Here is a 109,438-nt window from a genome sequence, read left to right on the forward strand (position 1 = left end):
GTCACATCTTTCAAGAATAGAGATTGTTTCTTTTCTTTTTTTTTTTGTAGATAGGCTGGAGAAAGCAGCTCTGCTTGTCACCAAGGAATAACGGACTGCTACCAGGAGTTCTGAGGGACTACCGGTGTGTGGCACCACAGCTGCGCCCCCCTCCAGCTACAAAGACAATAGGGATATCACAATGTCTTTATCCTCACAGATTTGTGCTGTTTTTAATGTTTCCAATGAAGTCCTGTAAATGGAAAGGATTATTAACCTTGTATAATACATTTTAAATAGTATTGAACGATTTGATTAATTTGCTGCTATAATGCAGATATTGAAAGCATGTAACGAGGCACAAAATTGTGATTACATTTGTTGTTAATATGTGTTTAAATTTAATACAACCCATGTTTTAATGTAACTGTGTGCAGGTGACACCACAATCTTAATAAATGCCACACAATGAACAATTATAAAAATGGACTTAATGAAATATACAATACAACTAGGTTGACGTTTTTATTGTTTTATTTTTTGAAGAAGGAGGCAGGACTATGCTGTATTATTTGTTTTATTTATTTAAGCACAAGTAAGGATGGAAAATCAGAGTTCCATTGGGATCTATGCCGTGTTTGTTATGATGCTTGTTTTCTCATCGTTTGCACCTGAAGTACAGCAGTTACTAAAAGGGTTTTAGTGAGTTCTTCAGAGCTTCAGACCTGCTTACAACCACTGTATTTCTGATAGCAAAGAAACTACCAGAAAATACCAATAACCTTTACAATTAAAATGTCTAAATGATTATAATAAGTAAAAGTGAATAATGTATCTATGCTAATAGTATAACATATACATTTATTTATTGTTATCATTTTTGTCTCATAAGGTGTTTCTTAGTATTCTTTTCTGGTTTAAGCAAAATAATGTAACACTTAGGGGCAAATATGCACCAAAGGAGACCAAAGCTTGAAGACAAAATTGCAAATATTTCAACTGCTGCTGTGTATTTGCTTGGAGAGCTAATATAAGCTGGGATGAATGCGATCCACACGGCACAGAATATGAGCATGCTAAATGTTATGTATTTTGCTTCATTAAAATTGTCTGGCAGGTTCCGAGCTAAGAATGCAAGCATAAAACAGGTGCACGCCAACAAACATATGTACCCCAAAACACAACTAAACGCAGTTACAGACCCCACAACACATTCCAGGATGATCTTTGAACTTTGGTGGCTGGTGTTCCTGTATGGCAATGGTGGGCTGGTACAAAGCCAGATGATGCATATGATAATCTGTATAAATGTATTGGCAAAGACACTGCTTCTCTGCTGAGCAGGGCCAAACCACTTCATAACATCTTTACCTGGGAGCATAGCTCTAAAAGCCATCATCACGACAATGGTTTTGACAAGAATACAAGAGATGCAAAGAACAAAACTAATTGCAAAAGCAGTGTACCGGACCATGCAAGACCAGTCTGAGGGCTGCCCAATGAAGCAAAGTGAACACAGGAAGCACAGTGTTATTGAGAACAGCAATATGAAACTCAACTCCGAGTTGTTCGCCCTGACAATGGGAGTGTTTTTATAATACAGAAAGACAGCTGCCACAGCCACAGTCACACACGTTCCAGATAAAGAGACTGTTGTGAGAGTAATCCCTATCGTGTCTTCAAAAGAAAGGAACTGAATTTCTCCAGGAATGCACTCGTTCCTGTATCCATTGGGCCAGTATTCCAAAGGACACTTCATACACTGCAGGGAATCTAGAAGATAATTACACAAATATTATACAGTATATTAGGCTGCACAGAGCAAGTATCAATTTGCACACACTTCAATACAAAGTCTTAAGATGTTTTAGATTTTTATTTCCTCCACATTTTTTTTTTGCATCTGGTTCCTGAAACCATTTTGCACAGCAGCAATGACTAGCTCATGTACAGCACAACATTTCAGATCACTCTGTTCCCTTGCCATTATAAACCCATGTACAGCACAACATTTCAGATCATTCCAACATGCAAAGCTTTGCAGTTGCCCTTACCTGTTGTGTTACTGACTGATCCCTCTGAACAGAGGATACAGTCATAGCAGCAGATTGGTTCCCATTTCCTGGCAGCTTTTCTGGTGCCTGGGGGGCAGTTTTCAGCACATATCGACACAGGTACCTGGACATGGAAAGAATTAGCAAACGCTGATGCCAAACACAATACAGCAGTCAAATGTAGGTAAATAGGTACATTTGCCTCACCACATCATATCAAGTAGCTGTATTTTTGCATTATTTTATTATTATTATTTTCAAAACATAAATGACAGAGCCTTCCATTTTTTATGAGCTGTATTTTGTAAGTAGCATTTTGTCCACCTCAACTTCAAATTGGAGTTTTTATTTTGTTAACATGTAACATGAAAAGCTTATTCATAGCTACATTTAAGCAAGTAACATTTTTTATTATTATTATGATTATATTTATTGAGAGTCACAGTGCATACTTTTAAACTACACTAGGAATGCAGTAGACTGGTTAATCCAAACCCTGGCAGTCTTAATTGACATATAATCCAAGCTTCTGTAAACTATAATAATAATAAAATGCAACCAGATACAGGTGTAGAACAAAACTTCATTATAATATTTCTACAATGGTGTGTAAAATATTTATTTTTATTACAATGGTTCTTACTGATTTTTGATAAAATATAAAAATAAATAAATAAATAAAAGACTAAAACAAGGCACTTTTAGTTTGGTTTAGATCACAATCAATGTTCCTAACGATTCTTAATTTTGAAACATCAATGTTCTGCAACCAATAGGGCCACAGAATGTAAAACATTGTGTAATTAACAAAAACACAACTACATGCATTTTCCAGAACTGGTATACAATTCTTTCTCTGATGTATGAGTAGACAAGACTTTTCAAAATGCTTAAGAAGGGTACCTTGTTCATCCCTCCAGCCCAAACAATGGCTTTATCATCAATGTCAATTTTAGATCCATCAATCTGCCCAACGGTTACAATCTCCAAAGCACCTGTTTTGCTAGTCTGCCAATTTACTATATCATAGGTTGCTGGAGTACCTCCATTTTCATCAAAGTAAACTTCCACGCCCAATTTTGTTGTGAATCGAACTGTTTTCAAGTAATGCAGGAGCTGTGATAAAAAGTTAATATTAAAATGGTCATTATTTTATTGTAAACCACTGATTTATTTTAACCAGAAACAAAATATTTGACAAATACCAATAAGTATCTGCATTTTGTTGTAAGTCTAAATGAATGGGTGCATAATATGAGCAGGTTCTCTGTTCGTCCGGTACTGTGGTGTTATTCACTTGAAGCCACCACAAAGAAACTATGGTGTGGACTATACATTTTGTTGCAGCCAAAAGAAACAAATATTATTTTATCACTACCAAATCTTGACTCCAAAGTATGCATTTTAGGAAATATAATTTATTTTACCTGTCCCGGTTGCAAATTACTAATATTGCCACACGAAGTGTTCTGAAATGGCCCACTTCCATTTTGACACAATTGTAAATTATGCAGTGCATGGGCAGTGGCATACACTGCTTTGTACACATTATGAGCAATTCCTAGATGAGACATGTCAGTGTAGCCATTCTTTACTTCACCTAGATTCTCTGATCCATTGCACAAAGGAGCCTTGCTGGAAGCCTGCTCTGTGAGATTTGATGTAGGTAATTTGCAGTTAAAGGAATTTTCCCACAGTTCACGAACAAACACATTACCAGGGAACTTGGAGGGATGGACATCGACAAGGAACTGCGCTAGTCCAGGTATTTCTGCATATTTCTGCCAGATGGCTATCCCAAGCACCCCGTTGGTAATTGACAAGAAATCTGACAAAAGTTGTGTGGTGCTCCAGGCTTCACTTGCAATGAACTGCCTATTGGTAATATTGTGAAGCAGGAGCTCCTTAAACAAATGGAACACAGTGTTATCCCCTGCAATTACAACTATTACTTGTGCAGACGACCTTTTGATAACATCAGCAATGTGAACAGAATCCTCTTTGGGGTAGACTGTGGAGATCTTTTCTGAAAACGCAATACAGGCCCCTGCAGCTTTAACCTCTTCAATAAATCTCTGAGTTGCTAATCGTCCATAATCATTGTCGGAGGCAACGGTGCCAATCCAAGTCCAGCCAAAACGTTTTGCAATTTGAGCCATGCCTCTGGCCTGATAGAAATCGCTGGGTATTGTCCTAAAGAAGTTAGGAAACTCTTTTTTGTTGCTAAGACAATCACATGTAGCATAATAGCTGACCTGCACAAAACAAAAAAGCAAGCAGAGGTAATAGGAAAATTCACACACGCACATTTGAAACCTAATATTAGTAGCCAGGCAAAAGCGATTTCACTGAAGGTAATCACTTTACAACTCTACACAGTTTTGCTGCTACTTTCATATTTCCACTTAAATAACTTACAGTTCAGCAGTTGCTCCAATGCCCTTCTTATGTTTATACTTGAAGCATTACAATGTTCTAACCTTTTACAATGTACAAAGCAGATCTTACCAAGGGAACTCCAAACGGCCCAAGTATTCTAGATATTATAATGGATTGTGTTGAAGACGGACCCCCAATTATCACAGGCACTCCCCCCAATCCATTGCACTGAGTACTAGCAGCATCTTCATCCCGTGGACTGATGAGTGAAATGGCTCCTTTTAGAGCTACAGGATCTCTGACACAACAGTCGTGAATCTTATAGCCAAGTTTGACATTCGGAAGAAGAGTAGAATCTCGGTTTATTTCTTCTATTGCAAATATCATCGTCTGGGCCCAGAGGAAAGATCTGAAATTAAAACTTTGAAGTACAAGCTAACAATCAATCAGAGTTCATCTGACGGTAGCTCATTTTAAAAAACATAAAAGCAGTCTCCTACAATGTCCACTTTTTGTATACAGTATGTAGACATAGATCTGCTATGGAAATAGCAGTTAGGAGGCATTTTGTTATGCAGATATGGGAAAAAAAAACTCCCTCTGCAGTTTCCTGGAGTAAACCAATGAGAATATACATTTAACCATAAAACAACTTCATCCCAATTAGGTATGCAGCTGTAAAACCTATGTAAGACCTAAAATGTCAGCTGTGAACAAAGTTACTATGCTTGTCAACTTTAATAGAATGGAACCAGCTTCAGTTCCTAGCATAGGTATTACTAAACTTTTTAAAAGAGAGATGAAATAAACACGTACCTCTCACACACTGGCAATTCCGGTTTTGTTCTAAAGGACTCTTTCTTTACAATTATATTAAAATACAAGCCAAAGAGTCCTCCGAGAACAACATCCCCGTCCTGGAAGACGTTTGGTAAATTCAAAGTTTTCCACTTTATACAAGTGGGCTCCACAGCTTGAGCAACTGCAAACTCCTTCAACATAAGGATCAGCACAGTAGCAGCCAATGCCATTGCCTTGTACTTTTCTTCGGCTTAGACCTGCAATGTTAGGTCTTGCTGGTTATTCATCTTATATACGTGAACTGATTTCTGCAATCAAAAGGCAGAACATTCTTAATGATCCATCTAATCCCCTCTGACGTTATCAAATTATGAACGTTAGAAAGTTTTAAACTGTTTCTACGACTGGCAGAAGAACCCAACTGGTTCAGGCTTGTGCTCATTCCCCCCCAAGGATCCATTTCCAATGCCAATCTGGCCAGTACTGAACAGTGGGAGTAATAAATGCATCTAGGTTCAAAAACAGCACTATTACATCCAGGCTTTTTCCTTTAAAAAATAAATCATAGAAAATGTTAACAATTCCCAAGATGGAATTGTTTTCCTGTAACTCACTGAAGAGGCCCATCTATTATTTTTTATAATAGATGGATACCCTTGTGATGCTAACATTAAAGAAGACGAGGTTCAGCAGTAGTTGGGTTTTTTTTTTAAACGTAGCGTTTCAGTGCTGTACAGACATTCTATGTCGTTATCTGTTAGTGCTTCAGCTTTATTTGGATGATTGCCTTTACCTTGTTTTAATTTCCCGTTCCTCTGAGATATGAATGTACCAGCTTTACAGCATTTTTTTTAATGTATTCTCATTTTGTTGATCATTAACAAACATTTCTGTACTGTGGGTGTTGTCGAGTGATTGAAAACGAGACATTTTGTGTTTGAATTTAAAGTGATGGTCTCGAGGAGTCGAATGGGTCAACGTTCAAGTAAATTTTCCTCTAGAGGAATTATCACTTTTTGATGTTACTACTGTGGTATTATGCCTTTTTTTTGAATGACTCAGGATGCAAATATAGCCTTCATCCATATATATATATATATATAATTTTTTTATATATTTATTTTTTGCCTATTATGAATGCTATATTTCAATTCAACATTTACGGGGATCTACTCAGGTTTAGGAGTTAATTTTGGGCTAGTTAAAAAAACACTATTCCTGTGTGATTTTTAGGCGCTGGGTTAAGTTAAAGTCACTAACCACCAGCTGCCCTATTGTAAAGTCATTATTCCTGCTCTGTGTAAACAAGTGCTCAGGTGTGTAATCTTTGAGACATTACCTCGAATTTCACGAACAATTAACTTTTGTTTTCTGATGAATCCCAGTGTAAATGCACAATAAGGCATGAATGATTTGTGGGGGTGAGTAAGCCCTATTAATGTTAAGTTAAGCTGAACTAACTGCTGTTGGGACATACTGTATTGCAGGAAGATGAAGTAATAAATAATAAAAAGTGGCACTGACCCCTTTCAGTTTATGAGCCTGTTCAGCTTTCTTAAATATGGCAATGCCTATTGAAAACTGTTTTTCTTTTCTAGGTGTTATTTTAACATGAACTGTCCACCCCCACCACCCCAGCATTCACCCCCCTGCATCCAGCTCCCTACATCATCCGTGTTTTTTAATTTTTAAATTAGGAAAAAAAAGCTTTTCCTGGTGTTAGCTAAAGCATCTTGAAACGAGGCAAATTTGTCTGGTTATGCGTTCAAATATTGGCCACAAATTCATATCTCAATGGGCCACTCCCCCCCACAACCCCAAAATATTGCATTTTATATACTTCACTCTTTATATCTTTGTGTGTATACATCTAAATATCACATTTGGGGGATTAAGAGTCAGAAGTGTTCATATTTTAATAAAACAGTGACACAAGAAAAGAGACAGGTAATATGTTTGTTTGTTTGTACTGTACTCCTAATGTTTTAGGACTTTATTGCATTGGTTGAAAAATATGTCTGTACTAAGCTTTTTTTGTGTGACCGCTTTAAATTCTGTTCAGTCTTATGGGGGGTAGAAAACAACAGAACAAAACTGCAGTGTTTATCATTTCTGTTGTACCCTTTAAAATAAAATAAAACAGACATCTGTCGCTCCAAACATTATGGCCTTGATTGTTGATTTGACAGCTACCCTCACAAGGAAGAATAATGCGTTATTCCACAACAGTCCACTAGGTGCTCCCCCCTCTCTATATCAACACAAACACACAGACAAAATAAAAATATAAAACAAAAGATACTGTTTCTTTAAAGACAGTCATATTGAATTGGTTTTCAGTTAATTGCTTCAAGCAGTGCTGTGCTGATCTGTGCACATGTACAGAAGGGAAATGTATTTTTAATTTAAAATGTGCATAGGTCATGCATTACACATACAAGCTTTGCAGTAATTAGATCAGTCGCATGCAGCAGTTTCTTAAGTTTGTTGTCACAGTATTTTTTTTTTGTATACATTAAAGGCTTAAGAGAATCCACTTTTGTACAGTACAGCCTACCACTCAACATCCTAATCAAAAGGAAGACTAAGATTTTGATTACAATATAACACATCTTAAAAAGAGTGGACTGACATAATACAAAAAAAAAAATGTTCAGGTAAAAGCAATTTTTTTTTTTTTTTTTTGGTTTGGTTGGTTGTTTTCCCAAATACATTTACAGTCGCAGTAAGAAGTATATCTCTGGCTCAGAGGTGGGGCCAGGATCTGAGTCTTCAGCATAAAAACGGTCATGATAGCTGTAACGTAATGATGTGCAGGCTCCTTCAGGCAAGCCCCGGTCTGCCAGCTCCGCACCATTAATATGGTTTAGGTATCCAGCAATGTAGGAACCTGTGGAATGTCTGTTAACAGAAGGGTGCTGAGCCGGGGGCTTGTTTCGCAGAACTATGCCGGCTGTGCTGCAGCTGTTGGGAAGTTTTTGCTTGCTGGCTTCCAGCCTTTCCCTGGCTCGGCTGGCGATGTGACGGACTCTGCTCTGGCTACGGGACGACAGCTTTCTAGACAGCATCTTTGGAGAGTCGTCTTCATCATCCTTCACCTGAGTGATGGGCGCGGGTGGGCTCCTCTCCTCCTGTTCGAAGGATACGAGTTTACGCAGCTGTTCTGTTAAAGGATCGGCAGACTGCGGCCTGTTGGTAAGAGAAGCCATCCTCGCTCTTTCCTTCATGGCAGGGGTCACAAAACTTCTGCTGATGTACTTGTACTTGCTCTCGAAGTTACACGATATGTCCTCCGACGTCAGATCCCCGAGGCTCTTGGATTTGCAGGGGCTTGGATGCCTAGCTATGTGCAGGCCTTCTGATGATTGCTCCATGGGGGTGTGCAGTCGGTCAACAGGCCTCTTGGAAACAGGAAACCCTTCATGATATGCCTTTGGAGTAACAGGGTCATGAAAAACGTTACTTAACTCTTCACCGTTATGGTTAAATGTACAGTAGCCATTCTCATGAGGAGGGGTCATTTTTCTGGAAGTTTGGATAGCTTCCGACAACTGGTCGGTATCATAGCACCTATTATTGTTTTGAGTGCTGATATCTTCTGACAACGGATAACCACCAGAACATCTATCACTGTTTTGAGTTCTCATATTTTCAGTAAAATGACAGCCGCTGTGATAAGTATTATTCTTTTGGGTTCTGATATCGTCTGAAATTCGATAGCTACAGTGATACGTGTTACTGTTTCGAGTCCTGATGTCTTCTGACAGCTGGTAGCTATCATGATATGAACCATTGCTTTTAGGCCTGCCATGAGGTGATCCTTCATATTGAGATGTTGTTTGTCTAGGCCATTGGTCATTTAATTTACTAGATGATGTTAAGGTAAAGTCCTGTAATGCATCATCAACATCAGTCTCTACCTCCATTAGGCTGCTTCCAGCAGAGTCTGCAGATACCTGGAGATGGACAGAAGCAGCACAATCATATGACCTGCGAGTCTCCAAGGGAACCCAGCTTGCTTCAATATTTTCTTGTTTGGGGTGTAATGTTTTCACAGGGGAAGAGCAAGAAGTGCCAGCAGGTGTACTTTCTTCAGAATCCAGGTTTGCTCTTCGTATTGTCCTCTCTGTGAGGTTATACACAGAGGAAGGAGACAGGACCTCTTCATTGAGTATTGTGTACATGGAGTGTTCTGTTGTCTCAGGGCTAGAAAACACTGCAGTGCCTGTTGTTGAGTTCAACAAAGAATCCTTAGGTTTTTTATTTGGTAAAATTGGTTTCTGTGGAGAGTTAGGCTCCAAGGTGAACGTATTTGAAAAGCCTGATATTAAGCTAAAAGTGTGGTTATTGGTTCCGTGAATGTTTGAAATGGTAGTAAGGCTGGTCCTGGTGTCTGTAGTGTCAAACTGACTGATTAATGCAGAGATAGAACCCATCCCACTTTCATTACCCAAAGAAACAGCATCGATAAGTCTGGAAATTGTACTGTCCTGCATTGTCCCATTAGAAGACAAGCTTCCAGTCTTATCAAGGCAGATTGTTGAAGACACATCAACAGTCGAAATGGAAGTGACAATGTTGTTACATGCATTAGGCAGGACGGCGTCAGGTTTAGATGAATGTTTGGGGCTGCAAGTTTCTTGTATGTCTTTGTTGGTCCCTGGGTGTTTTTGTTTTGAAGCACTGATGTCAGATTTGTGCCATACCGTGTCATCTGTGACACTTTCTTCAGCAGATGTGTTTGTGATCTCATTTTGAAGTGGGGCTCCTAAACATTCCTCTGCGTCGTTTCCTCCAATTTCAAGGTAAGAGGTTTTATCAGTTTCAAGGGCTTTGCTTGTGGGTAATTTTTTGGGAGAGTATTTGTAAACTGTATTTGTGGGCGTCTCATCATCAGATTGTATTGAAGGTTGGGTTTCAATCAAAACATCAATGGATGCAGACCTGATCCTTTCTACATGGCCTGGTGTGTCAGTAGATCTTCCTATGAAAATAAATAAAAAACACAGGGTCAATCACCTTGAACCGACACATCAAAACCAACAAGCAGTCCCACCAGCAAGCCATCCAAACACAAAGACAAATGCAATGCGGCCACCCATTACAACTGAGACAGGGTTCAACTATGGAGGTTGTGCAGGTACAAGTACTTAAGAACAGCAATTCTGTGGGATATGATGCAATGTGAAGAAACTGCTGGTAATTCATTAAAAAAAAATATTGTTACATTTTATTACATCAGGTGGTATGATGTAATATTGGCAGAGGATGTTTGGAATGAGACAGCCTTAGTAAGCTTTAGATTACCTGCCGGAGTTTCCTAGTCAGTTTTCTACTATGAAGAAGCACAACAATAAAAGACAGAACAAAAACGTTGTGTTAAAATAATCAGAAGGGTAAAACTGAATGTGAATTTTTACACTGTTGGTCACTGTCATCTTATACACTTAAATTTTTTTTTTTCAGTTCCATTCTATTAAAAAGCATAAGCTATTCTCTTTTGCTGTGCAACAGACAACAGGCATATAATGTTTAACGACAATCTTTGTTTGGAAGATATAACTGAAAGCTAAAGTAAATCATTTGACTATACCAGTCAAAAAACTAATTTGGACAAAACATGGACTACAGATTGGGAAAAAGCATACACATTTTTTCACCAAAAAAACAAACAAAAAAAAAACATAATATTTGGGTAGACCTACTCAGTTCAGTGCCTGTCTCCTCAGGATCGTTCACAGGTTTACAAGATGGCAACTCAAGTCCTCCATTGAGAAGTTTATCGACTGGCATGGATACAGGGCGTGTCTGCACGTTGTTGGTTTTGCGTTTCCCTGGCAGCTCCAGGTTCAGAGTGTCAGGTTCATTCTCCTTCATTTCGTTGCTGACTTCAGTGAAACCCATTTTGTTCTTTTTGCGGCCCTTTGCAGGAGCGCTGGCTGTGCGGCGCAGTGTATGATCACTGACCGAGCGCTTGCGAATGTAAAAACCAGAATTGGTGTCAACAGAACAGTTCTTGGGGTTCTTGGTAAAGAAACTCTTAAATCCCCTAAGCTGCCGGCCCTGCAAAACAGGAAACAGGAGATGGTGAATGTTAAAATGATCCCGAGCGGTCATCGATGTTAAAATGTTTACTGCATTTACTTCAATACACTTTCACAAAGTATATGCTGCTTAAAAAGAAAACAGATGCACAAATGACAGGAAAAATATATCATGCATAAAAGTCTTGCACAATGAAAATATTTGTTTAGTGCCAAGAGTGGCGTACCATATGTCAAACGAGTCATTTTAATGTTGATTTGTCCCAGGGGGCGATGCACAATTGGCCGAGGGGTGTCTGGGGCGGGGGGCTTAGGTCGGCCAGGGTGTCCTCGGCTCACCGCGCACCAGCAACCCCTGTGGTCTGGCCGGGCGCCTGTGGGCTTGCCGGTAAGCTGCCCAGAGCTGCGTTGTCTTCCGACACTGTAGCTCTGAGGTTGCTGCATGGTGAGCTAAGCCTAAAAATAATTGGGCATTCTAAATTGGGAGAAAATAATAAAATAATTGGCGACTACTAAATTAAAAAAAAAAAAGAAATGTTGCATACCTCCTGGTAATACTATAATGTATCAAAGTTGACAGCTGCAGCAAACCTTTCTTTCTTCTTGATTGGCTGCTATTGAGAAGCATTATCCTTCAGATCCAAATCAACCACCTCCTCGTCACCACCTACGCCCTCATATTCACAAGGGGTCACCCGTTTCTATTCTCGCTAATGTATGAACAAGTTTTTTTTTGTTATATCTTTTTAACAAGATCAGCTAGCATATGCTAGAACCCAACCTGATCTAGAACCCAAAAAAAACATGGCAGTGATTCATGCAAGAAAAAACTAAAGTTGAATACACAACGTCCACCCAGTGTATGCATGCCGTACACAGAATACCTTTGAAGCTCCAAGAAAGTGCAATATAGTATAACTTGGATTGAGGACTAGTGGGCTCCACTGTAAAGCAAAATGTTAAACGTTTATTTGTCATATGCTAAACAACATAAACATTAAAGTGACAAAATACATATAAATACATAATTCAGTTATTGATATAGGTCATGTTGATCTGTGATTTGAAAAAAGGTGGTGCCGACAGACTTAAATGTAGTTGTACTTTGAATTAATATAGGCACTGCTGAATGTATGCAAGTTCAAACAGCTTGCTGTTCTGCCTGCTGAATTTTGTTGCCCATAACAATTCATTGATCCATTCTTAATGAATCACATCAAAGTAATGTTTCAATCCACTGTAGCAGAGGGTTCAGTTAACAGTACTTTTTTAACAAGAGGGAATATATTCACTATATTTTGATTAAATAACTCGTTCACAGCCAGTTGAATTGGGGCATTTACCTACCTTTCCATAAATGTCATTGATTAAAACGTGAACGAAGATGGATGCTTCTGTCATCCCCTCTAAATAGACATGCCGATAACCTGCAGTATGGAAAGTAAAAGGTTATCGGCATCAGGAAGGAATAGCTATGTAAAACACTAAAGGTGGAGACTTCTTTAGTTCATCTGACTGGTGTTTTTTGCTAGCCTATCACTACTTCAATTCACCTCGGACAGTGGCATCCTCATGACAAAATGAACCACTTATTCATGTTGTATCTACGGAATCTATCATTCATGTGGTATCTATGGAATGTATTTTTATAAGCCTTTGTGCAGTGTCTTGATTTACAAGGTGGTTCTAAAATGATTGAACTGGATCATGGGTATGTGGGAGAAAGTATGCGCTGTAATACAAGAATGAATTCTACCAATCAATCTCTTTCGTATCTAGTCCTCTTACTAGTAATGGACAGAATTAGAGGTCAGGACAGGAACCTTTCTATGTTTTAAAAATCATTTCCCACAGATTACACTGCCCGTGCCAATTTACAAACCACATCACGCCAAATGCAAAACAACTTTTTTTTTTTTTTTTTTTTTGTGAAAACAAAAGACCATATTCACTGACCAGGCATGAGGCTATTGAAGGCTACAGTTCTTTGCCCAACAAAATCTCGCCCAATTGGATCGTGGTCCCAGACCAGAAAACGAACTAAAGCCAGCTCAGGCATGTGAAGGGTGAAAGTTATTGTCTCCTCCCAAACAGGGTTGAATCCTGAAAGAAAAGAAATGAGATTTCTGTACTGGTATTATTACATTAAGGATTTGCCATCTGGTCTACGCAGCTGCACTTCAAATTAAACAGAATTTCATCTGAATTAAAGGGCTCCTTTTCCTAGTATACAAGACTGGCATATAAAAAGAAGTGAAGTGGTGCTCCAACATATTTTTATTTGTACTTATTTTTATTTTTACATGTTTGTCAGGTGCGTTACCATTATCATCAACAACTCTGGTCTGGTCTTTGCAACAGTCCACTGGCAAACCAATGATCTCTATTTCAACAAAGGGATCAATTATCTGCAGAGACACAAAACAAAACAAAACAAAAAGAGATTTCAAATGGTGAAATACACAAATAATGTCTAACTGGGGTACTGAAATTAATTTCAATAAAATGAATACCCAAAGTTTACGAAAATGTTCCATAGTCTAAAATATGTGTGTGATTGTTCTGTGTGCAGACAGACACTGTGCATGCTTGTCAATGCACCTCAGTCTGAACTCTATAGCTGTCATTCAGTTTTGAGCTAATTGTTTGAAACTTGATTGCTTGATGTGGACTAACCAAATATGAAAGGCTAGCGCACTAAACCACTACACCACCTAGTCCTCCTGAAGCCTGTTTTCTTAATATTTACCATCTGCTTTGAGAACCATTATTGCAGAACGCTATAGAGACAATGCCTGGGAGTATAAAGCCAGCTGTTGTCTTATCGCAAATCTGACACCAGCTTTAGAATGACAGCAGCAGAGATATCTTATGCTGGAAGAGGAAATGTGCTGATCCTTCAGTCACATACACATGGCTTGCAAATAGTACGCTTACCTCTCCTCTATCCCCTAGCATGGAGTCGGGGGGTTTAGGTAACTGCTGTCCACTGATGATTTTTAGAACAAGTTGTTTCTTGGGATAAGCAGGGAGAGGATCTTCAGAGAATGGATTGAATGCACCTGGAAAAAAAACAGCAAGCACAGAAGTTAAGAAAAAGTCTGGACAATGTGAAATGGTTCCAGTGTCACACTTTACAAGTTGCTACAGTTAATGCAAGTTTTCTTGTCATCGTTATGTCTTTATATGGATTGCATCATACACTGACGTGCAAGTCTGTGTCATTGCAACTCTTATAAGTGGCTTAAACAGGACAAGATTCATACATAAATGAAGTCCCACCAAGCAGTGTTTTGGTACCTTGTCAGTACAACAAACTGTGAATCCAGAAACTTCATACAGGACTTATAATGTAGTGTTGTAGGCTTTGGTATTCAGTGGTTGTTTCTGAAACATTCCTTTGCATGGGACAGATGCGCCATTAGTTACAGTGACATCAATATGAAACTGGGTTTTATTACGAAATAACTTTTAATCTGATTTATAGATCACTATCCAGCTATTGTAGTTTGGTTTGCATCTGTCCAGGCAATCAACAGCCTGCCCATGCACAAAGCATACCATCATCCTAATCGCAGCTAAAAAAAAAAATCCACATTGGAATAAAAGCTTGTGCCCTGTGCTACAGAAGGTTAATACAAGATACCCACTATACTGCATTCACTGAAATGATCTACGGCAGTACATACCTTTGCACATTGGCTGAGGTTTGAGGACATAGCCAGTGCTCCCGTTCACCAGGAATTTGGCCCGGTTAAGCTGCATCATACGCCCTTCAGTCTGGTAATTTAAAGCCACTGGGAATTAAAATAAATACACAGACTCATTATGCTGTTGTTGGTTTTACAGTTAATTGAATACAACAAGCAGACCATGTCATTTACTTGGCCTCACTTGCACACAGGGGACATGCAGAATAAATGTATTTTGCAGGGGCTACAATAAACCATCAAAGCATTTGAAGAATGGGCTTTTAAAACAGTTTGAATGTTTCTCACTGAGGCAAGCCAAACGAAGAAATCTGAGAGCAATAAGTAGTTTATAAAGAACTGAGAATTTGTATTGATTTTTTTGTTCTCGTCTGAATGACTTGAAATTGTAGACAAAAGCACCCATAAATGAAATCGGTTCCCAACTTTTAGTCAACCACAAAGTGCAGCTCATGCTTTAAAATGCCCTTTTCAGATACAAAGACATAAATAACTATTGTTAAGTGCTGGAAAGAACCAGTTGATACAGCACCCCATTGGCGTCTCCAGCTCTGCACGTAACCCTGAAATATCTTTTTCAACATAAAATTATGATTGATTGGGTAGATTTTTTCCCCCCCACAATGGATCATTAAATCACTGGGAATGCAGCCAAACAACATTCCAAACACAGCGTTTGCAGGAGGGCACTGTATAACCAGGAGTGCCTTTCAGCTATCGTATCCAAGAGCTACCATTGCTGCAGATTGTCCGATTACCATCAAGACAACATGCTCAGAATGTGTGTGGGCAGAACCTGATGTTCTGATAAAGATGTCTGCTAAACAGCCTTTTCCTAGGCTTACCTAGCTGGCATCCAATGTTCCAGTAAGCCTGTGGGTTGAAATTGCTGGAGTCTACCCTGTATGCAGATGGATAGATTCTGGACAGCTGTTTCTGGTTGAACAAGATAAACTGTTCAGGCTTTTGATTCACCAGCTGGTGGGCTCTTGTCTCGCTAAATGACAGCACATTCCCAGCACTGCCTGCATGAAGGAAGAAGAGATTTGTACATAAAAATGTCAAATTTATATACATTTACATTCCGACAGCCCGGGTGTCTCACACAAAGCTTGGCTGGTAAACAGCAGTACATAATTTAAAGTGATAAAAAAAATCTGTAAAAGCTGATTCCCTGCAACTTGTTAATATGACTTGACCCCCGTGGTGTAGCTGATAACCATCTTCTGAAGAACTGTGAAGTCTTCCAGCGGCCACTGTTTTGGTCAAAATTGACATTAATGTCTTACCATCATATTCTCATTCTTTTATAATCCCATCATGCTAAATGTCAAGATATATTTGTATATGTTGTATTATTGTATGTTTTATTTAGCAGACACCTTTATCCAAGGCGACTTACAGAGACTAGGATGTGTGAACTATGCATTTTTTTTTTATTATTATTTTTAGCAGGGTGACTTACAATTGTTACAAGATATCACATTATTTTTTTACATATTATTTTTTTATTATTTTTTTTAGCAGGGTTACTTACAATTGTTACAAGATATCACATTATTTTTTTACATATTATTTTTTTTTTTTTTTACATACAATTACCCATTTATACAGTTGGGTTTTTACTGGAGCAATTTTAGGTAAAGTACCTTGCTCAAGGGTACAACAGCAGTGTCCCCCACTGGGGATTGAACCCATGACCCTCTGGGTCTGGAGTCCAGAGCCCTAACCACTACTCCACACTGCTGCCCCGATGTGCTAGCTACAACGTGCTAGCTTAAGTATGCATCAGCTGCAGAGTCACTTATAACTACGTCTCACCCAAAAGACGGAGCACAAGGAGGTTAAGTGACTTGCTCATGGTCACACAATGAGTCAGTGGCTGAGGTGGGATTTGAACCGGGGACCTCCTGGTTACAAGCCCTTTTCTTTAACCACTGGACCACACAGCCTCCTACGTTGGAAGCTTTATCTATTTTAAACTTTGTACTTACATGGCACATACTCAGCAAAAAGAACTGCTTGAAAACTACAGTGTAATTATTGGAAACTTCAATTGAATTACTGGAATTCATGTTTTATTAATTATATAATGATTGTATCGTGCACACATAACTATCTCCTTAAAATTATTATATAAGTCTCACTGTGGTATGATGTAATAGTAATGTAACTTATCTGTCTTACCCCTTAATGACATGGGAACGTCAACTGATGCTAAATAACATACTAAATAATTCCTTGGTAATTACTATGTAATAATAACCCTATAGCTTATCACAAACTTGATAAACCCATGGAAATAAATGCATGCGTCAGATCGGGTTAGTAAGCACCGCAGAAAAATTGTATCCATTGCCCAAACCCAGGCACTGAAAGATATGCACACAGTTTGTAGTGTAGCAGTCAAATGGATTATTCAGGGAGTAATTCAATCCTGTGATTTGGTTTCAATTGCATTAGCTCTGTAGATCTTGAAGCAGATTAAAACATGATCAGTCATTTTAAAAGCATGTACTGTATCTGTTCTCTGCCCTACCAGAATTGATTGCACAAATTGTAGCTGATTATCATTGCAGACTCAACAAAGTCACACCCTTTTACCAGAAAATCTGTCCTGTCTTTTCAAACCTTTGGAACTGACCCCCTTTCCACCTCCACCCCTCCCCCACTTTTCACACCTAAACCGTCATAATCATCCACAATCAACAGGCTTACCATAATGATAATGACAGGAAAGGGACAGTCCTTCCTAACTGATATATCACTACCACCACATACAGTTCTAATTAGTACACTGATAAAGACACTAGCTAAACTTTCTTGTTAAAAGGTATGAATATATTGTATACATTACTCTATTTACCTGGTCACGTGCCGCATGGTACAAAACATTAATGGAGGTTTAATATGACAGGATATTTTTCTTACCTTCCTCGAGAACGTCCTGGGAGGCCACAGAGTTTGTAAAAACCACCAACTCAGAGAGCTCCCGGCTCAGCTTGATTGTTTTCCTGCGCCGACCAGACCTTTACAGAGAATCATATTATTGAAATACAAAGGAACAGTAATGGATGCAGAGAAGAACCGCAGTCCCAAACATACACATACAGTATTACTGAACAACAGAGAGAATGCCCTCAGTGTAATTAAACTGAATCTATTTGATGTGTTTTTGGACTTTGCCTCAGCTTTGCCATCAATGTCCAGTCTCCATTCTCTTTCTGCTATATTGCTGATCTCTAACACTGAAGTCAATGCTTCAGGTTGTCTGCACGTGCCTCAGATTAAAAACGTTACAAGTCTGTGCGCCTGACCTTATTTGCGTCTATCGGTTTTAAACATACCCTTTGATTCCTGTCTCTCTCAGGTGAATCACACAGTTCAGAAGCAGCGTCTAACCCCCTGGGCTGTGCTCTTGGAAGCAGATCTGTCGCTATCATTTCCCAAACTGGAAACCAAAGCTCTAATCAGCCACAGCTAAATATCTTTGGGTACGGACAGTGATGTGCATCATCATGACTCTCGATTGCGTTCCAGACTGCCTCTGCACAGTCAAAGAGCTCCTGTTTAACAGCTGCACAGACCATGCTATGGATATTAAGATGGGAATGCAGGAATCTGCAGTGGCAGGAACGAGTGACAAGCTGCCTAACCTGGGAAGCAGCCCCCTGTCTTTCCCCGATGTGTCATGCTGTCCTTCTTCATCTCCCTCCGTGCTCTGAGACTTGGATCTCGATTTTCTGTTTTTCTGTTAAAGAGAATAAAAACATAGCAGCAGGAACGCCCGATACTCCAGGAACAGCAGGAACTCCCGACACATCAGGAACAGACTCGTTAGAGTACATGCTAAGACTCTCCAGATACAGTTCTGTTTATATAGCGGAGGAAGATCTCACCTTATGTTTTGAAAAATTGCTGATAAAGGAGCGGCTTTGGGATTTCTTTCCACCTTCTTTGATGTTTGAATTCTGGCAACAAGCAAGATAAAAAAAAAAAAACAGAATCAGCGAGCAAAGAGCGGTTTTATCACACAAGCTCTGTCATTTTAGCTTTTCCATTTTAGCCTCAGATTATCTTTTAAATACATTCTCCAACCACCCAGTTCAGAGCCTCTTTTAAACTAGTAAGACAACACGGGGGGGGGGGGGGGGGGGTGCATATGCTTTCCAAGGCTTTCTTTCATATCTAGCGAAGCAAGGGAGTATGTTTATGAGATGGAGAAGAACAGCAGCTATCTTTACCTGGACAAGGGAGCTCCCTCAAGTGAACACAATGGCATCCCACTTGACAAGTTGACCAGATATGAATCTTTAAGAGGCTTCAAGGGAAGATGAGTATTCACAAGAGGGGAATACTTATTTTTTATGACTATTTTTTAGTACAGAGAATCCGCAATGTGGATGATATAAAATTGCAATTGAACAGACGAATTAATGATGAAATTAATTTGGCCGGAGACCTTGTCCGTGGGTGCGGACAGCTATCCACAGTGTTGGTCGGCTAGCGACAACACAATGACATCATGTAGTCTAGTACCGCGGATAGGAAGTGGCTCACAGGGCCACCTCCCCCCAAAAGACAAGGCCGCCAAACCATGATTGGAAAAAATTAAATGATGAATGGTTAACGCAACAACTGAAGTGGCGCAATGCCACCTACCCCCAAAAATAGGAAAAGGATGAATGAAAAGTAAGCAGCTGAAACACAGGCCTGCTCCCCGTGCATCAAAATGCACTGGGGGAGAACCCGGCCTCTCCAGCCTGCCACGCGCCGTGTAGAAACACGAATCACTTGGCACTCAGGTAAGAAACCCACCCCCTCCCCCCCACACGCGGGTAGGAGGAAACCTTAGGGAATCCATGGCTGAGGGTAGCCCTTCCTCCAGGCTCTAATGACGGCCTTCTCCCTGTTTGGCCTTGCCGCGCGTGACTGAGAGGCCAAACAAAAAGAAGCGACATTAATGCAAGTCACACAGTTATGGCAGTTTCTCCTTCCAGAAATATAACCAGGTTTTCCAAATATCGCCACCGTGTGTGCTATAAAAGGATACATCTTTTTTATTTAGCCCATTTTTTTGGTTACTGATAATGCTTCATAATACTGTGCAATGCGTTAAGTTATTCATTGGACTATTTCTTTAATGTACACGTATACTGCACTCACAGATACACAGGTCTTGATAATGACAAACATCTGATTATCTATCAATTGTTTCAATCAAAAAGAACATGGATTCCAAAGTGATGTAACATTCATGAAAGCGATTAACTAATAGGTGCACCTCCATTACCCTTGAGAGTCATCTCTGCAGGCACATTTTCAAAAGGTTGTTAAAATGCCATTTTAAAATTAAAAACCAATTCAAATTCCACCCTGGGGATAATAGCATTGATGAAGCTGTTGATACAATCCATCACTCAAACGCTTTACACTAAACTCTGTTCAGTTTAAAAGTCAAAACCCTGTTCTATATATTGCTTCTGTCAAACAATCGAAATCCATATTAAACTAGGGGAAGCAATTATAGCAGACAGACTGTGAAAAGAACTTCAGCCTTTACCAAATACAGTGACAATTTGCAAGCGTGTTCTAAGAGAAACACCAAAGTACAGTGTGACAGAGTTCACAACTTTCATAGCAAAAACTAAAAAAAAACTAAATTTTCTGCTAGGACGATCACTGTACTACAGCATGAGCACCAATTGGCAACAGGCTTTCATCAATTAAAAAAAAAATAAAAATGTTATGCTGCCTTGCAAATCAGAAAGACAGCATGTAATCTTTATCTTAAAAAATGCAGCAATTTGAATAACAATGCAGTTTCTGGCACTGCACCCTTCCTTTAATTCAATATAATCCATTGTCTCTTAAGCGAATTAGTGTGATGTCAGCGAGCAGGAAGATGTATTTTTGACAGCATTATAATTCTACAATTAAGCCTATTACACTGCTGCATGCCTGCAAAGGCTCCTCTGAAATCATTGCTGGGGGAAGAAATACATGTGTGCCTTCTCGTCCAACCCCCACCAGTCCTCTCCCCCCCCCCCCCTCGCAGCAACCACTATAAATGAGCACACACACACACACACACACACACACACACAGTTAAATACCTGTTTGAGATTCATGTGCAAGCCTCCGTGTGTGGCTTTTAAAAGAGCCCTAATGGTAAAGCTCTCTGAATCCTCCTTATCCCCAATTTTTGATTCTTTCAGCAAGGAGTCTAGCTTCTTCCTGATGGAGGATTCCACCTGGTGTTTGGCTGCTTCGTTGCTCTGGTGAAAGAGAAGTGTCTTGCATCACTTGGATATGTATTGTGCAGTTTCAGCCCTGTGTTACACAGCGATCCACTGGTTTTCATTAAATAACTTGTCAAATAAAATTGAAAACAGGGTGCTTCCATAGTAAAGTATTATACTGCTATCAACATGGCTTAACCTTCAATTCATAGAATTCCTCAATTATTGAATTGGGAAAGAATATGGGACCACTGACACACTAAAGATGGGATTTTATTACAAAAGGGATTTGAAGTTAATTTACTAGCATCAATAATAACTTAAAAATAATTGATAGGGAGTTTAAAACAGTATCTTTTACATTTTTTTTGTCATTGTTTTCTGTAAGGCCTGAACAAACTAGGCTTCTGTTTTATCAGATTTGGTTAGGAAATTATTTTGAGGCATTTTGACAGACAGATCAGTACAAGGATAAACTGGTTGATCTATTTTTCAAGCCTCTCACCAATTCCATACCAGCCCTAAATCTAATACGAATTCCAGGTATCCAATGGACTAGAATAAATAATGTAGAATAGTATCTGTCAAACCAATTCCAAAGTGGATAAGCAGGTCAGTTCCCAGTTGTGAGTTTTCATCTTAATATTACCAACTGAATCTCTCCAACTGGGCAAAAGGAATTGCCTTGCATAATTATTTAATTTTTGTTTTTGATAAATAAGGTTTCAAATCCACATTTCTGTTAGAAGTTTTACTTTTGGCATTTAAAAAAATGTAAGCATTTGCAATTCTTTGTATCTTACACTTTTTGTATTTCTATTTAATTATTTGTTTCTCTAGCACAAGGAGGTTAAGTGAGTTGCTCAAGGTCACACTGTGAATCAGTGAGTGAGCCGGGATCTGAACCGGGTACCTCCTGGTTACAAGCCCTTTTCTTTAACCACCGGACCACACAGCCTCCTTAAGTACTTGTTTGTATCATTTTGTCTGTCACAAATATTGCTTTTATGTGAATTTGCATGCTGCCAAAATCTCTAACAAAATGAATTTGTTACCCAGCCGCCTTTGTGATGTAAAAATCTAGGAAAGTTATTCTAATGGAAAATTTTGAACCCAGTGATCATAGTGATTATTTGACCCTGTGACACATTTCATCCATAGGGAGCACCTCTGTTTTTTCATTGGCTGCTCCATAAGAGATGACAATGATGCAAGTATGGTGTCATCAATCAGAGTATTTCATGATAAAATGTAACCTTTCAATTTTATGTAAGAATAATTCTGTAAGCGGTGTTTGCAAGTGTCTGGATAGAGTGTATGGACACAAACTGCACAATCCAAGCACCTAAAGATTTCAGTGAATTCTGTACCTTTTTTAAAAACGCTGTTGGGAACTTACACTGCTGTGCTTTAATTTGAAGTCATCTTCTATTTCATCTGCGCTGTCGTCATCTGAAACGTCTCCTTCCTCTGCACCAGCAGCGAGGTATAGGGGCAGCCTTTTCCCCTGAATTAAAAATAAGTAGATGTGTCAATTACAGTGAAGATTAAAAATTGATCAATTTTGATAGAAAAGCTATTGTTTTGGTCATCCCTGTATATACAGATACAGTTCCTTTTCAATGCCTCTTTTGATCATGAGATACTGCTTTATGAGAATTAATCAGATGCATATTAATATAATACATAGTTAGTGTAAAGAATGCATTTAAAAATTTGTAAGATAAAAAAATAATCCACATTAGGCTTTTAAAATAGCAGCAACACATTTATTTTTTCTGATTTCTTCTTTTTTGGTGGGGAATTGTTTATGGGAATATGTTTTTCTGTATTAAGATTCATGGCAGTGCACTTTGACAGCATACTGAAAAAAAAGGATCCAAAATTTGATGTTTTAGCTGAAAGGCCTCCCACAGGAGATATTAGTGAATTGAGCTGAAACTCTTTCTGCTGGCTTCACAGATGCCTCCTGAGGAATGCCTATGAGCTTGCATGTCAACTTTAGCCAGTTTTCCTTTTCACTTGCTATTTTTTTATTCTTCTACCAATATTTGAAATTCCAAAGCATTACAAAAGAGACATTCAGTTGCTAAATACCTGCATCAGGCAATATAAGTCTTAATGAGGTTCTAATATTACTGTATTACACACATTAAGTGCCTGGGAAGAAATTGTTCTCCACGCTGAATATCTTAAGCAGTGTTTATAGAAGCATATGGAATTTATTTAAAGCAGATGTGTCCCTCAACCATGTTCAGTTCTATTCTAAAATATTAATTTAGCCTGCCATGGTCTCTTCTTTACTAGAACGCATTCCCAAGAGGTACTAAACGTGTAATAAATGCTCATAACATTTATAGAGAAGAAATTTTTAACATGGGCTTATAATCTCCTTAATTCTCCAAGCGGATGGGTCAGTACAACATTAAATGTTCACAAAAACAAAATGCTGGTAACAGCCTCGACACACACAAACACACACACACAGTCTGTGCCAGTTCCAACAGATGCCCATGAACATCACCAACATTAGACTAAATTAACACCTTTAATCATTCAGACATTAATGGGTTTTAATGCAGCCTGCAGCCACCTTTGTAAAGACCCTGAAGCCCACATGAACCGAAGTGTATTAAAGTATGCAGATAGCAATGCTGAGCAAAAGCATTTCCTCTTGATAAAATAATAAAGGGTTGGGGGGGGGGGCATTACCTTAATGAGAATCTTGCCTTTCAAACTGATTGGGCTGGGGAGTTGTTTCGAATCCCTAGTTAGAACTCCACCAAGATCCAGCTTCTCTCCAAATATTTCCTTCAGGTACTGGGCAATCTTTTTCTGTTGCAGGATACTGCAATGGTTTTCTATTGAAAGGATCACCGGGAATCTTCAAAACAATGAACAAGCGACAGTACTGTTACTAAGACGGCGTGTGCAAAACATCTCATTAATCGATTAGGACTCGACTCTCATGAAGTGCTCTATTTAAAGAAAAAAAAAAAAGATTACGATCCTGTTAGAGGCTACTAAACCAAATAACCGGTTTCACTGTCTTTGCCCTCTGGGAAGGCAAAACAATAAAAAAAAGATTTAAGTTTTAAAATCTTTTTCCCTTAACACAAAGTATTCCATATGAGGCATGAGGCAGCACACCATCACCCATGGCAGTGGTTTTACTGTGAAAAAATCTTGACAAGGTGTGCAGCTTTTTTTGTTTGGTTTAAAAAACAGTTCTAATAAAGCAAAATTAAATGAGATATCAATAAAGGGGTAACACTAAGAACATGACTGCAAATTCATAAGAAATACCACAGGAATAACAGCTGCATATTTTATGCATTTCCTTCATTTTGAATTCAACCTTGTTAATCCATGTGGATTTAACTGTCCGTATTTATTCCACGTTTCCATGTAACAAATGACATTGATCAAAAGTATAAGGCACACATTCATGCATTAATGAACACTTCTCCAAAAAAGGAAATGACCATTACAGCTATGAATGCCTATGCATCTACTGACAAACGTGGTTTGTTTTCACCTGTGTATTAAGAAACATTAGAAAAACTAGATTATTACAATCATGAAATGACCCATAAGAAACATGAAAACGGACATCACTGATATGGCCCAATTGCTGTCATGAACATAATCAAGAGCACTTCCTGCCAAGCTTTTGATCCATCATTATTAACTTGAAACAACTGAACCTCTAACACCTGGACTTCATAGTGCACTTTCCCCAAACCTTTACCAATTACAATAAAGAATAAGCTTGCTAGTTTTTAGCACATTATATTATATATATATATATATATATATATATATATATATATATATATATATATATATATATATATATATATATAGACACACAACCACACATATACACAGAATTCACTTTGTAAGACTATGTTGTAGAATACAAATATAATCAAATATAATCTAACTTTTTATTGAACATAAATAATTTGCAAATTAGCTCAATCCCATCACAGTAGACTACAGTACCTTAAAAGACTTTTTGATTCGCAAATGACTTTGAACAATATGTAACATTTCAGCTCTTAATATTATCCGAGAGACGATTTCCTGAAGGTTCAGAAAATGTTGTCATCAAAACACATCAAGACACCTGCACACCTGTTCTCAAAATGTCATACCCAAATCAGTGGCTGCGTGTCTCTATAGTTACAATCTAAAATAGTCACAAATGATGTGCAACTATCATCCCAACAGCGGACAATTTACTTTAAAAATATGAAGTGAAAGGTAAAAGTACTAGAACAAAATAAACTTGGGGGAGGGCGACTATAAAAAACAAAAAGAAAAATACAAATGTTTACAGTCACACAATCTCGTCATGTGTTCCCCAGATCAGCAGTCTTGTGAAATAGATTAGTTTTTGATGAGAAATGTGCTGCTGTAACAGATAACACTTAAATGTGGGGACATCTCCTTCAAAAGCTGTTGATTCTGAAAAGGCTGTGACAACAGTACAGCTAATAAACTGGCATGTTTACAAGTACAGCACTATTCAAGATTTTTGGATGCTTTACGATTTTTGGATCTAGCCAACCGGGCGTGCTGCTTTGTCCCAGTTAACTTCCGAAATGCTTGCAAAACCTTGGGAAAAAGAAAAGACATACTCATTTTTCACGAAGGCGTATTTGTTGATTGTTTCAATGACATCTTTGAAAGAGATTTTGGACGTCAGTGTGTATCCGTGATGTACCACTGGCTCACCATCTGGGCCATCCCAACAGTCGACTGAAAAACAGTGAGCAGTAACTCATTTCAGAAAGAAGCACCACAGTGTTTAGAATTATGTATGACAGCATTGTGAAATCTCTGAATTTACTGGCACGTTTAAATAAATCTGACAGTTAGAAAAGCTACAATGAAATAAACCTGCAGTATGTGAAACCTACTAAACGTGTCCCACTAGGAATGAAATTTAAAAGTGTTGTTTGCATTAGCACAAACAGCCACAATTATATATACACTTTCTTCTCTACAGTATCTGTTGCTGAACAACAGGCTCAATATCTTAAAGGAGGAAGTGCATGGCAACACACCAGGAGTGTCCAATCATGGACCTGGAGGGCCATTCCACTCCAGGTTTAACAGGTACAATTACATAATGAGCTACTTCAGGGTCTGGATAGAGGTTTAATTCGTTCCATTAAACAATTTAAAAACAGGGTTGGAACAAAGACCATGAGTGGAATGCCCAACTTTGGACACCCCTGATCTACACAAAGCTCAGAGTGTAGTAGGGTTGCCAAGTCTGTTTTGATGAATTACCTGCATGTTTTTTTTAGGCTGTTTCATTAAAACCAACAAGAGTTTAGAACCGTTTCAAGAAAGCTTTGAGAAGCGGGCAAATTATCACAAGTGTAATTTTTCTTTGCTAATAAGAGGGGATAGAATCGAATGAAACGTCGTGGTTGCCACTCTTTTAAACATTAAGAAAGGAAAGGTGCCATAAACAACGTTCAATGTAGTCCATTATAATCGGTTACCCTCAACGCATCGACAGCCAGACTGAAGGACCCAGGCATACATATCTGTCTTGGAATGAGACAGCAGCTGGTCGCCAGTCAGGTAGGTGTTGTGGGATGAAGCGATGAAGTAGTTACACAGTGGCTGGTCCATGTCTTGGTTGACCTCGTGGTGCAGTGGGTTGAATATATCACAGGCAGGGCTACGCATGAAGAGGGTAAACCCTGCAGCAGGAAACAAAGTTATTCTGCACCATGACATTATTTTGTTTCTGTCCTGTTTCAAAAGCCATTTAGTCATAAACAGCAGGTTATTCAGATTCAAAGGTGTGAATCTCTGCAAATAAAATTCATCCCATTTTTCAAAAACATTCAAGTACACCCTGCCTTACACCCTAGGAGAGTATACTATGTGCTCAAAGTCGATCCCCAACCACAATTGCATTGTTTCATTATATTTTTGAAAGAGGAATCAGGAAATATAAACCTGCTGCCCAAAAAACTCATAATCACACTCGGGTTAGACAACCAATTTCCTTTTCGTGTGTTGGGAGCACTAGCACTAAATCTTTAGGTTATTCCATCTCCCTTTGCACCGACAACTTTTTGATTTACACATCTGCTTTAATTATGTTCTGCAGCCAGCAGTATTTCTCCATTTAGCCTTGCTGAAACGCCTGCTGTATTCCAATATATTTTAGAAATGATTCACCAAACTCAGACACAAAATGATGGCGCAACATTTTGTTTCTAGTGTGGGTCACAGTCTAACCAATCTTACAGCTTGTAAAGCGAAGTAAGAGGGAGGTCAGTCCACTTGCTCAATGTCACAGAGTAAGTGAGTGAGTGGAAAGGAACTGGTCCTTACCAGTGGTTACAGCTAACTCTATTGTTATAGAACATTGTGTGGCTGTCACATTTTACCAAAGGACTCCTGTGAAGTGCATGCCACCAATAAAGGTCATGCTACCCAAATTGTTACTACTGCACAGGTCAGTAGGCCCCTAAACAGGCTTGCCTGGCACTAGCTTCATTGTTGAATGAAAGTAACAAATATGAATACAAAAACTGAATCGTGTGATGAATTACTTGCATTTACAACCTAGTAGTATATCAATAAAACCTAGGTGGACAAATATAATTTGTTGTTCACTTCCCAAAGCAAGAATGACTTCTGATGAACACTCCACTAATGCACAGTGGCAACTTCCACCTACGGGGGAAAAATGTCCAAAAGCTTGAACACTGAAGAAATCAGGCATCTGATTTATCTGGGTGGATTTGAGCATTACTGTAAACAAGCTTAACCCTTCGTCCTTTACCAATGGCTTGTTGAATCGCTGTATACAGCATGCACAGCACTGCATTATGTATGTTTATTTCAATATGTTGCACATATGCAATGTAATTGACTGTATATTGAAAAACAGCATTTTTATTAATGAACACTACTGTAATCCATGTAATAGCTAGTATTATATTGAGTTCCACAGCAAAACAGATATATCTGTTGTATCAACACCCCTGTGTTTTATGCTTATTTTGCAAGGTTATTGATAGACTCATGAGAAAGTAAACTTATTTATGCATTATCTTTAAAATTATATTAAAAGGGTTTGACTGTACGTTGTTAAATAGCAGGTTACTGCATCTATTTTCTATTGTAGCGGAATCTGAAAAATGTTAATGTTATAGATGAGTAGGGATGTCATTTTGAGAAAAGAATGTTCTAGACAGGGCGCATGCGCATATATATATATATATATATATATATATATATATATATATATATATATATATATATATATATATATCAGATAGATAGATAGATATAGGTTTGGTGATTTGCAATCATTTTAATCACAATTAAATGAAATGTGGATATAAATCTGAGGTATCCTTTCTGCTTACCTTCTATCCCCAACACATCTTTCTCTTTGTTTTCTTCGGAGACTTCAAACTTATCAATAACGTTCAAACAATATTCTGTCGTCACATTGGTCATCTGGAGAACACACAAGTATATGTTTACTGATTTGTTCATGTATTTATAAAAAGTAAAAGGTAAGGGAAAGAAGACCTACAAATAAAATATATTAAACTGTATAGTTTGAAAATGTGTCTCAGTCTTTCTGCTTTCTCCATGGAGATTGTCGCTCAATGAAAGGGTTATGAAAGGCTTTTGGACTCCTGCATCAAAGCCAGCAAGGCTTTCCTGATGCCTTTCCCCCCTCAATGTTCCTTGCTCTCACTATCCTGTTAGGATAGTGACCGCAGGTCAGGCAGCTTTGTTACTGAAGTCTCACACAAGCAATATCCCGCCTCACTCACACTGTCTCTTAAAACTCACACCCTGAATTGGGCAAGTCTTTAACCACTGGTCATCGCTCAATAGGAATACAAAATAATTACGTGATCAGAAACCTGTACTGGATTAAGATGGAAAACCTATGTGTGTGATATTCTGGTTATTTGCAATGGTAGAACACCTTAAACACACTTTTGCACACAAACAATGCAGAATACAATTAGGACAAATAGGAGCAACATATTATATTAGCATATCCAGTCTTACAATTGACATAATGAATATTTATAACAAATAACTAGAAGCATATTTTCCTTTCCTGAGTTTGCCAGCTCAGATCATTTGCATGGAGTGATTGGCATACCTTCTGTTCTGTCTTGAGGAAGTGAGCGAGTTCCTCAATAGTGAGATGATCCTTTTTGCCGCTATAACACATGAGCAACAAGAAGATATCCCTTCGGAGTGACATCATCTTGTAAAAAACGCAGAACTCCTCAAAGGTCAAAGTTCCTTGGTCCTCATCAGTGTCAGCCTCCTTCAAAACAAGCAATAACAGCTGTATTAAGTGTGGCAGCAGTGTGGAGTAGTGGGGGCAGCAGTGTGGAGTAGTGGTTAGGGCTCTGGACTCTTGATTGGAGGGTCATGGGTTCAATCCCCAGTGGGGGACACTGCTGTTGTACCCTTGAGCAAGGTACTTTACCTAGATTGCTTCAGTAAAAACCCAACTGTATAAATGGGTAATTGTATGTAAAAATAATGTGATATCTGTATAATGTGAAATAATGTATAATGTGATATCTTGTAACAATTGTAAGTCGCCCTGGATAAGGGCGTCTGCTAATAAATAAATAATAATAATAATTAAGGGATAATTCTAGGTTATAAGCACATTGCAAAAATCACCAATCACCAACAACGCCCTTAAGATACCACAGTGTTATTAATTAAAGGCTGGATGTTTCTCTGACAGCAATAATAACACAGTGATAAATATCTGAGATCACACAGCTGCTTTCTGATCAAAATGTAAGCAATCTGTGCACACAATTCAGTCAGGTTATATTTGATGGAGTGGCCATTAGCCAAGTACAATTGTGACAGATATGGAAGGATTCCCTTGAAGTTCATGCAAGCACTGCTTACATTATTTAACTACTGGGCTCATTCATTCAATTCAAAAGAGTTGCTTGTACTCAGCAAGACGTCTAGATCAAGTTATTTAGGTAGAATCGAATAAAAAATAAATGTAAATACACTGAAAATATTTCTTCCAAAAAAAAGCCCTATTATTTATTATGATTACTTTTCTAATAATGAACAACTAAAGCAGCAAGCACCATATTTTAATGACTGACAAAACAGAGGTAACAGGGTTTTAGAAGCGGTGGTTAATAACTTGGAGGCAAAAATGATTCAGCAACCATAAAGTCCTTTTGTGATGCCTGACTTTTTAACAAGGTTGACCTGGAAATGTCAGATCTAGTTTTCTTCAATGGAATCTGGTCTAGTCTCTGTAGCAACACTAGAGAATTAGTGAGGGGAAACTGTTCAGATACTTTTCTTCTTCTTTTTGAAGAACAGCCCAAGAATTTGGACAAGGACTAATAACTGTTTAATATTTCATATATTCTTTACAACAGAGGTTCAGAGCCCCAGTAAACCTATGATCAATATCAAAGGTGCAATGGAGGAGTTCATGCAAGCACTGCTTACATTATTTAACTACTGGGCTCATTCATTCAATTCAAAAGAGTTGCTTGTACTCAGCAAGACGTCTAGATCAAGTTATTTAGGTAGAATCGAATAAAAAATAAATGTAAATACACTGAAAATATTTCTTCCAAAAAAAAGCCCTATTATTTATTATGATTACTTTTCTAATAATGAACAACTAAAGCAGCAAGCACCATATTTTAATGACTGACAAAACAGAGGTAACAGGGTTTTAGAAGCGGTGGTTAATAACTTGGAGGCAAAAATGATTCAGCAACCATAAAGTCCTTTTGTGATGCCTGACTTTTTAACAAGGTTGACCTGGAAATGTCAGATCTAGTTTTCTTCAATGGAATCTAAACTCAAGCACCGATGATATCAACACAAAATAGTGTTTCCTTGTATATGCAGAAAACAAAACAAAGCCAAAAAAAATGGATTTACATAGACTTGGTTTGATTTTACAGCACATAACATTTTAATACTGAAGTTAGGATTTTTTGTTTAATTGGACTGTGAGGGTGTGCCAAGTGGCTGGTGTTAATTAAACAGGGAGGACTCACAAGCAGAAGGTCAGTTGGCCAGAAAACACACTAATCATATAGCTAGGCTACCACAGAAGTCAGGTACTAACCTCCAGCCAACCAGAGCTCCTCATACTAACCTCCTTTATACCTTCTCAGGTAGGTCCCACCCCCAGCAAAACCATTACTGGGCAAATACCCATAATAATGAAATACATTAGTAGTAGTAGTAGTAGTAGTCGTAGTAGTAGTAGTAGTAGTAGTATTAAAGCAATAATAATGTTTCACTTCACATTCATATTAATTTAAACTCAATCTTAGCCTTATTAAATTGACCAATATTAAAATAATAGGGTTAGACAAGTTTAAATGTCCCCTCTATGTAAAAGATGTCCCTGTGAGAACTGGGCATTTCAAGCACGAACCTCAGGCGCGCGCTCCCCTTCCTACACAGACAGCGGCCTGCCACAGAGAACAAGCAGACATGCATTACCTGTGCTCCTTGAAGCCAATGGTAAGCACCATGTCTAGAATTGATTTCTAACAATCTTAAAATTCACAACCCATTTATGTATAAGCACAAGTAAAAGACACAAGTTCACTTTACTAGCAGTGTGCACTCTGCTTCCCAAAATGATACATCACACTTGAAAAAACAACAACAAATGCATCAGCTGCAGAGTCACTTACAACAACGTCTCACCCCAAAGACGGAGCACAAGGAGGTTAAGTGACTTATACCATTCCCAGGCTCTTGACAAGCAGATACACACAGCTTGAATACACATTAAACTTATGTGGTAGTTTTATCTGTACATTTATAAAAAGAAAGTTAATCATTTTTAGTTTGCAGTTTCTTTTTTAAAACTACTGTGGGTGGAGAACCGCAGTCTGGCTGAGAGTCTGAGAGAGAATTACGTTTCTCCATCACATGGACGCTGCCTTATATTTCCATCTATAGTGTTAACTTGGAACTAACTTGAAACATCTGCCTGACTTTCCTTCGTGGCAGATTGACATTCATTTTATGTAACAACTGATAGATCTCTTCAATATTCAGCAGCCCATCTCCATTCTTGTCAGCTTCCTCAAAGGTTTGTTTCATCCATGTAAAAGAGTGCTAAGGAAAACTTAGGTATTGTAAATTCATCCGATCAACAATAATGCAAAAACAAAGCTTGGTTTGAATTTAGTCCTATAATTCACTTCATCTGCAATACTGTATAAAAGGTGCATTATTTTACATTATTTCAAACAGTCTCTTCCAATACAATATACAGAATGCAAGTTGTCGTTTAAGGACATTATACATTGAAATGCATAGAACTTTAATGAGCAGGTTAAAGCAATGAGGTGAACGAAGGAATCAATGGTGAATTGTGTCATAAGGCTGATATAATACATTTTGTCAGGATACATCTAAACTGTAAGTATGATATAAGCATGTATGAACTCTATCATTAAATCACCAAAGCCAGGAATCTGTATCCCCAGCAAAGAATAAGTTATACATTCATATGTTCATTATTAGTTAAAAAAAACAAGGATATTGGTTGTGGGTTCGCTGTCTCTTGACAAGTGAATCCTCATCACTTATTCCAGCCATCAAGTACTTGAGGCCAGTAATCCATGTGCGAGCCTCCTCTTGGTTGGAGGTTACTACATCCAGGGACTCCATATGGTTACCATGGTAGATGGTAAAGCAGCAACTCGGGTCAAAGTTCCCTTCGCCATGGCGATGTAAAATCCCAGAATGCCTCCCTTCTGTGACCTTGTACAAAGAATCAATGGTGACTGGAGAAGAAAAGAAACTAGTTCAATCCAATGGAAATTCAAAATAGAACGTTTAAAAAAAAAAAAAGACACAATGACTTTTGGGATTGATAAAATATAACTTTTGCCATTAAAAAATAAAGCCCATTTTTGTTTCGTGAAATGGGTTTATCAGCAGCCAACAGAATCCTGCATTTCAGAATCCTGTTTTTTTTCCTTCCTTCACGTACTCTATGAAGAACTCAAAAAAGCCACAGACCTTTACAGTTCCCCCTAGGAGCCAAATAACAGCAGCCAGGAAAGCTAACATTTTAATTCAATCTATTCTTTTTTGAGATTCAAACCAGGGGTAGTTCAGAAATGTTTATATTAAATTTTCCAAGCGTAGACCCTAATCTTCACAGCACCTGGAGGCTCATGAAGATGTGTCTCACGCTAAATAAATGACCCTTCATGGGCAGAGCATTGTCATTACAACAAGAGTTCTTCAATTGCACTCCCCAGCAGCTCTTACAGAGGTCCTTTATTGAAATGCAGAGCCTCGGGAGAATGCAACACAAAAATACTGAAGTGAAGTCATTAAAGAAGAAAGTAAGCATACTGCATACTGTAGTACAGCATACCCTGAGACCCCACTTTATACTAGGCATATAATGTACTGTATACAAGTTTATATTTATATATAGACACACACACACACACACACACACAGGCATGGAAATAAGATTCCCATTGCATAGCAGTTTGATCCATTCCTGGTTTTACTATGAGTTTAGTAACACAACCCTAAGCTTGTTACCTATACACTTGTTGTAAAACCTTGAATGGGCAAAACTGCTATACAATTTAGTCTTATTTCCATCCCTGTATGTGTGTGTATACACAATTAGTTTTCAGCAGCCACAACTGTGAAATTCTTCCAAAGATCATTATAAATATAGCACACTGTTGAGTTATGAAACCAAATGGATTTCCAGCTGTATTGCTAGACAATTACAGTTAAGCGAAATACCTTCATGTGAAGCGAATATTAACAAATTGTACAAATCATAAATGAGACACAAACATTATGTTTGCTCTACCATATTAAAAACAATCTAACTGTTTACGCTTTAGCCTCCAATGTCATCAAATATTTTTGTTAAAACTTAAAAAAAATATATATATATATATATATATATATATATATATATAGCTGACATTTCTGAGAACATGACTGCGGGCAAACTGTAAACCAGATTTCTATTAAAACAGGTTAACAGGTTAAAACACTGGGTGTCTTTCATGCCTCTCCAAGCACACTTGCAGTTTCTTTTTCCAGGTCAGTTCATCAGTACAAGGTACAGTACACAGCCCAAAAAAACATTTTATTAAAAGGAAAAAACTAAATAAAAAGCAGGAAAGTCTTACTTTTGGCCTTCTCGCTTTTTCTAGATGGTCGCCATCTGATGCACGTCCGATGCTCGTCCAAGTAGTAGAGCCGAACCAGCCCCTTCGATCCATTCTTCAGCTTGACCATTTGGGTCCCAGACTGCATAACACTCATGCATCTCTCGACTGCAGAGAAAACAAAAGGGTGTGAGCTACTGGAAGGACTGTGCATTCAACCCATGTACTGTACATGGACTCACCCTGCACACCACTTTCTGCAACCTTTTTACAGTCAGAACGTAAACACAAAATTGCTGTGTGGGGTGGAGTTGTTTGACAGAATAACATGTAAGACAAAAGCAACCCAAATGTGCCAATCCTAGACATATGGTCATTTGATGTGACTGGGAGAAAATGTGAAATACACAGTATTACAAATAAATTCATCTATTAAACATAAACCAAAAAAAAGTACACTATCTTTGGAAGACAAAAAGTCATATATTCGTTTTTTTATTAAAATGAGAAACAATGTTCATGATTTAAAATATACATAAGAGGTACATCCAGCCAACTTAGAAGCTAGTACAAAATGTAAATGAAAGGGTCTTTAATGTGTGGATTCAGAGTACTGCACACATGCTGATACAGATAACATGCTATCAGTTCAGAAAAAAGAACACAAAGAATTCAGTTCTCTACTGTTCCAAGCGGAACTGCCTGCACACACACAACACAATGGACAGGACCCATTATATAATAATAAAGCTACAAGTTCAAAGCAGCAGGTTTCGCATGTTGACTCTTTGAAGCTCTTTTTACAGCTGTCAGGCTTTTCCTTTCAAACTGCACACAAGGTGTGGCAGCTGGATGAAAAGCAGCTGCGGGCACTCTGTCCCTTCTCCAACACTTCACTTCATTTAAAACCAATTAGTGATTTAAAGCAATAAACATTCAAAGCTGATTGCTGCACTGCATAATCAGGTTATAGTAGTCAATCATATTTGTGATGATGAGTGCAAAGAATAGATTTATACTGCAGGGCAATTATAAAGCATGACAGCCCACTTTCTGCTGCTGTTGTGGAAACAGCATTCAACATGCAGTGTAAGTTGACAGGTCTATAGGATGGTCAACTTCAAGTTCAACCACCAGGGGTCAAAAAGGTCCCTGCAGCCAACACCTCTAATTGATATTGCATTAGAAGTGCTTAATATGTGCACCATCTGTCTCTGTCAAGTGTTTTACCATCAATTTAAAACAGCAGCATTTTAACAGCACTGCAAAGCGGACAGCTGACTTTACAATTAGAAATCCTCTTGGATTTACAGGACATGTGCTATTATTATTATTTATTATTATTATTTATTTCTTAGCAGACACCCTTATCCAGGGCGACTTACAATTGTTACAAGATATCACATTATTTTTACATACAATTACATTATTTTTTTAAATACAATTACCCATTTATACAGTTGGGTTTTTACTGGAGCAATCTAGGTAAAGTACCTTGCTCAAGGGTACAGCAGCAGTACCCCAGCTGGGATTGAACCCACGATCCTCTGGTCAAGAGTCCAGAACCCTAACCACTACTCTACACTGCTGCCCCGATGTGCTAGCTACAACGTGCTAGCTTAAGTAGCGGCTTACATACAATATTTACAATATTACAACGGTTTGTGTATGTGTATGTGTATGTGTATATATATATATATATATATATATATATATATATATATATATATATATATATATACACACACACACACACACACACACACACATAGTATATATATTTTACCTCAAATGGCCTTAAATCTCAAACCAAGGCGCTCATATCAAACACACTTAATAACTTTTGATGACAGAGGACAGTGCGTAAGTACTTTGAAAATGAAAACTCAAACGTCGTGTAATTAAATAAAACAGGGCAAAATGATTCCCAACCGAGAAAACAGATGAATGTCTTAGAAGTGTCGAAACACACACCACGGATAATGCAGCTGCAGCACCTGTGATTCACAAGTGACCAGCAATCTTGTTTTCTTCCATTTAAAACTGCACCGTGACTACAATCCGTGACTGTGTATTACAGGACATACCCAGCCTGCACTGTGGCTGGTCATTCATATAAGCAGGGATTCACTATATAAAATCAGTTTACAAAAAATAGGTCAAGAAGCTTTATGATGTTTTAATAGTCTTTCGGCCCCAAACAAAAAGTATTCATTAAAAAAAGTGTTTTAAACCAATCATTAAATTAAAGAGATACAATCTGTTTCTCAGATACATCTTAAAGCTATTTCCACTCCATCATAGAAAGCAAAAAAAAGGTACAGATTGTATCTCCTGGTCTTATGATAATGCTTCATACATTTACAAATGCAATATGTTAAAACTCTCAAATATAAAAGGTCAATGCAGGACAACATTTCCACAAAAGTTCTACACACAGAGCACAAGTCAAATTAAGACACCGTGTACAAAATCGTCCAAGTTTGTTAAATCAACTATTGTACCAACCTATTTGTGCCAGTCTCCATTTCTGTGAAGCAGCTACACTTGCCCCAACATGGTAAATCCCGTGTGCTAGCAGAGATGCTACCTGAACAGGAGAGTCCAGAGATGGCTTGAAAACATCCATACCCTGCTGGGAGATTTACAGTATAATCCACCTCACAGAATCCATGTCTGATTACTGAATGAATCACAGCTGCACAGCCAGGGATGCAGCTTTTCAAGTGGTGGTTTCCCATTGCCTTCTGGTAGGACACTTTCATCCATGACACAGACCTATTGCACTAATCATGAGGCTTTGTATAGAGATCTGTATGCAGTTTTCACTCCAGGGGACAGGCTATGGAGCATGCTGTTATTAGATTAGGCTCTTAGCTGATCTGTACATACAGGCACACAACTCTATTGCCATGGCATGCAAATCTAAAATAATATACTGCAGCAGACCATAACGTGCTTTAATTAGTGATCGCAGTCCAACAAACTTTTCAACAGTTTTCTGTAGCAAATAAAGAGTGAGAAACAAATACAGCTTTAAAAGGCAGACCTTCAATGATGTCTAGTTTTGTAAAATCAGCAGGTGCCTCCTTTAAAAAAACTAGTAGTTAAATTAAAAAACTGGAGTCAACATGCCACATTGTGTTATTGGTCAAGTAATCAAGAAAAAAATAATAATGTTGGTATGAGGCTGAGCAACACAGATTTTAAAAGAAAAAAGCCAATATTAAGAAATGCTTGAAGTCCAGAATAATATTAGAAATAGAGAAATAGTTTTGATGGAAATCTCAGTGTGTAACTGTATGTTGTCACACAGTTTATGGTGTTGTTATCCTAGTTATTAACATTTTTAAATAAATAAATACTCTGTGTTCATCTAACTTGACACATATTGCACTCACACACGTCCCTTATGCTGGAGGAACGAAAAATACATACATTCTTGGCCAGCAGTTAAAGCGTTAAGTCACTTGGTGATTCTGTACATTTTTGGTTCATAAAAGTAGCCGTATAATAGGCCTGGTTTAAAAGGACTCGCGTCCACAAGACTAATGTGAATGTGGATGTGCAAGCAGCCTTTCCCTTGCCACCTGCCTCTCTCACTTATTCCTATAACGGAGATACCTGCTGATCTGAACAGTGAAACCTCCTCTACTTGTGAGTAAAGGGTTGCATAACTAATTTACTTGCCACTCAACAGTTTATACCAGGCTTGTCCACACTTTATTATTATTATTATTTATTATTATTATTATTATTATTATTATTTAGCAGACGCTTTTATCCAAAGTGACTTACAGAAATTAAACAAAATATAAAAGTATATAAGTTAGAGGCAATAATAATAATAAATAATAATAATAATAATAATAATAATAATAATAATAATAATAATAATAATAATAATAATACTTTACTTACAGAGTGCCTTTCATGTGGCAAGGTTCAAGGCACTGCACATAGGTTAAACTAGAACAAATTACAAAGACAAATATTATAAAAACACTAGCTAACAGAGGACAAAAAATACACTCATAAAATGATTTTAAAAAAAAATACAGAAAAACATAAAAAATAAATAAAACAGTTAAAATAACCGTGACATGTCACAATAAAATCAGAAGGATAAATTATAGAAATAAGTCTTAAGTCTTGATTTAAAAGTAGCCACTGTGGGCGAGCCACTGACATGATGGGGCAGAGTTCCACAGTGCGGAGCCCGAACACAAAAAGCAACCTCTCCTTTCTTCCTCACCCTCGGAGTGCAGAGCAGGCTACTATCAGCTGACCTCAATGCACTCTGAGGCCGACAGAGAGACAATAACTCTGACAAGTAATCTGCGTGCCATTCCATTTCGTGCTTAAACATAAGTAATAGAATGTTTAAATCAATTATATATTTCACTGAGATAATAAAACACACACACACACATTATATATATATATATATATATATATATATATATATATATATATATATATATAATATAAATAAAGTAAAATACAAAAAGATATATAAATAGGAATTTACAAATAAAGGTTCAATAAGTGGGCTTTGAGAAGACAGCAGAATGCCGTAAAAGACTGAACAGTCCTGAGGATAACCGGTAGCTGGTTCCATCACAGGGGAACAAGGGAAGAGAAGGAGCGAGCACGGGAGGAAGGAGAGTGAAGAGAAGGAGCGAGCACGGGAGGAAGGCGACTTAAGAGAAGACACTTGTGTTGGAAAATCTCATACATCATCAAGATCCGTTACGTACCGTTTAAATTTAGTACATTTTATCTATTGCATGTCAGTTCAATAAAACAAATCAAAAGTTAAAATAAATCAGCAAAAGCTATCTTAAAAAGGTGTGTCTTTAAGCGAGATTTAAAAATACCCACAGACTCAGGATTTCAAATAGATCTGGGCAGCATGTTCCATAGTCACAGGGCAGCTCTACAAAAAGATTGGCCTCCCATTAGTACGGAGCCTAGTCCTAGGTTGAATAAGACATCCGGCATTCATGGATCTTAAATTGCGCGTTGGAATATACTTTTGCAATAGATCTCTCAAATAAACGGGGGCAGAACCATTTAAAGCCTTATAGGTAAGGAGCATAGTTTATACAGTACATGTGTTATGTGCTCACAAGAAGAGGTAGGAGTTCAAACCCAGGCTGCAGAATTCTGCACATACTGAAGCCTATTGAGTACTTTAACAGAACCCCCAGTCAGCAGAGCATTGCAGTAGTCCAATCTTGAGGAGATGAATGCATGGATTAATTTCACAGCAGAAGAGGAGGACAGAAATGATCTTAACCAGGCAATGTTACGCAGATGAAAGAATGACACTTTAGTTGTATTTCTAACATTAGCTTCAAACGATAAGGTGGAATAAAAAATAATACCCAAGTTTCGCACTTGAGGAGAAGCTCTAATGGTCAGTGCCTTCCACAGCCAAACTAAAATCAATGACCTTGCGCAGCAGTTGTTTGGAGCCAATTAGCATAACCTCAGTCACAGTGCTTGATATCAGACAGACAACTGAGTAGAGGAGTGTTAGACACATCAGTGTTGGGTTTAGTGTGTAGGTAGATCTGGATGTCGTCGGCATAAAAATGAAAGCCAAGACCATGGAATAATCTGGCCAAGTGGAAGTATGTACATACTAAATAATAATGGTCCCAGAACAGAGCCCTGGGGGACACCTTGTGTAACTGGGGCAGTATCAGACTTATAGTGGCCTCGGATAACAAATTGCTTCCTATTGGACAGATATGACCTGAACCAACAAAGCGATGTGCCAGTGATACCCAAAACATTTTCCAGCAAAATAGCAGGAGTATCAAAAGCTGCACTTAAATCCAGCAGAAGAAGAATACTGAGAGATCCTGAATCAGGAGCCACCAACAAATCATTTGTTACCTTTACAAGGGCTGTTTCAGTACTGTGTTTAGCTCTAAACCCAGACTAGAAAGGTTCAGACAGCTCATTAGATGTCGTATAGCTCTGAAATTGTGATGTGACCACCCATCCCAGACTGTTTACCAGAAAAGGCATGTTGGATATTGGTCTATAAATAAAAAATAAAACATCCCAAATATTTAGATTTTACCTTATTTTTTTTTAAATACAGTACTCATTAAGTACAAAAAATAAAGTATACCATTAACTATCAGCTTTATTCATATAAATTACAATATATAGTACACTGGACCTCAAAAACACGTACATGTATTATTAAACCACAATAAAGACAAACTACTTCATTTATTAAATATTATTATTACATATAAGTGTTACTATAATAATGATGGACACAAACATGCCATGACGTGGATACATAGGATGTTAAATGACAGATTAACTACAGCATTATTCCAAATGCTGTGTTCCCGTACTGTTCCCTTTTTTGTCTATTACGAACCGTAGAGACACATAATCTAGAAGCAGATTTGTATTCCTTAACTGCAGCGGTTTTTTGCTTACAACCTATAATGCTTAAGTAAGTGTCAAATTCATTTCATGCCTCCGTTTTGATTAAAGTTATTTAATATCGTTGGTGAACTGATCATTACGCGTTCAGAATGTCCAGTAAAGCAGGTGTGCTGTTTGTTAAATTATACACGTGTTAGCGCTACAAAAAAAAAAAAAAAAAAAAAAAAAACTAAACAAAAGAAACATAAAAACACTACAAAGGACTAACTAATAAGAATTAAAAATAGTTTCTGTCGACACTTAATCGTCAGTTTTCTAGAACTACCGTCTACTACCGTCCTTGAAGGTAACAAAACAAAGAAATGCAGCACCATGGACAGTTCTAAAACTCACCGTGTCTCCCCTGCTGACGAGTGGGCGTACGGTTTCTGGCAACAGATCTGAATATTGTGACAGTCACATCCTCTTAATATTCCTTGGGGGTTTATGTTTCATAATAATGCAATCTGCCAGTTTAATTCTACCGGTATTAACAAGAACTTTAAAGTAACACATTTACCATCTTTCTGAAGATTAATATATTGGTAATACTCAAATATTGTTGAATTCGTGCAAGACAGTTCCATAGAACAAGTACTTTCAATTTAATGCTAATTCCATTTACTTTTTTTTTTTTTTTTAAACCAATGCTTACCTTTCTCCGGGCTGAGATCTTTAAAAACTTCAAGATCTGCCATGAAGACTGTTTTTGCAAAGCATAGCTTCCACCAAAAAAAAAAAAAAAAAAAAAATTTTAAAAATTACATTAAGCAGTTTTTAAGACTCCACACGACGTCTCTCACAAACGCAGCATTATAAGATCCTTAAAGCAAATTGAAAACTCCGAGAACGGGAAGCAAAGCAGGTTATGTATATTTATCTAAAATAAAGAATTGTTTGCTTTGACACAAGCTGTATACAAAAGCGCAGGATAGTGAAAATGCATCAACAATCCGCAACAATCTGTCAGAGACTGCAGGGGATCCTGTGTTCTGCACTTGGTCCAAGCAGCTTCGATGCACTTTCAGTGTGAAGATAAACAGTATCAGTGCATGCTGCCTATAAAACGTAAGTGAGCAAAGCTTTAAGACAAGCTTTGCATCCACGTACGCGTGTGTCAGTGTCATTTATCAGGCAATTTATCATCATGTTCAACATCTTACATAAGCCTAAAAAGAAGTAAAAAATCGTACATTCCTGGTACTGTATTTAAAATGGTTTGCCCCAGCTTACTTCAGAATATGCTTTTTCGATTGTCCCACACCCTCAATTTTGTAAGTGTTAGTTCAACTTTTTTAATTCTATTTGTTTCTTAATTGTGAAAAGTTTCTGGTTGGTTCAGCCTCTATACCACATTGAGTCTCAATGCTTTTAGTCTGTGCTGGTCTGTCTTTTTTGGACCACATATTCATCTGTCCCATAGTTTTATTAAAACAGGCACACCAACCAAATGTATAACAGAAGTTAACCAAGGGAGCAGTGTATTTGGTGTGGAAGCTAGGGAAGGTAGGAAAATGTTTTTTTTTTCAAACTTAAGTAAACAACAACTTTTCAATGATTGGCTTAACAAGCTATCAAATTCTATTAAAAACAAGTTGAATGCACTCACTAGTGTTAATTTTGTATGGATTTCTGGCTAATAAAGTTTCACATAAGAAAAGATCGCACTATAAGGGAAATTCACATTAGCAGAGTATTCTCAAGTTGCTTATCGACAGTTTTGTAACATTACCAGGTGTTTGGAATATCCCTAGTGTCTCATTTGGACAATTAAGTGCTTTTAAATCTTGAGGGAACTTAATTAAAAGTGTATTGAAAGCTTAATTCACAATTAGTTCTGTCTTCATACATACTAATTTCACGAGAGAGCTGTGCTGTTATCCTATTAAGTCACTGTTTCAAAAGGGGGTCACAAATTAAAATGTTTCCTCTGGAGTCCTGGAAACTGCATAATTCACTTAGGCTATTTAAAGGGGGGGGGTGCTTTGGCAGTCAAATTGAGAAACGTCTAATTAAAATACATATGATCTCATATTTGGTAATGGCCAAACAGCTGTTGAAGGATAGTGTATGGATGTAATATTATATAATGTTTATAATATAATGTATAATGTTTATCTAAGGTGGGCCTAAGCTATTTGGGACATTTGGGCCCTAACACTTTGTAAAGTGTATGTATAAACATTCTCTTCGATTAAACAGCGCTTTGAAAAGTGAAAATTAACTTCTAACTTGATTGAATTAATACAAAAAATAAGAGTCATTCCTTGAACAGTTATTCCAATTGTATGAATGGGAACCCATGTTTGTTTGTTTAATTGTAGCGGAATTATCCTTAAATTGTTTGCTTTTCGAATAATGCCTTTTAGCCATGTCCTGGTGTACAAGTATTTTGCCAATTAGACTCAAGTCAAAGTAATCACATTTTCTGCAGCTAAATATTATAGTTGCAGTGGAGCAATTTTCACAGTACTGAATAATATGGATTGCACTGTGACGCTGAAACAAACTGGTAATATCAACCAATTACCAACCAATTACTGTAATAATGGACGGGAACAGGGTAATGATTCATAATCAATAACAAGGCGCTGAAAACTAATTGAACCTGGCATGTATGTAATATGCTTAGCTGGTAAATATTACAGCTGTTGTAATACCTCAATGATGTTAACAGGATAGCAGGTCACTCCTACACAGCCCCACCTGTATCATGCAGTGTCAGTATTCATTGTGATTCACACAGCGCCAATGAACCCTGGTGTTCATGTATCACAGTCAGCTGTGCACCGCAAGCATTCAAATCTACCGGTTGTGCTTCCCCAACTCTTTTCTCTATGTGCTATTTACTCAGCTTCAAGGAAACACAATACTTTGACTTTCAAGAATTTTTTTTTTCTGCCACCTACAGACATGACACTGCAGAACTGTGTCAGATCAAACCATTAAGGCTGCCTGTAATGGGGCGATAGATGCAAGCTTACCCTCACCCTCAATCACAACACCTTCACAGGAACACGGAGGTATTTAAAATGCAGCAAAAACCGTCCCTGGTAGCGTTCACAGGAATAAATGTTTATTTTGTTATTTTGCTCTGGATACTACACACACGTTTTGCAAACGATTAACACAGACTAGCAGGTTGCATCATCAATAACTGACATTCCACAGACAAGATCATGACTGACCTAATCATCCTCTCCCTTAAGGAAAGACCTGGCATTCTATAATCCCCAGCCCCGCCTACTCCTAACAGGATTCAGTATTCAATAAACATTTGCACCTGGAATGATTTTATATAAAAATGCTCTTAATTAACATTTATACTTTTACAATAAAACATTCATATATTTTATGTTAAACATGTTTTCTCATTTATACGTACTTGTTTAACCTGCATGCAAACCATCTTTGTTTACGATCGTTAAACTATTATATTGCTTACTTATTATTATCCTTGTCATTATTCTTTAATCGCTAACTATTACCAGTAAAGACTGAAAATGAGCATTACTCCTTCTAGTGGAAGATTACCGAACATATAGCAATAACAAAACACTTGTTCCACATTATAGCTGTGGTAACTTCATTAATGGAAGCACCCTAATCTAATTACAACAATACACCATCATATATCAAACACACTTGATCAACAGTATTCACAATACATAATAAACCTATGGCTCTATAATAACAATCACATACAGTGCATATACAGTATACATTTCAAATGATAGACACTGTTTTATTTATTTTTTTCTCCCAATTTGGAAAGCCCAATTATTATTATTATTCTCCTTCACTGCAGCAATTACCAGGTGAGCCATTCGGGGACATCATGATACTGTTGAGGCATATCACTTTTTTACCAACCACATCAGGCAACTCTGTGGAGTGCTATCGTCTCTCAGAGGTCAAAGCATCATGGAGTAAGGCCAACACTCCTACAAACTGTGAGCTGAAATATGACTGAGCCTTCTCTCAAAAATAATAGGATAAGGATGTGCTTGGAAACAGGGGCGTTCATACTGAATCATGAATAATTGATTTGTGTATTTAAGCCATTACAGTATCTTAACAAGGCAATATGCAGGAATAGCATTATTACTTCAAAGCTGGCAAAAATAAATGATTGGCATATTTCTGTTGAACATTTTAAACACACTCATTTGAAAACCTAATATTTACACCGGCATGATTGGTCTCCATCTAAAATGATATCCTAAACATAATATATTCTCTCTTACAGTAGGCAACTGTCATATTTATCCACACAAAGCCCCTTTTCACGGTCCATGAGAGAAACTAATGCGGTCCCTGAGGATGACTTATTGTCAGATGTGTGAATTACAACATCAAGAATGTTTTTAATTTTGTGCTTCATTGATCTCTCTCATTAGCAGTTTTTTTCCTCTTCATATACAATACAAGATATCAGAGAAATATGTACCCCCCCCCCCCCCACCCACCCAACAATTAAGAAATGTATCTTTAAGCTCCTGTAACAAAGAAATAATCTGTATAAGGGGGAGTTTATGCCCACTAGATTTACAGTAATACTGCTGAAAAATGTTGGTGGAGACTGTTACAGAAAGGATAGAATGGGGTTATACAACAATTAGCATTAGGCACTCAGAAAAAAAACAAATTCTATTTTTTTCTCGTTTAGTTTTTCTCAGTTGAAAAGTCTAGTGAATCTTCTTATCGGAGTGATATTAAATATTACATTTCACATTCTAGAACTCAGTTATTGTCTATCATAAACCGCTACCACTGTGCATGGTGTCATTCTCCAGTGGTTCTCAGAAGAATAGGGCTGATTGTAAATTGAATCTCATCACATATAATGGGCTTGCCTGGTGTTACTCTGATTATGATAATAATCGCTAACCTTTAGGAAGCAATATTAAAAAAACTGGTTAATTGTATGTTATCAATAATAATAATAATAATAATAATAATAATAATAATAATAATAATATTGATAAGTAAAAAAACCATACTGTGGCACTTCATGAAACACCAGGCTATAGACAGCACATCTTACAGTAAAAATGAGTTACATTGTTATCTGTTTCCAACAGATACCAATACAAAAGCCACTCATATTTATTAATGAAAAGAAGCCAAACCTCAGAATGTCTTAGAACTCGAAAGCAGTTCATTTATTTAATTGTTGGTACAGCAGCTGATTTTTGCTATGAAGGCTAAATGCTGCAGAATAATTTTAAACCATGCAGATTTAGAATGAATTATGTTATCTTCTCCTGATACAACATGGCGAGATGGGAATGTGACTGAGTTTCAATATAGTCAATTTCTCTCGGTGCACTGATTACACTTGTTCAAAGCATTTTTATTATATTACCACTTCGCTTATTGCATTAAAATCAAGGAGCAGGGGATCCTGAGTGGCGCGTCCAGTAAAAGCGCTCAGCGTGGAGCACAGGATGCGCCCTATAGCCTGGAGATCACGGGTTCAAATCCAGGCTACGTTATTGCCGACCGTGACCAGGAGTTCCCAGGGGGCGGCGCACAATTGACCGAGAACCGCCCGGGTAGGGAGGGCTTAGGTCAGCAGGGCAATCCATAGTTCACCGCACACCAGCGACTCCTGTGTCTGATAGGGTGCTTGCGGGTCTGCTGTGGAGCCATTCAGATCTGTGTTCTCCTCCGGCACAATAGGTCTGATGGCTTCACTGTGGATCTGCAGTGCAAAAAAAGACGGCTAGGCAGGGACACGTTTCGGAGGATGCGTGTGTCAGCCACCATTCCCAGAGCATGTTGAAGTAAAATGACGATGCGAGAACATCTGTATCATTGCTATGGCCAGTGCATGAAACCCACAATCAGACTTGATCCAGAGAATCATATACTACAGTTCTGTACTGGGTATGAGGCCAGTATCTCAAAGTGTGAGGTTGTTATTATGCGGAAATCAAGAAGCCACAATATCTCACCTATCTAAGTAAAGGGTGCTGTTCGATTTTCCCTGAGGAGTTTTCAGTTTTGAAAATATAAAGTTGGCATCGCAAATGTTGTGTGAGGTATTGGCATGTGAAGTAGCAGCGATGGAGGCAGAAGGACAAAAAGAAATGGGTAACCTGTTTAAAATGACAGACAGAATAACATGACAGGGTCATTAAAAAATAATTTAATTAATCAATATACTTTTGGAAAGACACATCAGGGCTAGAACAAAACAGACCAAGACTGCTTGGGAAAGTGGGAGTTTAAGTTTCAAGTCTTGAGACCTCATTAAAGCTCTATATAGATATCTATAATCAAAAGATCATTTGAAATCCCACAAAGGGCAAGGAGAGGCACGTAATCTTAAGCTTCCGCTACTCTCTCCGACCCATAACCCCCCGGGAAGATTGTGCACACAGGATTCTGAAATCAAAACCATTCTTAAATCTCCCTGCAGATACAGTTTCAGATTCTTAAACGAGCCAGTCTAAAGTATACTCTTACATTTGTTTCTAGGCAACAATTGACTGAAATTCTACTAATTGCTGTTCACAAGGCATGATAAAAAATGTGTCACTTTTACAACAACAACAAAAAAAAATGTTTTTCAGAAAGTAATTACTGAACCAGAAAGGAAAACAAGACTTTGCTTCTTCTGAAATTCAGACCTGGTACTTCATAGATTGAACTATATTGTGTTTAATGACAGTGTGTGCAGTAAAGGGAGTTCTACCTGCTTGTGGTTTATAGGCATCACAATCCATCAGTATTGGGGAGCTGCCCCCCTTCATATTCAAAAGAAGTCCAGGGGAAGGTTTGCAGTGGCAATGTGGAATCTCGTACAAGCATTTCTGTTCTTGTTTTTTAATTAAAAAAAAAAAAAAAAAAAAAAAAACTTGCACAGCTCCTGGAGTGTTCTTTTAATATATTGCTGCAAAAGTCATTAAAAATGACATTTCTTTGTCTTCAAACAGTCATTGTGATGGATTAGTTTCTTGTGCCTACAGGTCAGTGAGGCACAGAGATGCCCTGACGTAACATTTCTGTTTCTGCATCTTTACGAAACAGAAATGTTGACAGGCAGATTCGTTTTTTCAGCACTGTTAACCTTTCACCTTTCTGAACATGGAAACAAACAAACAGACAGACAGACAGACAGACAGACAGACAGACAGACAGACAGAGACAGAGCACGCTATCTTTGAGTCGACTCCACTCTGGCTGGAGAGTAGGTTGATCAATGTAAATAAGGCTGCTGTAAACTCTTTAGGTTGGGGGATAAATAGCATTGAAGTTCATTCAAGCTGACCTGAAACACCAACTAAATTACTGTGGAACTGTGGAAAAGCTGATAAGTGTTCCCCCCCAGCACCAGTGTTGTCACGGGAATCACACTGTGGATTGGTTTTGACTTTTTTTTTTTTTTTGCAGAGTTTGGTAGCTAGGTTGCAGCCTCCAGACGCATTATCTGATGTAATAACAAAAATAAATTGAAAACTAAAAAATAAAATTCCTGCTTTAACAGAATGATAAACACCCATACATCTAGACACCTTTAATCTAATTTCCAACAGCAAAAAACTGAACTGCATGGCTTTGCACCGTTAATGTAGAACACTGCCCTCTAGTGCCCATCTACTTAACAACTAGCCTAAATGCCATTCTGAATAATACCTTTACTTGCACAACCTCACATAGTTTATTGGTTATAGCCTAACCTGCTTATAAGGAGCACTTTTATAGGCAGGTGGTCTTAATTGGTAACGGTATACAGGTGGCCTTTAGTACAAGATCGACTGTATAACCCTGACACAAATCATCTATAGATAAATACATAATAATGAGGCTCTGACTTGGGTATCCATTTATTTGTGCAGAAAATAAGAAAAAATATTTTTGGAATCCAAACTGGAACACCTCCTTAGAAAGTTACCATTCATTACATTCCTAACACCAGAATCCCTGGGATCAGCAGGAATGCAGCAATATTCAGGGATCAACAAAACCAGGCAAAGCTTTTAAGCAAAGACAAAATATCAGCAATTTCTATTAAGAGCACTTACTGTGAAATACACTGTTGTCTGCTAAAAAGTGCCGACAGTACTGCAGGCATCCCTTTTTATCTGCAGCCCAGGGGCTCATTGTTCAAGAAGCAGCTCTGTGAACTCAGAGCCAGGGCACTTAACCTGCAAACAAGATTAAAAAAGAAAGACGATTAGGAGGATGGTCTAAACAAGTACTAAACACACTGGAACTTTAGGATTCGAACACCGCAGTTCTACTGAATGTTTAGTGCTTTTACACCAAATTACATTAAATTACCTGTAGCTGTTACACAACGGGAGTGGTTAAAATTATTTTACAGTATATAGAAACCAATGTTTTAAATGTGTTTTGTTGTACATTTGTTCATTGTATAATTTTACAGCAAAGAGGTATAAGATGTATGCTTGTGGTATATGTGGTCACTGGTTTGCGCCCAGCCTCCGCCCTGCTACACTTTATAAGCCATCCCTAAACAAACATTATTAACAGTGGAAAGTGTTATGCAAATATTTAGTGTTTGGTTAAAGCTTTCAGTAGAATAGCTCATTTCTGGGGGAGGGAAATGGTAGCTAGCCACATGTTTCTTCAAAGCTCACAGGGTTGGTACAAACTTTTCAATGGAGTACAGCTACAATGACGCGAGGCTCCAAAACACACCGCACAGTATGTTTGTAGAGTTTTATTTCCCTCAAGCAGGATTTGAACTTGATATACTGTGACCAAGAGAAGTAACATTTGAAAGCTTTCCTTCCCAACTGAGAGGGGTTTTTCAACTACCCTCAAGTGATCATATTTGGGCTGCAAAATGTATTGACTTCGCTAGACTTCTCTTTGTTATGACTTAAGACCTTTTAACCTGATATATGTTATGCATTCTGGAATGTCTTTTTGAGATGAGAGAGAGAGATTTTCTTTTTAGCAGGTTACATTGTTTTACTTCTAGTGTTTCTAGATAATCATTGACAAGCTTTGTTTGAATTTACCAATCCCTTGTTAGTCAGGAAGGTGACTGTGCTGATTATAGTAACACAGGGAACACGATTAAAACTGACTGGAACCAATTCAAAGCACAAGGGAGTGGAATGGGTGATGACTGGACTACAGCAGACAAAAGAGGGATGTCAAACACAACTCTTGGTTGTAGACAAAATACTTATTTATAGTCATTAAATACTTACGATCATATCGTAAGTCTCTTGGTTCACCCACATACCAACATCTACCTTTATGGTAAATGTATACCATCTCATACAAAATGTCCCCATTCAAAGACCTATCTTGATGTAAAGCCAGCAATTTAATTGAGGGATGGTTGAAGATACCAAAAGGAAATGGTGCAGTAATAGTTACAGCTCAAAACTGTGTTGACTCCCCATGCCATGTTGTTAAAGCCACTCTCAGTTGTGTTTTTTTATTTACAAGACTAACAGGCATCCCTATTATTTTATCCAATCTGTTTAAGTATAGTGAAGCCCCTTAAGTTACAGCATGTTTCTAAAGAAGCACAGCTCATGTCACTTTCACTACAGAGGCTGCAGAGCAAGACAAACACAGTGGAGTCCCAACAGACAGACAGCACTACACAGAACCAAGCCTGCAGCCACTGAAGCAACTGTTCCTTGATCAGACAGGATAAAAATGTGATGACTTATACTGTGTATAAACATTAATGTCCAATTATATTTTTTGGAAACAAAATGACATAAAAGCAATGCTAAAACATGCCACAGAACTACCCAGCTTTAGAACAGAACATTGTAATATATGCTTTGATAATACATGCTGTCTAAAACTGTGTAAAATACAATTGTTTAAGGCATTTCAGACATAATTTGATATTGGTAGAACTGCAGACAAAAAAATGAGACTATTAAAAGACCTGTGCCCTTTCAACTAGCTACAGTAACACACAGTAAAGCAAGTAGAGTAGACACAAATAGACGAATAAATTGAATACAAAATGGGACTGAGCAGATGTGTTTCATTCCTATGATCTTTGGTGCTAGAAAAACAAATGCATCAGACAGTAAAACCTGAGCAGTGTGTGAGAACGACAACACTTTTATAGACATGCTTAAACTGGCAGTTTGCTTAGAAACTACATATCAAGGTCTGAGGACAGCTGGCATCTAAATCGCAATGTATTAAAAACCAGTCCCCTCACTGCATTACATCCTGTTATCCAAAAAGATTTTTAAAAAGAATTCAGCACTCCTTTATATATAAAAAAAGAAGATTAGGTAGAAAGTCACGCAATCAAAAGGTTTTGTTCATAGCGTATTGTAGTTTACAATAGGCAGTGCAACATCACAGATCACGATTTTCCTCTCATTGCTAAGGGGGCTTCATTCTCTCCAGAACATACTTACCTGCCTGAATAAATGTAAAATAGACGTACATAGAGCTACAAATCTGAGTTTAATAGCAATTACAAAGAATCCCCTCGTGTACAGGCACCGCATCTCTGACAACTGACAAAGGCATGAAATAAAAGCACCATAATTGCTTTGCACCATAATGCTGTCAAAACATGACTTTTTAAATGCAGGATTTAAATTGACACTGGTGTCCTGTTTTCTGTGGATCTGCTCACTAGGGAAATCTGTATTCAACCCAAGCAGCCACTTTTCAGTTTAAAATGAACACTGCTTACATTCAGCATTTCTTCTCTGTTTCTTTATTCTTCCTGCCAATTAAATGGAACATCTGTAGTTGTACAGCCTCCTGCAAAAATCACTAATCCTGTTTATCCAATAATTACTTCTGAGCGTTTACAATGTGATAGGTTGATTTGCTTTTTAACTTACACACAAATTGCAACTTTGAAGTACTTTCAACAATAGACCGTATCTAAACTTGTATATAAACCCTGTGCATCTGCATACTTGTCTAGGAAATACCCAGTCAAAAGCATAACAAAAGCAGGTATTCCATCCATAACTAAAAAAAAGAAAACTCAATCATGGTAGATTTATAAATAGCAAATACTAAAAATGTTTCTACTAAAAGTCTTTGTCGATTTTTTCAATCTGAACTATGGATAATAACTTTGAGACATACTGTAAGGACAGTTTTTAAACTCTCCTGTGTTCAGAGCAATGTACTTGCCTAAGCAGCCTGCAACACACTTTCCAAGAGACCCACAATGAAACAGGTGCATTTTATTTCCTGCAGTTATAAAATCACTGTAAAAGGGACATGCTTTTCTCCAAAGTAATAACGCAGTGTGCACAGCCTCTGTATGGCACCCGTTTTCTGTATCTGACAGAAAAAAAAAATTATGAAAGACTTCATTGCTCTGGATTCATTTGCACATACTGTAGCCCAAACCATTTATGAATGCTAACGAGAACAGCATCCATAATTCAGACATTTTAACATTCACAACGGCAGAAAAAGTTCAAGTTCTTTGGCAGCTGGAAAGAATGGATCATTTCATTTGTGTACATTTTTGTTTTTTATGCAAGCCAAAAATGAGTTGAAGCAACTGTACCGATTTCCATATCTTACAAGAGACAGTGTTTGAAAGTTATTGAAGAAAAGAGATTCTTAAGCGAGAGAAGCCTTGCTGTAGTAGTGCTGAGTGTACCCAGAATTCTTTGGGTAAGAGGTCAAGGGGATTAAATGACTTCACAGTCGAACACACTTTATTACACAATTGGCCGGAAACTTGAAAGCGTTGCCTATCAAGTTCAGAAAACCTGTACTCGACAGTGACTGCATTAGAAACATCCCACCTAACTTCCTTAAGTGTTGGCGTAAATCAAACATCCCCCCATTGAATCCAAATATACCGTCGGCCAACACCATCGAGATTTTATTAAGCTGAAGGATTTGTGTTTTATTTCTCATTAGTCATGGAGGCCAGGTTACCACTTTCAGGATGATTTAGTGTGTTCAAGCCACTTTATCTCACCCAACGGCTAGCGTGAAATTAACTGCTAAAAGACACTCTCTCTAAAAAAAAGGTTTACAGTACGTACTCAGGAAATAAAATCTATGCAGGACTAGGGACATGTTACTGGTATATTACCGACAGAATCTAAGTGGCATTCATTTCAATTGTGGAGGCCTTATTTTATAAATTAGCAGTAACGTTTAATAGAGGGAACGTCAATCAGTATATTTCATTTCTAAAGTTTCCTCAAAGAAATTAGAATTGAGCGTGCCAGCTGTTCTCATATTCTAAACGGGGGGAAAAAAAAATCAATTTGTGAAAGTATTGTAAATGCCCAGCTGAGTATACCTTTTCACAAACAAAGAGTTAAAATACTATGCATTGCTTTGTTTAAATAACACTGCAGGACACACCCAGTAAGACTAACAAAGTAACAAATAAACACACCTTTCAATATTATTTTAGTAGACTGGGTTAAGGCAAATCTTTGGTTGCAGAGTACAATTAAATGGCTGTTCTTTAGTACAGTAATTCGATTATGCGTAAGTTAAGAGGAAATGCAATCACCTATAACAATGTGTTTTTTCTGTTTGTTTTGCAATACAAAGGCACCCATTTGTCCTACTGCCAAGATTCGTTGGGCTGTGGAGGGCCCTCTCAATACTACTCAGTCCAGAATTGCTCCAAAATACTCTTAGTTTGGCAGTTGCTCTCAGTATAGGGCTAGAACCACAGTGTTATTTGTCAGCATCAACTACAAGAAGAAAACAATATTATATTGGATCAATACAAAGAATTATAATCTCTTTCTATAATGCAAGTAAAAATATAAATTAAAAAAAGGCTAAGTCATTTTAACTGTTGTAACAGGGCAACCAAAACTGCATGCAACACAGACAACAGTGCCTGTAAGATATTGTGAACCTATAATATCTGTTGTACAAGCCTTTTCTGAATTGTATCGCCTGTCATTAGACAATTGGCATATGGTGACCCCATTAGTAACTTTACAGTTTTATAAAATTGAGCTCAATGCACATGATCTCTGGGGAGATGGCAATTACACCGATTCAAAGGTCCCACCTAATACACGCTGATGTCTTCCAGGCACAATTGATATCCATGCTATTGTGACATTTAAGCCTCTTCTTACTGCACAGCTGTTGCCTTGTCTAACTGATTTAATGGCACTGCATTTACCGTATTCCCATTTCAAACATCTGTTAGCTCATAATCCGGTTATAAAAGATCCTAAATATCACTGTGATTGAAAGCTGTGATGTAATAATAAAAAAAGAATGTTCTGTAAACACTATTTATTTGTATGTTCTATAAAAGGTACAGCTATAACTTGGCATGGAATTATTTGAGAGACACCGAATGCATGAATTACTCTTCCTTCAAAGATGTACAGACAGCATCCTCCATAGACCCTCAGATGATCCCAGTTGGACAATATAAGCACCCAAGCCAGCTGAGCAGGAACGTCCCATACAGCACAGCATACCCAAGCCAGCTGAGCAGGAACGTCCCATACAGCACAGCATACCCAAGCCAGCTGAGCAGCACAACATTATATATTGTTGGTGCAAAGTTTAGTCACCTGCAAGCAGACAAACAAAGTCTCCATTATCTCCAGGATTTGTTTTGTTTTGTTTCGGGGGGGGGGGGGGGGGAACTAGAAAGACACAATGCAACCAGTTTACCCCATTGTGGCCACAAAGGCTACTAGTAAGTATAGAATAACTAACAATCTATTTACAGACAGCTGAAGTGTTAAATGTTCAGCATCAACTGTGTAATCCATACAAACATACTGGGTATATCTAAAGTTATACCAGTTTATTCAGTCTGTACACATTTCCACTCACACCAACATTATAACAAAATATTTGCCAAGAAAATCCATGATTTTTGAAAATCCAGATGAACTCTTGTCCTTTCTGGAAGAGTTCTCCATTTTAAAGAGTTCTTCCACTGAGTTTGAAATCCCCAGTGTTTAACTGTGTTTGCATGCATATACAAACAGAAGTAATTAAAAATCAAGGCGATCCAAACAGAGGTGAGAAACGCATCTACAGTTTCAAATGGACCTTTAGGGTGTTGCATTTCCCCTGATCTATTCTTTAAACTGTAAAACAAGACTCCAGCAGACCAACAACCAGTCTCTTCTACACCCCGCCCCCTAAGCCAATCTTATTATCTATCATCCCTCTAACATGTGGTCCGGAGAGCTAAATCCCCACAAACCATTGAGAACACATGTCACTGGGATTTAGGGAGTTGTTGAAGGAGGCCAACCATGGCATGTGGACTAGACACAGAGATAGATAGATATATAGTAATAACAGCATACAATTAATTTATTTCCTATCGTTGTATGGTTCTCTCTCTCTCTCATATATATATATATATATCCATAAAACTATAGGAAATAAATTAGTTGATCATAACTGAAGAGCCCCTTCTCTTGGGTTACCTATTTGTGATGCATGTCTTCTATTCCTTGGAGAATAGGGTTAATAATTGATTAGCTGTGCAGCAACAAAGAACCTCTTTTCCAATACAAGGCAACATCAGTGCAAGATGGCAATATGATCCTTTCACAGTGTTCTACTGGGGAAATAAGGAAGCACTAAACTCTGAACTGCATTGAAGGGAGAGAGAATTTAGTGTCATGCTCACTACCAGTTTGCTATACATAAAAAAGCACATGCACCTCTAAAAGGATTAAATACAAAGCAAACCCATACAAATATGCTTACCATCTTTATCGGTTTGCAAAAAGTCGACAAAATGTCTTGATACAGCATGTTCAAGAAGCACTGAAAAACTTACAAATGGTCTGTTGAATAAAAAAACAGGTATTGTATTTTAAATGAAGCATTGCTACATTGCAAAGGCTTCATAAATGTGATTCAATTAACTTAATTTGTTTTTTTATTACCTTCCCTTTATGACCAGCTGTGCAAGGGACCATGCAATACATGATTGGATGAAGTCAATTCGTAAGGAAGCGCCATGTAGGCTGGGGACAAGATGAAAAAAATATCTACTTATGCTTCTCTTTTTGCATTAATTTGGCTAAAGTATTTGGCAAACAGAGAACATGATCCAGAAATTGCTCATATCAGTTTACAGTTTAGCTCATATCAGCAAACTCTACTGAGACGTCACAATGGCTCTCTTGTGCTACTTACACATGGTAACATAATATGGTGGCTGTGCTGGAGAGAAGGCGCATCTTTCAGTCTTTGTCTACAAACCATCATTAATCACATGACCTCCATTTAAATTATTGAGCGAGATGTATTTCCTTTTCTGGTAGTGCAACTCACATTGTTCAAATTTAATCCATTGTTACCTGCCCTGTAAAATAAAAACAATGCTCCTTGCAACACTCGATACTATAAATGGACACACTTAGCAACAATCACAATGTGTGCTCACAAAGAGACAGGACCCTTTGAATAAGTTGCTATAAAAAAAAAAAAAAAAACTAAGGCGCAATTTCAGAAATAACTGCCACCTACACTTTTTATAGATATTATACAGTGTAACTTATTAGAGTCCTGAAACGTGCGGTGTGGTCACATTGACATGCTGCAGTACACTGTACACTGTAGCCTACAGTATTGAAATAGATAAGGTGTATTAGCTTAACATGCCAGAAAATGTGGATTGACGATTTTACCAATTTAAAAGTTGTAATGAGTTTTGCTCTGAAGCATACAAGTACTGTCGGAAGTTCGTTTTATATATGAAACCAATAGCAGTTCTTAACTTTACATACAAGACCAAGTTACATTGCCAATAACATTCAGTGCATGTATTCAAAACATAAACATTTTATACCCAACTTCTGAACTGAGCACCGCACCTGCTAAAAAATAACAAAGGCAAGGATAATCGCACTTACCTCTTTGATTGGATCGTTGCGTTAAGTAGTACACTTTTAAAACAGAGTTCTACGTGTGATACAAAAACATTATCCTATTTGTTGGTTGTTTTTTTTTGTTTTTGTTTTTGTTTCTATGACGAGAAGTGTCCAAGGAAGCAAAACCTGTCCCGAACAGTTTAAGAAAAGCAGTTGTGACTACTGGGGGTCACCCGGTCATCTGCCGCCACAAGACGATTTCTCTCATTCAAACACACAATCGCCGTGAATGAGAGGCAGATTATAAAGAAGGAATGGAGTCCATGGAATGGCATGACTACCAACTTCAAAACAAACACACACACAATAATCTAAACTGCAATCATCTCAATTCAGTAAAAACAAATATAAACTTAAAAACAGATACGTATTGATTGATTCACTTTGGTTTATTATCTTGTAGCTGACAATAAATATTTCAGTTTCCTGATCTATATACTGTCACGGAAGAAATCAGGATAACGTTTTTTCTTCGTTCTTTGGATGTTTCTACACTGTTTTCCAGATCTTGCCACATCTACGACGATTACTTTATTGAATCGATACATCCCACATATTGAATTGCTTTCTATGAATTGCGTGTATTTCTGAACCTGCCGTTATGTGTTCTGTGTATTAAATCGACTCAAATTGTCAAAACGTGCAGTTCTAAACTTACCTTTACATCATTGAACCAAAATCCAACCCTATTGTGCTAAAGCAATTTAAATATAGACCCTCTAGGGAAATAAAAAGAAAATAGCAAAATACTGATAAATACAGTGTAATAAATGGATCCATATATCACCATGTATTATTGTTCAATATTTGTATTATTATATGCATTAGCAATATTAGTACTGTATGTCAATATATTGCAAAAGACTAATCGTCTAAAAGTCTGTCATTTAACTTATTAAGTTCATTTTAATATTTCTAAATTAAGCACTACTGAGTGTTTAATAATTATGGATGTTAGAAGTTACTGTATATCTGGTTGATCAAAGTGTAACAGAAAACCATGGGCACAAAAATTAGTTCAAAGAGTTGTTAATTATAGAAGTGTAATGTTTACATGTGTTTAGCATTTATATATTGTAATGTTTTACTTTATAACAAAGTTATAAACTTTATAACAAAGTTCACAATTCTACGTTAAGGATAAACACTTTTAAATATGCATTTCATACAATATGGGTCAGTCAACTTCAAATCCAAACGATTCAGCAATGTTTGACAGAGCCTGTCTAACATCCTTCTAACAGTTCCTTAGTCGAACTGCCTTCTGTGTTTGCCAGTTCAAAGTCTGCTAGCCCCAGCTTTTAATTCACCTATCAATTCAAATTTTCCTCCAATAGGAAGGAACCAGCATAGCTTTGGTCACATAATTTGCACAACAAAGGCATCCTTTGGCTTTTTTGTATTCTGCTTCCCAGCACGTCACAGGAATCCAGGAGCACAGACACTGCCCTATTCAACTTAAAGCACTATACAATGTCAGCTCCAGGGGTTGCTCCGGTTAACCACTGCTTCAGCTCTGTGGGTTTCATAGCAAATGAAGATTGCAATAGGGGATAGGGGGAGGGTGGGGGGCGGCACAAAATCTCTTTTAAAGATGCATGTTACAGGGTCTTTATCTGTGTTGTTTGTCTTGTGTAAGACCAGTAGACAAACTGTTAAGAAAACAGGCAAAACAACAAACGGTTATTTTAAATGTGCAGATAGGGGATGGTTAACATTTTTCAAATGAAGAGAACGGGGGTGATATGATACTGAGCCTAAGATTAAATAGAAATACTGAAGTGCTTAGATGAGTGGTGTTTTTCTTAGGAAACAGGGATATAATTCCGGTAATGCATTTAAGATTTTAATTATTAGCAAAATGGCTCACCTTTGTCTTACAATACAAGTCTCTCAACTTTTATAATTTGAACGGATGTGCAAGGGAACAATGGTCAAGTGAATAAGGAGCTATTTGTTGTGTGTAACATATCAAAAAAATAATTCTGTTTTTGCTGTTTGGTTTGCTGTTTTCCATCAGTTTTATCTGGAATAATACAATTTGTCGTGTTCTATCTTTTTGTGGACTCTTAGCTGAAGTTAAAACTTCCTGTTCTTTCTGTGATTTTATGTCTTCTCAGGTTTCACCTTTTGATCTGCTTCAGCTTTTGGATTGCTTCCATGGAAACCACAGGGTCCTGTCACTGAAAACACCAGGGGCCATTAAAACCTCTCAGCGAATCATTGTGACAGTAAAGATTTGCAACCATCAACATATAAGAACATTTAACCCATTAAGGTACACGGGACATATGTGTCCCTCAAAAAAAAAATGATGCAGACTTTCTTATTTTTGCAATGAGGTGCACGACACAGGGTTTGAAATGTACTGACAGGTTGGACCTGGTTGACAATACTGTCCCACCACAGTCATAAATCTTCGAAGAAACCCCTTCAAGTAATTTACAATGCATGTAAAGTACATTCATTTCACCAAAAATAATCCAAGCCATTTTGAACCTTGAACCTTTATTGCAGTATTTATAATATTGTAACAATATAAAGGGAAGCTTTGTAGCATTTACATTTTCACAATATTTATTACCTGTTTAATAGTCTATTACATATTTTTTTTCTCATTCCCCATTGCTTGTGTTTAGATCATTGTTTACATTATTTACAAAGTAAGTATAACATATTGCTTTAAATCTGGTTAACAGATTGCCCTTCACAAGCACTCACAAGTTTAAAGAGAGCCTAATATGCATAGAGTGGTACTCATAAGTATTGACACCAGGTGCTTTTAAATAACTGATCCAATGATTTGGCTGTTGAACGTGTTACTAGTTAGATAAACACTAAAGAAACAAAATAAGTTTAGTAAGAAAAAAGAAAAGCCTGGATTTTAGGTACTGACAGACAATCATTCTGTATTATTACTGTATTTGGCTATTTACAGGCACCCCCGAACATTAACATCTAGTCAGCTTTCAGACAAATGAAAAAAAGATACCAAAGGGATGTCTATTTTGTAAAGGACCTGAAGTCTGCACAACACCAGAGATGGATAGTTTTACCGTCTGTGAAATCAGACCCTTTTAAAAAGCTTTTTTAAGTGCTTTACAATCCTGTAACAGTTTATGTTATCTATCATTTGTTTCCAGATACTCCTTCTTTTCCACAGATCTTTACTTTTCTTCTGAGCTTTCAGTTCTGCTTTCAGTAGTCTCTTGTGAACCTTCCAGTAGAGTCTGGATTGATAATGGAGACCATCCACAGGAACTGTCTTTCCAAAGCCCTGTCTTAAGAGCTCCTCCTTAAGGCAAGTGCTGAATACTCCACCCTAGGAAAATTCAGAAATAATTAAAATAATATTATATTATTATATTTTTCTGTGCTATACACTTTTTGATGTACAGTAAAATAAGAAAAAATAAACAGTGTAGCTATGTTTAATCTGACGTCATTCCCATCTCATACATAAGATCAATGGGATTGTCAAAACCAGTTGTTCTATTAAAGCTGTAAGCTAGTCCAAAAAAAAAAATACTAGTTAATCAAGTCATATTAAAAAAAAAAAAAAAAAAAAAACAGTTTTAGGATTCCAAATGTAACATGCAAAGGGAAAAAAAACAATCGTACATTCACTGTAATCAGTAAATCCCTTTTACATTACATGTCAAAACTGGCCTTGCTTCATAACAGGAGTAATTCACTCAAGATAGCTTTTGAACGTTATAACACGGATTATCTTACAAATAAATTGTTTTTTTTTAACTTCACATGCGGTTTTTTTATTTATTTTTTACCATATCTGCCATAACGAGACAGTCAAGTGAAGATTCTTCTCTGCTTAGAAGTTTAAACCACACAATCTGTGTCGGCTTTATCTGTTGTTTTAATCAGGCCCTTCCATCTTCTGTGACCTCAACTCCAGCCAATCTGACCAACAGAAGTGCGTCCAATCGCCCTGCAGAACAGAAAGCATTCCCGTGCTTTACATTCAGCGTCCTTTACTTCACTACAAATATTAAGGCTGCTTTGAATTTGAAAGGAGTAATTGCATCTTGGGGAAAAAGCAAAAATAGCCACAGTTTTAGCAGGAGGTCCATTACATTTGGTGTAAATTAGCAGGCTGCCTGGATGGTTCAGTGGACTTCTATTAGCCTTTCACCTTTTTTATTGATGGCTTCACCACTAGCTGTGACTAGTACCAAAGCTTATTTCCTGAAGAACAAGCAATGCAATCTAAGTACTGCAAGGCTACTGATAAGATAGGCATGGTTGCTCTTACTCCAGCCCACTGCTGCAAACCAGGACCTTAAAACTCCAGTTTGAACCCCCACTTTTATTGTCCTTACATACTTTGTCTTAGCAGTGATGAAATCACAGGAACACTGATTGGAACATGCTCCACTTCCAGTGCTTTCTCTGTTAGACGGTGGACTCTTCCCCGAAGTCTCACATTCTTTTCTATGAATTCTGCAGGAATCTCTAAAGCAGAACCAAATTTAGAAGTCTGCGAACAGACAAAAAGAAACACCTAGCAGTGGCGAGAGACTTTCAGGAGGTGTCTGCAAAGTATTGTTTCTAATCAATTGAAAATGAGGTAGGTATTACCCAAACAAATGCATTTGCTTATAAATAATGAACCATAAAGCTGTTAGAAATAACTAGTTAAATTAGCCTTGAACCTCAAATAATGTGTAACGTGAATGCCCACGAGTATAAGTTTTGGTACACTTATCAATTCTAAATGAATTGCTAATGGCATTATTTCCATGTAACATGATTTTACAGACAATAATATAATTTATATCATATCTATTAGATTTATTTAAACTGTTGTGCAAATAACAAAGGCCTTTAACTCATTAAAAGACTTGGTAAATACCACCATCTATAACAGTATGTGTGAGTGTCTAGATGATTCTTGTATTTAAAAAATAATTAAAATGCCAGGTTTGGTCCAATTTAATATTTAAATAGTTGCGATATTTAGACCAATTGAATAGCCCCCACTGTGTTTAAAAACAATAATAAATGGTGCTTCTGTCCAGCCCACACTGACCACTCCTGGATAAAAGAAAAGAAAGTGTGACTGGCATTCTCAGAACATGGGCTAGTGTGTGAGTTGACGGGTGACTACACATTCCATAAATAAGCTGAATAAGGCATTAGCAGAAACGCTGGTCTACCTGTTTTTGTTAGAAAAGGACTTGTAGGTTTTGGCGATTGAACTGTGTTGAGCAATAGCACAGAAGGAATTATGGTTTGTTACTCCTTTGTTTTGATTGTAATACGGTAGTGTGCAGTACAGGGTACTGTAGTGAAAACTATACCTGGTACTCCACTAGGTAATTCTGTCAGTCAAAAAGGCTCAGACGCAAATCACGGTCAACACGGAGCGTGTATGTGGGCGTGTATATGTGTAAAGTACCGTATGTGAGGCTGTATGTTTGTGTGTAGATGCAAGCATGTAAGTACTTCATAGCTGCACCACTAGAGGGAGACATTCCCACAGCAAATTGTTGCAGCATTGCCATAAAATGGGACTACTTACTAGACAACTTGGAGGTTGTAATTCACTTTTTAACTGCATTTATTTGTGTAACAACGTTTTTACGCCACTACTGTACTACATATGTTAGAAATCTGGCTACAATTACAAAATAAAACGACAACATTGTGCCATGTAAAGGCCTACTATCCAGATACGATTTTAAAATAGCAGATACATAAACAAATACAACGGTACCGTAAAATGTTGAATTGCACTTTCTGTTCAAAACAGTGCTGCAACAAGTATGGCTACTTAATCATAGTGAACGTTTAATTATGTTCTCATACCCTGATAATAGTTAAATGGTTATCTGCGATCTGTGATATTTTGGCGAGAATGTTGGACGATGCTTGTGTCTCCTCTTGCTCTTGCTCTTGCAGGTCTTCTGCAGCAGTCGGTGACTGCAGCATGTTGTTTGCAAACATGCCCCACCCCGCGCATACACACTTTGGGTGCGTTCTAGTAGCACAGATTTCCGCAGTTCTGCACAGATCTGCACAGTTCTGCACAGAATCCCGTTCTGCGAGGGATGCTGCGTGACGTCACGAAGCTCCACCCTCAAAAATCTGTGCAGATGCATCACAACCCAGCGCAGCTTTCAAAAGTAGCTGCGGCAGGCTGGCTGCGGATGTGAACCAAAGAGAGACGATGCAGAGATCACGAGTGACCTGCCAATCGTAATTCACATAGCTACTAAAACTACCGCTGCCCCCCTTGTTAGTGGAGGGAAACGACATGTTATCTTTATACAAAGAAGGGTGAACAGACTTGTCAACGCGATAGTAAATAAATGGTAACCCTTTAAAATAAGTGTCTGTTCATATGTAATTCATGATGAATTGCAGACACGGAATTCAATTATTAGAATTAGACGTGCATTCAACATGAATTCCTATTTTATCATGCTGATAAATTAGTTCATACGTAATTCATCATGAATTACAGACACATTTAAAAGTGTTACTCACATAAATGAATGAATTATTCAATATAAAATAGTAATTAATAGTAAATTAAACATAATGTACTAATCCCTGATGTTAATGTTCAACAGCTACACCAAAATGACTCTGTAACGTTATAGTCTGATAATCCAGAAACTAACTAAATGACGTTTAAAAACTACAATGAAGTTATAATGGACTGCAAATGAATGCAATGCCCACGTGTGATACATTGTGATAAATTAAATAATGGATCTCAGTTGAGCCTCCATGTTTGCTCGGTAGTCGACGTTCCAAAGCCGTTCACGCTCGGTCTGCAAAATCCGTGACGTCAGCCGCAGACTGTGGATACAATCTAGCCGGGTGAAAAAGTATCACGAACGCAGCTACAGTATCCAACAAGGTTCAAAAGCCTTAATGTAAACCTATCTTCTCATTACTGCCACCTAGCGAATTTATGCAGCCATAGCTGGACGGCTGTGTGGAAAGAAAACTTGCCTCTTCAGCCTGTAGTGCAGCCGTTTAGGTTAGCCAGTTTTCTTAACGATTTAATTGGTAATGTATTCAAATTTATGGAAATGCTGTTGTCCTAAGAGCTTGGTTAGTCACGTAGAAAAAAGGACATTATCACAAAGATGCATAACAATGCTAACAGCTTGTGTGTACCATTTAATCACTATAAGTGCAGATTCTTACTGTGTACTATATTGGTTTAACTCTATATTACTATATTTGATTTTACAGCATTAACACAGAAGATTTTTCTATCTCAAATCGGATAATATATTTTGTTTTCACCACATTCATACCATGACTTCAATAATGACTTGTTATGGATCATTAAAAATCTAATCCCAATTCTGTTTCGACCAATTTTAATCAAGTCATAACCACAGTACTGTATGACTTGCTGAAATTATGATGGGATTGACTAACTGGTTTATTTTTCTAAATTATAGAATCATGGAAAGGTATTAAAATAAAACAAACAGCAGAAATGTTACTAATGTCAATATTTACATGGCATGTCTGTATAGATACACACAGAAGGATTTTGGATTATAAATAAATAATAATTTAAAAAAAATAATAATTAAAACTGGAATACTGAAAAATAAACATGTTCTATATATTTTATTACATATTGGATATGTATTCATTCTTTGTAATCTTACATTTCAGGAATGTTGGTAGAAAAGTTATTTAGAACTGTTTACAGCATGGCTTATATACACATTTTATACTTTTATACAATTAATGGGTGGCATATATTGCTGAACCAAATAAACACTGTACTCAAAATACACATTTGTACAAGGTCACAAATTGCATAAAAGAGTGTCCTGCTAACAAAGCCAGATTGTTTTGAACAATTTCAATGAATCAGAGATTAAATGGAATTAAAATTCCCTCTTTCATTAAATCCATAAATCACTGAACATTTTACAAAGCAGATTTTTTTTTCCAAGCTCAAGAGAAACTGTAACAGTGAAAAAAGAAAGAGGAATGTAAATTCTTATTGGTGCAGATTATGGAATTGTGTTCATTAAATTGTGTTTTGTACAGACATGAATACATTGTTTAAACATACATATACTGCAGAAAATCCATCACTGTCGGTATATAATTATGTTTTACATGTAGCACATAATGTTTACTTTGACACACAAAAACAGAAGGCATTTAAAGGTAATTGTATCCAGATTATTACAACAATTACATAAAATGTGTAATACCTTTTTTTTTTTTTAAATATGAAAATGTAGTTACAACCAGTTTCATGAATGCCAAGATCCAGTTTGAAAAAACGAAACAAAACAAAAAGCATGTGACAAAAACAACAAGCAAAATACTGCAACCCCCTTTTTTATCCATTACGTGTGTCAATAAATACATTTTAGCAATGTATAGGGGAAAAACAAAATGTATTGTTTTGCGTGGTTTATGGTACTTAATTAGCAGATAATTACATTATCAGTTAAAAGTACATCGCAAAATTTGCTGAAGTTAATAGCTCACAAATAAAAAGGGAGTTTACACATTTATACTAAACAAAAACAAAGAAATGCAAAACATGCAGTCTGTAACAAGTCTATAGCCAACCAGGTTTTTTCAGGAGGTAAAAAGTTGCATCTTTCTTACACATTATAATCTTACATTCACAAGATTAAAAATAAACTTAAACCAAATAAAAGTGTAATATTTGGACTCTGACTGACATTTTAAAGCAGCGCTAAATTCTTTAAATAAAGAGCATTAAAAAATCTACAGTGTATTGTGCTATTCACCGAGAAAGTCAAACTAGAAGAAATCTCTTGGTATATTTAAGATGACAATATACATTTAAAAAGAGAATTCCAAAAAATCAGTTCAAACGTTCATGCAGTCTGGCTCTTATGTATTTATATAGTTTATTTGATCTTTATTTATTTAAAGTAGGCCATTCAAAAGGTTAAAAGGCACCGGTAATAATGCACAAATAGACTGGACTAAATTTCTTACAATTTGGGGTTTGATAAGCGATGGTACTGCACACCAGCACAGTGATCATCACCTGTGACAGGAGGAGATTGTCTGTACACTACATACTTCTACAGCAATTTCTTCAGAACCACTCATCACAAGGTGATGCAAATTAGGCAGAGCATGGGTTCTGGTGGGTATCGGGAGCTAGGTTGTGGTGACCTACTAAAACTGCCTGATCAAACTTTGCATTGACATTGGATACAAGAAGGTATCCAGCATACTCTGTATGACTGTCACAGTGACTGAATTATCCGACACCTGATTGGCTGAAGTACTAAAGGGTTTGTGTGGAACTAGTCTTGAGTAAGGAGATGCTATTTTACAAGCTGGGAAAGTCGGTCACAGGGACCAGCTATGTCAAGAGAACGACACTTATAATGTGCTATATAAATCCTAGGAGGTATGTTCCTGACATACCCAGAGGGCATCATAGTATACTATTTAAAAAAAATTAAAAAAAAAAAAAAAGAATTCAGCTGTTCAAAGCAACCACATTTAGTTGGTCCCTTTGCCCAGTCAATCATATCTTAAAAGACGACCAGTCTATACTGACCACTCTGATTAATCCTTGAGTAAATTTCCCAATGTTAAATTGCCTTATATACAATTCAACTGTTCAAAGCAAACCACATTTAGTTGGTCCCTTTGCAAAGCTGTCTGAAGTAGATGTGACTTAAATACATTTAAAACAAAATCTACATATATCGAATAATAAAAATGAAATTATATTTGTAGATTTACATCTTTGTGTGTCATCCCAAAACTATGCGAATAATGTTTTTGTGGCAAAGGAATACCAAGTTCCACAGATCTCAGAGTCAGTACCATTTAAACCAAGAATAGTAATGCTCCATTGTATCCAATTAGCACCACCAGATTAAAGCTTGGAAGAAATCATTGATCTGGTGTCTATTTATGGCTTTTATTTGGTTCTCCTGCATTGCCATGCAGATGGTTTTTCCTCCTGCAGCTTCCGCATCTTCTTTCCAAGCCAGAACCACCAGCCGAAACCGATAACAATACAGACTACAGACTCCACGTAATAGCCATCGAATGTTGTCACACAGGCGCCTCCGAGTTTTGTGCATAACTGTAAGAAAGAAAATATGAAAATGCAGGAAACAAAAATACAGGACTAGTGAAAACGTATAGCTTTAAAAAAACAACTTTGTGGTGTAAAAACAGAGGTTAAAGTACGAAAACCGTGGTAGAGGTATGATGACTAAGTTCAATTCAGGTTCACTAAATGCAGATAGCTGCTTGACAATGTGATTTAATAAAAAATACTTACTCCAACTTCTTCTGCAGACCCACAGGTTTGCCCCTCAGCTCCTTTACACTCCTTCGAGGTGAGTGGATCCACCAGCCACAGAGCCAACGTGGAAGGCCAGTTACCTCCGAGATTGGTTACAGTATTTAAGAGAGTCATGTATGTTCCTCCAATAAGTGGATCACTTACTTTAGCATGAAAAGCCATGACAGCTACATACATGCTATACAAGGAAACCTGTTAAAGAAAATACATTTAAAAACACACCATATGTAATAAATAAATGAATAAATAAAGTGAACAAATACTACTGGTAGTATGTTGGTATTGAAAGTGTTACTGAAAAATCAGCTTTTAACAAACTTGTTACCATCTGTGCGCCACTAGTACTTTGTACTTATTATTTGAAATAAAACAAGAAACATTTTGACATTTATATTTGAAAGATCTGGAGCATTATTAGATGATACTCCATGAACCTTTATAGTGTAGTTATTCCATGAACGTGGATGTCTGAATAACTGATGAGCCCCCTCCTGAGAACCAAAGCTTAATTTAATATATACAGAATAAAACAAAACAAACTCTCACCTGGTGAACAGCATAACTTAGCAGCACGACTATATAGTAATATACAGGAAATCCTCCATCTTGTTTTACACTAGGAGTCCACCAAACCAGAAATGCAAACTCCAACCCTATCAGCAGTCTGAAATACAAGTATCGAAGCAACGTATTACTTATTACTGTCATTTATGTATTTAATAAGGTCACATGTATCCCAGTGAACTGAATGAAAACCCTAGTGAAACTATGTGGCGAGACAGAGGTATGATCATGTGACAACAGGCCAAAGGTATTTTAAGAGAACATAGCAAAGGTTATAGGAGCGGAGAAGGGAGGGGTCTATATATTTAAAAAAAAAAAAAAAAAGATCTCTTGCCCACTATAAAATGGTGCCCATCACACAGTCAAGGGGCACACAGAGGATGGTGTGCATGCAATCACACAGGTATACAGGACAGGTCCTGACAGAGACAATACTGACCAGGAATTGTCAAGCCTATCGAATACTGATTTTGTCCGACAGCTGTAGCCCTGAAAATTACCTGGGATTTTATTATTATTATTATTATTATTTATTTCTTAGCAGACGCCCTTATCCAGGGCGACTTACAATTGTTACAACATATCACATTATACATTATTTCACATTATACAGATATCACATTATTTTTACATACAATTACCCATTTATACAGTTGGGTTTTTACTGGAGCAATCTAGGTAAAGTACCTTGCTCAAGGGTACAACAGCAGTGTCCCCCACTGGGGATTGAACCCACAACCCTCCGGTCAAGAGTCCAGAGCCCTAACCACTACTCCACACTGCTGCCCTGGGATTTTGATCTGCAACACATCAATGTAGGATTCTAAACAAACAATGGCACCAAAAAACTGTTTGGGACTCAAGCAACTGCAGCATGCAAGAGCATCTACTATATATAACAGGCTGCTTGCAAGCAACATATTCTTTGCATGTCGATGCCTTTTTCTGAGCAATGGGGTTCGTTGACGGTTATTTCTTACACTGAAGGCCCCCTTGGTTAACTCACCGACTCAAAATGTGATGTTTGGCAACACATTTTAATGAGCTAATTATATAAAACTTTACAGTTTTCAGTAAATAATACTTCAGATACTCAGCTAATGCACTATTGCACTACAATGTCTTTGTAAATATAAATATAAATGTTGTCTAACTTGTTGCATCCTAGTTCATATTGTAGTCTAGTAGTATTACTGCACTTATTGTAAAACATACTGTATTCAAATACGAATCTTACATTGTAACCCTTTACTGCCCTGTAACACCTGTAAGGCGCATTGGATAAAGGAATCTGCCAAATAAATAAATAAATGAATAAATACATTCATAATAATAATAATAATAATAATAATAATAATAATAATAATAATAATAATAATAGTTTTACCTGAACGGGAAGGCTTTGTAAAAGATATCTAGTGGTCGAGGGCCAGCAGTATACTTGCTGATAATCAGAGGCAATAAGATCTGCAAAGGTACCATAGGCACGGCCAGCAGAGCCAGTTGCTCTTTAGGAACCCCTTCTTCAACTAATTTGAGTCCAGTTACAGCATCTGCTGCAGAAAATCCCATCTGAAAAAAATAGTATGAATTAAAAATGAATGATAACAGAAAAATAAACATTTTGTGTTACAAGGGTGGACTGCAGACATTTTGCAGTTTCCTAAATGTCTGTGGTTAGTAGGTAGAGCCCAAACAGGGTTTGAGCTTTCAAAGCTGTAACAGTATACATAAATAAATAACGTTCAAAGTCTCTCCAGAAAGTGAATGGAATATTAACAGAAAAACAAAACTATGTATCCTCTGTATTGTGAAGCCACAGACAATCCCTATATATATATTTGTGTCTTTATTGGTACTGAAATACATAAATGACTTACTTTAGCAGTGAGTAGCAGAATACAAAACGTCCAAACGGTTGGCAACTTGATAATTGAAAAGAGCAGTTTATATGTTTCCATAACTCCTTGGGTTTCTTCTTTGGGTTTGGATTTTTTACAGTTCTCCTTTTTCACTATTGCAACTAATGTCGTAGTCACCAAGAAAACAATACCCCAGAAAAACAAGAAATCTAAGACAAGAAAACAAAAAGCAACAGAGGTTATAAATTTCAATGAGAAATATTGCAAAGCCAACAAAATACTGACTGTAGTGTGAATATTTAGAATCAATATATAATCCTGTATAATTTATACATTGATTCTAATGTTTAGTTGTGAATTTGTGTTTATATACTTTTTATACCAGCATCTGAACTTTTAGAATATTCTGTAGATTATTCGGTGCTTGAGAAACAAGGTAAAACAAAAGGAGAGTTGTGTGAAGTCTGATGCCTCTATAGATCTAGCACATGATGAAATAGGATATATCTGTCCTTCATGATACCACTATTGCATCAGTGGTACTTGGGGTGACAGGTCTTTTTTCATATTTCAAGATCGTGAACCTCTGTACCTGAAAGAGTGACAATCCCTTTGGCCTGTGGTTCAAAACGCAGGTATTTGTTACAGAAATTAGGTGACTCCAATGCCAAGAAGAGTACATTGCCTAGAAAGTATCCTGCAGTCTGACCGACTGAGTTGCAGGTTGAGGCGTAACCTACATTTTCCCTAGACAACATAGTCAATGCCCATCCATCCACTGCTATATCTTGTGTGGCAGCTAAGAATTCGAACAAGAAAAACACAGCAGTGAGAGTCACAATATCTGGGCCTTTTTGCCCATCGTTCTCCAGTAAGGAGTCTACTGTATATGATAAATACAACATGAATAGTCCCAAGAGATACTGGGTTGGCACTAGCCAGGATTTCCTTCGTCCAAACCGTTGAAAATATATAGAATCCACCAAAGGTGCCCAGAGCAGCTTGAGACTGAAAGGCCAAAACACAAAGCTGAAGAAAGCTTGGTCCGTGTAGCTGACGCTCTTGCTCTGGAGTATGAGAGGGATACTCCCAGCCAAACCTAATGGAATCCCTTGAAGGACATAAAGGAAGAGCAGCAAACAGACATTTCCCAGTTCATCTTTAAGTCCATAGCACACTTTGGGAGCAGAATGTCCAACTTCATTATCTGAGCCCTGTAGCAGTGTTTCACTCTCTTCAATTTCCAAATCTGTTGCCTGCTTGCGTTCGTTCATTTTCATCTTCCAAGAAGTATGATGCTTGCGCTGCCTCCCGTTCTTCTCCGTCGTCGATTCAGACATTTCCATAGCGATTCCTTAAACTTCAATCCAATAACGCTTTCAGGATTTCTAAAAAATTGAAAAATAAAAAAAATAAAATTAAAAAATACATTGGTTTTTATGTAACAGATTAAAGTATTGGGAACAAATTTATTGAAAAAAATAATCATTTTTTGTGTTGCATGGAGTAAGACTGTGGGCAGTTTGCAGAGTAACATCTGTGGTTAGTGCAGCAAAGATGGTAGGGATAGATCAAACATGTTTTGAACCACAGCCTTGGGACAACATCATAGAACAAAATATGAAGGGTTGTTTTTGGAACAGGAATTTCAATGTTTTGGGTTATATACCAGATAAAACAATGGTGATATCCGCAATACTGTCCCCATTCATAAACAAATACAGTTTAAATGAATAACATGTAAATGATCAGTCATTGTATTAAAACCAGTGAATATAGCAACATAGAAACAGGCTTCAAAAACGTTATTAAAAAAAACTGCTACGTTTAAAAAAATATACAAAATAAACTATGAAGGTCAAATTGTTCAAGAAAAGGCTCCCTGCGCTCTCAAATGTAAAGCTTGTTGCTGGCAAAATAGAACGATACATTACATGTCCACGATACAGCACACGTAGGAAAAATATCCAGATTTGTTTAGCTTCTTGCCTTTACAAATGGTCCTCATACCTATAACGGGTTACGTTATATATATATATATATATATATATATATATATATATATATATATATATATATATATATATATATATATATAATGGAATTTTACAGAAAACACCAGCTATTCTCTTAACATGGACATCATTATTATGTGAAAGAACTACATTCATCTTACATCTCAGAGTATCAACAGCGAGAAACATACCGGGAAGTAAAACAAACAAAAAAAAAGATACCTGCTTCATTAAGATAAGCCACATGACATGATGACAGTTCAATTATTATTACTCATGATTGTTGGTGAATTACAGTTCAAAAAATTATAAAATATGTAAACTTTGCTTGTTTGTTTATTCTACAACCAGCATATCGCTGAAACTGTAAATAGTAAATAAACCCTGATTAAATAAATACCAAAACTGTAAACTCTACCTCTCCTGTTACGATATACCGGCAACTGCTCCGTGTGGTTACAGAACAGCTCCAAGTAGCAGTTGTGTGTAACACTAAATAGGGTCCGTCGGCTTCAGCTGACGTGTCTGAAGCACAGAGGCTTATTCGTTGAAGTTTCATCACAGTAGGCATGCAGCACAGCTGGGTTCTGTGTGCATTAACTCGCAATAATCTGCATAGAACAGCGATAAAGACACATGACCTTTAAAATGAGAGATATTTAGATTTAAGAAATTAAGTATTAAATATTCAACAACTGATTAGTAGTACATCGTTGTACCAATTTTAAGGAACTGGGTTGTGCACAAATAACCGAATCGTGTGACATCATGTCTGCTAAACTTCAAGTATATTAATGAATACATTTATCATTTTGAAACAATATAATGCTGTAATTCCACATAGTTAATCACCAGGGTCCTGGAACAGAGTACTATAACGCAGGTATATCTCCTGAGATAAGCAAAAGACGAAACATCCATACACATTGTTGAGTTTACTCGGTGATGCTAAAGCTTCGGTAGGTATATCCAGTTCTTGTAAGACGTATTAAGACAACAAAATCAGTCACGTTCTTTTTTACTGCATAAAACCAGACATAAAAAGTCTATATATGTTGATTTTGAATTACCAATATTAGGAATGTATTAACCACCTTTCTCTGGCATCGCCCATGAGATGCTTTCGGGGTCACTGGGGACAGATCTTTCACCAGCAAGTACACCACATTCACATAATACACAGATTATCCAAATTTAAAACAAACAAACAAAACAATCTAGAAAAGTTAACTCTAAAGGTATTGTTCAATTTAATGTAGCGTTTGAGTAGTGATGGGTGACAAAACATGACTGGAAACAACAAAAAAAAAGCTGTTTCATCGCAAGGTAAAGTTGGCTTCGGCCCACTGGCTTATTCCTGGCCACTTTACCCTCACTACAAAGTATTAGGGCAGCACAAAGTAACGATATATTTCGGGAGCCGTTATTTCGCCATATTCTTAAAACAACATCAGACATATTTTAATTATGCTGCCCATTAAAACTGCATGGTATCAGCAATCACCTGTAGAAACAGCCTTGTTTCTGTGTGAGAAAAACAAAACGTCTATCATGCTAATGCACTGAGAATATTACGCTTTAATCATGAAACTATAACTTACACAATTATTTTATCAGTTTATAGAAATGTATAATCTGACTACTATTTTGATCTGTGGTGTTTTAAATCGAGGCCCAGGGCTGCTCTAAGGTTGAGCTGTTTCCACTGAGAGTTCCGCGCCCCCGTGTGGTCAACAATTAAACAGCAGCAAAAAACGCACAGTCATCCCTGCACTGAAATTTTCTAAGGGTCGCAGTGCAATTACAAAAATGCTATGTAATAATGAGGTAGAATAAATTGAAGTTTTAATATGAAATTAACCGTGAAAACAAATAATATTGATGGGGACCCCCCTACATACTGTAGGAAAGTGTGGTATGTGTCTTAAACTTCTGTGATATTCTCTGTAGGAAGACCTATTTAAGCCCCAGCGCTTTTGGGAATTGTTTAGGCCTTTACATTTCCAATGATAAACATGTATTCATGTGATTTGGTTTGGTGCTATGAATAAGTCCTGAGTTTCGATGGACAGCTGTATTTAGAACATACTGTACTCCCCGCCCCCCCCCCCCCCCCCCCCCTTCAGGACGAATGGTGTAGTGATGTAAGATAAACAGGATATGTGTTCTGGTACTACATCACGTATATATAAATAAAAAAAACACCACCTGCTGAGGAATTTTGTTTTTGCAGTGTGCCTCTTTCTATAGCACCATGCATGATTTATTATAGTGTTACTGAAGTAGAAGCTAATGTGTCCCTGCTTCTACTGCCCCACATAGTAAAATACAGAGACGTGCACAAACAAGCACACATGATGTGATTCTGGGATCAATAAGCTACTAGCAACCAAACGAGCAAGATGGGCTGAATGGCCCCCTCTCGTTTGTAAACTTTCTTATGTTCTTATGTTCTTACATGTAGATGTCTTTCTAGAGGGCATTACATTAGAATTCTTGACTCTTGAGCAGTCTTATAGAATACACCAAAAATGGGTGGTACACGTTGCAAGTGTTATTTTTTTTTTTATTTTACCAGTGTTGGAAAGCTTTTACAGTAAGTTTGTCAGTGTACAGCAGTTTTTTTAGATTTCTAATTGATCTACATTAGTTTACTTTAAAAGCACGAAATGTTTTCAATGAGCTGCTAGAGCTCAGAATGTGTACATTCAGTGCAGCGCAGTTGTGTAAAAGGACGCCTGACCTACAGCTTAGAGCATGCTGATATTGTGTTACCAGCAGAACATGGAAACATTAACATGTTACACTTAGCTTGACCCCCTCAGCCCAGATACCATTCTGTTGAGCAGCTGAGAACTGGGCCTCTGAGTGGACGAGGTATAGATCAATTATCTAGCTTTGCCCATTATTCACTTATTCGAGTATGTTGGCAATCTGGAGGTAAGCCATGTGGTACCAGTTAAAGTTGTACTAGCGTGTGACAGCTAATGGAGATCACATGCAAACGAGTTCCTGTTTAAACCCAAGTCGGAACTTATTATAGTGCCAGATCACAAGGGACAAGCTTTAAAAGGGGATAGGTATCTGTTACCAGTAGATGGCGTTCTTGTATTCTCCACTGCAGACATTGACTGTTTAATGAGGATATTGGGGACAGCTTTGTTGTGGAGCCGGTGCCCACACATTAGGAAAGTCTTAGCTATGCCGCTGTTATATAGACCAAGATATTTAGCATTGTGCAAGCCCATCTTCCACCATCAATATGTATTCTGCGGTGCACAACTTATCAACTGAGTTAGCAACATTTATGGTTGAATATGCGAGCGTGCCTATAAATTAGAGACATTACCTTGGTGTATAACCCAAACTGACTTTGGATGAAAAACATCTTGTGACATCAATTAATCGATTAGTCAGTAACGTTACAGATCTGCGGTACAGCAGTATATGAAACCCTTGAGTCGGTCTGCAATAATCCACAGCTCATCAAAATTATTTCCTTTAGTCTGTCCCACTTTTTAATAGGAGAGTGTGCATCTTGATTGGCATAAGCATTCTCATACTAGAAAAGCTGAAGGTCTGGGCGCTGCCAGTCAGTCACACAATTCAACAGGAGCTGTGAGGTTACTGCTGAATAGGAGGCTCAAACGTCCCATACGTGGATTGCTATAGACCTGATCTGCAGCATGGCTTTACAATAGAAATTTTATGAAAATGAATCTTTCTTGAGTTATTTAAGCCCTGAAAATAATGAACTGCTAACTCACCTCACCTCCAGTAGTATAAGTAGCTCTGGTCAACTAGAATGTTTTGGTTATGTGAAGTGCATAGATAATACATTGCAGCAGAACAGTTTTCCTTTACATGCAGAGCAGTAATGTTTTTATATGTGTGTTCTGGAGTCTAAGACTGTGTTAAGCTGTTTTCAGTTAGTTGTCTCTGACATAGACATATGTAAGATAAATGACTGAGTCCGAGAGATGCTCTTCAGTTCGGGTTTTCTGCCATAAGTAATGTAAAGCACAATTACACTGCTGTGCACTATGACAGGCAACTAGAAGAGATAGTAAAACGTTTGAAGCTACTTCTCCTTTAAAGATATGTCAACGCTGTGTGACTGTGATCGAGTGCAATGTTTTGACCAACAGAGAAAATCCATAATAATTTCCAAAGTAAAACTAGAATAGTGTATCCAGAATGATTTGGAATATACTTTAAACTTTTTTAAAAGGTACTGAATTTACATTATCCATAACTATTAAATGGGTCTGAATTTATAAATAAAATAAACTCAACGACAAACGTTTCGAATAGAAGTCCAAGTCTAATGTAAATAAAAGCGCACAATCATCAAGTTTTGTGACAAATAAATCATTTTGTATGTCCAGTTAGATATTAATAATACAAATAAATATAAATAAAAAAATAAGACTAGTTTTATATGCATATAACATAGTGTATTAATAAAATATTCAGCTTGTATTATATGCTATGATTTTTGGATAAGTTAAAGATTTATAATAGATTTTGGATAAGTTAAAGATTTATAATAGATTTTGGATAAGTTAAAGATTTATAATAGATTTTGGATAAATTAAAGATTTATAATAGATTTTGGATAAGTTAAAGATTTATAATAGATTTTCTACCTGTAATAAAATGGAAACGTGTGCCAGAATCTACAAAAATAGAATTAACATGTAACTATCAATAGTTGCAATGGTTGCCTGTCTAAATCCTGGCTCCTCCCAGTTGTACAAGAACCTAGCTACATTCATGCAATCTATTCCGGCTGTAGCGAGCAGACTGTAGTCTAGTGGCATTGCTCGGCGAGAAATCTATACGTGAAACTGAAAGAAAGAGCTTCGTTCTGCACGAGTCGAGTCATCCATGGCACTCAGCAATGGAGATACCAAGGTTAGTAGATCGGCCTCAGAATCGAGAATGTCTGTTACATGCTGCTGTGCTCGCAAAGATAAAAGCATGCTCTCACTCCAGTGATGTACATGTAGACGGCCAGTAAAATCGAGCCTCTCTACGGGCACAGCATTGGGAGAGTCCCCGGTTATGGCCTTGTGTATGTTTTAAACTTAATTTTGGAGAAGATGAAAAATGCAGCGTGTGGGTTTAATATATTTCAACGTTGGGTGGAAATTGACCTGTGCAATGTTATTTATTTATTTATTTATTTATTTATTTTTTCTATTTTAAATATGTCGTCGTTCATAATAACGTAATGTCATACTAGTTCTTCTCTTGCTTGGTGAAGTATGCGATTAAACCGCGTGGATTTTCTCATTACAGTCTGAACTCTAATGAGGAGAACACAGCTGAATCCAAGTAGTATAATAGGACAGCACTGACATTTCATATTTTTTTTAATATTCATGCTGATTTATGATCTTTTATATACTAGACAATGAGAAATTTATAGTATTGCAATCAATTCTTATATAATTTGTTTATACCGTTATTGCTCAGTTTGCCGGTTATTTTCACATTACTTTTACAACAGCAGCAGATTTATGCCGAAAGTTCTATACATATATGGAGTAATGTTCCTTTTCTAAGACTTTAAACAGCCCATTAATACATTTTGAGCACGTTAAAAAAAAAAAAATGTCAGTCTTTCTCCTGTTGTTTTTCAATGACGGAAATGATAAACTCGGCCCACGTGGGAATTAAATGATGCGCTACTACTTGCCACAGTGGGAAGTTATATTTATATTTATTTACAATTTTGTTTAATTCAAATCACCTGTTGTATTCTAAAATAATGTTTTCATATGTTGTATTTGTTGGCGAAAACTTAACAAAAGCCAGTGTTTAGAGAACTTATGGTAAGTAAACACTCAACAGATCGCATTTCTGCTTCTGGAGTGGTTATCGTAGTTGCACATGCGAATAATAATAATAATAATAATAATAATGTTAAGAGCCGGTTTTAATCTGAATATTTTCATAAACGTGCTGGTGTACAGAGGCGACAAAGGAGTGAACTGGCCTGTTTTGTATGTGGCATGTACATACAAGTACGGTATCTGTCGATTCCAAACCTTTTCACAGGGTACCGAATATTGCTAGGAACCTTCTTTAGCACGGTATTGTGTGTAAGTTTTATGAAGATTTAAAAACCTGCTAAGTACATCCTTAACCACAGGCTATTGATAGTATCAGAATATTGATAGCATCAGGGATTGAAACAGGTCTACTAGCGCTTAGCAACTTCACCCATTCCAGGTTTGAATGCAGGTTTGATTAGCCACAGTTTATAGATAACAAGGTCTGGTGTGTCAGATCAAAATGCTATGCAATAGGGGCATTATTTCCATCCTAGGAATATATGGCACGCTTGCATTATCACATGTGCATAGAAAGTCCTATTGCTAAGAACTTTTGCACAAGTTTGTGAGAGAAGCAGAATGGGAATGTATGATTGCTGCTGTAACTGTCGCTTGCATGCAAAGCTTACTCCCTTTCTTATGTCTCGCATCAGGAGATCACAGGAGACCCCAGGGATGGGCCACGTCACACCGAGGGAGCTGTAGTAATTCTAGATGCGGGAGCTCAGTATGGAAAAGTCATCGACAGGCGTGTGCGTGAGCTCTTTGTACAGTCCGAGATCCTGCCGCTGGACACCCCTGCTTTTGCAATCCGGGAGCAGGGCTTCAGGTAAGAGGAGCATTTTAGTGCGCCCTGCTACAGTCTCAAAGCGTTGACTACCTTTACTGAAATGCTGATCTATTTGTACTTCCTGCAAATTCCATCTGCATAATTCCGCAGGAGGTGTGTTAACCTTTAATTTATTTGTTTATTATTTATTTTTTTTAAATATAAAAGCGCTGGTTTTTATTTAATTGTTTCTGTTTGAGGATACCTGTTGCTTGATACACCACGGAGAGACCAATTTCGACATTCACATTTGTTGGAAACAAGATAACCCTTTATTACCTGTTGTGGATATTAACATATTCACCGAAGCGATTCTGATGACAGTACAGTGGGGTCCCAAGTAGACAATTGTTAACATTTAATTGTTAATAAAAATGTACGAAAACACATCCCTAGTAGAAAGCATCTTATCTTTCCCTGCTGGGTGTGGTAACCCCCATTGGTAGAGATGTACTGGTGGTGCAACTGGCTGCGTACGCCTCACTTTTATATCATTGGAGAACAGCTCATACAATTTTGATAAAACTCGGTTATGAACCTGTCGGTATGTCACACCACTAACATTTTGACACAGAATGGTTTTTATGCCTGTGTTTAATTATTTATCGCGTGTTCTTATCCACTGTTAGAGCTAGAGCTAATTTGAGTGTAAAATATACAGACTTCATTGATCGCTTTAGGCCAATTTGACAGTTTAAACCCTTTGCTGCCCAGTGAACAATATATTTAGCATTGAGAAAATAGGCATTACATAGGTATAGGAACATATCCTAGGCAGTAAAGGGTTAAGGTAAGTGCTTGTTGTATTTACCATGCTCTGTTGGTGTTTCCAGTTAAATATTATTGTACCAAACTAGCTCAAGAGTTTAGCAGGTGTGTTCCGGAGCGCCTGAAGAACTGTAGAGTCAGTGCAATTGTGCCCACAACCTTTCTAATCACTAAATACACAAGCACTGAAAAATAAATAAATAAATACAACTCAAATCTTGGTTGCTGGAATTGTGAAATGCTGAGGCTGCCCGGAAGTGGAATTTAAATGACGTGTTCTCAAGTTAGCAATTGTTCAAGCAATGCGGTGGATACTCATTTTCTGATTCAGTTTATTTCTAAAATTAAAAGACTAATCTGATTATTTGAAGACAGACTTTATAGTGTTCATTGGCAAGCTTGCATTCAAATCTGGAAAAACAATGCAAACAGTATTAATGTGCTAATTGAATACAGGTATTGGTAGAACCCTAGAAGCCGTGACTCGTAACCTTCATGGTGTAGTGGAGATCAGAGAGCACCTTGTCAAAGTGGACCAGTTGTGTGGAAGGCCAATTAAATCCAGCATGGTGACAGTATACTAATAAATACCTCTCAGTGATGCTGTATAATTGTTGTCCTAGTTAGGACCATTTATCTGGACAAGTACTCTATTTATATTGTTGATCTACGTTTTACAGAAAAGGGTCAGTTGACATTTTTTTTTTTGTGACCAATGTAAAGCAAAATTATTCCTTTACAACAACCAGCCCCTCTCATAAACAGTTCATAAGACTTATGTTTGGTCTCTAATATTGTATAAGAGATGTGATTCCGTGCTGTTTGGACCAATGCAGAGTATGCTTAATATGTGCCAAATTACATTTCTTATGCAGTAGGAGGCATGCCATTTTTTAACTTGTTGTGAGTCACAAAAAATGAAAACCATACTCCAGTTGCTGTTAACCCCTTAAGGTACACAAGGAATTGTTCAAGCGGGTTCTTCTTGAAATACATTTTGAGAGTGACTCAAGTATCACGAGGAGGAAACTGACAATTTGGATGACCAGGTCCAACCTTTCAGTAAAGATTCGTGCACCTCAATGCAAAAATACGAAAGTTAGCATCATTTTATTTGTATGGACACAAATGTGCCTTTAAAAAAAAAAAAAAAAAAAAAAAAATGTCTTGGAATTATGTTTTTTTTAATAATATTTATTTCAGTTGGCATTTTATAAAACAGAATTGTAATGTTTTGTAGGGCTATTATCATATCTGGAGGACCAAACTCTGTCTATGCTGAAGATGCCCCTTGGTTTGACCCAGCAATTTTCACAATTGGCAAACCGGTCCTGGGTATCTGCTATGGCATGCAGGTGGGTTTTCTGTGCAGTGTTTCAGTTACTTTCCTCCACTGGTTTGCTGTCTTTTTTAATACAGAATTTGTGTTTCCCACAGATGATGAATAAGGTGTTTGGAGGCACTGTTCACAGGAAAAACGTGAGAGAAGACGGGGTGTTCAATATCAGTGTGGATAATTCATGTTCTCTGTTCAGGTAATAAAGCGACTCTAACTTTTAGCGTTGGTTGCCAGAAGCTTGGTGCTTTTGCTGGGGCACTTCAAGTTTTTTTTTATATAGCGCTCTTCATACAGGTGTATCTCAAAGCACTTTACAGGATGAAAATATTGTCAGATTTATGAAAACAAAACAAACAAACAGATGAAAAACAAAAGTTTTTAAGAAATATGTACTGTAAACACCAGTAACTAAATTAAAAATATATATATATAATGCATATAAAAATACAAAGTAATACATATCAAACAGATACAATAATAAAACTAAAACAGACATCCAGCCCTTAACCCTTAGCGGTCCATTTATTCAGCGCGTTTCAGGCGCGTCAGTTCCAATTTATTTTCAAACGCGCAGTTTATTTTAGACGCGCTGTTTAAAAGTATTTTTTTTCACAGTAAAACAGGTTTAAAAGGCACTGCATATCAACAGGACACTCAGTCCTGCATCTCCAGCCCCGCCCCACCCCTTGTTCGCTGTATTTTTTATATACCTCTACATAGTAGTGCATACCGATAAAGCGTTTTAACACCAAACTCCTCAATAATGTGATCCAAGTCATTACTTTATTACTATAACATCTAAAAAATGTCTGATATGAGCGCTGGATGCAGAAGCAGCTGTCTTGTTTGTTTATGTCCATGTTATCTATGTGGTGTCAGGACTATCTGTATTAATGAGATACGGACATTTTTTTTTTTTTTTTTTTGGCTTCTCTCGGCTCCTATCGGTCTCACTCTGCCATTGAATCGTTTTCTCAGCTTTTTTCCGGAGAAAAAACTACTAGAGACCTGTTTTTTTACGTCTTTTTGATGATGTCGGGCAGGGTCTGACATTGGACCGGAAAGGGAAAATTGCAATGTCGGACCAGGTCCGACATAGGACCGCAAAGGGTTAATGTCAGTAAGACAAGATACTATGTTGGTCCCAAAAGAGTCATCACCAGGTTTGAGACAAATACAGCTGGGTGTCATCTGCATAAAAACAGAAATTTACTCCATATTTGCTTATAACATCACCCAGAGGAAGCATATAAATGGAAAATAACAAAGGACCTAAAATTAGAGCCCTGTGGAACACTACAAACTAATGCAGACTAATTCAATTAGATTTGAATTTGAATTTGCAGACTCATCTTGTGGTAATGTTTTTTAGTTTATTTTTAAGTGTCTGTAAAGCACTGGTTGTTCTGAAAGTTAGTGGATAAACACGGCTTGCTGTTTATTAGTTACAGCTTTTTGTTTTATTTCTCCCCATTCAGGGGCCTTCAGAAGGAGGAGCTGGTGCTGCTCACACATGGAGACAGTGTGGATAAAGTCGCTGATGGCTTTAAGGTCATCGCCCAGTCTGGGAATATCGTTGCAGGTACATACCTAATCTCCTTGTTTCTGTGTCCTCTTTTTTTAGTATAGACAGTGCAGGTTTTTAAAGGTGGGTTTTGAAATGCACTTGCAGACTAGTTTTATGGTGATAGGGGTCTGTATTCAAGATTTGCCATTCGCTGGTATTTTCAGTTGCGTTTTTGATTCCCCTCCTGTAGGTATAGCTAACGAACAGAAGAAGCTCTTTGGTGTCCAGTTTCATCCTGAAGTGGACCTGACCGAACGAGGCCGGGAGATGTTAAAGAACTTCCTGTTCGAAATAGCAGGCTGCAGTGGCAACTTCACGGTCCAGAACAGAGAAGAAGCGTGTATTCAAGAGATAAAAGAAAAAGTAAACAATTCCAAAGTTCTGGTAAGTTGTCTTTTTTTTTTTTTGAGATTCAATGAGCTGTGATTTGTTAGGAAATGAACACAATTCCAAACATTTGTGTCTTTTTCTTTCCATTCTGGTATTCTAAATATTGTAATAGTAAATTGGGACATTAAACTAATGCATAATGACATTTAGCGTAATAACGGAAGTAAACAAAAGTCACGAGTTAAAGAATTTGTGCTGTAATATGTAAAGGAACATTTTAATAATTTGTACAGAAATACATTTCTAGCTCTACGGGACTAATTTAATAGAAATTGAGAAAATCACTAACTTCATGCTCCTGAAATGCTAAATCAGTCCCCTTAAGATGTAAGGATATGGGTGAAGTTGGACAAATCTTATATTTAATTTTGATTCTATCACTCAGTCCCCTGTATCTGGCCTTTTGATATGCTGTTACTGCTGTATTGAGGCATGGGCTCTCGGTAAAAGGATTTTATACATGGTAAAGGTAGCGTTTTGTTTTAAAAAGGTTACACTCTGGGTTTCACTGAACTCCTCTGTGCCTTGTCTTCTGTTGCTAGGTGTTACTTAGCGGTGGTGTGGATTCCACAGTGTGCACGGCCTTATTGAACAAGGCTTTGAATCAAGACCAGGTGATAGCTGTGCACATAGACAATGGCTTCATGAGGAAGAGAGAGAGCAAGTCTGTGGAGGAGGCACTCAAGAAGCTGGGCATCAATGTTAAAGGTAAAGGACTTGGGTCAACAATAGACGGTGTATCTGGTGTACATCCTGAGCCATTCGGGGGAAAAAAAAGGCTTAATACCACAGTAGTGACGTCAGTGATAATTCCTCTAGAGGAAAATATACTTGAACTTTGACCCATTCGACTCCTTGAGACCATCACTTTCAATTCAAACACAAAATGTCTCGTTTTCAATCACTCGACAACACCCACAGTACAGAAATGTTCATTAATGATCAACAAAATATGAATACGTTAATAAATAAATAAATAAATAAATCCATCTCGGGTTTCTGTGACAGTTTATAAATTACTCGACCTTCGGTCTCGTACTTTATGTCATCACAGAAACCCTAGATTTGAATTATTTTCCTGTAACTCACTGAAGCCCATCTATTTATATATAATGGTGAAGGCTAGTCTAGTTTTTCAGTTTTATGTGTCGGTAGTAATGCAGGCAAAGGCTTGATTAGTTACTTTGTTTATCTGCCTCTCTCCCATTTGCGCAGTGATAAATGCAGCCCACACGTTCTACAATGGCACAACCACACTGCCAATTTCAGACGAAGACAGAACTCCCAGAAAGAGAATTAGTAAGACGTTGAATATGACCACAAACCCAGAAGAGAAGAGAAAAATAATAGGAGACACCTTTGTCAAGGTTTGTGCTTATTCAGCTTTGGACATATTTGGAAAATGTTGCGAGAACAGTAGAACCCCCGATATCTGAACTGAAGTGTCCCCAAATGTTCACGGCAAATTGGCCAGTTTTAAATCAACTCTAGGAGTCAAATCTAATGCTGTTCCAGTGTGCGTATGGCTTCACACTCCACAGTGTAAAAGTTACACTTTTGAAAGTTAAAAAAATAACCCTTTCATAGTGTAAAACATTTAACACTATGGGAGTTAAAGTCTCTTTCAGTGTATAACTAGCACCCCTTTTATTGTAAAATTAACTGCCTAAGTGTTTGGAAATAACCCTTGGGAGAGTGATATTAACACTGCTGTAGTGACAATTTAGGAGTACGCAATTGTACTCTCTGTATATAAACTATGTACACCTAACAAGTATAAACTAATACCTTCATAGTTTGTCAAATACTGTTTGAAAGTAAATGAAAATATTGTAGCAAGCACAGGAATGATCACGGAGACACACACCAAGGCTCACAGATACAACATGGTTTATTTGTTTAGCCAACATCAAGTCAGTACCATCCAAACACTCAAATGCACACACAGACAGCTTTTTCCCCACCCCAGAGGACTACCACGCCTCTCAAGGTGACATTCACATAGTACATAAAACAACACAGGAAGGTTTCAACACGTACAGGGTATGACAAAATAACTAATAGGGGCACTTACAATAATCACAACATTTATAACAACAATAACAGTATTTCCCTTACCCTATTTCCCACTCCCAGCGTCCTCTGCTTCTAATTAACATATTTGTGGAGGCCGGCTCCGGGCACGGCACACAATCAGCCAACAGGTGGCAATGGCGAGTCAGTCCAGCCGTGGCCGTTACAGTATATTAGCCTGCCTTGAACTTCTCCAGCACGGACAGAAGCAGCGCCATTACAGAAACTGCCAACTAAAATCCCGGATGTTAATATTATTACTCTGGATAAGTGTACTTAATTTTACACTGTGAAACATACCTTGGTTTAGATATGAAACAACACCGCTTGGTGTCCAAATGTGAAAATGTAACACCTAAAATCAACAATAACGGTTAACACTGGGATTTCAACACGGGCCAATTTGCTGTGTTTCCAACTCTTAACTGTTGAGGCATAACAGTTTCCGTGTCCTTGTTAGGGTATGAACTTGGATAGATATTGTGGGGTTTTGTGCATTTGTTACACTGATGAATCTGCATCATCCACTTGGCAAGCTCAGTCTTTTTTGTGGAGACTGGTTTAGGCTCATTCTCTAAAAGCTTGCCAATAGTTTTATGTATCCAATGTGACAGGTTGCATTTTCAGGGAATGGCCGAGTCGCATGCCTTTTTGTTACCACGAGACTATATAACTGATTTATTTTATTATTTAATTAAATTTAAATGTGTGACTTTTGGGGGGAATGGAAATGTTACAATCAACCATTGTACGCAAAGTCGTAAATCCCAAGAAGGGCTTGTAGTGGTAAAGTGTCTGCCTCCTTCTGTGTGTGTGTGTATTTGATTGCAGTGTGGATGCTGTTTCTCCAGGTTGCTAATGAAGTTATTGGGGAGATGAATCTGAAGCCGGAAGAAGTTTACCTCGCTCAGGGAACATTACGACCTGATTTAATCGAAAGCGCTTCAACGATTGCCAGCTGTAAAGCTGAAGTTATTAAAACCCATCACAACGACACAGAACTTATAAGAAGACTGAGGGATGAGGTGATGTACCTACAGTGTGTCCGTTCTTGTTTTGTGTTGTAGAGAATTGACGGCTTGTGCTGGCAGGCAGTTTTTCTCCAGTCTACTGGATGTAGTGGATGTGCCATTATGTGGTCCTTCAATTAAAGGCTTGTCGTCATAGTTGAATAACTTACTAAAGTTCACTTTTTCCGTAGGGCAAGGTAATCGAGCCACTGAAGGACTTTCACAAGGATGAGGTTCGAGCACTGGGCAGAGAACTTGGTCTTCCTGAAGATATTGTATCAAGGCATCCATTCCCAGGTAAGAGACTGAAATGGCTGTGTAAGGGGAGGGGGGGGCAGGGAACTCCTTTATAATTTGAAACTGGTTTGAGACTATTATATTTGAGGTTGTGTGTTTTTTTTTTTTTAAGTTACTATTTAGAGTGCAACATTTTATAAGAAAAGAAAGAAAAGAATTAAACCATATATTTTATGCAGAACTTTGTTTCTTCTAGGTCCTGGTCTGGCTATCCGGGTGATATGTGCGGACGAACCTTACGTCTGCAAAGACTTTGCAGAGACTAACAACATCCTGAAAATTGTAGTAGATTTTTCAGCCAGTGTTAAAAAAGTAAGCTTTTTCCATGATCTTGTCTCCTCCAGAGTGTGTGTGTGTGTCAGTGTGCGTGCGTGCCCGCGCGCTCCCTCACTCCATCGTCTACAGTTCAGTTACAGCCAGGGTTATTTTCAGTTGATGACTACAGATGTGCTTTATTTGTGTGTAAAGTTTATTTACTTTTGGTCACCACTGTCTGCAGATGAGGAAGCCTGCTGAAACTAAAATTTAAAAAGCTGTCTAGAAGCTCAGAGTAGTTATTATGTGGCTTGGGGTGATGCCAATAACAGGAAAAGCTGTCCAAAAAAAATAAGTATCCAAATATATATTTCAAAACTTATATTATATTTTAGAACTCCTTTTTAAACGAACATGCTCCTCATTCAGCTCTTGTTGACACATCTTGTAGTTTTACAAAGCATTTGATTTACTTGAGAACAAAATGGTGGCAGATAGACACTGTTTACTTAATTGCTCAAGTGCAAATTTCTATAATTTTAATTTTGTCTGGGGGAGACCAATCTTATTCACGTGATCCACAGCCCTATATTGCTCTACAGATGTAACCTCCACCAAAATCCTTGGCAACATTGAGACATTAAAGGGGGGAAACAAAAAGAGGAGGGTCTTAATATTTTAAACAAATAAGTTAATATGGGTTAATATGGTAAATTGTATTATACTAATATGCTGTATTCATTTTCCTATATGAATTCAGGGAAGTAACATGCTGCTTTTTGTTTTTGTGCAGCCACATACCTTGTTGCAAAGGGTAAAGTCCTGCATATCTGATGAAGAACAGGAGACATTAATGCAGATCACAAGCCAACATTCACTCAATGCCTTCTTGCTGCCAATCAAAACTGTGGGAGTCCAGGTCTGTGTTTATTATTATTATTATTTTTTTTTTTAATCAAGCTGAAGTGATGTTTACTTTAATTTCAATTGATGTTCATTGAAATTAAAAGGCCTGTGACTACTGCTTTTTATAATACACTGCTTTCTACAGTACTTTCCATGCGTATAGGCTGTTGAGCATTGAGTTTTAAAACCACTTAACCACTGTTCCATAGTGTGTACTGTTCTCTTCGTGGAAAAACACTTTGCATACTCAAAGAAAAAAAAAAAAAAAGGTGGCAGGACTAAGATGAACAGACTAAGACTAAGGGTGGTGTAATAGGAATTATTCTTGGATGTCAGGAATTGTGTCACGTCAATTGCACTATGAGGCTGTAGTCCAGATAAAAAGCGCATGTAGCATCAACTGTGAAGGTGATATTTTGCCCATATACATGACATATTGGCAAAACTGGACTTGTGCAATATCCAGTTAAATAAGGGATGTAACAATGGCTTTGAACATGCGCTATAAAGATTGTTAGATTTAACCCACCGTGGATGTTCTGCAACTAATGGAGCCTCGGTGTTATTGTACAAAGACCCAAATAGAAATATTAAGCCAGAACACAATTTGTTCTCCTAGAAAACTTGCTTTTTAGACCCACATAATTCAGCAGTTGTGTACAGAACTCCTCTAACATTTTATAACGATGAATAGCATGTCGTCTTAATGTTTTTTTTCCTCTTTCCTTTCCAGGGAGACTGTCGGTCCTATAGCTATGTGTGTGGTATATCCAGTAAAGACAGTCCTCACTGGGAGTCTCTGATGTTCTTATCCAGACTAATTCCACGCATGTGTCACGGTATCAACAGGTACACCCTATTCGTAATACTATACTGTGTCCAATCACGGTCATTTTAGAGCAGATTTGGAACGAAGACCAGGACTTGAAGGGCCAACTTTGGCCACCCCTGCTGTAGATTCAGTGTTGGCTTGTTCTGACCTGTGTATTTATTTATTTTTGCAGAGTTGTCTACGTGTTTGGACCACAAGTCAAAGAGCCTCCTACGGATATCACTCCCACTTTCTTAACAACTGGGGTCCTCGGCACACTCCGACAAGCAGACTTTGTGGCCCACGTCATCCTCAGGGAGTCAGGTGAGTTTGGAGTCATGCGCCATCTGCTGTTAAGTATAACCTTTTCCTCAGGAGAGGAGGGTGACGATCATTATAAAATCTACATCGATCTGAGTCTTTGGGTGAGAAGTATTTTTTAAAAAGGCATTGCATTTTTGTGTTCTCTCTTTAGGTTGCGCTGGTAAAATCAGTCAGATGCCTGTTATTTTGACCCCTCTACATTTTGATCGGGACCCATTGCAAAAACAGCCTTCATGTCGAAGGTCAGTCGTTATTCGAACCTTCATAACCAGTGACTTCATGACTGGCATTCCAGCCACACCGAACAACCAGATTGCAGAAGAGGTAAGGGATTACGGCTTTTCAGATGCACACTTGTTTACGTAGGTTAAACTCTCAACTATTTATTTTTTATTGACCTCTGATCCTGTTCATCTATCTGTCAAATTTTATATTTCTTCGACTTCCCTATTAGTGCACACGTCCATTTAAATTCGGCACATTTCGGACCTGTTAAGAATTGTCCATTTGACGTTGGCTTTTAACAGTAATTTTGTATCATTAAACCAAGCTACACCAATGTAATATTTGAACTAATTCCTTTGGCGCATTTTGTTACAATGGCTTTTAAGTAACCTGCATGCTGTATGGAAAATGGATCGTTCACGTTTTCCACAGTGGTTTGAAAGTGAATGAAATCCATAAAGCAGACGGGTTGGGGATTAACCTGCTTCTCAACCATGTAATAAGGCAAAGCAGCACCTGAAAGATTACGCGTACGAGAGGGTTTTGTTCCGTGAGCTTTTAAAAGGATTTTAAACTGGAAACGAAACTGAGTAAAAGGTTGGTAATTCTCCTTCTAATAACAGGTGGTATTGAAAATGGTGAACGAGATTAAGAAGATTCCTGGTATTTCTCGAGTGATGTACGACCTTACATCCAAGCCTCCTGGAACCACCGAGTGGGAGTAGGATTCTCACGTTGTACTCTCTGTGCAGTCGAAATGCCACCACCCCCCCCACCCCACCCCTACCACCACCCCCACCCCAAGAAGAACATTCCCAGTGGTGACATGCAGTGCTGTTTGACTGGAGCTGCTGCATTGCACCCGTTTCAGTTGTTTTTCCCTTGTGACCATAATCTCATAAATTCACTGTGTTGGAGGAAATCCGTGGGGCAGAGGACCTCTATGGGTAACGCAAGACGCAGCATCTGGTGCTGGCAAAGAAAGAATATAAGTATTGCTTTAGCCTTTGTGATATTATTCATTATGCCTATTTTTGTTTTTGTCATTGCTGTCAGTTTTGTATGTTACGATAGGAGACTGTTCATTCAACTTATGCAGTACTAGTTACCATTGTTGCAGCAAGAATAATGTCAAGATAATTACGGATGTGACCAGTTTCATTTTAAACCGATTCATTAAAACATTTTTTTTGCCAAATGGATTTGGGGGGAGGGGGGGGTGGGCTTCAAATGCTCCAGCTTATTTACATTTTCTTTCGAAAAATTAGCTACAGTCTGAATATATTTATGGTTAGGTGACTTTTGCCACTGAATATATATATATATATATATATATATATATATATATATATATATATATATATAATATCAAATCCTGAAATAGGATGTGAATATTAAGCCAGTGCCTGGGTTCTGGAGTTGTTAGCTTTTACTCTGACCATGCGTACTGTATCATATTCCATGTTGCAATATATGTTTTGTACTAAACCTGGGGGGAGAGTGTGAGCACAGTAATCTTTGAAATCTGTACCCAGACCCTGGGGTACATTAGCATCCAAGTCTCAGAATATGTGGATTAATGTTGCACACTGTATTGCTATATTCTGCTAATACATCTGCCAGACAGCTCATTCACTAAGATATATTCTGATGGAACAATTTGTTTGGGGTGTCTGGTTTATTCTTTTAAATAAAAGTGGTTCTGTTGGCAGCAGAATACAGCACTACAATATCAATTTGTTCTGTGTCTTAATTGCAGAAAGAGAGTTCTTAATGTATGACCTTTTTTAAAATGTCAATTTTACATAACATTCTCATTTAAAAATAAATAAATAAATTGCTTATATAACATTTATTTTGGTAGTTTTGGTTTAATTGCAATACTAAATGGATTTTAAGCTTAATTTATGCAATTCTATGTATGCCGAGATTATTCTCATGTTAAAAACAGAATAAACCAGTGTTTTTTCATTTTGTAATGTGCCTACAAAATTCCACTGCATGCAAAGTTTCAACATTAAATTTGTATAAGGAAAAATAAGCTTTAATAAAGAACTCTGTGTTTAAAGCTAGTGTATTTTGTTCCCTCTTAAATGCATTCCATTATCTTCTGTTTTCTTATGTCACCTTTACAAAGAAGCGTATTAACAGTGTGCACAAGCACCTTGGTATTTACAGTGCTGTAACATTTATTATATATTGTTCTGGGTCTATGATCAATTAAAATTTAGACCAGAACAGCAGCTCTCCAAAGACTTTTTGACTGGAACAGCCACAATGGGGGGGTGTAGTGTTCCTACAATCCAGCGAGAGTATAAAGTGTTATTGAGTGAAATTATGTGTGCCTGGTACTTGAAACAATTTTGAATTTAATTGTGGTGTTTTAAAATAATGACTCCATTATGTCATTTAATTTTCTGTGAAAGATTTGATGGTTGCTCAAAAATCAAGAAGTACTTCATGCAGTTTTGTTTTCCACTGCAGAAGTATACTGCTATTATGTATAGCGAATATATAATTTCACACTATAGTCTTCATTTATTTTTCAATTTATGTAGTGCCTTTCATACCACAGTACAGTATCTCAAAGAAGTATGCAATATCAAAAAGTAATAAAAGTGGCAAAGTAACTAAGTAATATCAATAAATAATAACAATTAAAAAAAAATCTAAATAAAACAATTGAAGAGAAAATGAAATGAATGATAAAACACAAAATTACTAAAAAATAAGCAGCATATAAAAACAATTATACTTGTGAAGTCTGGTTAAAAAGGCTAAACTATAAAAGAAAGTCTTTAATCTTGACTTAAAAATATTAACTGAGGCAGCATCTCTAAGAAAAGGGCAATGAGTTCCACAGTCTGGGGACAGTCTAATTAATTTCTCTTCCCCTGACAAGTCTCTCTGAAACCTGCTACTGATGCTGTATCAGCAACATGAGTTGTCACTGATTGTCACTATAGCTACAGATCTATACAGCAGAATCAAATATAGGAAAATTCGGATCTGCTTTAGTATAATGGTTTTGTTTGTTGTATGCTTGTAATTTACCCTCCAGTTTGTCCAATTGATCCTGTGCTGTGCTGTGTGTTTGATTAAAAGGCAAGGGACATGTTCATCCAGGATAAGTGTTGGTTGCTTGGATATTGTAAAGTTCACTGTTAAATGAACACATTAAGTGAAAAGGAATTAGGTGTAACAAGGACCTCTGGCTAAGTATTCTTGGCTTCCATTACCGCTAATTTTTCCCAAAGGACAGTGATCATTATGCTGTAAGCAACACTTGATTTTACATGCAAGCATGCAACCTCCTGAAAGTAGTATAAAGGGAGAATGCATTGTCTTTTGTGTAATTCAGATAAGAATGGGTAACAGTGGTGGGACAGTGCCATTTCTGTATTGTGCGCTGAGCCTCATGGTTCATTCCTCTATGTCTGGTAACCCGGTGTGTAGACTTGCAAAGTATTCTGTACCTGGAATGGTTCAGAATGGGGATGTCATGATAGGAGGGGTATTTCCTGTTCATCGTACTGATGAATTCAAAGATTTACCTTTTACAACAAAGCCAGCTCCGTTGCTGTGTGATGAGCGGTAGGTTCATTGCATATCATTTTATATGGTTGTTGATTTGTGTGTCTGATTTTGTATTGTATTGGTCAATTTAAAAGAAAAACATTTAAAACCTGGTTTTATTAATGTTTTGCACAGATGATTCCTCGTATATTTGCTTTCCTCAAAGAGAAGCTATTACACTGCTTGTATATATATCGGCTAGTTTCATAGCCCCGCTAAACTTGGACTTCCACTCAGTATTTTAACAACTGATTTAAGGTGTTGAATGAATGTCCTGGCTTTCTTCTTTGTAATTAGTGTTTAATTTATTATATCCAATTGAATAAAAACATCCATAGATTCAACCTGAAGTGTGCAATTAATTGATTTCTTTTAAACTATAAATGCTCTTTAGTTTTGATCTCAGGAGTTACAGATGGATCCAGGCCATGATGTTTGCGGTGGACGAGATCAATGACAGCCACGAGTTGCTTCCTAATGTGAAGCTAGGCTTTGCTGTCTATGACACTTGTGACAGCATTGCTAAGGCGGTAGAGGGGACCTTTGCTCTGGTGACTGGAAAGGACAACTACATCCCAAATTACAGATGCCATTTGAACTCGTCTTTAGCTGCAGTGATAGGGGAGTCATCCTCAAGCATCTCCATAGCCATGGCCAGGATTCTGGGAATTTATCAGTATCCTCAGGTATGTACACAAGCAATAAAACGAGGCATAGTCAAGTGCCTTCAACCAATCTGAGAGTAAGTTGTCTTAGTACAAACTGCACCTTACAAAATAATAAACCAATGTATTAGTGTGATGAAGGTTATGAGAGTTGGACTTAGACAATGTCATGGGTTGGAATATTTTATCTCCACTTTCCAGGGGGATTGAATTGTCTATTTGATTACAAGCAAATTATATATATATATATATGTATTTTTTTTTCTTCAGATTAGCTACTTTTCCTCCATCCCTATCCTCAGTGATAAGCAGCAGTTCCCATCATTCCTGCGCACCATTCCGAGCGACACTTTCCAGTCCAAGGCCTTTGCTTACCTGGTTAAATACTTTGGCTGGAAGTGGGTGGGCACTCTGGCCGAGGACATTGAATATGGCACACAGGGAGTGCAGCTGTTCAAACAAGAGGTGAAGAAGTTGGGCATCTGCATTGCCTTTGCTGAAAAAATCCCTGTCGTTTACTCACGACAGAAGTACGTGCAGATCGTGGAGACCATCAAGAAATCAACAGCAAAGGTGATCGTGGTCTTTTCAGGAGAGACCAACATGATCCCTTTAGTTGAAGAGATCGAAAGGCAGAATGTAACAGGCATAACTTGGCTTGCGAGCGAGGCTTGGAGCTCAACGACATACATTGCAAACAAAGAGCAGTACAAGTATTTTGAGGGAGCCTTGGGTTTTGGAATCATGAAGGGGAACATCCCTGGCTTTGATAAATTTATTTTTAAGCTCCAGCCACTGAACAACCCTCATGACATTTTTTTAAAGGAGTTCTGGGAGAATGTGTTTGGATGCACGTGGTCAAACCAGGGAACGAAGCCCCGCTGCACTGGGGAGGAAAGCCTGCTGGAGTCAAACAACACATTCTTAGACACGTCGGAGCTCAGGATCACATGCAATGTTTATAATGCAGTGTACGCTATTGCTCATGCACTGCACAAGCTGCAGTCTTGTCAAGTTGGGAAAGGTCCGTTTGCTAAAGGAGCTTGTGCAAAAGCTAATGACTTTGAGCCCTGGCAGGTAAGGTAACGTTTGTTAAATTTTATAAGTCATTATTATAAAACTACAGGCAAGCCCAAGACTTGAAAATGATCAAAAGTTATTAGGGTCCCCACAAAATTGGTCTGATGTTGATTACGTAGCAGTGAAACAACTAGGACTGGCACAAAAGTCAATTTCTCTGTAATGATCACCTCTATAAAAAGATGTTATCTGAAGGAAACATTTCCAGACTTGTGTTTCTATTCACTGATGTAATTTCTGATAACAATAATCTGTAACTGTTAGTTTATAGATTGTAACAGATCCCTATACTAAAGGGACGTTTTAATACGGGGGGGTATTTATTTTTCACAGCTGCTTCATTATGTGAAGAAGGTGCAGTTTACTGACAAAACAGGGAATGAACAGTACTTTGATGAAAACGGTGACACTGTCCCCAAGTATGACATCCTGAACTGGCAGAGAGCTGCTGACGGCTCCATTGTGCTGAAGACAGTGGGCAGATACGACGGCAGTGAACTGGGCCAGGAGCTGAAAATCAATGAGCAAGCCATTATCTGGAATGGTAAAAAGAAAGAGGTATGCAAATGTGCAGCTATGGCCAAAAGGTTTGCATCACCTGAAATGTTAAGATTGATATATATATATATATATATATATATATATATATATATATATATATATATATATATATGTGAAATATTTTAACATCAAGTAAAAAAACTACAAAATTATATCACAAAAGTCTACCAGATCCTATAATGGGCAGCAGTGTGGAGTAGTGGTTAGGGCTCTGGACTCTTGACCGGAGGGTTGTGGGTTCAATCCCCAGTGGGGGACACTGCTGTTGTACCCTTGAGCAAGGTACTTTACCTAGATTGCTCCAGTAAAAACCCAGCTGTATAAATGGGTAATTGTATGTAAAAATAATGATATCTGTATAATGTGAAATAATGTATAATGTGATATCTATATAATGTGAAATAATGTATATGATATCTTGTAACAATTGTAAGTCGCCCTGGATAAGGGCGTCTGCTAAGAAATAAATAATAATAGTACAGTATTTTATGTTAGATTTCAAAATGTCTAATTTTTATCGGTTATTCTATTTGGAAAACTACAAAGCGGACTGTAATTCAATATGTTAACGTAACATTATTCAGCAGGTTTCATTTGACTTTATGAAGGAAAATCTGTTAATTTTATAGGGTGATGTAAAACTTTTGGCCAGAAATGTAAAGGTCGTTTTGCAAAGTTAATCTGCCATTAAAAGGGCTTTACTGATGCCATGTAGTGCTTCTTGATCGGTGCTTGTATATGTGCTGTACCTACTGTCCACTGTCAAGGTGTTTTCTATGTCATTTCAGCCCCCGGTTTCAGTATGCAGTCAGAGCTGCCCTCCTGGAACAAGGCAGAGTATTCAGGCTGGGCAGCCTGTCTGCTGCTTTCACTGCATCGTTTGCCCTGATGGGGAAATATCAAATGGGACAGGTGGGTAAACAAACAGAAATATGAGAAAGAGGTCTTAACCAGCATCTACAACAAAAAGTGTCTCACCATAAATGTGTAATTATTTATTAGGCAACAAGATGTGCACAGTTTTAATGTTGTTATTATTATTATTATTATTATTATTATTATTATTATTATTATTATTATTATTGTTATTTGTACCTACACAATCAAATGCCTAAAGAAGATACGTTGTAATGACCTGCCCCCAAAAATCCAGACCGGCGTCTTTGTCTCATTGTTTTAGATTTCACCAACTGCATCAAGTGCCCTGCAGATTACTGGTCCAATAGCAAGAAGGACAAGTGCGTGGCCCGGGAGATTGAATTCCTGTCGTTTGGAGAGTCGCTGGGTATAATCCTGACCGTGTTTGCGGTGCTTGGCTCTTGCCTGACACTTTCAGTCTTCGGTATATTCATAAAGAACATGAACACTCCCATTGTCCGAGCTAACAACCTGGAGCTCAGTTTCCTGCTGCTGTTTTCTCTGGTGCTGTGCTTTCTGTGTGCGCTGACTTTCATTGGGGAGCCCAGGGTGGAGCTGTGTGTACTCCGTCGAACAGGATTCGCCATCAGCTTTGCACTCTGCATTTCTTGCATCCTCGTGAAAACCATCGTGGTGCTCCTCGCCTTTAAGATGACCGTGCCCAACCAAAATGTCATGAAACACTTCAGACCAGTGCATCAGCGTATGACTGTGGCTGCCGCAACCCTAATCCAGATTGTTATCTGCTTAGGGTTCATGTTATCCTCTCCGCCGTCTGTAGAGAAAAACAGAGAGGCAGTGATTGCTAAGATTATCCTCGAGTGCCGTGAGGGCTCGGAGCTCACCCTGTTCTGCATTCTAGGCTACATCGGATTCTTGGCCGTCATTGACTTTGCTCTGGCCTTCCTTGCCAGAAACCTCCCAGACAATTTCAATGAAGCTAAATTCATCACCTTCAGTCTGCTGGTGTTTGTGGTGGTGTGGATATCCTTCATCCCAGGCTACATCAGCACTAAAGGGAAGTACCTGGTAGCAGTCGAGATATTTGCCATTCTCTCCTCCAGCTTTGGGCTACTTGCCTGCATCTTCTTTCCTAAGTGTTATATTATTTTGCTGAGGCCTGAGTTGAATACTAAGAATAGCCTCATGGGGCGTCCCAAAAAGCTGTAACAAGGCTGATATGTTGGCAGTAATCCTCAGCCCTATAACTGTAAATACCAACTCGGAGCTGTCAGTATCATATAAAAGCACATCGACACAACCTACAGTACATTTATATAGTGTAGCAGTGTCATAAGGGCACGTTCAAGTTATAAAATTCAGCACATGTCATCCTGAACAACATATCTCACCATGAAGGGTTTTAGCTGTGCAGTGCCTTGATTTGTCAATGTATTAGCAATCCATCTGTAACTAAATCAATGGCAATCAATAATGATATTGGTTGCCTGGTTAGTGTTTGATGTCCTGGGTTATTATATTTCATGTCGTCTGCATTCCAGATTTTAGCTGCTTGTGATCCATTAAAGTTGTGTTTATGTTCATGGTTGTTGCAGCTTGCTCATTAGCACTCCCAGAGAGATGAGACGTGGTCAAAATGGGTGTAAGCTGGGGCTTCATCTTCAGGGTGTGTGTGAACGAATGAGTCATGTTATCCTATTATCAGTAGAATATGTTGAAAAGGATTTATAGAAATATATTGAATTTCTTCATTTTGTTATTTGTTTATTTAGTTCATTTTACATTCATTACTATTTAAATGCATTGATCAATAAAATATATATACATAAAAGGTGTTTGTGTTTCTGGACTTTTAGCCTAACTTAATTTGTTATTTATGAGAAAAAAAAATCTAGTGAGAACTTTGAATTACACATGTCCTTGGAACAGTTTGGGGTTTGTTTTACATTAGTTTTCTCTTCATAAATCATCTCATCACTGAAATCACATCTCAGGGTTAGAAGGGGGGTTGGGTACCCACTGGCACCCTAACCACCTTGTGAAAGAGCCACACATGTATGTATGAGCTTGTCTGGAGCTTTTAAACTCATCTCACTGACGGGTTCAGGATCTGTACACCACCAGGCTTTTTGTTGATACATTCTTTGAGCTGCTTGTATGTTTTCCTCATTAACAGAAACACTGCACAAAGACATTTTTTTTTTATCTAAAATAGGTATTAAAACATTTGTGTTCACATTCACTGTCCTGTGTCAACAGACTAGCACAAATCAACCATAATCTCCAGGTAGCGTATCAGTTGGTTGTTTGTCAGATTAAGCTGCAGCGATACAGATTTTATAGTGGTTTACGCCACACAGAGAATGCTCTTTGTAAAGCATTTCCTTTTCCCGGTTGGGTGCCACGCTTCTTTGAGTGGAGAAATGTTATAATGGATTTCTTGTCCACACAGTCACGAGAATGGGATGAGTCAGGGTTTTGACATCTAAAATATGAGTATCACAAGAGCTTGATTTAGGTTGTCGGCTGCTAAGACACTGTACGATATTCAGTCTGCTAAACTATAGCAGCATGGACTTTAATACCGGGAACACATATATATGAAAACCAATCAGATTAGCAGTTTGAATTATACTGAGAATTGCATTATAATTGCCTTCATGAAGAGCGAGGTACTGGGTTTTGTTTTAAATGTGAAAAGCTTCCTGTATAATGTAAATGATTGGATTTAACAGATAGCAAACATATTTCAGACCACTAAAACATAATTTCATAATAATATTTTTGGCTTTGTTTAAACTGTGAGAATCCATGGTCTTTATTTTAAAACCTTTGCCACCACAAGGACACGAGATAGTCAATAGCTTAATCATATTCTGCCTGTGCACTCCCTGAGGACAGCAGTTGTGAAGAGTGAGGCCTACTGTACTGTATGAATCACAAAGCTCAGACACTGCTGCTTTCAGCGGCTGATTGAAGAATTTACACACAAAGAAATAATGTTTGCCAAAGGGATAGCTTATCTTCTCATTGAAAATGATTGGAAATAATGCAGGCAAAGCCTGATTGAGCATTATACTGTAAAATAACAATGTAATGCACTCTGTAGTGGTTATCACAACAGTTTTTTTTGTTTTGTTTTGTTTTAATTCCCATCTAGTTATTGTCTGTAGTTTTTTTTCTTTTTTCTTTTTTTTTTTTTTTTACTGTTGGTCCAGTTTAAACGGTGCATAGTTTGCCTTGAATTAGAAAACTACTTTTCAGTGTATTCAATATTGTATACTTTAAATGAACAACTTATATAACGTTATCTCAAAATATCGCTTAACTCTGAATCCAATGTTTTCACTGAATACGCGTTCAAGAATGTACGATTACTGCCACTATTCCCAAAGCCTTCACTTTCTTTGATATGATAAAGCAATGAAGCCACCTAGTGGTCAAAACCGCAACTGGGAAAAAAGTGTGCTGCCTGCCAGCACGGCAGGGGTTAAAATAATCTTGCATGCACTTGATCTCTCCTACCACTGGAATAGTGCATACCTTTCCTGAATCAGCGGCTATCAGTTTCACTTTTTTGAAGGACTACACGCACGCACACTGTGCCTCAGCAAACAGTTACTGTATTTTGGAAACCGGAGTAGAATCACAGCCGGAGAAAATCACTCCGTTTGGGTTATTACATCACGCCTTCACTCTAGAAAGACAGATCAGGGACATACAGTACTACCACTTGGGTTTGTCATGTTTTGAATGAGCTTCAGAATGCTTGCCTATGCTTTCAGTATACTTTATTACAGTTTTTATTATTATTATTATTATTATTATTATTATTATTATTATTATTATTATTATTATTATAAATACATATTCTTATTGTTATCTCTGTTCATTCTTTATTTTAATAAACAGAAGTTTGTCCCACATTTTATTTGTTTACTGAGCACACTTGGAAAAATGTCACATTCTCCCCGGAATGACAAAGCAAATACACTGATGTGTGTGCCCTGCAGCTATCAGACCATCCATCTTCCAGCCAAAACAGTTCAAGACCACATCTTGTAATACAAATCGTTCCAAGATCGTGAAGTAAAATCAACATTTTGTCAGTTTGGAAAATAGCCATGCATGTGATACATATTAGATTATTAGTAGTAGTCGTAGTAGTAGTCCCCCACTGTTTTACACCAGCTCAGTTTAATCATGCGAGGAGTATTTGGACCTGCATGCTTGTATTTTACTTTTTAATTAATGATTTCTGGACTCTCCGAGCAATCGTACCAATCAAAGGCTGAAAACTCCTTGCGTTTGTAGTTCAGGCGCTCGCTTCACTTGTGATTGGTAATCAAGGACAAGTCGCAGCAAGCCGGAGGATGCAACCCCCAGAGGACAGGCTATAGATGACTTAATTATTGATTTGTGTGACAGGCAAGTGTGTTCATATAAACACTTGCTCTCGTTAGATATGTTGTAATGGAAGCTTACAATGTCAAGGGACATACTGGAACGTCCCAGCTGAATCTCACATGGGCAATTAAAAGTAACTTCGTTTTCCCAGGTTGCATACGTTTTTCTGTACAACGTTAAGTTTTGCAACAACAAACTTGATTGAGTAAAAGAAAAGAAAAGACCACTACATTTATAAACACTGAAAAAAAGGCAATCGAAACATTGTTTTTCCAAAGTTGTTTTTGTTTTCAAAGCAGTTGTGCAAAACACAGCATTGACTTGCCTTTTAGTGTTTTGCTGTTTCTAATTTAATTTGCAATTAATGCAGCCTCAACCCCACGAGAAGATTATTAAATTATGTGAAGTATGAAATTGCAGCATTGTAAACAGGCTGAATCTATTATGACAGCTGCCCACCTGTTTACCTGCCTAGACCGAGCGGTGACAGCTGGAAGAGTGCTTACCTGTTACACCCAAGACAAACGGAACGGTTCCATTGCTGCAGGGACGCTGTGTGTTTATTAAGCATGTAGCGCATTTATTTCAAATACTTTCAAGCTGAAAACAACTTATTTTTTTCTTTTCCTGAAAGGAAACATTTTAAAACTTAAAATAAACGTTGTTGCCTATTTTGAGTTTTAAATGTTTTACTTTCCGAAAAAAACAACAACACACGAGCATATAAAAATATATAGGCTACACATTTTTGTTTATATATACGATTTATGAACGTAAAAAAACATCTCATAACTAGCAGCATAGTATGCATGTATGCAGATTATATTATTCTGAAATCCAAGTTGTCCTCTATTCAAAGTTTAACAGTATTTATGTGCATATAATTTATTTAGAAAAAGTTTTTTAAAAAGCTGTTGTTTGTATGTAGTCATTTTGTAATAAGCTCTGTTGTGTGGGTTTTTGGTTTTCGCCTTATGCCACACACACAATAACAAGGCATCTTTTCCCCTGGGGTATCTGGTGAAGTACATTTTAAAGTATACCAATGGGCTCTATGAAAACACCCACAACGCTTTGTTCATGTTTATGGCAACCGTCTTCATGCTTAGAATACGAGTTTAACAGCAGCTAGGATGAAAGTAAAAATTTGGAGCATTGGTCTATTTGTCATTTTTCAAATATTGTCAAATGTTTCCGCAGAGTCTACCTGTAAACTTAAAGCAAAATTCAATTTAAATGGGTTTAAAGACACCGAAAAGAAAAAGTTGATCGTTGGGGGAATGTGTCCTATACATTACAGACTGGCCGCTTCAAACTCGTCATCTACTTCAATGCCGGTGTCTGTTGCTTGTGAGGGGTGAGAATTCAAACTGTTTATTTCTAACTTGACAGAGTGCTGTTTTTTCTATTTTTTTTTGGGGGGGGGGGGGGGGGGGGGTAAAATATCGATTTTAGTTCGCCTTAGTTTGTCGGTGGTTTAAATGTTTGCATATGTAAAATACTAATACGCATTCATTTACTGTTTATCATTTAGGGAATATAATATTTTTTATCAAGATATCACAACATTTACGTCTGATAATTAACACATTAATTATAATATTTAATATAACAAATACATATAATATTGTATAATAATGTTAATCCTTAGATAGTTTTACGATAATCTCAGTTTAATGTATTTGTTATTTATTGTACAATGTTTGGTAATATCTTTTATTTTAAGATTAAACTAAAGATGCCAAATGAATTCAGATTTATAAAGACATCTTCAACATATTGAAAAACAAATATCCTAAAATAATTAGCTTTAGGATAGTACAGCTCGAAAAAAGTGACCGACAGAACTTGACAGAACATAATTTCATTGTGTTTGTATTGTTTTTACTGGTGTTAATAGGGCCATCATAAAAATAACTCACAGATGTTCAGAAAATTAAAATATACCCTATTGTGTGTGTGTATTAAAATAAAATAAAAATATTTTGTCATGTTGTATAGTCAATAAAAGGTCCACTTATATATTTTTATACTAGACTCACTGCCTATGGCAATACACCACCTTGTGGAGGAATCTGTCATTGCTGAGCAAGTGGGTTTGACTCCTCCCTCCACCGACGTTTCTGTGCTCATTGGTTACTGTGCTTGAAGCCCAGCCTTTACTCCAAAAACGAATAAACGGTGGATGAATCAGACATTTCGAATGTGACCAATGGTATGTCTTTCACAATACCCAATGCTAGAAAGAACATTATTTATTTATTTATTGATAAGTAGCTTCTTAGAACTATGGGGTTATATTCACAACGCATTAACTTGGGATTCATTTAAAGTTATTAAAATAAAATAAGGTTTGATATTCATGAACAGACTGCGTAAAATAAACAAATAGGTTTCTTGTGTGTTTCGTGTCTTGTCAGTTGCCTGGCAGAAATAAGAACCCATTTTGTTACTAGTGTGTCACTACTTAGACACAAAGCAAAATCTGAAGACAACCTGCTGCTTATCTGTCATTGGATGAGGATGTGCAAGTACATACAAACAGCTGACGATATGATTGCTCAACCGAGCGCCCTCTAGTGGTCAATTAGAAAATTGATAATTTAGTTCAGTCCTACAGCTGTGCTTCTGACAGGGCAGTTCTGCATCCTCTGTGCTGTTTGTACTCATCATACATTTCCTTTAAGCCTTGATTTTGGCCTTTATTCATATCCAATAGCAGTATAATAAAAAAGTAATCTTTATTGCCAGCTATTTTCAGTTTATATCTGTTTTGAGAAGACACATTTGGCATGCACCATTTTATGTAAGGCCTTATATAACCCCCTCCTTTTATCCCCAGGGGTTTCTAATAATTACTTTCAGTGTTACATTCACATGTTTCTTCATTAGGCAAACCATACGATTTTATTTGTGTTTGTATCCCCACAGATTCAATTACAGGACGTTTCGGTGGGCACAGACCATGAGATTTGCCATAGATGAGATCAACAAAAGAGAGGACATCCTTCCAAACACAGAACTGGGATACGTGATCTACGATTCATGCTTCACAATCTCCAAAGCTGTGGAAGGAACCCTGACCTACCTGACATGACAGGATGAAGCTGTGCCCAACTACAGATGCAGCTCAGGGGCTCCGTTAGCAGCCCTGCTAGGAACTGGGGGATCTGCCCTTTCCATTGCCACAGCTAGGATCCTAGGGCTCTACTACTTCCCCCAGGTATTATACGTTAGAGTCCCAACGGATTCTCTTTTGTATGTGTAATATTTTGGTGTATGAACTTGCAGAAAAGCTAACAACCCTAATGTAATCATAATAGGAAATAACATCAGATTACAATAACTTCGCAAACTAGCTTTGATCCAGGAGTCATGCACTAAAATACTAACACAACTGTTTTTGTTTCTAGGTCAGCTACGGCTCCTCCTGTACGGTTCTGAGTGACAAATTCCAGTTCCCCTCTTTTCTTCGGATGATCCCAAATGATGACTTCCAGTCCAAGGCCATGGCGAACCTGGTTGTTTATTTTGGGTGGACCTGGGTGGGAACCATAGCAGCCGACGATGACTATGGAAAATACGGCATCAAACTGTTCAAGGAAGAGGTGGAGAAGGCTGGGGTTTGCATCTCCTTTTCCGAGACCCTTCCCAAGCTGTATTCCAGAGAAACGATCCTCAACATAGTGGAAACCGTCAAGCGATCTACAGCCAACATCGTTGTCGTGTTCGCTGCTGACGTGGACCTGTCTCCACTGATAGAAGAGCTCATTATCCACAACATCACTGACAAAACCTGGATTGCAAGTGAAGCCTGGGTTACATCAGCTTTGATCTCTAAACCAGAATACTATTCAGTTCTTGGAGGGACTCTAGGTTTTGCCATTCGGAGAGCCCACATTCCAAATCTTAAAGAATACCTCCTTAATATAAACCCCTTTGAATCACATGATCCATTAATAGGTGAGTTTTGGCAGCGAGCTTTCAACTGTACACTGGAGGATATGCATGCCGTTGAAAACATGTATACAGCCACAGTCAGTGGTAACATGACTAACGCAAGACTACACAGCATTGACCCCATTGCTAGCCATCTGTGTACAGGGCTGAAAGAACTGGACAAAATCAATAACACATATTCTGATGTCTCGCAGCTGAGATTCACCTATAGTGTTTATAAATCAGTATACACTGTGGCACACGCTCTTCATGACATGGAGACATGCATCAAAGGAAAAGGGCCATTCATTGATCAGACCTGTGCCAACATTTCAGATTTTGAACCCTGGCAGGTAATTCTAACATTTTTATACTACTTTCATTTTTCACCCATTCCCAGCATTTTGACAACATTTGAAAATGTCCCACGTTAAAAAAAAAAAAAAAAAAAAAAAAAAACGAAAAACAAACACTATTTTTTGCTGCAGTGAAAGTACAGTAAACTCACCCAACCTGGAAAAGTGAAGGCTTTAAAATCCATTTTATTACCCCCTAGTCCCCTTTTTCTTCTGGTGAACATCTTACATTCAGATATTTTTAAGAAAATGTTATTAATGAAAAGAGAATGTGTTTTGAGCCTATTAGCTGACATTGTTTGTGTTTTTAGTTTTTGCTTAAAAGGATGTGCAAAACAAGTTATTCAGTTAATGCCGTAGTTTGTTTATTTAATGCAATTACAAATGTGTATATTTTCATAAGAAATGCGCAGTTAGCAGGAACATGCAATGCAAACTGGAGTACATGGTGTATAGTTATTGCTTGTCTTGTAATGCCCCTCTTCTTACTATTGTTACAGTTAATGTATTATTGGAAGCACGTCAGATTCACTGCTCTGGATGACAAGGTTGTCTCCTTTAGTAACGAAGGTGATGTGACTGCAGTAGATGACATCTTGAACTGGCAGAGGAACCCGGACGGCACCATCTCATATGTGGAAATAGGATAGTACAACAGCACTGCACCTCCGGGCTCCGAGATGACCATTAACAATGGTTCCATTGTCTGGATCAATGACAAAGTTGAGGTTGGTCCATGCAGCAGCAGCAGTGGGGGGGGGGGGGGGTGTGGGGGGTCTGTCCACTTTAACACAGGGCTACATTTCAGATTGATTTAGACTTCAGATCCACCCTTTCTGCTCTTTACTGTAGGCTCCTCGTTCCGTGTGCAGTGAGAGCTGTCAGCCTGGTACCAGAAAGGGGATACGTCAAGGGGATCCTGTCTGCTGTTTCGACTGCATTCCCTGCGCCGATGGAGAAATCTCCAATGAAACAGGTTTGTAGAACATGGTATAAACGAGGCTGCTAAAATGCTGTTCCCTGTTCTTCGTTTTATTGATACACAACGAAATATGGCAACTTTAAAAGCAGATTTAGAACCTGCACACTACATTTAACCACTGGTTCTACAGATACAGATCTCCCACTCATTTTAAAAGGTGAATTAGACATTCTGGTGTGGTTATGGTGCTGATTCATTGTTTCTGTTTTGATAGTGAGATCTTTGCAGTCACACGAGAGCAGTGCTGTCCGGTTTATTCGGTGCTATGCGAGTGCACAAGTGGAGCTGGGTGTTAAATTCCTCCAGTGTTGACAATCCCTCTCCCATGAGTGCTGAATTAATCGGCACATCAATTAATTAACAAAAGCTGGGATTAACAGCTCTGGCCCAAGTCTTATTTCCAACATATTCATTTTTTTTTTTAATTCAACCAACTAAACCTCCAGGCAGATACAATATCAAAACATTTTCTCATCATATTTGTTAATCTGGTATAGAATGGCCCTCTAGGACCAGCGTTGCATGTACTGTGAAAATAGGTCTGAAATTGAAGGTCTGTTAATATGTTGTGTTTTATTTATTTATTTATTTATTTATTTATTTATTCATTCATTTTTTGTCAAACAGATTCAAGGGAATGCATTCAGTGTGGTGAAGATTACTGGTCTAATACGAATAGGGATGCCTGCATGGCAAAGGAAATTGAGTTTCTGGCGTACGACGAAGCCCTGGGAATTACTTTAATAGCTGTTTCAGCCTTTGGGGCCTGTATTGCTATTGCCGTGGCAATCATATTCTTAGACTATAGAAACACTGCCCTGGTGAAAGTCAACGATGCGGTGTTAAGCTTCTTCATCCGGTTTTCGCTGGTGATTACTTTCCTCAGCTCCATCATCTTCGTGGGCGAGCCAGTGAAGTGGTCCTGTATGACCAGACAGGTGTCCCTCGCACTGGGGTTCTGCGTTTGCCTTTCCTGTATTATGGGAAAGACCATTGTCTTAATGTTTACAGCCAGGGCAGCGAAATCGAAAAACCCAGAGAAAACCAACAGCGAGCCGATCAGACCCATCCACCAGAGGATCATTGCCCTTACTTCCATTCTGATCCATGCTTGCGCATGCACTGTGTGGCTGGTCCTTCACCCCCCTTACCCTGTGAAGAACACAGCGTCTCAGAACATCAAGATCCTTCTGGAGTGCGACGAGGGCTCCATTATATTCATATGTTGTATCTTTGGCTACAACGTGCTGCTAGCCCTGCTGGGTTTTGTTTTTGCCTTTATGGCCCGCAAACTTCCAGATAATTTTAACGAAGCCAAGTTTGTGACCTTTGGAATGCTGGTGTTCTTTATCGTCTGGATTTCCTTTGTAGCTGCGTACTTGAGTACCGGGGAAAATTCATGGTCACTGTTGAGATATTTGCTATTTTGGCCTCAAGTTTTGGCTTGCTGGCCTGCATCTTTATCCCTAAATGTTACATTATCTTACTGAAACCAGAAAGAAACACAGAGGCTTTAGTGAGAAGTAAGCCCAAAATGAATGAGACGAGTGCTCCAGGCACCTCAGCTTCCATTACCAGCGAACTAAACAGCACGACCGTTTCTACTGTCTCCTTGGACGAGTGAACCTGGTGTGCTGGTAATCTCTCAGGCTGTGGTTCTTTGAATCACATTTAAGGGCTGAAAATAGTGTATGATACTTAATTAAAATGATATAATCCTGATTTCAAATAATTGTAGCTGTGCTTAAAAAAATATAATTTAAAGAAGAAGTGCATAATGTGTGTAAACTATTTTTAATTGCTATTACTGCTTCTAATTTAAATAGTTTTTATATCTATCTATCTATCTATGCATGCATATGACAATTTACCAGTCTGTTTTTTTTTTGTAAAATGTAAAATTGGAAGGAATAAAGATTATATTTATCTTAAAAAAAAATCTATAAAGAAAAAAAATCAAATTTGTGCTTACCTATTTGAACTTCACTGAAAATAAAGCTGATTCCTTTAGTCATGTACTTGTTTAAAAAAAAGTGTCAGAATAAACTGGTTATGGGGTTTAGCCATCATATTATGCATTTGTATGTATTATTTAATGAGAAGCAAAATAAAGCTCTGAGTGGCTTGGTCACCAACTCAGCGACAGTATTAGCAGCACACAGTTATAGTTTAATGACTGGTAGGTGGCACAGGTTACAGTACTCAGCGACAGTGTTAGCAGCACACAGTACTAGTTTAATGACTGGTAGCTGGCACGGGTCACAGTATTGTGCTATTATTGGAACTGTAAGCTGAAGACAAAGATGTGGGAGAAAGCCCTGTGCATATACAGTCATGTACCACTGTAGCACGTGTAGTTTTGTGAAGACAGAACAACCAGGTATACAATCAGGTATGATGAACTGCATGGCTTCTGAATCATTGTGTGGGGTGCAACGTTGAAGATATGCACACGTGGACTGATTCAATGGTGTTCTAGTAACTGTACAGAGAAGGCTTCCCGCATGTGTAGGGTATATATTGTCAGGGTGATAGAAGTGCCCTGGCCTCAGTCCATATGAACAGCTATGTGTTCCCATTGTTACAAAATAATATCAGTAATACATCTGCAGGTGACACATACGTCTGTCACAACTCTTTCCAGTGGACAGGAGATTCTGTCGCCCTCTATGGGATTATTAGGAATAATGTTCTGCTTTATAGTAGAACCTCTACTTCTTGAATGATGCATAAACATTCTACAAGAGAAAATCAACGTAATATTAATTAAATTCCCATTTCCCCAGTTTATTGCATGAATTTAGTTTCCCAGTTAAATACTTAATTGAAATGAATACAATAAACTGAGTGTGTTGCAGTCTTGATGCTACATAACCAGGTTACAGAGTATCAGAGAAGCCAGTGAAATGATCCCATTCACACATCTGTCCATCCATTAAATAATTCAATAATGACATTGTTTGTTTTTAATAATTGAGAATAATTGATTGTTTTTTTTGTTTTTTTAATTCACTTTTTTCATTTTTTATTATTGAACTGAAATTGTACGTAGACAATCTATCTAACCAGGGGCAGATTAAATAGCACTGATACTTAAGTCAAACAAGACACTCCTTTTTTTTTGTTAATTTAAGATTTTACATTTTTTTCTCTAGCTTACTACTACTCAAACCAATACAATATTACAATAAAATAGCATTACAATAAAAAATCCTAGCGTTTTCTCCTTTCCCAGTAGCACTGTAAAAGTGAAAACTTGGTCTGTATTTGTAGATGCTTTACATGTATCATGGGTATTTCAAAACCACCAGTTTGACATTTATACTGTCCTTTCATTGTTATAACATTTGTCACAATTAAAAATATGATCTATGCTCTAATCTTATTTTGTATGCATGTGAACAACTGCTCTTTATCAAGTATAAGCATTAAATAATGGTGGTCTAACACCAGCAAACTACATTAGTGTAGTTTAACATCTGCAAACTGGTTAACTGTAAAAAAGCAAAAAACAAAAAAACAAGAGCTTTTATATTATTTGAATGCCCCTTTTTTAATGACAGTGCTTTGTCTTATTTGTTAGAGCTGCAGTGACTCAGCATGTCCCCTTTTCACACTGTGTTGGTTTAATACATTTCTCTGGTATATAATTGCATCCTCTAGCTAATCTTTCCTTTGCCTCTATGAATCTGTCTGGAGTGAGCAAACCTGAACCCATTAAGAGCGCAGCAGATCAGTTCAGTTTCTCACACACGTCATCACCTGGGGAAGAAGCCAACCCCAAACATGCCCCAAACCTCCTTTCACGCATTGACCACAAGACTTCTCTACTGTCAAAATGTGTCAATAAATTGTCAATGCTATAAGCTCATATCAAGACAGAATGCGCAGGCAGTACATTTAAAGTAAAGTAATATCGTACTTCAACCCCAGGTTCCTATTGAATGAACTTTGCAGTGTGGTTTTATTTGCTTCAAGTCCTGAAATTCTTCTTGCCCAATAAACATCAATAAACACAGTTGGCATCACAGCTCAGAGATCATTAAAGCAGTGAGAGATTAATTTCAGTATACAGCCTGTATACATCTTTAATGAACAGATTTGCTATCCACTCAAGTTTTTCATCACTCAGTCCTAAAATAGAAAGTACTCTCTGTATCCTCTTAGAAGAAAGCATATTATAAAGAAAAGGGTGTTGATTATGTTTCAATAAGCCCTCTATGTAAAGCAATTTAAAGATATGAAGAAAATGGGAATGGTTTCATTATCACAGCAGGTTTTATATATTGTTTTAATTCTGAATGACTGAACAATGTATTATTGTGTTAAGCTCTGCAAATGTAATTAGATATCAGACACTAATAATGGGGTGTGCTGCTTGCGTTTATCTTTTAAATAGCATCTTTTACATTGCATTTATTGACGTAAAGTCTTTCTTAATTATTAGAAAGGGAGGCGTCAACATTTTGAGGACTGATAGTAATGCTGCATGATTGGTTTCACAGAATATTGACAAGACCACAACCTTTACCCTTTTGACCCCAAGGCCCTGATTCCAGACAGAATGAATCTATTCACTTTCAGACTTTATAAGGGACAGCCATTATATTGGTAGACTACAATTTGAGTCTTTTCAGCAAAGCTGAAACAGATAGCTTCCCATAAGGGATATGTATTATTATTATTATTACTATTATTAATGCTTAACTATTACTTTAAAAAGCAGATGGTCTAGTTTTTACAAATCAATGTTGATAAAAGATGCTCAGAATACAGTTATTGTCAGTGCTGGTTGCTGCTGGACAGGTGAGCAGAGCAAGGAAAGTTCAGCTCTAGGTATAAATGTTTTAAGAGGCTTATT

General features: G+C 37.5%; 6 protein-coding genes and 1 pseudogene across 9 annotated transcripts; 3 read left to right on the plus strand and 4 right to left on the minus strand.

Moving 5' to 3' along the window:
• Nucleotides 1–579: 579 nt before the first annotated feature.
• Nucleotides 580–5,443, minus strand: LOC117423452 (extracellular calcium-sensing receptor-like). Its single transcript, XM_058990496.1, has 6 exons — nt 5,229–5,443; nt 4,542–4,821; nt 3,461–4,288; nt 2,937–3,149; nt 2,034–2,157; nt 580–1,752 (listed from the first exon to the last, which is right to left on the minus strand). The coding sequence occupies exons 1-6, from the start codon at nt 5,441–5,443 to the stop codon at nt 854–856; spliced, it is 2,559 nt and encodes an 852-aa protein (XP_058846479.1). The 3' UTR covers nt 580–853.
• Nucleotides 5,444–7,168: 1,725 nt separating this feature from the next.
• LOC117423448 (1-phosphatidylinositol 4,5-bisphosphate phosphodiesterase eta-1-like) lies at nt 7,169–41,635 on the minus strand. 2 transcript variants are annotated; one of them, XM_034039259.3, is made up of 23 exons: nt 41,532–41,635; nt 34,439–34,585; nt 32,806–33,049; nt 32,235–32,364; nt 29,383–29,553; nt 28,622–28,715; nt 26,732–26,935; nt 25,856–25,976; nt 23,922–24,093; nt 22,609–22,716; nt 21,084–21,245; nt 18,867–18,938; nt 18,624–18,718; nt 17,899–17,996; nt 15,813–15,992; nt 14,947–15,054; nt 14,195–14,319; nt 13,581–13,665; nt 13,214–13,360; nt 12,605–12,684; nt 12,142–12,201; nt 10,919–11,276; nt 7,169–10,197 (listed from the first exon to the last, which is right to left on the minus strand). In XM_034039259.3, exons 1-23 carry the CDS (start codon nt 41,572–41,574, stop codon nt 7,928–7,930), a joined length of 5,274 nt encoding a protein of 1,757 aa, XP_033895150.3. In that variant the 5' UTR covers nt 41,575–41,635; the 3' UTR covers nt 7,169–7,927. The 2 variants fall into 2 exon arrangements, with proteins under 2 accessions (XP_033895150.3, XP_058846308.1); XM_058990325.1 differs by lacking the exons at nt 12,142–12,201; nt 32,806–33,049; nt 34,439–34,585; nt 41,532–41,635 and having other exon boundaries at nt 32,235–32,383.
• A 17,596-nt stretch (nt 41,636–59,231) lies between these two features.
• Nucleotides 59,232–62,694, minus strand: LOC117423597 (protein C3orf33-like; annotated as a pseudogene).
• Nucleotides 62,695–64,328: 1,634 nt separating this feature from the next.
• On the minus strand, nt 64,329–72,057 carry slc33a1 (solute carrier family 33 member 1). Of its 2 annotated transcripts, none has more exons than XM_034039264.3 (7): nt 71,914–72,057; nt 70,073–70,868; nt 69,499–69,689; nt 69,006–69,190; nt 67,601–67,718; nt 67,031–67,246; nt 64,329–66,829 (listed from the first exon to the last, which is right to left on the minus strand). In XM_034039264.3, exons 2-7 carry the CDS (start codon nt 70,824–70,826, stop codon nt 66,662–66,664), a joined length of 1,632 nt encoding a protein of 543 aa, XP_033895155.3. In that variant the 5' UTR covers nt 70,827–70,868; nt 71,914–72,057; the 3' UTR covers nt 64,329–66,661. The 2 variants fall into 2 exon arrangements, with proteins under 2 accessions (XP_033895155.3, XP_033895154.3); XM_034039263.3 differs by lacking the exon at nt 71,914–72,057 and adding an exon at nt 71,718–71,907.
• A 4,168-nt stretch (nt 72,058–76,225) lies between these two features.
• On the plus strand, nt 76,226–90,200 carry LOC117423451 (GMP synthase [glutamine-hydrolyzing]-like). Of its 2 annotated transcripts, none has more exons than XM_034039261.3 (16): nt 76,226–76,412; nt 77,992–78,167; nt 80,176–80,290; nt 80,373–80,470; nt 81,753–81,856; nt 82,032–82,225; nt 82,774–82,939; nt 83,447–83,598; nt 85,156–85,329; nt 85,506–85,611; nt 85,808–85,923; nt 86,660–86,785; nt 87,506–87,621; nt 87,777–87,907; nt 88,059–88,231; nt 88,756–90,200. In XM_034039261.3, exons 1-16 carry the CDS (start codon nt 76,386–76,388, stop codon nt 88,855–88,857), a joined length of 2,076 nt encoding a protein of 691 aa, XP_033895152.1. In that variant the 5' UTR covers nt 76,226–76,385; the 3' UTR covers nt 88,858–90,200. The 2 variants fall into 2 exon arrangements, with proteins under 2 accessions (XP_033895152.1, XP_058846310.1); XM_058990327.1 differs by lacking the exon at nt 76,226–76,412 and adding an exon at nt 77,270–77,335.
• Nucleotides 90,201–90,303: 103 nt separating this feature from the next.
• Nucleotides 90,304–96,687, plus strand: LOC131697983 (extracellular calcium-sensing receptor-like). Its single transcript, XM_058990326.1, has 5 exons — nt 90,304–92,394; nt 92,644–93,450; nt 93,787–94,011; nt 94,803–94,926; nt 95,195–96,687. The coding sequence occupies exons 1-5, from the start codon at nt 92,092–92,094 to the stop codon at nt 96,100–96,102; spliced, it is 2,367 nt and encodes a 788-aa protein (XP_058846309.1). The 5' UTR covers nt 90,304–92,091; the 3' UTR covers nt 96,103–96,687.
• Nucleotides 96,688–100,616: 3,929 nt separating this feature from the next.
• Nucleotides 100,617–106,218, plus strand: LOC117422984 (vomeronasal type-2 receptor 1-like). The gene is given in 7 exon segments (XM_058989645.1): nt 100,617–100,657; nt 102,232–102,523; nt 102,714–103,592; nt 104,096–104,323; nt 104,448–104,571; nt 105,205–105,960; nt 105,963–106,218. Coding segments are annotated over 7 exon segments (2,544 nt in total). The 5' UTR covers nt 100,617–100,631; the 3' UTR covers nt 106,202–106,218.
• The last annotated feature ends 3,220 nt before the right edge of the window (nt 106,219–109,438 follow it).

The sequence above is a fragment of the Acipenser ruthenus genome, chromosome 17 (genome assembly GCF_902713425.1).
Source record: "Acipenser ruthenus chromosome 17, fAciRut3.2 maternal haplotype, whole genome shotgun sequence".
Taxonomy (NCBI): Eukaryota; Metazoa; Chordata; class Actinopteri; order Acipenseriformes; family Acipenseridae; genus Acipenser; species Acipenser ruthenus.

Bases quoted from the DNA above. Each gene is read 5' to 3' on its own strand.
- LOC117423452 (XM_058990496.1), bottom strand. From the start codon at position 5,443: ATGGCATTGGCTGCTACTGTGCTGATCCTTATGTTGAAGGAGTTTGCA. The intron at 3,150-3,460 runs GTAAAATAAATT...TTTTTATCACAG, and splicing joins GTAATTTGCAACCGGGACAG to CTCCTGCATTACTTGAAAAC. The intron at 1,753-2,033 runs GTAAGGGCAACT...ATTATCTTCTAG, and splicing joins ATCAGTCAGTAACACAACAG to ATTCCCTGCAGTGTATGAAG.
- LOC117423451 (XM_034039261.3), top strand. From the start codon at position 76,386: ATGGCACTCAGCAATGGAGATACCAAG. The intron at 85,612-85,807 runs GTAAGAGACTGA...TGTTTCTTCTAG, and splicing joins ATCAAGGCATCCATTCCCAG to GTCCTGGTCTGGCTATCCGG. The intron at 87,622-87,776 runs GTACACCCTATT...TTATTTTTGCAG, and splicing joins ATGTGTCACGGTATCAACAG to AGTTGTCTACGTGTTTGGAC.
- LOC117423448 (XM_034039259.3), bottom strand. From the start codon at position 41,574: ATGGCAGATCTTGAAGTTTTTAAAGATCTCAGCCCGGAGAAAG. The intron at 28,716-29,382 runs GTATGCCAATCA...TGTGTTCTCCAG, and splicing joins TCCTCAAGACAGAACAGAAG to ATGACCAATGTGACGACAGA. The intron at 14,320-14,946 runs GTATGTACTGCC...TTTTTTTTCCAG, and splicing joins ACCTCAGCCAATGTGCAAAG to GTGCATTCAATCCATTCTCT.
- LOC131697983 (XM_058990326.1), top strand. From the start codon at position 92,092: ATGCTCTTTAGTTTTGATCTCAGGAGTTACAGATGGATCCAGGCCATG. The intron at 92,395-92,643 runs GTATGTACACAA...TTTTTTCTTCAG, and splicing joins GAATTTATCAGTATCCTCAG to ATTAGCTACTTTTCCTCCAT. The intron at 94,012-94,802 runs GTATGCAAATGT...ATGTCATTTCAG, and splicing joins GGAATGGTAAAAAGAAAGAG to CCCCCGGTTTCAGTATGCAG.
- slc33a1 (XM_034039264.3), bottom strand. From the start codon at position 70,826: ATGGAAATGTCTGAATCGACGACGGAGAAGAACGGGAGGCAGCGCAAG. The intron at 67,247-67,600 runs GTGAGAGTTTGT...TTTCTTTAACAG, and splicing joins TAAGTTATGCTGTTCACCAG to GTTTCCTTGTATAGCATGTA. The intron at 66,830-67,030 runs GTAAGTATTTTT...TCTTTCTTACAG, and splicing joins GGTCTGCAGAAGAAGTTGGA to TTATGCACAAAACTCGGAGG.